This window comes from Cupressus sempervirens, chromosome 8 (assembly GCF_028749045.1).
Source record: "Cupressus sempervirens isolate cs-2001-9-10 chromosome 8, ASM2874904v1, whole genome shotgun sequence".
NCBI lineage: Eukaryota > Viridiplantae > Streptophyta > Pinopsida > Cupressales > Cupressaceae > Cupressus > Cupressus sempervirens.
Genome location: NC_143125.1, coordinates 570398821 through 570542999, shown reverse-complemented (window position 1 = coordinate 570542999; position 144179 = coordinate 570398821).

Here is a 144179-nt window from a genome sequence, read left to right as displayed (position 1 = left end):
TATTATCAAAATAGAGCCTAGTGGAGTTGTACTCTTTGAGGGGATAGTCTCCCATTCCCTCTTGAAAGATGGAATATCTTGCTTCAGTTTGACTTGATATGGTCCAATGACTAGGGTCCATATCCAACAGGGTCTCCTCTATCTCTTCACCCTTTCATATGTAGATTCAATCTGTTGAGCAATCTCCAATAACACTAATTTTTCACTTGGATATCACGGCAGCTTTTTGGTGTTGATAGTGGCACCAACTACCCGCAGATATGTGAATGTCTTGAATTGGATGAAGTAGGGCCTAAGAGCTATTATTTGTGCTTTTGCCTCATCAAATAACCACTTTGTGTTCTCCCTCTATGAATTAGATGACTGTGAAGATGAATGCATCATTCATGATTCTATACTCCTTGCTTTGTGCCAAGAGCTTCTTCCTCACTAGTTGAGGGTAGACAATATAGGGCCAGGCACTAGGATCCTACATATTTCCTCTCTTGTATGAACTAGGGTAGTTTTTCACCCTTGTTGCAAGTAGATATATCATGTAAGAAGTCATATAAAAGTTCTTCTTCTTGTTAACTACACCCAATTTCTCACACAAGTTCTCACTTGGTGTGATAGCCTAGTCTAAAGGCATCCTTGCCATCTTGATTATCTCAATGAAACTGACCATGAAGGTACTAAGGTGACTAGCTGCTAGTAAACCCATGACTTTACTCAAAAGGATGATGGAATATCCAATGTTGTCCTTCATGTATCCCTTGGTCATGTCCACCTTTCGTTTGATCTAGCCCAAAGAAGTCTTCTCAATGAGGTAAGAGGATTGAATGATTTTCATCGCCTCTTTTTGGTGTTCCCTATACCATCTCTCTTCTGCTTCATAGGATTGTTTGATAAATTGATCTACCCTTGGGAGATGGAAGACCCTTTTAATGTTATAAGGTTGCAAGTCCAATACCACTTCTCCTGTCACACTCTTAACCACTATCTCCTCAGAGACAAAGTTCTGTGCTACTATCATAATTAACTCCACTGATTGCACTCATATGGGATGCAAAGTTGCACTTACCAAACCAAAATGAATTAAGGAAGATATCAGTGTTGATATCTTAGTGGGTTTATTGTAGATTCTAAGGAACTCTCCCAATTTGTATGCCCCAAGTTGATGTCCTATATTTCTACATGATCATCATGGAACCTCAATTTTGATGGTACGCCTTGAAATTTGAATACAATAGGCTTGGGTACCATTATCTCTCTAGAAGTGGATGCCATAATATCTACAAGACATGAGAAAAAATGTTCATTAGTTCAAAATAATAAAAACTTAGAAAAAATACAAAAGCATTACATTTCTTCTCCAATTAAATAAAAAAAAGGTTACGCCTTTCTATTTATTTATTATATATATATATATATTCATTATTGTTATTTATTTTTAATTTTTTAATTTTTTAATATTATTTCAAATTTCATAATTTTTTGGCTTTTTTATATTTTCTAGTTTTTTGGTTTTTTTTCTAATTTTTCTAATTTTTATTTTTTTGACTATAATTTTTACGATATTTTTTTTGGTCTTTTCTAATTTTTGACTTTGTAACATTTCTTTAGATCTTGAAGTGTGAGTTCATGAGCCCAAAAAAAGTAGGGGGTCCCCATTCCAAGTAAGGAATAGGGCGTGCATTGTGGAACCACAACAAATCGCCCCAAAAAAAGGAAGGAATGACGAAGACATTTCTTCATTAGCAAAAACCCTTTCAACATGTGTCAAACACCAACTAAACTTTGAACACCTTGAGTGTATTTTGGATGACTGTGCAATCAAAATTCTTGAATTCAAAACCTTTAAGCTTAGTGTGTGATTAGTGGCATTCATTCCCTTTGACATCTTAGGATGCAGTCTATAAGAGTTTTCTAACAACTCAGGAACAATCTTCCACTCCTCCTGGCTCATTCATTGAGAATCTTTATGAAGGCTATTTGTCAATCACTTGCCTGACCAAATGAGAGAATTAGTTTGAGGGCTCTTGGTGGGTTGGCACATCCTTTTAATTTTCTAGTAAATTTTGATAATCACTCCATGTAGTTCATAATGTTACTCTTTGATGAAGCAATGTTTTGGATACAAAATACTTTGTTTTGAAAACATATCCTTTGTTGTGTTAGATCTTTTAGAATCCTTTAAACTTAACATCGTCCTTTTCTTTTAATTTATTTTCTTTCTTTTTTATCTTCTGTATCTTGATTGTGCTTAGACTATGTAGCCAGGACATCAGTGTCATTTCTTAGATTCGATCTTTTGTGACCATCCCTTGCATTCCTCTTTTAAAACTTTAGAAATTCTCATGCCAAACAATGATCTTTTTAACCCTTCTAGAAGACCCCTTCTATTTGAACCAACTAGAGTTTGAATCGTCCCTTGTCATCTTCAACTTTAATTTGACAACACCTAAAACAATTAAGTTTTTTAGATTTGCAAATTGTTGAGATTTTGTTGGTCTAGAATCCTAATTTTTAGACTAAAAATCCCCTATTTCTACAAGGAATGTCCATTCCCTAGTTGGTATAAGACACACAATCATCCAAATATTTTGACAAAGGAATACCTCTACCTGAAATCAGAACCCAAGAGTGGTTAATGAAATATCTCAAGATAAAATCTCAAGTACACCATACCCCCTAGGACTGACACAACTTTGAAAGCAAACACATAACAAAAAGAAAACACACAACTAAAAGCAAACACACCTGCAGAAAATAAACACACTTGCAAAAAATAAAGACTAAGTGTAGAAATAAAACCTGATTAATTAATTTTTTTGGTTTCTTCTAGGATTCAAAATAATGTTTTAGGAATTGCCCATTTATGGGTAAGGTAAGAAATTCCCCCTGTAAGGAACTGAGCCTAAAAGTGTTTTCATTGTGAATTTTGGTGATATAGTAAGGACCTATCCTCAAACATTGAAACTTGGTATGACTACTTGACTTTTCTTTCACCTTATCCATAATAGAACAAGGTCAGAAATTCTAAATGACTTTATCATGGCCCTCTTTTCAAACTATCTCTTCATGATAGCTTGATGTTTAGCCATGTGCTCCAATGCAACTATCCATTTTTCATCCATCTCTAAAATATTCATTAATCTAATTTTTACTTTATCAACATCATTAGCATGTCCACTCATGAACTTCAAAACAAGAATTCTGAGGTTGAGTGGAAATACTAGCTCTTGTCCATAAATGAGCAAGTGTGGAGAAGTTCCCAAAGCATTTTTAACTCTTACTCGATCTATCCATAGGGCATATTTAAGTAGTGTATGCCAATCCCTAGTATTCTCCTTCAACAATCATCTTATTACTATGATCAAATTCTTGTTCATAGATTTTGCTACCCCATTTCCTTGTGGGTAGTAATTTGAAGAGAAATTGATAATGACTTGATTTTCAAATGCCCATTGGATCAGGAATGCTGATGCAAAAGAAGACCTGTTATCACACACAAGGGCAAATGGCATTCTGAATCTAGTAAGAATGTGTTCTTCCAAGAAGTTTGTTACCACCTTAGTAGTGTAGTTTCTAAATATCTTTACTTCCATCCATCGTGTGTAGTAATTTGTAGCTATGAGAATAAATGCATGTCTAATGGATGATGGTGGATTGACTGGACCAATGAAATCCAACCCCCACTTTGTGAAGCGGTGCACCTCATATACTAGCTATAATGGCACTACTAGGTTCCTTTCTCTATTTGCATTGGTTTGATAGATATGGCAAGAGTGCACATGCTCAAAAGTGTCTTTGAATATTGAGGGCCAAAAATAACCTGATCTTAAAATCATATGAACCGTTGCTTCTACTAAACCATTTCCTATACCATACTTGTCATGAAAATGTTCTAAGAATTCCTTTGCTTCCTCATGGCCTAAGCACTTCAGATAAATCCCTTCATAGTTCCTCTTATATAACTTGTTGTCACCTAGCATGTAGGATTCACACTTTATTTTAAGTCCCCTACATTGTGAACTATTCATCCAACTAGGACATTGGCCTTGTAGAAGATAATAAAAAATGTCTTGATACCAAATGTCTATCACCACACCTTGACCAATATCAACTTGAGATATAATCATTTTATTCTTATTATCCTCATTTGTCTCACTGTCAAACTTAAACTCTTTTTCATTTTTGTCCTAGTTATTAGCTATCATTCTTGACAACCCTTGACCTCGAACTAATCTCATAGGCTAAATTTCTAGATCAAATTCTTGAAGTATGGCCATCCATTTCCTCTCCTCTCACTGAGTTCATTCTGCATCAAAAGTGTCTTTACTGCTGGATCAAGTATAATTGCATACACTTATTAATACGTAATGACAGAACTTCTTCATAGCTTTGATCAATACAAAAGACTACTTATCAAGGATAGAATAATTCAATTCAACATTCTTTAGAGATCAACTCATAAAAGAAATTGGTCTTTCATCTTCCTTTTCCTTTTTCTACGTCAGGATCCCAGCACAAGAATGTTCTGAAGCAAAGGAATATATCTTAAATGACAACTTGTAATCAAGACTTACTAAGACTGGAGCCATATAAATGGCCACTTTGATATCTTTAAATGATTTCTTAATCTTTGGAACCCATTCTATTTTCGCCCCCTTTTTGAGTAAATCATTAAGGGGATGAACTATTTCTACAAATCCATTTATGAATTTTCACACAAAATTTATCTTCCTAAAGAAAGACATTAGTTCTTTTTGACTATGGGGAGGTGGCAACTTAAGAATAGATCTAATTTTATTAGGATTGATAGAGATTCTGGCTTCAAAGATGATATTACCTAGGAGCTTTCCTTTAGTGATCCAAAATGAACATTTCTTGGGATTGAGGGATATGTTGTACCTACAACATCTATTGAATACCTACCTTAAATCAGCAATGTGAGTGCTTCGATATTTTGAAAAGATGGGTAAATCATCCATTTGGATGACTATACACTTATTTACCAATCCCTTAGAAGCTTCATCCATGGCTCACTGAAATGTAGTCCCTATGTTAATCAGTCTGAAAGGCATTCTCTTGTAAGAAAAAGCTCCCCATTTAGTTGTGAAAGATGTTTTTAGTCGATCTTCTCCATAAAAAATCACTTGATTATATCCTAAATATCCATCTAGGAAAGACATCATTTTTGAACCATTTAAAATTTGGAGAACTTCATCAAGTGAGGGTAGAGGATAATTGTCATTTTGAGATGCCAGGTTTAGGTTACGAAAATCAACACAAAGGCAAATCTCTCTAGTCTTCTTCCACATGGGAACCAAATTAGCCACCCATGTAGAATGGCGAATGGGAAATATGATCTTGGCATCTAGTAATTTCTTAACTTCTTTCATTATCAATGGCTCAATGATAGGATTAATGGGCCTTTGTTTTGCTGAAAAGGTTTGGCATCTGGTTTCAACAAGATGTCATGAGTTATAATCTTAGGATCATATATCTTTAGCTACTCATAGCTCCAAGCAATAACATCTTCATATTTAGTAAGTAACTTGAGCATTTATTCCCTTTCTTGTGTATTGCATGCTTTCCCTATTTAGACCATCCTTGGATCTTCTTTAGTTCCTAAGTTGTATTCATCACACTTCTCGATCCCCTTTTCTTGGATCATTCTTTTAGTAAGTGTTGATACATCACAATAAAAAATGCATTCTAAATCAACCATCCCGTTGATACATCACAATAAAAAATGCATTCTAACTCAACCATCCCCTTGGGAATAGTGTTAGTCTTTAAATTCAAGTTCACATTTTCATCTTCAAGTTCATCATCCTCAGGATTGTTATCTAAATTGTCATCAATTTCTTGCCCTTTAAAGTGACCATTGCACATAATAAATTCAAGTATGTGTTGATCATCCTGAAAGACTTGAAAGTTTGTAATATTGTTTGGAATAGATGGGGAAGCAACCAACTCTACTAAAAATCTTTTCAACTTCATTTTTTTGACTAGTTGTAATGTGCTTGATGAAATAGCGAGGGCATCTACCACCATGTTCTTTCTCCTTGGAATAGACCTTATGTTTAGAGCTTCAAACTCAACTAGTAAATCCCATACTTTTTTCCTATAAGAAAATAACCTTTTTTTGTTGCAAGAGTATAATGATTTTATTTGTTGAATAACCAACTAAGAATCTCCTTCAATTATGAGAGCTGTGACCCCTTTCTCAAGTGCAAAGAGAAGTCCTCATATCAATGCTTTGTATTATGTAGCATTGTTAGTAAATCTAAACTATAATAGATATACTACATAAAAGGAATTACCTTTTGGATTAACCAATACTATACCTACTCTAGCTCCTAATTTTCATTTGGAACCATCGAAGTGAAGTGCGAAAATTGGATCTTCCTTGGGCTTTCTAACCTTGTGTTTGTTCATTGTTAACTTCTCTTTCACCTGAGAGTTAAAATATTGTTTCTTGGGAACCCATTGCAACTTCTTGTGGGGTGGACTTGATGATTCTCCAATGTAACATGTTGATAGAGGAACTGTATGTTTTTCCTATTTGTCATGAATTTCTTCTATCAATTCCTTAATTTCATCTATTTTGGGTTTAGGATGAACGGCAACCAAATTCAATCCTTTGCTTTCACATACCATCTTCTTCTCTGAATCTTGATCATCCTCGAGGGAGGAGAAGAAAAACCTCCACCATCAGAAGAGGTATCAAGGCTATATGATAAATTTAGATCTTCAATTTCTTCTTTGACCTTCTCTGTTAACTTAGTTGAGTTTACATGACCTTGATCTCCCACGAGTCTCTTTTATAGAGTTTGGTTATCCTTGCCTTGCATCATATGTGTTAACACCTTTGTGACTACTTCTTGGCATGATGAGCATTCAAATTCACAATGAATAACTTTGTGTGATCAGCAAAATCCTAGGAGGAGTAAGATGCTAGGATCAGCTTCTTGTCCCAAGCATTGTGAATTAGTAACCAAGCTATCTATGAATTGTGTCACGATCTCATCCTTTGGGATTGATATCTTGAGTTCTTTCTCCTGATTACTTGATGTTTCAATGTGGATTGTATCAAATTCCATTACTTTGTATGAGCCCAAATCTGATTGGAGGAATGCCACCTCATTTGTAGCATTTTATTCTATGACCATCATTTTAAATTTGGGTTCAATATCTATCTTGATTTGATTGTTCAATCCCTTCCATGGTAACCATAGCTGGGTAAAATCCATAGAAAACCATCCTCTTAGGAATTTCATCCATTCTCTACTCAGGAGCAACCCATATGTCTCTAGAATGTCCACCACACATATATCAATGACATCTTGAATCTGAGGATCAACTGTCAATTGTATTCGAATATCTTTCAACATGCTGATGACTTTCACCTTTGTTTTGTCCAACTATATCACTATCTGATTGGAAGGTTGAGGATTCACCCCTAACCTTTGTGTTACTAATAATGGCATGACATTGCATGAGTCTCTTGAATCGATCAAACAATTGTGGAGATTCTTTCCATATATCCTGATGTTGAGAAAAAATGTGGGTACTTCAACCTTGTCTTTAAACATAGCGGGCATCGCTTTTGTCGCATTGACTTGTTGAGATATTGTCTTTTGAGGGACTGTATTCATATTAGGGGGTACTTTTGTAAGATCTAGAGTCTTCATGAGCCTCTTCTCACTATTGTGGGAAATTTTGCAACATGTCAAACATGAACATATTTACTTTGGTTCATTTCAAGTCTTTGACAATATTATACTTTTTAGTAGACCAAGGAGGATTTTTCAATATCGTTGGTACATTCACTTGATTCTGATTCTATTGTCCTACATATGGTGGCCTGATTTTTGCTAGATTGTTACTCACTCTCGGATTGGGATGAGTTGGTTGTAAAGCTAGAGGAATCCCATCCGTCAAAGGTTCCTTTCTATTTCTCAGATTATATGTGTTTCGATTATCATTGTGAAAAGAAAACATCTCATCATGCTGAAGATCAGGTTCCTGACTGAATGGAAAAGAGAACTCTTTGCTAGTAGGTTTTTCTACCTACACATTCTGTGTGGAATCATAGGATTCTAGTAGCATAGTATTAAATTTTACAAGAGGAGAATTGTTAGTCACTTGTGAGCTTTGATCCATCTCTTGATTCCCATTTTAATACAAACCACCACTGTTGGGTGCATTTTGACTATTATCATACTGATTAAAATCAGCATATTGAACATTTTTATTGTTGTTGTCAGAAAGAATACTTCCATTATTTGGCTAAGTGTTCCATTGTTAGTTATATCTTTGGAAGCCATTATTATAGTAATAAGGATTAAAGTTGTTCCCCCCATTGTCATTTCCTACATTATTGTTGTTGTTTCCATTGAAGTTCCTGTTATAATTCTAGCCATAATTGTTATTGTAAGGACCAACACTGTTCCTTTGGAGGTTTTTGTTCTATCCTTGTGATAACCTTAGATGAGTCAATTCATTATTCATTTGGGACATAGTCTTTTTCATTTGACCAAATTCAGAAACAAAACCATTGTCTACTTCAGTGGGTCCTGCTACCTTTTGCTCAAAGAAGGTAGCTTTTAGAGGTTTGAACCTTGGATATGTTAGAGTGGGATTTTGTAGAGCAGGTGCCTACTATAATGGAACTAGATTCATAGGTATGAATTGATTAGGCATCATAGGTTCTCTAGCAAGGTATGTTGGCATCACTGTGATAGCTGGAGCTAGAAGCATTAACCCTTCTCCATTAGGATTAGCTTCCTTATTGAAGGTAATTACCTCTGCAAAGACTTTATCCAATGTGTCGACATATGTTGTAGGAAGTCTTCTTAGAAAAATTGTAGTAAGATGGCCCATAGCATTTAGATAAATCTGAATAGTAGCTTCAACTGGTATAGTGTATGGCATTTCTAGCTTGCAATATGCCATATGAAGGTGATGGTTGAAGCGAGAAACTATCTCAACTAGGTCTCTTTTGATTGATATGAATTTTTGATGTATCACAGCTAGGTTGATGAATTTTTTGAATTGTTCCAAGAATAATTATTTGAAAGTATCCCAATCTCCAATGGATCCAGGTAGAAAATTAACATACCAATTGAAGGCAATTTCCCCCAAAGAGTAGGGGAATAAACAAAGAACCACATGCTCATTAGCAACTTGCTTGCAATTGCAAATTTCTTTGAATACCTTGATGTGATCTTTAGTAGTTCATGTCTCATCATAGATGAATCTTGGGAAAAAATTCTCAGGATTCTTAGGCAGGTCATGGAGTGCACCTCTCAAGTTTATTGGTGAGTATATGACATTTTCAAGAAAGGCCATTGAAGGGTTTGGTAGGCCTAAAGGTGATTGTTGAGGAGTAGCTATTGGAACATGTGGTAGTCCACTAGGTGATTTTAGTAGAGGTGGAGTTGAAGAAGATGATGAAAGTGGTTGAATTTGTGGTATTCTCTTATCACTACATGGTTTGCAGAAGTGGGTGAGCTTAAGAAACTCATGTACACTTAGTGTAGACTTCAACACTCATTGAAGTGGGGATTCTGGGTTAGAATCCTCCAACTTGCACCAATTTTAGAAAAAGTGCACCTCTGCAAAAGTATACTTTCTCACCTCACTAAATTTTGCACACCTATAGAGTTTTGCACACCTGTGTACCTATGTAGCTATGGATCTGCACACCTATAGAACTACGGAGCTGTGCACATGCACACTTGAATTTCTCAAAAGCTCAAAAAAATTTCTAAACTTGTGTGAAGCACATATTTTTGCAAAAAATGTAGAATTTTGAAACTTTGGCAAATTTTCCTTCCTTTTCTAAGAACGAAAAGTGCTACCCTCCATTTAGTGCCACTTCTGTTGAGCTGTCATTTTACATGATACTAAATGGTAGGAATTCTTGCAAACTCCTCTCTTGAAAAGCTAATTTTGTGAATCAACTTCAAGGTTCTGGGTGATCTTGTGACCTATTGGAATCTGCTCAGTTGAAGATAAATGTGAATGTTCACAAGGAGGTCTTTGCTGGTTCATTTTGATTTTGGATGGAATGAAGACTCTGCACACCATTTCAAAAATAACATGAAAAAGAACTATGTTTTTGTATTTTTATGTTTTTTTATGAATGCAATCTAATAGTGCAGCTAGTATGAAATCCTATTTTAACAAGGGGTTAATAAAGCAAATAGAAATAACTTTAAAGCAAATAACATGAAATTCAAAGCAAGTAATGTGAAATTGAAATCCTAGCAGACATAAGCTATAGAAAACAACATGTTTGCAAGTTAAGCTTTCGAAGAGATCGATAGGCAACCAATGAAAGTAGGAGCAAAACTTCCTCAATTCCATTAATGTAATCATCAGTGAGAAACTTTAATGATCATATGATATTTCACTCTTCATCTATTCGCAAGGCCACAAAAAGTGTGCTAATGCTAGACAGAGAGTTATGTAGGCACAATTCAATGATTTCTTCTTAAGCTAGATATGTCAACATAGTTTGTAAAACTGTAGCAAACACTAGAACTAAGAGATTGTATGACTAGAAGAAAAGCAATAAACGTTTAGCTCAATCACAATTTCATGAACAAAATTCACAAAAAAATGACATATTCAGGCAAGAATTACTACACTCCAAATGCGAGCACCAAAAACATAATTTTATTGCAAAATAATGGTGGCCCTGATTACATATTACAATGGGGTATTTATAAGAAATCATCTCCTCAATTTTTGTTGAGAGTGAGAGATATCTTTATGCAATAAAATAGTTTTTAAACAATAAAACAAACTAATTATATACAAACTAACTACCTAACTAGTGCTTTAGTAGGACTCCATCCATTTTATATTCATTAATTGGATGCATGAGCCTTTTACATGTTTAAAATAGAGAAATATGAGAGAAGAGAGAAAGAGAAAGCTTCGAGTCAAAGTGGAAGTATCTAGAGGTGCCAAAAATAGAAGCTGATCCTTTATAGGGTGTTTGTAGTAGTTAAACTATCATCAGAATGCATTTCCTATGCATGGAAAGCACTATTTTTGAAATTGGTTGTTAACTTTTGGCAGATCTTTTCCAAAAATGCACACCTATAGAGTTGTGGAGCTATGGACCTACATACCTATGAACCTGTAGAGTTGCGCACCTCAAAATGGTTCAAAATCTCAAAATTTTACTAGGTGTCAAAATTGAAATTCTATCATCTAGGTTTTTTTCTTCTTCATCCCAAAGCTATGTTTAGATGTTTGCCCTTGAATTTCTCTTTAATCTCAGTAATTTTTTTCCACATCTAGTAAATCCAAAGCCTCATATTTATCCTTCACCTTTTGTCTATAATTTTTTATCTCAATTTGGGTGTCAGCAAAATCTTTAAGTTTGGTATCCAATTATAATGATGCTTCTTTAGTCCTGAAAGCTTGTCAGATGTCCTCGTCATCAAAAACTTCCACAAAAATCTTCCTAAAATTTTCTACCACTGTCTCTATAAGTAACAAATTTTATTGTTCCTCATCTTCAAAAATATCCAAGCAAGCATCATTGTAGTGTCTCTCTACTTCCAAAATTTTCTCTCGTGCTTGGTCCTTAAGCTGATGAATCTCTTCATGTAATGTTTCCATTATTTTATTACTATTTTCTATTCTCTCTATCCAATCATCAATCATATCTAACTCTTCTCCTATATATACATCAATCAAAATCTAGTACCTTTGCCCCTTTATGGCTTGTAGAGTTTGTAAATCCTTACTCCAGGCCTTTACTTCATCCATAATACTGAAGTCCTGCTTCAAAATCGCTACAATTCTATTCACATTCTCCTATTTAGCATGCAGTAACTTCAAATTTTCCATGATAATCAAAATATCTTTCTCCTCAAAAATTTCTTGCCACTGTTGACAAGCTTTCAAAAATGGACAATATGCATTGCTCCCCTTCTCTAAGAATGGTATTCAATGTGTCCTTGAGATGCTCAGGATCAAAAGGACCAATCACTTTGGCCAAATATCGCTTTAGGATTTCAATCTTCCTTTAAAGTGTTTGGAGTTTGACCTCATCTTGCTCCATGCTCTTTAAGACTTCTTTAATCCCCATGGTCACCATTAATCAGGTTGTATCCTGTGTAGGTCTCCCAAGCATGGTCTCTTTGAGTTGATAATCTTTGGGACCAAGGTTTTCTACATCCATGACTTCAAGAGGAATAGCCACTTGTGCAAATAACTCTTGGTTCCATGTATTGGTGAAAAAAGTCAATGGTATTGCCTCATGTGATGGGGACTTAGGTTTATTCAAAATCTCCACAATCTCAAAAATGTCTTCCTCTGAAGCATATAATTTAGGTCTGGTACTACTCATTACTTCCTTTTGGAGCCACCTTGGGATGCACTCATATGAAGAAATTCTTCTTAAGGATGAAGAGGTGTGTTCTACTACCTCCTTCCCCTTATCACTTCTCCTCAGAGTTGTTTCCCTCAGCAAGAGTTCTTCTTCTATGGCCTCTATTTGAGAAAACCCTATATATTGCTCCTCAATGTCTTGGGAAGGTGGTTGAGAATATATTCCACCACTTGTCCCTCCTTTGACACTTCATCGATGGCCCTTTGTTTCAATTTGTCTCCTTTTGATGGTTACTTCTAAACCTATTCCTCTTTTGAACTTTGGGGTGAAGGAGTAACTAATCCCTTATCTACCATTGTAACTTTTGGTGGAGATGGGGAAGTAAGATTAGGACCCTATGAATTTGGCAACATCTGCATCTAGTCTTCTTATTGAGGTTCACCTATAGGAGTATCCCTGATCTTATCCCCAAGTAGTTATGTACCAATAGGCATAAAATCAAAATCTAACACTTTGAAAATGTCATCACCCTCTTCAGTTTGCTCATCCACCCATTGTTGTACTTTGTCTTCTAAAGAAGAGACTTCCAAGGGTCCTACTAGGGTGGATGGCAATGTACCTATGATACTTCTCCTTTCTTGCTTGGTGTCTTTGGCTAGTTGGGTTCTCTTCTGCAAGCATAGCTACTCTTCTTCATATATCTCCTCTTCTTCCTCCTATTCCCCTTTCAGAATGGTCTCAGGAATAGATGGAAAAGGCACCACTCTCCTAGTCACCCTTTGCCTTTTCTTCATTCAGATCTTGATCCTTTTTGGTTTTGTGGAGGCAGAAGGGGATGTTGGCTCTTCTTACAAAGAGGAAAGGTGAATTTTTTGACCCTCTCCTTCTTCTAATTGGATAGGAACAAAGGGAGGCAATTGAGGGTCATCCTAGACTTGGGAAATGCTAGTATCCTCATACCCTTGTACACTCTCTTCTTGTTGTTGGGGAGGTACTTGCACTCCACTTTTTTCTATTTGAATCCTCTGAGGGGAGGTCCTCTTCATCTTTTTCTTTCTATTCCAATATGAAGGATGATAGTATCCAACTAGGCGATCAAGTTGTTATATTGTCTATGGCCTGATGGGAGACTAGGACACAGAGGTAGGAATTGTAACTTTCCTCCCTCCACCTTTCTCAGGGAAGGCTTGAGCATGGAAGATAATAGTGTTAGGTATTAGATCAAGCTGAAAAGGCTTCTTGATCCAATCCTTAGTCATTATGACTACATGTCTTGCCCAATGATTAATATCATCACCCTCCTCCTTGTCAGCCAGCGCATTCATAATGGGCCTCTCTCCTATTTTGTCTGAGATGAACAGGGGATGCAACATCTCCCATAAATCTTGTTGCCTTATTTCCTCCAGAATGTCCAATTTTAGAACCTTCTCTACTAGATACAAATTCATCCTAAAATAGTCCCTTATGTAGACATTGTAGTCATTTGTGGCATTCATCCAATGATCTTCTATGGCATCTTCATGATGGAACTCCTTGCTGGCCAAACTCTCCACTCTCTCGATATTATCAAAATAGAGGCTAGGGGAGTTTTACTCTTTGAGGGGATAATTCTCCCATTCTCACTTGAAAGACAAAATTTCTTGCTTCCATTTGACCTGATATGGTCCAATTATTAGGGGCCATGTCCAACAGGGTCTCCTCTATCTCTTCACCCTTTCATGTGCAGATTCAATGTTCCAAAAAATCTCTAATAACACTAATTTGTCACTTGGATAGCTCGGGAGCTTCTTGTTGTTGATAGTGGCACCAGCTACCTACAGATATGTGAATGTCTTGAATTGGATGAAGTAGGCCCTGAGAGCTGTTATTTGTGCTTTTATCTTATCAGATAGCCTCTTTACATAATCTCTCTCTATGAATTGGATGACCGCAAATATGAATGCATCATTCACAATTCTATACTCCTTGCTTTGTGCCGAGAGCTTCTTCCTCACTAGCTAAGGGTAGACAATATAGGGCTAGGCATTAAGATCCCACATACTACCTCTCTTGTACAAACTGGGGTAGTTTTTCGCCTTTGCTGCAAGTAAATATATCATGTAAGAAGTCATATAAAACTTCTTCTTCTCCTTAACTGCACCCAATTTTTCACACAAGTTCTCACTTAGTGTGGTAGCTTAGTTTGGAGGCATCCTTGCCATCTTGATTGTCTCAATGAAATTGACCATGAAGGCTCTAAGGTGGCTAACTACTTGTAAATCCATGACTTTTCTCAAAAGGATGATGGAATATCCAATGTCATCCTTCATGTATCCTTTGGTCATGTCCACCTTTCCTATGATCTAGGGCAAAGGAGTCTTCTCAATGAGGTAGGAGGATTGAATAATTTCCATTGCCTCTTTCTAGTGTTCCTTGTACCATCTCTCTACTGCTTCATAGGAGAGTTTGATGAATTGATCCACCCTTAGGAGATCGAAGACCCTTTCAATGTTATCAGGTCACAAGTCCAGTACCACTTCTCCTATCATGTTCTTAACCACTCTCTCCTCTAAGACAAAGTGTTGTGCCAGTGTCTTAATCAACACCATCGATTGCACTGGTACAGGATGTAAAGCTGCACTTACCAAATCTAAATGAATCAAGGCAGATATCAATCCTAGTCTCTTAGTGGGTTTATTGCAAATTCTAAGGAAATCTCCCAAGTCTATATGCCCCAAGTCGATGTCCTTTTATTTTTGCATGATCATAATGGAACCTCAATTTTGATGGTACAACTTGAAATTTGAATACAATGGGCTTGGGTGCCATTTTCTCTCTAGAAGTGGATGCCATGATATCTACATGACATGAGAAAAAAATGTTCATTAGTTTGAAATAAGGAAAACTTAGAAAAAATGCAAAAGCATTACATTTCTTCTCTAAATAAATTTTTAAAAAAAGGTTATGCCTTTCTATTTATTTATTTAAATTTATATATTTTTAAAATTATCTTATATTTTATTTTATTTATTTATTTATTTATTTATTTATTGAATTTTATAATTTTATAATATTTTTTCAAATTTCATATTATTTTAGCTTTTTTATATTTTCCAATTTTTTGGTTTTTCTGATTTTTCCATTTTTTATTTTTTTTGACTTTATAATTTTTACGATTTTTTTTGGTCTTTTCTGATTTTCGACTCTGTAACATTTCTTCGAATCCCAAACTATGAGTTTGTAAGCCCAAAAAAATAGGGGGTCCCCATTCTGAGTATGGAATGGGGCATGCATTGTGGAACCACAACAAGACACAAGAAACTTTCTTCATTGCCTACATGACCTCAACATACACTGACTTGTAAAGATATATCATTTTGTGTAACATTAAAGACAATATGTAATTGATCAATTATTTTTAGGTCAAAGAATAGTCAAGCACTAGGATAAAAGGATTTTTGCAAAAATATTTAAAAGACTACGGATTTATAAAAATCTTCTCGTCCACACTTTGAAAATAAAAACAATTTATACCAACTTTTAGAGACCTAGGGCATAAATGATAATCATTCATGCTATCAACCTTGAATATGAAAGTTTCATATTCAACTTTGGGGGAAAAAATTACACATACCTTGAAATTGTGTATATTCTTGTGCAACCGGTTGGTGCTCAAATTAGCAATCAGAATGCAATACTTCACCCACTCCACCTTTTTACTAAAAACAAAGTTTGAACCACCATACCAAAATATTTTTGAAAAATAAGCACCCTAGAAAAGACCATAAATGGCTCACATATATTTCTTCCTATGAAAAATAAACTACAAATCTAGCAAGTTCATTATGAGAGCTTTTTGTTGGTATATGATAGTCATATACTAGCTTAACAGAAATGCCTAGGGTATCCATTTGAAAATTAGGTTCAGACATGGTTTCGAGTCTATACTTGTGCAAAAATTTAACTTTTCCTAAAGTTAAAACTTTATGGTATAATTTTCTTTGATTTAAATTTTTTTGAATGTTCAAACCAAGAAAAAAATTATTTTTGAACCTTTTAACTTTTTTTCCAAATTTGCAACTAGGTCAACCAAAGTTTGACTAAGATTTGACACATGTTTCCATGGGATTGGTCTATCTATGCACTGTCATCACCACTTGGGTGCCATGTGGAACTCTCTAATTGGTGTACCTTATCCTTGTCACTTCTTTGTCAACATCTAGCTAGCCCCTAACACCATGTGGAACCACCTCACTTTATCTAATTTTTGACATCTACTCTTGCAAATACATGAGATTTCACCATGACCCATTGGCTAGTGTCACTATTTGTACCTCTCAATTCCATGTGTCTTATTTACATGACATTCGAGAAAGAAAGATTGCATTAGCTAGAATTAGCCTAAAATTCATTGGGATGTTGGCAAAAGTCATTATTTCAAAGATTTTCTCTAAAACTTGTTGTCATTGAATATTTAGGCCCAATATAGGATTTATACCATCTGATTCATGATCATCTAATGATTATTAATATGAGTTATCATGTTTTCTTAGTTATGGCCCCTTCTTACACCTAGCAAATGTGAAGCAAGCATCAGTCAGGTCCCACTACCAACATTGTCGCTCAAAGGATGCCATGTGTCTGTTTCTTATTGAATCTCTAACCTATGTTAGTTGAGTAAAGTAACGCAAGCTGTAGATCTTTCCTTCTTTACTTTCTGCATTGGTCCCTCCTTTGGATGACTTTTCAATTAAGTTTTGATCCTTTTAGTCTTTGGCCTGAAATTCATTTGGAGTTGCTGATCTTCCAAAGACCGAACTATAGTCGGCTTGATGTCCAGTCTTGGGATATGTTACCAAAATGTGTTAGCATCTACATGGTCCAATCATATCTCAAGTCCTTGCTAACAACATGATGAGGGCACAACCCAAGACAAAATGGACACAATAGGAAAAGGGAAATATTATTATCAGAATTGATATGCTATTACATTCAATACAATAAAAATATACTCAATGATGTCCCCTATGAGCTTACAATGTTGTTTGATTCTAGAGAAAAACCCTCCTCATAGTACCTTCTCCAAAACTCAACCAAAACTATGTTTACATTTCCAAAAATGACATTAAGTAAACCAAATTAGGTTTAGTGTTAGGAATACATTTTAGAATATGTCATTTTGCATCCACTGCCAAAAAAAAAGGTTCTAGAAAACTTGTCAAAAGTCAGTGTAAAATTAGAAGAATCCAAAAATGGTATTCCAAGTTTTGAGAGGCATAACTTTTGATCTAAGACTTCAATTGGCGAATTGTTTACATTTTTTTGAAATCTCTCCAAGTGCTCTATAGCCCCATGGATGAGCTTCACCCATCCCCAATTTTTTGGGCCTGTACAATGCCATTTAGTGCCTCAAATATAAATTTAAAGTGTTCTTAAAAGGTCTATAGGCAACTTAAAACTACAATAACTTTTGAACCATAAAGCCTTTTGACCTGATTATTTTTCTAGAGTACTTTAAATTACAACTATAATCATCCCTCCAAATTCCCCCTCTAACTCATCATAATTAAAGATCAACTACAAAATAACCTATGTTCTACCTTAGTACATATCCAAGGTAATAAAAAACTCTAACCCATAAAACCAATAGTAGAGCTATGAGAGTTGGACCCTCTATTTGATCTAAAAGGTATCCAGAAATAAAGACACATTAAACAAAAACTAACACTAAGCCTATTTTGGGTGATACAGGATTGCCCTTACACCAATGGATGCTCCTGCATTAGACACCCAAGGTAGATTGAAAAGTGACCCTATCACTTTATAGCTAGTAGAGGAAAACCCAAACGGGCAACCTCCACTGGGAATATCCAAGTTGAATCTTCCACTAGTTGTCCTTTCCACTTTAGTAGGTATTCTTCATACTACATGTTTCTAGTACTCCAGCCCACATGACTATCTAGAATTTATTCAATCTCTTCCTTCTCAGAAGTAAGAATTGGACATGGCTCCAACATCAACTCCTCCTTGGCATTATCATCATGATATGCTATTAAGTCTGCAATATTGAAAATAGGAGAAATGTGAATCTCATCTAGCAACTCAACCTCATATGCATTCCTTGAATCATTTTTCTTCAAAATTTTGTAGGGACCAAATTTCTTCATCTTCAGCTTTTTGTAGGTACCCATTAGAAATCGTTCCTTCCTCAAGTATACCATAACTAGATCCCCAACTTGAAACTCCTTATGTCTCCTATTTTAATCTCCTCTAGCCTTATACTATAGGTTCATCTTTTTAATATGTGCTCACACCTCCTCATGTAGGTTCTTCACATGTTTAACAAGGTCTTCTATCTCGATACTTGTCCTCTCTCCTTGCTCCATTTTCCTCAGCTCTAATGCAGTCATTGGACTACTCCCATACACAATTTAGAATCAAGATCTCCCAATACTCCTATTCATAGAATTATTGTAGGTAAACTTTTATTGTGGTAAAAACACCTTAGCAAATTGCCCAAACTTCTATTCACTACTTCTATTTGTCTACCAGTCTATGGATGATGTATAGAACTAAAATTCAATTCCATCTTCAACTTCTTTTAGAAAGTCCTCCAGAAATACCCAACAAATTTAGTATCTCTGTTAGAAATAATACTTTTTGGGAGACCATGTACCCTCATCACATCTCTAAAACCAAATCTGCAATATGCATTGCATCATGAGTCTTGTGGCATGGAATGAAGTGTGCCATATTTGAAAACCTATCAACCACTACAAATATAGAGTCATTACCCCTTTGTATCCTCAAAAATCCAAGAACAAAATACATACCTATGTCCTCCCAAGGCTTTGATGGAACAAGAAATGGTTGATAAAGTATAGTATTTTGACTAAATCCTTTGGTTGTTTGACATACTTGACAACTCTGCAAAAACCTTTTTACATCTTGTGAAAATTGAGGCCAAAAGTAATGTTCACTAATAATGGAAATGGTTTTATCTCAACCAAAGTGTCCTACCATCGCTCTACTATGTTTCTCCTTGATCAAGTTCTCCCTCATAGACCTCCTTGGAATACACAATTGACTTCCTTTAAACAACATGTCATCTTGGATCATGTAATCTGGCCATCTAGTCATATCTAGAGTAACAAGTTCTTTACAAGCCTTCCAAGCCTTTGCAAAGTCAGGATCCTCAAGGTATAGATTCTTGAGTTCATGAAACCCAACCACTTTAGCTCATATTTTTGTCAGCAACAATTGTCTCCTACTTAATGCATCTACAACCCTATTATACCTTTTGCTTCTATGTTTCAATACAAATGTATAGATTTTCATGAACTCTATCCATTTCAAATGCCTCTGAGTCAATTTACCTTGGCTATTTAGGTACTACAATGCCTAATGATCAATATACAAGACAAATTCTTTTGACAACAAATAATGCCTCCATTTCTTCAAGGCCTAAACTATTGCATAGAACTCTTGATCATAAACATAATAATACTTCTTTGCATCATTCAATTTTTCACTAAAATGGGAAATAGGCTTACATTCTTGGCTCAATACAACCCCATTAGCACTGCCACTAGCATCGCAATCCAATTGAAAAATTGTTAAAATAAGGAAGTGCCAACATAGATTGCTCTATCACCTTCTTCTTCATCAATTCAAAAGTCCTTGTAGCTCTTGTAGTCCACTTGAACTCTTTTCTATCCCCCCTCATTGTTTCAATTAGGGGTACACATAGACTATTGAAATTCCTAATGAACTTCATGTGAAAACTAGCCAGACCATGGAATGACCTCACCTTAGTAGCAAACCTTGGAGTAGGCCATTCCAAGATGACCTTCACCTTCTCTAGGTCAATTCTGAGACCTTCAATTGATACAACAAACCCCAAATAGACTAACTCCCTTTTGAAAAAGCTACACTTCTCCAAATTAATCAACAATTTTTCTTCCGTCAACCTTTCAAGGACACTACAAATGTGCAATAAATGTTCATCTAGAGACTTAATGAAAATCAAAATATAATCCAGATAGAGAATAAAAAATTTTCCCAAAAATTTCTTTAGTACCTCATTGATAAGCCACATGAAGGTTCTTGGCACATTGGTCAATCCAAATGGCATGACCAACCACTTATATAGATCCTCTTTGGTCTTGAATGCAATCTTCCACTCATCTCCCTCTTGTATCCATATCTAGTGATAGCCACTCTTGGGATCTATCTGTGTGAAGTACTGAGCTCCACTCAAGTAGTCCATAATATCATCCATCCTTGGCAAAGGAAACTATTACTTGGTGGTTATTTTATTTATATCCTAAGAGTCTATACACATTCTCCACTCTCCATCCTTCTTTGGTGATAGCATTACAGGTACTACACATGGACTCAAGCTCTCCTGAATTAAACCTTTCCTCAAAAACTCCTAAAATTGTCTATTTAGCTCCTTAATCTCCATAGGAGTCATCCTATGAGTGGTCTTGTTAGGAAAACTAGCTCCAAGGACTAAATCTATTTGATGAATGATTTTCCTTATTGGTGGCAACCATTCTAGAATATTATCAGATATGACATCTCCATACTCACTTAATAGACATGAAACTTCAAGTGGAACTTCATTACTGCCTTCCTTATCCTTTAAAGGAATTAAAACATAGCACATATATTGATGCTTCATGCCATCCAAAAAATTTATTCCATCAACAAGACATACCCTAGCACTATTGCATACCTTTTCACCCTCCTTTATCAAGGGCTTCAATTTGTGGCAAACTCCATCCTTCTTCACATAGTATGTATTTACATGATCGTCATGTGTAACAAGCCTATCAAAATTCCATGACCTTCCCAACAATAAATGGAAGACATCCATCAAGATGTTGTCACAGTGAACCTCATCATGGTAACTCCCAATCTTGAACTCTACAAAACATTGCTCACTAACTAGGACCTTACAATCATCTTGCACCCAAGAAATCTAATAGGCATGGGGGTGTTTCTCCTTCTTGAGATTTAGCTTTGAGACCATCTCCTTTAACACCAAGTTGTCAGTGCTTCCACCATCAACAATCACATCACAACATTTACCCTCGCACTTGGTATGAAACAAATTCCTCCTTTGTCCAAGTTCAGTATTACTACTTAGTAAGACCCTTTCATTAACTAGAACCTCTCCTCTTTTTTCATCCTTTGAATATGATTATTGTGCATCATCATCCACATGAGAAACCCTTTCCTGACCATCAGCTCTCTATATGTCCTTCCTTGACATTGAGGGCATTTGTATGTGTGATGAACTTCTTTGTTATAATGAAAACAAGTACCATAGGAGCCTCCTCTTTTAGAACCTTGTCTACATCCTTTACCTCTTCCTCTTTGATCTCAAAAGTTTTGATTATGGGAGTGGCTGAAACCCTCATCCGTCTAGTTTTGGCCTGTACCCAAATCTTCATTTTTCTTCTGGTTCTCATTTCAGCCTCCAAATGACCTACCACTACCCATTCCTCCTTGACTATTCCCTCTTTTCCTTCCATAAAACTTTTTGTTTAACTTCACCTCAACTCGCAATGCAAACTAGTATGCCTCTTCAATTCTAGTCATTCTAACTAGACTTAACTCCTCTAGAGTGCTAGGTCTTAACCCATTAAGGTAATAGACAACCTTTTTGTTTTCTTCTACATGCCTCACCCTAATAAGGACTTGGTAAAAATCCTCGGTGTATTCCTGGATAGATTTTCCTACTTTCTTTAACCCTTGCATCTTCTTGAGAAAATCAATCCCATAATCAATAGGAATGAACCACTTCTTTAGTTTGTCCATCATGTGATCCCATCTTGTGATTTCCTCCTTTCCTCTTCTATATCTTTCCAATTGAATATCTTGCCACTAGATTTTTGCATGGATTTTCATTTTGGCCTTTACAAACTTAACCCTATTAGGGTCCTCGATATCCTCATACTCAAAATATTCCTCTATCTCATTAATCAAGTCAATCAACTCATTTGGGTTTAGATTTCCCAAAAACATACGGATGTCAATTTTAGGTCTTTTTTAAAGCTTGGCAATGGCCCTAAAAAGCTTCTCCTTCACTTGGTTTAAGACTTCTGCATCTCCTCACCCTTCCTATACATTTTTTCCTTCTTTTTCATTTTCCTCCTCACTTTCGTCACCTATGGAAATATTCATCCCTCTATAAATCTCCTCTCGCAATGCCTAAACTTGTCTCTGGAGGGTTCTAACCTCAAGAGGAACAAATTTGGACCTTCTACCATGTTCCCTTTGTAGATTCATCTCCTCACTGTATCAAAACCCACAACCACACAATCCTAGTGGAAACTGCCTCACAGTCAGCACTCTATCTACACACTCAACTCTAATACCACTTGATGAGGGCACAACCCAAGAAAAAATGGACACAATAGGAATAGGGGAATATTATTATCAAAAGTGATATGCTATTACATTCAATACAATGAAAACAAACTCAATAACGTTCCCTATAGGCTTCTAATGTTGTATGATTCTGGAGAAAAACTCTTCTCATAGTACCTTTTCCCAAACTCCACCAAAACTATGTTTATAATGCGTGAAATGACCTTAAGTTACCCAAATTAGGTTTAGGGTTATAAAAAAAATTTAGAATATGTCATTTGGAATCTCCACCAAAATAGAAGGTTCTAGAAAACATGTCAAAAGTTTGTGTAAAATTAGAAGAATCAAAAAATGGTAGTCCAAGTTTTGGGAGGCATAAATTTTGATTTGGGACTTTGACTGACAAACCGTTTACATTTCCAAAAAGCTATCCAAGTGCTCTATATCCCTATAGATGAGCTGTTCCCACTGCCCCATTTTTTGGGCTTGTACGAGGCCATTTAGTGCCTCAAATCTGACTTTCAAGCATTCTTAGGAGGTCTCCAGGAAAATTAAAACTGCAATAACTTTTGAACCGTAAAGCCTTTTGACCTAATTCTTTTTTTGGAGTGCTTTAAATTACAATTACAATTATCCCTCCAATTTAGACCCTCTAACTCATCATAATTTTGGCTCAATTACAAAATAATCTATGTTCTTCCTTGCCAAGTATCCCAAGATGCTCAAAAACTCTAACCCAGAAAACCAATAGTGGAGCTATGAGAGTTGGAGTCTCTATTTGACCTAAATGGGTATCAAGAAATAAAGAGACATTAAAAAAAAAAATAACGTTAAGGATATTTTTGGGTGATACAGGATTGCACTTAAACCATTGGATGCTCCTATATCACAACAATCAGGTCCAACTGAAAACAAGACTCCATTAGACTCCACATCTCTTATCCTTATGCCCTTAATAGGGTTGAGGCTTTAATTTTCTCTTTAATTTTAATAGAACAAACCTACAATCAGCTTCTTGCCTCCTCACAACTTAAACTTGGCATTTAACCTTAACAACTACGAAGCCATGCTAACCATGTTGATGACTATTCTACATAAGTGGAAAATTAAAACTCATAATCTAGATCCTGGTATTGATAGAAACTTTTGGCAACTCATAGTAGGGTTCGGCCCTACCATTTCCACTTGGCATTAGCTTGCATTCTCACTTTGGCTAATCTTGGTGCATCTTCATAAAGCGAGAATTCAATGAGCTTCAATTTGTATCCAATCAATAGCTCAGAAGATACACCATTTTATATTTCTTACAAACTAAGGAGGATCCTACAATGGTAGGTGTCAACTTCTCACTTCCTCATTTTAGTTAAAGTTTGTATATCTTTGAAAAGCAAGAAAACAATGATCATAGATTTGGTAAGATCTAACAATCACAAAAATCACTTTTCTCAAATTAATAACTTAATAGTAAGACAAAGGGCAGTCCAACCAAAAGAGAACTTAGGTCAAATAAGAGTCAAGTGCTAGGGTAAAAGGATTTTTTTTGAAAATATTTAAAAGAACCTGTGACAATTATATAATAAAATGATTTTTGAAGGTTTTAAGGCTTTATAAAAATCTCCCTATTCAAACTTTGAAAATATGAACAATGTAAACCAATTTTTAGAGACCTAGGGCATAAATGACATTAAGGCAATGAAATTGGGGATTTTACTCTAGGGCATAACTAATTTAAAAGACACAATCCGTTATTTCAACTAGTTTTTTACTACAAATTTGTAGAATTTTAACATGTAAAAAACTAGGCCAACACAGCTAGAATTGCCTCATCTCTTCCTCCTTACTCTTCCTCTCTATCTCTTTTATTTTATTTCCTTCTTTCTTGATCTTCTGCAAATATTTCATCAATAAATATAGCTCTTCAAACAAGTTCATCCTTTGCCACAACTGGATTATTTCTCTTTTCTACCTTGATTTTTGGAAAAAAATTCTTCTCAACATGGATAAACATAAACTCATAATTAGACAACTACAAAAATATCCTTTGCATAGACCTTTTGAGCTCTGATATTAGATGATGCAACCAAAATTCCTTAAACTATTAACATAAACCTAAGAGAAAGAAAATAAGAAAAAATTTTCAAAATTTCAAATTCTTCTTTATTATTCTTCCAAATCCTTCTCTTTTCCTACAATGACAGGAAATACAAATTTAAATACAAGTTTGAAATTACTATTTTTGGCAAATTTTTTTCATATTTAACCTTTTTTTTTCTCATATTGGTAATTTTTAAAAACAACTTGAAAATTTTATTTTTATGTAAAGCTTCCTAAAACTAAGATGCGATGAACTACCAACTAAAATTCAAAATTAGAAGTAATATTTAGAGTTTATTAATAAAAATCAACTTTATGAAAAACTAGAAAATATTAAAATCTTTGCAAAACAACTAAAAGCTTTAGCATCAAAAAGCCACTAAAACCTCTTGCATCAATGCCAATATTCATAAATTTTAGTATTCAATTGTTTACATGTGATATGTTTTTGGAGGATAATGAGTATACATATGCTAGTTTTGTAAATATTAATTGAATATAGATCTTTAGATACATGTCTTACTTACTTTGTATATATATATATATATATATATATATATTTCTACATATATAGATAAATATATATACATACACAAACATATATACATATACATACATACATACATACATATGTAGAGAGAGAGAGAGAGAGAGAGTTTTGGGATTTTTTGTCTGTAATAAATGTTCACCATACTTTTTTTTTTAATCAATTAAAAATGGGTCATGCTTAGAAATGTGCCCCTTCTATAAATGCCACCTTTATTTTTGAAATGGGCCACATGTAAAATAAAATTGGTTTGGGGTCTAGTAGGTGGCAGGATATCATTTAACTGAAGGCTTTAGACCCTAACTCATAATTCACCCATGTATTATTAGCAGTGAGGCCTTGTTTAAAATCCCTTTTTACTAGATATACTAAGTCTAAATTATCAACAAAAATTAGAGTTGCCTTCTTTATTTACCTATAAAATGTCATGTATTATAACAAGAATGTGTAAGCGCACCAAGATGGTGTCCAAAAAGGTGGACACCCCCCCCCCCCCCCCCCGCCCCCCCATCAAAAAAGAAGAAGAAATTTTCAATAACTTGATCGGGTTTTTAGAAACCTAATCAGGCTATTAAAAGTGAAATGTCATCTAGGCTTGGTATCCAAGCCTAACCATTATACTTTACAAAACCTAACTGGGTTATTAACTAATATAATTTTAAAAACTTGATCAAGTTTTTGAATTATATTAGTTAATAACTCAATCAGTTTTTACAAAACTCGATTGACTTTTGTAAATTATATATTTTTACTTTTGTCCACATTTGAAGGCATTTTTATACCCTTAAATGATAGTAGTAGCATGGATTCCATAGCGAGAACACAAAAAACAGATCAGGTTTACCATAAAAACTAATTTTTGATTGCTTCTCCATCCATGGCACCCCACAAACAAGGTAATTCTTCATTCGATTCCACGTTTATGTATTTTTTATTTGTAATTTGGTTTTTTACTTTATAATTTTTGTAGTTTAAAAAAAAAAATTAATATAGATGCATCAAGGAATCCAAGAAAAGGAAGGAGAGGAAAAAGACCACCTCCTACACAATCAAACCCTCCACCTATCATGAGACAACTACAAAATACTCCACCTATTGTGACACAACCACAAAACCCTCCACCCGTAGTGACACAACCACAAAATCTTTCATTCAATATTCATGTTCAACAACCACCACCTCCTATAAATCCTTTGCACATACAATTACATAATTTAACTACTATATAAGAGGACCTCATAAACCACCTCTCACAAAATAGTGCTATCATCACCCAAATGATCAATAGGTTGTGATCATCTACACTTGATCACCACTCAACTCTAATGAATACACTTGAACAAATGGCCTAAAATGAAAATGAGGTGTCTAGAGAGGTTGTGAAATGTGGTACATGGAGGGATAGGTGGTGTGCATTTTATGTTGATAGTTTATCATATCAACAAGTGAAACATAAAGACATAAAGAAAGGTACTATATGTTCTCTTTTCATCGATCCTATATCCAACAACTCTCATTACACACAACCAAAACTCTTCCTATTTGTTGGTGTACTCATGCTATGATGACATCATAATTTTTGGGATAGTTGGTATATGATATTTGACCTACCACCATGTGCCTCTAAATTTTTTGAGAGAGCTATATTGTGAGTTCATCCTTGGTGAGAAACCAAATTACTTTGACATTTGTCAATTCCAAGGTAGAGGGAGAGGCTCTCTATAGGATAGACCTAGGGCTCACGGGGTGGTACCACAACATGAGAGGAGACACACAACATGAGAAATCATGCCTCATGTTGTGCTCCCATCAATTGTAAAGGAGTCTATTGATTTATAGTCTCTTCATGCAGCTGCATCATTAATAGATGTTGTCATTCAACATGGCTCACAATTAGGTGGTTTTCCTTCACCTATGACACCCCAACCATCATAAAATGCACCTTTAGGGTCATTACAACATGAAAAATCTCCATCATCATCACCTATGGCACTAGGGTTATCATAGCATGTGATAGATCCATCATTACCACCTATGGTACCTCGATCATCATGGCCTATGACAGCCCCATCAACATCACCTGCACCACTAGTGTCATCTCCACTTGTATCACCACTAGTGTCATATTCGGTTGTGTCACCTATAGAACCAGTGTTATTCTCACTTGTGCCACCTACATCATTATAGTCTTCAAGGGCCAACCAATATTTTTGTTTTAGCTATTAGCACGTGTCTTGGGATATATATGGATATATCTTAGGATGGAGTGTCATCTCATCTATATGTACGTTACGGGCATACTTTTTATTCATATAGGAGTGGGATTTCACACTCACAAATGATTTGATGGTGATGGTCTTTGGTGGATAGGGCACATAGGTTTGTTTGTTTGTTTCAGTTTCGACATGATATTGTTTAATCACCTAAATATCATAAAGTTTTGAAAAAATTATAGATCACTCTAGATTTATGTCAACAATATACAATGTAGGGTGTAGCAAGCCGTACAAGAACACCATAGAGTACTCATTCTACTAGAGGTGAGAGGCTAGGAGCAAGAAAACCCGAGGTAAAGTTTTCTAAATATTCTAAAAAGTGCAATAATACATTGGCTTTAAAATATTGTTTCTTAATTGGTATGATACTAACAACCTGCTTATAGATCTTGTTCCATATCCTACCATCAAGTGTGAAACCCTCTCATTCATCAAATCCATTCAATTCTCATCCACATATCTTGCTCCTAGCATTATCCAAATGAACCTCATGAGTTTTGACATGATATTATTTAATCACCTAGAAATATCATAAATTTTTTTTTTTTTTAAATAACACTTTAGATTGACATGTTCAAACAATATGCAATGTAGAGTGGAGCAAGCAGTATGAGAACACCACATAGTACTTGTTCTGCTAGAGGTGCGAGGCTAGGAGCAAGAACACCTAAGGTAAAGTTTTTTAGATATTCTTAAAAGTACAATAATACATTGGATTTGAAATATTGCTTCTTAATTGGTATTCTTAAAAGTACAATAATACCTTTCCATCTCCTATCATCATTGAAACCCTCCCAAATTCATCAAATCCATTTGATTCCCATCCACATATCTTGCTCACAACATACCCAAACTCCATCTAATGAACCTCTGTGAGTTTATCCTCCATATACCCATCCACATTAAAGAACCTTCAAATCACATAGGGTGTCTTGCATGAGTGTGGAGATCATGAATCTCCACTTTTATTTCTTGACTAATTGCCAAAAGTTCATTCGCATCTCTCTTTTCCTTCTTGGTCTCTTTGTTTTCAATTTCTATACTTTTAACTATCCTTCCAATATCATCCTTCTAGTCCTTTTGTCTTCTTTCCCTCCTATGATCTTCTTGTTGTTATTGTGCCTTCTTTCCATTTACAACATTATCTCATATTTATAAAAATACTCTTTACTATATTATAAGGCTTGTTGGGTGCTAAAATTTCTCAAATTGATGATGCCACGCTTTCTATCATTAACTTTTGCCTTAAGAGCTATATAGTATCATAGCTTACACACCTATCAAGCTTACGATTTGAGTTGAACTCATGATGTGTCTTGTTGATTCCTCTTATGTTATATTTTTTTCTTCTTTAGGGTACTCCACATAACTCGAGGTCTAGAAGAAAGGGGAAAAAATCAGCAAGAACACCAAAATAAAAAAAGGTATTAAATACAAGTCAAATTTGCATTTTGAAATTTATTATGAATGAATGTATATACATGTACTCAACATTGATGAATGCATGTTGACTTGTTTGTTGAATATATGTAGAAATAATTTAGTTTTGTACAATTGATGAATGCACCTGAAACTATTGATGTTGAGGCAATGGAAGAGGTAAAATTTCATATTGTCCTCATAAATTTTAGGTTATAGTATGCATTTGTTATATATACATATTAAATAGTTGGATTTACAAATGAGTACATGTTTTTTTTTTAAATTTTATAATAATTATAAAAAATTTATTTTATTAAAATGTGTTATTTATCTTTTACCTATTACAACACTCTTTGAGAATTCAAGCAAATCCTTTCCCATTTCATTTTGTTAGGACTCTCGAGCATCAAAGAGGGGATCAAACACAATAGAGGCTAGAGGTATGTATGTAGAGTCTTAGTTGAATTCCTTTTGTGATCTCAATTTGGATTGGTTTTTTGTGTGATGGAAATACCTAATGCCTACTCTGTAATTCTAACATTTTAACTCTTACCATACAAGTTGTGCCTCATACCAACATTGATTTAGTAGTGCTTGTACCTCCTACTAGTATGAGAGATCTAGCTCAGGCTACAGTATAGTTTTTGTTTTTTCACTCTATTTGTAATCCCTAATGCCACTCTATAATGCTAAAATTTGATTGCTTATCATATAGGTTGTGCATCGTACCAACATTGAATCATCATTGCTTGTACCTCTACCTAGCATGAGAGATCTAGCTTAGGCTATAGCAATTTTTTTTTTTTTTACTCTATTTGTAATCTCTAATTTCACTCTATAATGCTAGAATTTTATCTCCTATCATACAAGTTGTGCCTCCTACCAAAATTGATTCATCAGTGCTTGTTATTAGAAATACAGAATACTCGGGCGGGGGGGGGGGGGTGGGGGGGGTTGTAAATCAACATTCTACAATCTTTTGTCACCAACTAGATATTATTTACTACTTTGTACCATGCATAAGAGAGTAAAAAAGTAATGCTGAACAAAAATAATAACCATGCATAAAGAGAACTCATAACACCATATTTTTTTAACCAAGGAAACCCTAGCCATGGGAAAACCCCGGTGGGGATGATACCCACTAGATAACACATTGATATATATTTTCTTTGTTAGAGGATGGACCCTATTAGGAGTCAATGAGAATAATTAGTATAGAGAGTCCCTATTAGTAGACTTTGAATCCCTATTAGGAGTTGTAGTACAATAGATGCAAGAAGAGCTCACTGCCCAAACATGCCCTTCCAGTTACAAGAAGAGATCACTACCCAAATAAGTAATCAATCCTTAGGTATATAGGTGTTGTAACTTGTCTCTTCTCTAATCTCTAACCTCAACTCAATCTCAAATCACAAAATTAGGTTCTCAAAAACTTTGCATATATCACTTCACAAAAAGTTTGCATATCACTTATCACAATACAATTGCTCATTTATTGACATTTGATTTCGCAAGATGTACTTTCATAAATACCATGACTTTTCACAAATTGTTGCTAGGTTGGCTAATACCATAATATACTTTTCCAACTTAGAGTAAACATCTATAATTTCAGCCCTAATTGGTCAAGTAATTATTTTACAAACAAAATAATTCCTTTACCTTTAATTCCCCTATTCTATTTCAGTAGTAAAATGCAAATATCTCTTTTCTATAGTGTATGTACTGATGTTTGAGGTTATACACATCATCATAAACATGTATACTATCTCCATCTAACTTTGCTAGTCATAATATGATGTCAAAAAAAATTTACATATAAAATAATGTACTGATGTAAAACAATTTTATACTTAGACAATTTTATGAGTACCAAAAGTTAAGTATCTTTATTTTTGAGGTTTATTGCAAGTATGTACATCATGTGTTACCATTAATGACAGCAATTACATCACTGCATATAGCCAATTGTCAACACTTGTACCTCTTAGTATGAGAGATCTAGCTCAAGCTATAGTATTTTTTTTATAACTCCATTTGTAATCTCTAATGCCACTCTATAATGTTAAATTTTATTGCTTATCGTACAAGTTGTGCCTTCCGTGAGCATTGATTTTTTGGTAGTTGTGTCTCACATCATCACTCTACCTCATCATTTTGTGAGGAGTACCACCCATCGATGAAGGACCCCATTACTACTATCATTCAATCCAACTGTGTAACACCTTGCCATGTGACCCAAAAGAAGCTAACCTAAAATTTCACTAACTTTGACAAACATTTTTTTTAAAAGTTAAATACAATAACTTAACAACAACAATTATAACATAGCAGAAGCAATTAACATTCGCATTAACACATACAATAAAATAGATTACAATTCTTAAGGGTCCCATGATGTTGAATCACATTTAAGTTTAATTAATAATAAATCTAATATATAATAAATCCACATAAAATAATAATATACTAGTATGAATCCATTTAAATAATATATAGTTATATATGATGTCACTTGGCAATAAACAGAATGCACAATTATCCATTGCACAAGTCATAGGGGGGTATGAAAGGCTACAATAATATACGTCATGAAACAAATTACATCATCTCTTAAGATCTTATGAAATCAAATACAATACACTAAGTATAACCATCCATCATAGAAATTATACAAGAACAAATAGAAAGGAACATCTGCACAAACACATCTAGCAATGGCATTTGATAGTCATATCTCAATGGTATAAGTAAAAGAACTACCACCCAACCTTGTGGAACTATGTTGAGGAGATAGTCTCAAGTACCAAATAGGATAACAAACTCAACAATCAAATCCAACATCTAGGTTTAAGGAATCATCTGAAAGCAATTTAACTCAAAGGTACCAAGACACAAGTATCAACTAATCTTAGAGGCAACACAAACATGTAGGAAATCTACTATGCAAGTGGGAAAGTGTCATCACACAAATCAATGCTAGAGTTACCCTGGTAGTCCAACTTGACCTCGACCCCCTAGTGACTCTATGCGACACTAGTATTCTTTTATACTGACAAGGCATCCTAACGATGCATGGTCACAACCAATTGTCCTCTCTACTCACATCCTGGTCTATACTAGCACTCAAGGCATAGGCAAGGAAATACAAAGACTCTTATTAGATTCATTTTATTTTCATTTAGTGTGTTTTTTTTACTTATTAAAAAACTCACAATGGGTTACCCTAGTAGCCACTTTGGGCCCCAGCCTCCATTGCAAACCACTTCCTGACATGACATATAGATAACCTACCCTAAGCTCAGTAAAATCAAAAGATCACAAAAGACCACATACCATACATCAATCCTTAAACAAGCAACTAACAAGTATTGAAAAACACTAATCATAATCACAGATTCCATCAATACAATCATCCTAATAGGACTGATGTCAAAATATAAATCAATCCATGTCATAACATGACATCACCAAAAAAAAATCATACAAACACCTTAGTCCTATAAAAGCGATTGGAAAGCAATCCAAAAACAACTGATAGAAGACTCAAAGGTTATATCAGATAGGTCACACCATTCACCTTAGTTTCACACAAGAACATTGGAAAGCAATAACAATCAATGCATCAAAATATCTCATAGAGCATACTAGACACATTACCATGGTTGAGTATTAAAGAATGAGATCTAAACATCATCATAACATCACAAAACAAAACTCCCGAGCCTCTAGTAAACATCTTGACTGGTCAAAGCTAAGTCAAACCCAAAAATCTCAACACCAGTAAATCACATGCCACATAAAGTACATACAATAGTGAATTTCATAATTCATTAGGTTTTGAAAACCCTAAAGTTTAATATTTACTAAAAGTTTTTAGATTAAATCACAAACAATTCTATAATGGAAATTAATTTTCTCAAACAAGGGTTTCAACCTAGAGAAATTTCGAAAATAGAAACACAAAAGACATAAAGAAGACATGAATTCAAAGAATGAGCAACTTCTACACAAGCCCACAAGATCCTACCTGGATCTGATGCTAAAACAATGAATGCACAAACACACAAGAATCTTCCTTTTCCTTCAAAAATTCTCTTTTCAAAAATTGGCTCCTTCAAACCTATATATCTAGAAATGAGGTCTAATTTCCTTAATAAAGAGTTTTTCCCCAAAATCAAGGCTTTGATCATCCAGTCATACAAAAACCCTTTGTCTTTAATCACTATATTTTAATTTTTCGTCCACACACTTTATTCAATTTAACTAAAATAAACTTTATTTAAATTAAAGATTTCTCTCCCTTATTAATTTTTGAAGTGTTTTTAATAATACATTTATTAATTTAATTAATAATATTATTTAGAGTTTATTATTGAAATAAAACTCCTAAATACTTGTTATTAAATTAAATAAGTATAACTACACCGCAATTAGAACCATAACTTTATCTTTAATTTTTTATTCTTTTATTAAAATAAATTCATGAGACATTTTTTTACTAATATATTTATTAACTCAATTAATAACATTATTTAGATTTTATTATTAAAATAAAATGCCTAAATAATTATCATTAAATTAAATAAATATAAATACGTAAAAAATAGAATTTTAATATAGTATTTTAAATTTAATTCTTTCATGCACATTTAAAGAACTTTTTAATTAAAATATTCTTTTATATTTTATTTTCATCCATTTATTAATTAGTGTAAGCGCTATTTAAAGCGTAGTTTATTATTTAAATTAATAAGAATAATTAAAGCTTATTATTTTAATGCACCCTTAATTTAATAATTATTAATTAAATAATTATAATAAAACAATATTTTTTTTAAAATCAAAAAGTGACATAGCACTTATATAATATATTTATTAATAAACTAGTTCAAGGGCTCATCAGAGAAAGAACTAGCAAGAAGACTCTGAATCATTGCCGAAGTACAAAGGACTTAAAAGCTGATATATCATACCAGGCATACCTACAACAAAATACAATTTCTCTGCACTAAGCAAGAGTTCCCAAAATATGGTATATATCAATACTCAATAATGACTAGTGTCGAATTATGCCAATGAACCTCTCCTTCTGAAAGATTTAACTAAAAACAAGAGAGTATTGAACCTCCTATCTAATTGGAGCATTTGTGAACAAAAAAATATCACCCAAATCAAATTCTAGGAGATGAACCATGAAGGCCAACCCTGTACATTCCATTTTCAGCAAAAAGAAGAATTCTTGTGCACAAAGAATGTGCAAACTAATAGCTGTGAGATGATCAATTATAGTACTAGTATCTATTAAGCTTCATTCATCTTCTTTGTGTCCCAAATATGGCACTCTGCTAAGCATGGGAATTTCAAAAAAATAACCAAGATTAGCTAGACAATCAGCTAGTTTATTGCCCTCCCTCAGAGTATGAGTGAAACAAGTAGCTTGAAAAGAATCAATTAAATCCGAACATTGTTGAAGGATATAGGCTAGTTTCTAGGTATGAGAAGATCGTGAGAGACAAGTGTTTATAATTACCCAAGAATCACCATCAATATGGATGGTGGAAAAATTACATCTCTTTGCCAAAATTAGACCTACCAATAGGGCTTGAGCTTTTGCAAGGTTGCTAGTACCAACTGGTAAAACATCTGCTTTGATTGCAACTACTTTACCTTGCCAATTTCTAATACAAGCATCCAATCCTAACTTACCAAGGTTCCCACGAGAGCAACCATCAAAATTTAACTTTAGAAAATTTCTAGAGGGGGAGACCATTTTACATGAAGTCGATGATCAGATTGATGATTAGAATTCCAATTTGCAGAGAAACCTGGAGGTAACTTAATTTATTTCCACTATTTTAGAAGATGATAATCCCAAGCAGATACTGAAATATTATTCATACAATTGAATATATTTGCATTTACTCTTTCTGAAATTGCATTCTCAATAAAACAATATTAAATCTTTCATCTTTTAATATTTTCATTCTAATTTTATCAAACTTCTTAAATTAAACTTTTAAAATAAATATTTTAAACTGAAATACATATTTAATTAATTTCTAATTAATTAAATAACATCATATTCTAATCTTTCTTTAACCAATTTTCTAAATTTAGACCTCTAAATTTGGGCCTCTAATTTAGACTTCTAAATTTAGACTCTTTATTAAAAGCATAAGTTTGATTAGTTTTTAATTAATCAAATATTGACATGTTTTAATATTTTCTTTTTTAATCAAATAATATTTATTACTCAACAAATAATATTATTAAAAGTTTATTATTAAAATAAAACTCTTAAATAATTATTATTAAATTAAATAAATATAAATATGCTAAAATTAGAACTTTAATTTAATCTTTTAAATTTAATTAATTTTTTAGTTAATTAAATATAATTAATTATTGAATTTTCTATATAGAATTTTCATGCAACAACTTTATGCAATTTAAATTAAAATATCTTGATGAAATTAATTTTATTTCTTACTTTAATTAAACATGAGACTTTTTAATATAATATTTATTAATTTAACTAATAATATTATATATAATTTATTAATTAAAATAAAACTCCTAAATAAATTATTATTAAATTAAATAATTATAAATACATCAAAATTAGAACTGCAACTCTATTTTTAAATTTAATTCTTTTATTTAATTAATTTACGAGAAATTTTTAATAATATATTTATTAACTTAATTAATAACATTATTTAGAGTTTATAATGGTCCACTAGCCGTTTGAATGGTTGTTGCTCCCGTTCAAAATACTGGTTCTCTCGCTCCTGGCCCTGTTCAAAATCTCGGATCTCCTACGTCTGGCCATGTTTTTTTTCTTGGATCTCTCATTTTTGGTCTGGTTTGAGCTCTTGGATCTTTTTCTCATGGTCCTATTCGTACTCTTGAATCATCTGCTCCTGGTCCTACTCGAAATCCTGGATCTTTCGTCCATGGCATCCCTTCTTCTGGTTGCTTGGGTGGAGGTTTCATTTCTGGAATGGAAGTTGCCTATGGTAACAACAAGGGTGTTGCTAAGGTTTCTGGAAATGGTGGTGTGGCGGCTTCTGCATCTGCATAGGTCGTTGGAAATGAATGTGGGTTTCTGGGTGCTAAGGTCTCTATGGCTTCTAAACCTGGCATGGCCACTAGGAATTCTGGAAATAGAGAAGTACTGGCTTTCGATCCTAGCAATGTTGCTAGCTTTGGAAGCAAATCTATGGTTTCCCCTTTGATCCCTTGTAGGCCTATTTCTCTTACTCTAGGGGAAAAGTCACTTTTAGAAATTGAAGAACGTTCGAGGGATCTTTCCAAGGATTCTGTTATATGTCATTTTAAAGGTTATTGGCCCTCTCTATCAGAGCTCCATGCTTGGATTTCAAAGAATTGGGATCCTTATGTTACTAATACTATTGAGATTCACCCTTTGGTTAAAGGTTTTTTCATAGCTACCTTTATTAATGTAGAGGACAGGAATGCTATTCTATGTAATAGGGTCTTATTTTGGGAGCACTGTTTTCCTTCAATGGTTAAACCATGGCATCCAAATTTCAACCCTCAAATGAAGACTTTAAAAATCCCCACTTGGGTAAGGTTACCTAATCTTCCTCTTCATTTTTGGGTGAACTCTGTTTTTAAGGAAGTTGGTGAGGCTTTAGGGGATTTTTCGTATGGTTGATTCCCAATCCTTTGAGCATTTACATTCTACTTATGCAAGGATTCTAGTTGATATTGATGTCTCTAAAGGTCTCCCAACTAAGCTTCTTTTACATCATTCAAAGGGATCTTGGACTCAATTGATTGATTATGAGGGCCTCCCTTTTAGGTGTAAAAATTGTTTCAATACAGGTCATTTGGCTGCTAAGTGTGAGTATAGAAACTTTTCAAACAAATAGCCCTCCTCCTGGCGAAAGGGTGTTCTGGAACAACATTATACAGTTTAAAAATCCTCTACTGTGGATGGGGATTCTGGTTCTGTGTTGGTGAATGCTTCCGCTTCCAAGGTGGATGCCCAAGATGGTTGTTCTGGTCCTCTTGGTGCAGATTATGGTCTTGTTAATAGTGTTGTGGATCCCATAGCAGAACCAAGTCAAGACTCTAGTTCTAAGGTTTTTATGGGCTTGGTACACTCTGTTTCTATTATCTTTGATAATGGTGCTATTTCTGGTACCCCTGTTTCTGAATCTAGTCGAGATAATGTGAATACTGACTCTAGAAAAAAAGTGAAAGTATCTAATCTTTGTGTTAATGTTGGTTCTCTGAATACTAGTCCCAAATTGGTGGATGATTTGAAGGTAGTTTGCCCTAGTTAAAAGGATGTATTTCCTTTTGATGTTGTTGCTGGAACTGGTATTCAATCCAGTGGTTGCTACTCCAGATCGTTGGATGTTGTGATGGCTAGTCCTAGCCATAGTTTGGATGATTTTCCAACTTTTTTGGATGCTCAAAAGTGGCAATCAAAGGCTGCGTTGGTTGAGGAGGAATGGATACCTATAAAAACAAAAAGATCTAAAAAGTCTCACCCTCAATTTGATATGATTTTGCGTTCTCATAAAAAGGGAGTGAAATCAAAATCTTAGTCCTTGCTTTTCTGGTCTGGGAGGTTTCTCTGGTTTATCCAGTCTGTCTTTCCAAGTCCCTAACCTAGGTTTGATGGTTTCAGGTCCTTTACCTGGTTCCGTTGTACTGTTGGTTTTAGGTCCATTTAAAACCTAGTAGAGATTCATGGTAAATCTTTCTTTATATTGTAAAGGGTTTCGGGGCCCCTTCAAAACCTGCTTTTACCTTAATCTAAAACATTATTTAGAGCTTATTATTAAAATAAAACTCCTAAATAATTATCATTTAATTAAATAAATATAAATACATCAAAAATAGAACTTTAATAAAATCTTTAAATTTAATTTTTTTATTTAATTAATTTCTAAATTAATTAAATATGATTAAATATCAATTTCTTTTATAAAATTTCCATTAAATTAGATCATTAAATTGTCTTTTAATTTGATTTAATTATAACATAAAATCACAATAGACCCACAAAAACAAATATGATAGCTCAACTGAAAAAACAAGACAAAAATCAAACTCCAAGGTCAAAATCACAAATTCACATCACTTGACAAATTCAAATGGGTAAACTAACTCAGATACTTGTCATATTTTCTAGGACAGTTGGCTTAGGGTTTAGGATTTGAACTCAAGATTTATCTCCCCACTTATACCATTGAATTATTGCAATAGGCTACACTCATCCTAGCAATTTAGTGAAGTCGATACCTAGTATCTGCAATTTCCATAAAATTCGTGCATGTACAAACTCAATATTCTAAACTAAATAGGCAATGGCAGGAAGTGGTTCATCATGTAAATCCTAACTAGCAGGTGACTACGTCTCACTTCCTCAACCACATCAAAAACATCAGACATAAAGAAAACATACACGCACACCATACACATGCAACTATGGGGTAAGTATCCCTAAAAACCACATAAAAATCATTCATCTAACTAACATCATTCAATAACTAAAATAATTGACACTAAGTACCTCAATATATATATATATATATATATATATATATATATATATATATATATATATATATATATATATATATATATATATATATATATATATATATATATATATATATATATATATATGCAATTAATTAATGTTTTAGTTCCTTCTAGAAGGGTGAAGGAAAAGGATAAATAGGGGTGAGAGTCTCATTGTTGAGCATGGATTTTTGTGAATGACATTTGATAAGAACTTGGATGTGTGACTCACATATCTTTCTTGGCACTAGAGGATGTTCATCCTCTCTTGTAACATTCTAGATGTCATTCCCTTAGGTTTTGGCCTTTGGAATACATTGCTTTGTACTTGATTTTATCATTTTGAGAACTAATACAATTTCAGCATTGGTTCAATCTTTAGTTTGCATAAAACATTTATTTCAATGGTTGGTTCAATTATATATAGGTATGTATGTATGTATGTATGTATATACATACATACATACATACATACATACATACATACATATATATCTATATCTATATATATATATACATATATATCTATATATATACATATATCTATATATATATATATATATATATATATATATATATATATATATATACATACATACATACATACATACATACATACATACATACATACATACATACATACATACATATATATATATATATACATACATACATACATACATACATACATACATACATACATACATACATTGAATATGAAATACAACTAATCAATTCCAATAATCCAGCACTGCTAATCATAAAACATAATAATAGAATAGGCCTAAAAGAATCCAGTCAAAACAAAATAGAAAAGTCAAGTAGGGGTAGGCATTACAAACTGTGGGACAAAGGGATGAGGTAATGAACAAATCAACTATCTATAGTTTAGAGCCCAATTTCTAGTTATTTTCATATTACTTATAGATAAGATATTTGATAATGTATTTTAATTTTTCTTCTGCAGACAATTGGCAAGCCATAAACTACATCAAAGAGGCTATATTTTGATGATTTTTCACAGTCATAGATATTGATAGTGATATACATATGTAGTTGTGGTCATCACATGACATCGACATATATTTGACTTTTATATTGTATATATTTGAGATTTGTATTGTGCACATTCGATATTTATATTGTGCACATTCGACATTTGTTGAGTATTTGACTTTTGTATTGTACCGATGAGACATAACATCTTTTTGTAACTATATGATTGATATGACATAATATATTGTTCATTTTGATATATGTTAAACTTGGATCTCCATCCAATTTTTTTAATGTGTGCATACAATCTTGTATTTCAGCTTGCTTTCTTGCAATTAATCAAACACATGAATGTTATTATTTTGATGTAATAAGACATGAAAAGTAAAAATATGTAATGACTTTTGTAGTTGTGTCAAAGATCACAACTTGGTGGTGCTTAGAGATCCTTAGGGATGCTTCCATTTAGTGTGGTTGGTGCCATTAAAGGGACATTATGACTAAAACAAGGTCAATCCTAGGCTAAACCTGACCAACCAGAGATAACAAAGTAGATGATTAGATCCTAGGACCAACAGTTTGAAATATACACAACCTTGCTCATTTTAACTGAGCAATATTGCAACTTTTGGCGATAGGCGAGATATGGATGCCAAATCCAAACAAAGTCAAATCTCTAAAAACTAAGATAGGTTGTTGTTATCCTAGATAACACAATCTTGTAGCACCTAATAGTTCATCAATACCTTGCATGAGCTCAAATAAATGCCTGATCAAATATTGCAACCCAATGGTACTTAGAGACCCAAGTAGGGATGCTTCTCTTTAGTGTGGTTGATACCGTCAGAGGCACATTATGGTTGAAATGAGATTGATCTTGGGCTAAAACTAACCAACTAGAGATAATAGAGTATGTGATTTGATCCTAGGACCAATGGTTTGAAATATACACAACCTTGCTCATTTTAACTGAGCAACATTGCAACTTTTGACTATAGGCAAGATACAAATGCCAAATCTAAACAAAGTTGAATCTCTAAAAGCTGATATAGGTTATTTTAGGCCTAGATAATGTGATCCTATAGCACCTAATAGTTCATTAATACCTTTCATAAGCTGAGAGAAATTCACGATAAAAAATCGTACCCCAATGGTGCTTAGAGACCCTTAGGGATGCTTCTATTCAGTGTGGTCGATACTGTTGGAGGGATGTTGTGTTTGAGACAAGTTTGGTCCTAGCATAAACTCGACTAACTAGAGTTAATGAAGTAGACGATTTGATCCTATGACCAACAGTTTGAAGTATACACAACCTTGCTCATTTTAACTAAGCAATATTGCAATTTTTGGCAATTAGGTCGTAAGTTGGTGAAAAAAAAATCGATAAGCCAAAAGTTGTTGAATAGGTTAAAATTTGTTAGGGATGGGCAATTGAGGTATTAGGTTACTCAATACCTCCAAGGAATCTTAACTAAATCCATATAAGTTGAAGATAATTAAGTATTTTTTAAGGATATCATCAAACCCACAAAAATGATTATATGGCATACAAATATGCCCATGTTACATGTTTTCTCTTTCTTATATACAAAATTTGGCATCTAAATATGCACCTGTGACATCTCTTATTAGATTTTTATACAAAATATGGCATACAAATATGCACACGTTACATGTTTTCTCTTTTTTATATACCAAATTTGACATCTAAATAGAAACATGTGAAATCTCTTATTGGATTTTTATACAAAATATGGCATACAAAGATGCACATGTTACATGTCTTCTCTTTTCTATATACAAAATTTGGCATCTGCATATGCACATTACTGCAAAGTTGCAATATTTTGCATTACACACACACACACACACACAAAATTTTCAAATTATTCTACCATATGTAGAATGATTCAGCTATATAGCACATAATCAATCAAGGGAACCTTCTAGATCAACTCTAACTCTTATTGTATCAAGTATTGCCTCATGATCAGATTCATGTACTTTCCACAACTTCTTGTTAAGAGGCCTACCACGATATGGTATCAATTGAATATTTGTTACAACAATAAGGTTAGAGTAATGAAGAATATGCATGTGTGTCTCAAAATCCTCAAATAACCACATGGTAGATTTTTTGATAGGCTACCTATATTTAATTGTAAAGACAATTTAAAGTCATAATTTCAATATATTATATATGACAAATTGAGTTAAATAGATATTTATGGTAGCTTGGGACATAAAATACTACCTTCTAAGCCATGTGCCTATCACAACGATGGATCCTATTGGGTGCTCAATATTCACACCATCAATGACTATAGCTACTAGTTTCTTTTTGGGCTCAATACACTTACATAGAAAGTAATATGTTCCTTAATCATTATTCCCATATGCAATAACTACATATACATGACCTAAATTATACATCTAAGAATACATTAATGGAAAATTGAAAGCAATCTATTTTAACGAAGTATTAAATTGATAATTAGTACCTAGTTCAACTAGGTCAGATACATGCTCAAAATATATTGATGATTCAACCTGGTGAGTTGTAGTGTTGTAGGAAGTTGATATGACTCAATTAGATGCAAAGGTCTACAAGACCATTGTCAAGCCACTCTCTTGATTCACATTCATCCCATAAATGATGCATACATGAAGAGAAAAAGCATGCAAGCTTTCTCATATGAATTCCTAGTAACACTACATTTTAGCTTCAGAATGAGTGCACCTCACTTGATCCTGTAAGTGTACAAAAATCTTGCAAATTTTAAATTTTAGGTTCATGTATCAATGAAAATTTTATAGAAACCATAGATTTTCTTGTATTACCTAGTCCCATTGTAGAATGTCACAATAGGACAATTGTTTCAGAATTCTCTAATAATGTGCCACCTTTACACTTCAATTCCTCTCTACCAAGGGATCTTTTCACACATTCTCTAACATCATCATGCTCTCCCTTTCCATGTCCTACCTCAATGAAATTCCAAAAATTTTGCACTCCACTTGTCACATGTATCCTACTCAACCAATAGAACATCCTTGCATTCTTGAGTTATGCAGTGCAATTGTCTCACCATATAATGTGTTGGTTGTATCTTTCATCTCTTTCTCTCAAATTGTCATAGAAAATTCTAAAACATCCTTGCACGAACTCTGGTGAATGAGTTTGATCATCACTAATATATAAGTGGCACTCTCTTAATATTTTTCTATCATCCTATGTTATATCAAGTGCATGAATAAATGCTATGTGTACAAAAATTGACAATTGTATAGAGTTGTAATACATTGGTTGCACTTCATCTTGAGGTTTTAGTGTATAGTTTTCAGCGAAGCCAACAACCAACACAATTATACCCAAAGGAAAAGTGTCCATACACAACTTGAATTTTTCATCTAACCATCTAGCTCTATGTGTATGACCTATGTATTCATAAAATATTTTCTCTTGAAATAATTTCATAAAATTAACTACACATACATCACTTTTGACTAAGTCACACATTTTTAATTATTTTCCATCTTTAACACCATATATAATTGATTTGTACTTTCCAAGAGAAACTAGTGTCTTACCAATTTCATGTGTGCTATCTAGATGTAGGAATCTATGCAACTTTTGAAAACCACCACATTGAGGGAAAAAACCTTTCAAACACATGGTCTTATAATAAATGCACCCATCATCTCATTTACATAGTACACTTGCAATAAATTCTCTCAGTGACTTAGGAGGTAATTGTAGACCATATTCTTGTAATATTTAGTTAGTATGCAAAGTACAACATATATAATGATAAACATCATAATGCATAGAAAACTCAACATGAACCCTACAATAGCATGTAGTGTGTGTATGATTTATCTTAACATAGAATGGTTTTGTCATCTCAAAAAATCTTTGGATGATTTTAATTTGAGGAAATATTTGAAGAAACATTTCATAAAATGAGTACCAAAAAAATGTTTTGCATGTAGCTCACAGTTTTTTTTTTCCAATTCATCTATTGATAACATCTTTTTGGTTTGGTGAAGCCCTTGTGTTTTCATGCCAAAAGTTTTGTATTGATGTTCTTAATTCATCAACAATAATTTTATCCTTACATGGGAGTCTATCTTGGAATGACCAAAATAAGTTTAATAAGAAATCTCAATTTTCTCTTTCCTCACTAAGGCTTTGACTAATGTTGTTCTACTCATCCTTAATGATTACTTGTTTTGCTTACTATATGAGTTTTTTCCATTTCCATTCCCATTATGGTTGATGTGAGGAGGAACCTTCAAGTTGTATTAGCATATTTGATACATGCTTTTGAACCAATGGATTTGGATGCATCAAAGAGATTTCTAACAATGGTTCTTGCAATACTATTTCTAGATGTTCTGAACCCCAAAATTCTCATTGTCTCTTTAAATTTCAGATTTTTAACCATTTCAACAAGAAGTTGGCATCTTCCACCTTGATTTTAAGTTTCAAAAACAGTTATTCCAAATCTTTCAAACAATTCTCCTACAATTTCTTTCTGACATTTTAACATGCATTGGATTCAAAATATTTTCATCAATGTCAATTAGAAACTTTGGTTTTCTACGAATTATTCTAGGAGATATTGATGTATGCACATGCTCTATATTTTCATGACTTATATCATGTGCATTCATCATTTCAAATTGAGATGTCCCATTAGGGGCATCAGGTGACATAAGTATATTTGCCATAATCATTTCAATTGGTATGTTGAACATTTTTGTTTTTCAAATTAGATGCATTTTCAACATCAATATCAATAGGTATATTTTCATCACACATTGGAGGCATTTGATGATGTACCTTCATGTAATCTCCTCATACACTCCCTTGTTTTTTCCTTTGCTACCTCTCATTTTTAGTCGTTCCTCTCTTGTTATTTCCCATGATTGTAGATGCAAATCACACTACAAACAATAAAATGAATAAAATAAATAATAAGATACTAACATGATTATTTTATGCTTAATCATAAGATACTAACATAAAATAAGATGTTGGCACATGAAAAATATCAAATTTAGCATTTCCAAGCACAAAAAATCTTAAATTGTATACTTGGTATACAAATACATGTGAACAATAGTAGAATCTAGTCTAGCCCATAATGAAACAACATAATAACCATTGACATATTTTTTTGTTTATAGTTTTCAATAATCCAAGGGTTATTGAGCTCTAATTTCATTTTCCATATGGATAAATAACCCAATCAGGTTTTGTATAACCTGATTAGGTTTTACAAAACTTGATTAGGATCTAGTTTACTATTATACAAAGGTAGATTGAAGGAGGGAGGGAGTGATGGAGATAATGAGAGAGAGAGAGGGTGAGGATAGGATAAAGAGATATAAGGGGATACCAAGAGGGAGAGAGAATAGGAGAGAGAGAGAGAGAGAGAGAGAGAGAGAGAGAGAGAGAGAGAGAGAGAGAGGATACCTAGGATATGAGAGAGATTATGGGATAGGAGGTATGGATAGAGAGAGTATTAGATATGAAAGATTATTAGATGTGTGTGTGTGTGTGTGTGTGTGTGGTGTGTGTGTGTGAGAGAGTGAGAGAGAGAGAGAGAGAGAGAGAGAGAGAGAGAGAGAGATGATAGAAAGAGTGAGAGAGAAGGGGATAGAAGAAAGTGAGAGAGAGGTTATGAGATGTGATAGAAATAGTGAGAGAGAGAGAGAGAAGGGGATATGAGAGAGAGAGAGAGAGAGAGAGAGAGAGAGAGAGAGAGAGAGAGAGATTAGGGGATGTGTGTGTGTGTGTGTGTGTGTGTGAGAGAGAGAGAGAGAGAGAGAGAGGAGAGAGAGAGAGAGAGAGAGAGAGAGAGAGGTTATGGGAGATTAGAGGATATGATAGAAAAAGTGAGAGAGAAATGAAGAGAATGAGAGAGAAATGTAGAGAATGAGAGAGGGAGGGGATAGGACAAAGAGATAATAAGAGAGAGAGATAATGGGATGGAGAAAATAATTAGAGGGAGGGAGGGATTGTGTGTGTGTGTGTGTGTGTGTGTGTGAGAGAGAGAGAGAGAGAGAGAGAGAGAGAGGAGAGAGGAGAGAGAGAGAGAGAGAGATTAATTAGGGTTATGATATATAAAGAGAGATTAGGGTTTATGATATATAAAGAGTGTGAGAGAGCTGGAGAGAAGGGGATAAGATAAAGAGAGAGAGAGAGATGGGATGTGTGTGTGTGTGTGTGTGAAGAGAGAGAGAGAGAGAGGAGAGAAGAGAGAGAGGAGGAGAGAGAGCTAGGGAATATGACAAAGAGAGAATGAATGAGAGAGGATTGGATGGATAGAAGAATTATCTCGGATATGATAAAAAAAAGAGGGGATGAGAGGAGAGAGAGAGAGAGAGAGAGAGAGAGAGAGAGAGAGAGAGAGAGAGAGAGAGAGAGAGAGAGAGAGAGATTAGGGATATGATATAGAAGAGTGTGAGAGAGTTAGAGAGAATGAGTGAGAGAGAAGGGGATAGGAGAAAGAGAGAGATGGGATATGTGTGTGTGATAGAGAGAGATTTGGGGAATGAGAGAGAGAGAGAGAGAGAGAGAGAGAGAGAGAGAGAGAGAAGAGAGAGAATAGGGGAGATGATATAAAGAGTAGAGAGAGAAGGGGATATGAGAAAGAGAGATAGGGATAGGATAAAGAGAAAAAATGAGAGAGAGGGAGTGATGTAGAGAGAGGATGGGATGGAGAAAAGGATTGGGGGATATGATAGACACTTTTTTATTAGAATACATAACCTGATCTCTCTCTCTCTCTCTCTCTCTCTCTCTCTCTCTCTCTCTCTCTCTCTCTCTCTCTCTCTCTCTCTCTCTCTCCCCCCCCCCCCTTACTAACTCCCTCAATCTAACATTGTGAAGTAGTAATACAAAATCTAATTGAGTTTTGTATAACCTGATCGGGTTCTGAATGTATTTTATATTTTCATTACCTGATTGGGTTATGGCTTGGTGATAGCATAGGAAAATGACCCAAAGGCTTGGGAGACTATTTTCCCTCCATTGTTTTTCCTCTAGATGTCTTTTCATCTTCTAAGATGAATTCTCATCTTTGCCTTCATCATATTTTTTAATGGTCAAGTGGGTATCTCCAAAATCACCAACATAATATTGCATGTCTTCTTAGCTTTCTAACCATATAATTTTTTCTTTTTTGGTCAACATTAACATTGTAAACTTTAATTACTTTTACCAATACCTTGACATTCCTCATAGACATATGTCTACCATTTTTTTAATAACTTTCTATATACTTAACCAAATTCAAAATAAATTATATATTATTGTTTTATACTTGATTCTATACACTTTTTAAAAATGACTTTTCAATTTTGATTATATTGATGCAAGTTATGCTCAACACATGAACAAATACAAAAATTTCAGGATGTAGTCAGTTCAATAATTCATAATTAAAAAAATTCTCATCATAAAAGTACAGAAAAATACACAACTTATAGATATGACTCTTAACTATCATCCTACCAAAGGGATATGCAAGATACTAAATATAGCTTGGTCTTTTGTGATCCGCACAAAAACAACTATGTTATGTTCTCTAAAAAACCAAGAACTATTTTTGATGTGCATAGAGTTTGACCCACCTAATCTTATCCATTTTGTAAAAACTCTAGTAGTTTAGAAAGTAGATTCAAAATACTACAATTTAAATGTTTTACACATCTCCTCATTTTTAGTGGATGACCTTCAAATGTCTTGTCCAAGTTCAAGTTTACCTGATTTTAGAAAAAAAGGTGTCCACTTATACCCTATTTTTGTACACCATCTTGGCACACTCACTCGAGTATTTCCTTTGACACATATCAACCATATATATTTTGGATGAGAAAGATTTGGATTTAATTGATTTTCTAGATTGATAGGCTCAAAAGTGAAGCACCCTTTAATTGTTATGTGTTTTCTTACATGTGATGTCTTGTGATGACTTATTTCTTAGTATGTCTTTTGATTGTAATGTACTCTTTGGATGACCCATTAGTCTCCATCTATGAAACTATAGAAGGTGGACCATGTTATAACATTATTTTAGTTCTATCTAAAATTTTCATCTATCATAAATATATTGCTACCATAAGTTCAATTTTATTATACATATATTTCATTTTTTTATTTATCAAATTATAGAAATAGTTGAGGAATTTATCTATTTATCCTATTTCACCAAGTAAGCAATTGGTTTCTGCTTATGTGCTCTTTTTCCTATGTACTCCTAGTACCACTACCACTATATTTTGTAGATGATGTCACATCAAAAGTCATACTAAAGTATACCTTATTATCTTATATTCATCCCAACTCAAGTTTTTTAGATCTTATAATGAATCTTATTTCTTCTTTTATTATATGTAACACGAAATTGATCTTCCCAAGGAAGAGAATTTCATAATTAAAACAATATTTCCTTTAAATGTAAAATAGCTAAAATTGATTGCTCCTAGTTGGTTTAAATTATTAATTAAAGGTGGAAACATAAATTCCTTAGTGCAATAATCATTTTCCATACCCCTTGAGATTGGTTTTTCTCTTTGACAATGCATCATAAAATTACGTATATTATCATAATGCTAGTTTAAATATTTCATGAAGATTATTATGATTTTTATATATTGTTGCTTCACTTGTTCATCAGAAATCGATAATACCTCAAATTTCTATCCTTCTCTCTTATGAAACCTATGTAGAAATTAGTATTTATAACTATTAGATTATTTTTATGGTCATACAGGCTAGCCTATGTGTCTTTTTGTCAAAAAAAATAGTATTTAAAAATTAAATTGGTATTAGAGGTCATGCATTGTCTTTGTTGATATATGTCCTAGTGAGAATCTATAGATCTTAATAATCCTAGATTCCACACATAGTATTATATGTAACCCACATATATTTCTAGTTTTGATCATAGACTTTTTCCAAATTTATTCTTTTAAACCTTTATATTGGAATATTGTATTTTGGTAAGACCATAAGACTTGGTGTTATCATATTTCTAACCTTGGATTTTCCTTTTTATTTGATTTTTTTGGTGAAATTAAATTTGTTAAATTACATGATATATTAAGAGTATGCATGCAATTAATAGTGTTTTTTATGTGATACCTAAAATACTAGGTTTGGAATCACTTTACTAGATGATATGATTTGAGCTATGATTATGAACTATTTTGAGACACTTTTCATAAGCATGACTTATTCTCCTATTCAAAAAAAAATTATGACTCATTTTTTTGTAGAATAGGGAATTCAATAACATTGTTTGGAAAAAAGGAGCCAACCTTTTATATACTAAAAGTTATTTTTCCAATAGAAGGAATTGGTGTTTATTCATTTCACTTGCTCTATAATTTATTTGAAACAATAGTATAACTTTCATATAAATACAACCACTTCTTAACTTTTGAAGGTCTGCATCCTATAAATAATTAAAACAAGCATGAACTATCAATTTAGCGATCGATTCAAACTTAGATTTAAATTCAATATGTAAAATTATTCAAGACTTTATCATTTATTTATGTTGAAACTATTCACATAAATGTTACAAAAATTTAGTCTCTCTGATCAAGCATTGTGTGAGATTTCATGGTGAACATACTTGCATTCTTAAGGCGAAGACTCAATACTATGGAAGTTATGATAGTAGAAGAAATAATGATAGATTGCAACCTACTTCAAATTTAAAAAATCATGGAATTGTTTGGCCAACAGCTCTATCGTGGTGGTGTGATATAAATTTTTGAGAGACAATGCTATAGAGCCTCCTAAATATTTTTTAAATCATTTGTTCTATATTATGACACATTCAAACTAGGGAACCTATAACACTTGTCTAATGCAATCTACTTCAAATTTTAGATCTAAGTTCTTCTATGTCAATTTTCTTGATATGTTTTACTGTCTCATTAATTAATTGAATGAGTTTTTTTAAAAATATATAATTACTATTTTCAGTAGGCAATAGCCTACACCAGAATCATAAATTGTGAGCCTCTTATCTTGGAGGTCTTGGGTTTGAGTCTACTTGAGCTTATTAAATAATAATAGTAATTAATCATGACACAATATTTAATCTTGGCTTTGTCTATTATTGATAAAAAAATACTACTTTTGGTAACATCAACTAAAACCATGTACACAGTTTGATTAACTCAAAAAAGCAAAAAATGCATTAATACATTATCAAATTTTGATTAAGAAAAAATAGTACATGTCACTTAACCTAGTTAAAATATTAACATAGTGTATAAATATTTGAGGGTAAAATTCTAGATAATTTCTTTAAACCATTCAGATATTTTGGTATTTAAAACTTCATAAATTTTATTTAAAAATAAATATAAAATCAAAAGATTAATTTTTATTTTTTGTTTAAATTTGATTAAAATTATTAACGGTATGATATTTATTTTAATTCAATACAATAATAAACTTTATATATCATTAATAATAAGGATGACATAAGACAACTAAATACTCATTAAACAGATAACAAACAACATTTACCTTTTAAAGAAAGGCTTACTTTTAGGGAAGATGGTCATTGTTTCTATAAGGTATTTGTACCTTTATTTACGGATGTGGCTATCCTCTCTATAAATTGTACTGTTGACTATATTTTAAAAAAAACGAAAACACAATGAATTTTTTTGAAATTTTCAGCATTTGATCTTCATGATCTGTATATTTTGTAATTAAAAACAACAAATTTTTTGAAAAAATTTCATTGTGTTTTAGTAAATCTGAAAAAGAATCAAGTTTGACTCTTTTTGTGTCTTTGGTGCATTTTGTTTGGAGGTTAGCAAAAGCCCATATGTACTAACTTCCCCATATCATAAACTATAAATGAACTTTCTTTCTATCGTCCATAATTTCTAAATGTGCAATTGATCAAGCTGGCTTTTATTAAAAATAACATTTAAATCAGCCAATATGTTTGCAATAACAAAATTCCAATATGTTTGCAATCACAAAATTCTAGAGCATTTCATGAATCAGTTCCGAAAACAACTGTTGAAAGAAGGTGGTACATTTGGAACTATTTATTAAAGGAAATTTGTAATATAGAAGTTCGAATATATCATTTGAATAACGATTTCGACAGATAACGAAAGGAAAAAAGAAACAATCCTTGACACATATCTCGACTCTATGATTGGTGTTTGCGTGAGGACTGATTATGGTGGATTTTTCTTGTATCCAATAAAGACTCGGGTGAGTGGAATGATATATCAATCTCAATTATTCTGAAGAACATAGAGAGCATGACATGAAGAATAACGTTATTGGCTGCCATTAAGACACCAAAATATTACGTCCATATCGATGTTTACTTTATTATCCTTATTTTTAAAAATAGACTTCCATTAGCCTTACATGGATTCTTTACTTGGTTGATTAATTGATGAGCTTAAGTGATTGTGTAATGAATGGTTTATAAGACACGGACACTTGTTGAAGATTTTTCAAATGAAGTTACAAGTAGAGTGGAATCATAGAAGAAATTTCATAGTTAAGCATGTTTCGGATGAGTAGAGCTGAGGCGGGTGGACTACAGAGTCTCAGTACTTCACCTACAAGAGCATCACTTAGACACAAATGAGTGCTAAGTGTTACATTCCTTCTCATAACACATGGGTTCATGTGAATCATTACTCATAAAACATGGGTTAATGAGTTTGATAAAAAAAATACACAATTTGACTTGCTATGAAAAAATCTCTACTTATCAATTGATGAACATAAGAGGCTTTCTAATGAATCATTCGTAAGGAACAACACTTGCTGAAGGTTTTGCAAATAGAGTTGCAAGTAGAGTGGTTTAACCATGGAGAAAACTCTGTACTAAACTGTGGTCAATTTAGAGTAGTATTGTGATAGGTGACATCCAAGGAAGTCTCCATACTTCACCTAATGTAACCAACATGTACATATAATAAGTACTAAACATTCCATTCATTCTCATGAGAGATGGGTTCATATGAACCACTACCAATAAAACATGGGTCAATGTGTTTGATTCAAGAAAATACACACTTGATTCTTAAATAGCAATATCATAATTTGACATTGATGTGGAATGTATCTCTTACTTATCATATTTTTAATGAGCACACCATGAATAAAGTCTCTTATTATTTAGTCAAAAGATTCAAACAACTTCATATATGAAACATCTTTAAAAATATTATATAGAATACAACAATAAGATGTTTAAGGCCAAAGTTTGGCACTAAAGAAGACTTAATCCTCAATTAGAATTAATCCTCATAAATTTTAACAACAGTTTATTTTTAAAAAGATAGAAATGTTCATAGATAAAACCTTTTGAACATAAGGATTAAACCTCATATGTCGTTAGTTCTTAATCGAAGAAGTTTAACCGACATAATTCTATATGAGATAGCTGAAACAATATTCTTAATAAAATATCATCCATAAATTGATATCTAAATCTTACACAGACCCTCAATCAGATTTCACTCTTTAATTTTTAACTATAATTTAGTTTGAGAAAGATAAAGTTGGGTACTGTAATGAAAATGATATCATATACCGAAAGTGAATGAAATGAAGCAAATGAGCAGGTGTCGGCAGAGGAAAGAGACTTCGCTTGTATAATACTTTCTGTATTAAAAATGGTTGGAAGATTCAACAGAATATAATCAGATGCGTGATATGCTCAGCGCGCATGCAGCACAGTAAACAGATAAAAAGAAAGTTGATGATTCATCTTTGTTGCGTATGATACTGACAAAGCAAATGTCTTTTAAAGTGCCAGTCATTTTATTGACGTTGTAAATATTCTTCATTAGATTTGCTTCGCTTCTTATTTGAGTTTGGCCTCTGGTGTTTGATTTGATTTAGCGAGTAGTCCCCGGGAGTTATCAGTTATTACGTGGATCAATAGAAGTAACACTGCTGAAAAGAGTTCATGAAGAAGAAAATTAAGAACACTTTTAGTTTTGGAACAAAGCTTAATGTGTGATGTTTAAGTCGTTCATAAATTTTTAAAAAACTAAACAAAATAAATATATAGCAAAATTATATTTTCAATATACCAATTGATATTTTTCTACTCTAATCTTAATAATTTATTGGATAATGTATGTGTCAACTCTATGAACATACATAGGAAAAGTCTCTTTTTGGTCTTTAGTTGAATTTCTAATACATATCATATGAAAGAAAAACTTTTGTTTCTAATCATATGACTGCATGTGAAAGTATGTTGGTGTCTATGACGGCTAAAATAATGAAGGGTTTCTACTTCATCTAGGTTAGTAAAGAGTCTTTGGAAGAATTTTCTAATTTTTGTTTTCTTTTTAAATTGGATAGTGTTCCTTTTGGTTATGGAATCTTGTTATAGTCATTATTAGCAAGGTTCCAATTTTATTTAATGTTAATGCTCAATGTTCATCTCTAACCTTGCCTACTTAGTAAAAATTATGCAACAAATACAAATTCTAAAGAGAGTGCTAAAATGATATTGTTACATGGGTTCTATTTATTTAGCAAATCATTTAAAATAAATTATTGTGCCTTCTACTAGCTGCATTTTTACATTATTGTTCATTCTAATATCTTATGGATTGAAAACAACCTACTTTTCATAGATAGTAATCCAATGATATCGCATTTCCTTAGTATATTAAATTTTATGCATACTATAAAGGGTAACGAACCTTTTTTTCATAGATAGTTTATAACTAGATGGAACTTGAAATAATTTACTACATCTAGAACCTATATTTATATAATCCATTGCTTTGTCCATAATCCTATTATCACACCCATATGAACTTCAACTCACAAATCTTTAGAGAGTGTTAATTACATATGTATTCTAGAAAATTCAATTCAGGTAGCATAGTAAATTTTATGCTTATTAGAAAATTGTATAATAAATCATTTCCAATAACATGGATGTAGTTGTCCACCCATACTTTGAGTGGAAGATAAGAAAGAATGAACCCAAATAGATAGGATTAGTAAGATCTCATAGAAGATTAAATCCTACAAAGATAATATGAAGGACATTTTTTGTGGCAATGAGGAGAAGATGAATGTGATCATTCATAAGCTCAAGAATGTGTCTAGCAGTTTTAAGGAGAAAGATGAGAACCATGATGCCAATTAGAGTGTTTTGAAGAAGGAGGTTGATTTTTCTACTATGGAGGGACCAAAAAATGCATGTAGTTGAGCATGAGATAGACTACACTTATTTGTTCTAAGACCATTCAGATTGTGGAAGATTGTTTGAGGAACTTATTCTAATTGAGAAGCTAGAGGCTAAAGATTCGAAGGATTTGACATAGGTTTCTGGTTGTCTCCATTTATGTGTTCTATTTTTTCTTTGTATGCTATTGGCTGGGTGTTGGGTTCTTGCTATTAGTTGGGCCTATTGGTTATGTTTATGCCAATGATGTTTCCTTTTGAAAACCTTATATGAAAATCTTTTGTAATGTTTTGTAAGGGATTTTGGGTTCCCTCTAAAACTTGTTTTTCCTTAATCCAAAACAAGGCTTTATTAAAATAAGAAATGAAAGTCTAAACAATAAGGCATGATAATTGAAAAGGTAACCAGATTTTCAAAATATTACTATTCTATTAATAAAGAATATTTATAATTCAAAACTAAATGTGCGTACACCAAAATTATTTGATTTATTTAAATTTCATCTCATACAATTAGAATATAGTAATAGAATAACACCATTGTTGCTAAAAGATACTAAACACACATATTAAATCAAAATTGAAAAAATAATGCTCTTTATACTCTTTTAATACACCCTTACTAAAATTATTAATACATTTTAGACCAAAATAAGGGATGAACATAGGCACCTATACATATAGTAAACATGTTTGTTTTTATCATCGAACTCTATGTTCACCTATTGCTTATCGGCCATCCTTAAACATCACACACTAATGAGAAAATTAAGCTTGGAAAAACTAAGTCAACTTTAACTATTTAACACTTTTAGTGTCGGAATGAAGCTTAGTGTGTGATGTTTAAGCCATCCAGCCATGATCTAAGAGAAATACTCCAAAAGACTATACTTTTACCTAACTTAGAGGACATGAAATGTTATTTGATTTCTTTGAATATTTTCTCTTTTATAGTAGTTCCTCAACTTAATAGATTTTCATCCATGGTGTACGAAAATATTACATTCAATGTCTATTACTACTCATATGTGAAAATACTTGCTATTATTTCTAAATCTGCATTGTTCTCCTCTACAATATTTGTCAAGATTACTCTCAACATCTATTTTTTATAAGTAATATGTCCAGATACTTAGCTGTTATTTCTAAATCTGCATTAACTATTGTTGTTTTGGTTGTGACCCTCATTTGCATTCCTAATCTCGTATTATCATGTTCTTAAGCTCTCTCAAAAATTCTCCTACCTTTCACTTCTCCACATTCATCTCTCCTATATTTTCTCTCTCATATTTCTTTGAGTGTTTCTCTTTATTTTCTTCAAATTGACATTCATAATTTTAGGTCTACTCTTTGGCATTTTCCATATGTTCTAAGCTATAACATGTCATTTATTGTTTTCCTTTTAACATTATTTATGATATATTATTCTTCATATAGTCTATGATATTATAATATCTTCCATGTTATTTTTCTTTACCATTACATTATGTTTGACTGGCTTAAACGTTGTAAATTAGATTGCTTCATAAGTTAAAGATGTTGTATAATCAAAATTGACTAGATTTTTTTCAAGCTTTTTTTACCTTGATGTGTGATGTTCAAGGGTTGCCCTTTGAAATATCTAATTCACTATTAATATTGCTATAACATCCATATTGATACTTGTAATTCCTATATATATATATATATTACATTGCATACTTAAGATCAATTTAAATAAATATTTATTACGTTTATGCTACTTGCTTCTATTTATATGATATTAAGGGAATAGTTATCTATAAATTTAGTGGTTATTAGAGTACATGTTCTCCTTTTAAATCGTAGAACTTACAAATATAAATAGGTTGTACTTGATTGTAGGTAGAATATTGTAAAATTAATTATATCTTCATTAATTATGTCATCATCAGTTTTGGAATTCGGTATAAAAGTACAAGCACTTAGATTAATTATGGAAGAATTCATATTTACTTTAATTACTTGATGAAGACTAACCATTGTATTGTGCAGGTCTAACCTTGACATCATGAAGGTCTTAATGTTTGAGAAGCCTTCTCTAATTTATCTTTATTACAATATTTAGAAATTTGTTGGAATATAAAAAATGAAGTGAAAAAAAGATTTCAAAGATTTGTTTTAAATTAATTCACTATTACAAGTGACTTCTTTTAGCTCCTTTCATCTTTCTATATGGAAAATATCAATTTGATAATGACTAAGGATAGGTTTCAAATATTTATAATAATTAAATTTTTTAATTTGCAATAGTGTTTCCTATTAGTTTAAATTCAATTTTCATAGAGCTTTTATATAAGTAGAGATCATAATATAAAATAGTGTTCTTTAGAGTACAAAGTAGTGGAAAATGTAGATTCACTAAATACTTATGCTTATCCTCTCGATATGTTGTGATATCTGTATATGCTGTGCGTAAGAAAGCTGGGATAATGATATCTTGTATATACTTTGCGTAGGAAAACTTTGGCAATGACCAAATGAATATAAAAGTTTTATCGTCCTATAGTCGAACGCAATGGATAAAAGCCATGCTAACGTCACATTATATACTCTTAAAATATGTGACGAAGATATTTGGAAAAAGAGGTAGAGGCCAAATTGTATGGTCTATTTTTGCATTGACTAGTTACAAAAGGGAGGAGCCATTTAACAAATTAAAAGTCAATGATACAAGGTTATTTGGACATATCTATAAAAGTATTGAATGAATTGTAAATTTATTAATTTTGAAGATATGAGATAATAGTATAATAGGGAATATATTTCTTATGTCATTTTAAAATGATTATCTTTTAATCTTCATTTCACAATATTCTCTTTAGCACCAATAGTTATAGCAATTGAGTTGTATATAGAGACAACACCAAAAATTCATCAAAATCTAATGTACTATTTAGAATCTTTGCATGCATGATATTAGACTATGGTATGACTCCCTACATTTCCATTAGAATTAATAAAGCATCAAGTTCAATTGTTTCCATACATCCAAGACTAAAAGCAAAAAACAAGGGAAGTGGTGGGGGATATTGTCAACTTTGAAAATTTTCAATAAAATTTTTTAGTCGATTTTATTTCTATTTACAAATTTAATTTAATATTTAATATAACGGCAAAATTTATTTGCTATCATAATTTAATTTATTTAAAAGTAATATTTAATATATCAATAAATGATGTAATCTTATGTAAAATGAGGATATTCTATAGTCTCATAAATTCATTTTTCACCTTATCTTTATGTTTATGTATTTGGGTGTATCATGCATTTAGTATGTCAATATCCTTCCCCACATATCTATCATTCAAGTTGGCTTTAAAATTTCTACCTCTTATAAGTTATTTTTATAGATGTAAGGTAAATTTGTTACTCTTGAATTTGAACCCCAATTTTCTAAAACTCAAACTCAAATTCTTTTGCACTACTGACTTTTTAATTTGAAGCTAGAGAATTTTAGGAAGACTAAATCAGATCATATAAAATGAATGAAGTGTTGAAAGTGAAGAAAATTGTTGGCACTTGAAGACATTGTTGACATGGAAGACATGTTATAGTGATGACATGTTTTTTCATTAATGTTGACATATGTTTTGAGGTTGCAAACAAACTCTAATTTTTTATGTTAAAAGTTATGTATTAGTACAATACATACAATGATTGGAAGTTTTGAAAATGAAAGCATGTGCTTGTATTGCCAGATTAGTGTAGACATTATGTCTATGGTCACAATATCTTATGTGATAGTTTGGATGAGTTATAATGATTTAGTGAAGATTTATAAGAGGCAACCAATGTCTAGGGATTTACATGAAAGATAGTTGGAGTATTTTGGTTCTACTTTGATGATGAGATGGAATTAACCTTGACAAGCATAGAAGATGATAGAAGAATCATTATTGTGTGTATTTTCTAAATTGTGGATAATTTGTCTCATGTGGGAATGGTCATTCTATTAGAAAGTAAAGCCCAACAAGATAAATGATGGGGGGTTGAATCAATTACCCAATTAAAACAACTTGTATCAACCTTATTAATTCTAAAACATGTAACAAATAAGTGTAACAACCATAGCAAGATTATCATATTCAATAAAACCTTAATTGTTAACTAGGGAAACCCTTGATCAGAGGGAAAACCCTAGTGGGGATGGTACTCACAAAATGATGTAGAAATATATAAGTTTCTTGCAAGAGGATGAACCCTATTAGGAGTCAATGAAAGAAATTTAGTAGATATATCTCCCTGCTGGGAGACTTTGAATCCCTATGATGAGATTTCAACCCTGTTAGGAGTTGTGGAAGGAAAAATGACCCACTTTCCAAATAACTTCAATTCAAAGACCAACAAATTTACTATCCAAATGGTCTTAGTATGATGAAGGTGTTGGAATTCCTTAGAATAGCTGAGAGGGGGAGTGAATCAGTTATCCAAGGTCTAGATGTATAAATAAAACATTTCATAGCTTAGTGAACCCATAAAACATTTATACTTGTGCATGCATCCTTAAGATTATGCAATCACTTAAAACTTGTAGGTTACTATCAAATCAACTTGTAGAAATATAAAACATGAAAAATAATAGATTCATCAACACACTTGACACAATTATTTATGTGGAAACCCAATTAGGGAAAAACCACCACTAATATGCTACTCTTTTCACTCTTCTAAAGTGATGCCCTGTGAAAGGCCAACCCTATTAAAGGTTACAATATGCACTATTAAATGTGACCCTGTTAAAAGATTTCAATCACCCAATTAGGAGTGAGCCTTGTTAGAGGACTTTAGGCCATTCACTTGGAATGCCACCTAGTTAAAGGATTTACACATGACTGTTAGGTCAACCTTAATTCAAAGGATTTACCCTAGATTGATACAATGGTTAGAGAGTAACAATAGAGCTTTAATTTCATACAACTTGCAACTTCTCTTGCAAATTATAGATCTTTGTTCAATCCGTAATTCTTCTTGGCCTTCATACTTTGCAGCTCTGATAGTTTGTTCATCCTTCAAGAATTCATCTCCTTAAGCCTTCTTGCTTAACATGCCATTACAGACTCTTCTCTTAGGTCACTTGTTGAAGCAAAACCCTTAACTCCTTCTCTTCCTTGGGTTCTCTCACATGACAACTTTGCTTCATGACCAGGCATTCCTATAAATAGGAAATTTAGATATTTTTTCTTTTATTCTCCATTGTCCAAATTAGGGTTTGGATGGATTAGGTAGGATACAATGTATCTACCTCATATCTTGTATCTCTTCTAGAAACTTCTTCTAGAATCCATTTGAATTTTCCTAAAACTAGTTTACCTTGAATTCTATTCCACCAGCTCATGAACCTTATCTTCCTCCTGGTTCACAAGTTTCAAGAAAATAAACTTGTCACCCCAAATTCAATGAATTTTTTATCTTTAAAATAATGTAGCAACTCGACATTATCAATCTTTTGATGCTCGACACATACTATGTTACTCAACATCAACTATAAAATCACTCAGCATTAACTAAAGTTTACTAGATTCTTGACATCAAGTAAACTTTACTCAGCATCAACTCTCTTTCTTGACATCCACTAAAATTTTCTTTTACTCAGCTCCAACTAACTTTCTGCTTGGCTTGCACTGACTTTTCTCGACACTTACTATCCACTTGATCAAACTTGGTAGACAAATTTTGTTTAACTTATTCTTCTAACCTTTCTTAGGGTAGCCAACATTTGTAACCTTAAGTAGATTATCAATACATCATATCATCACTTCCTTAACTGATCCTTGTACTTCATTACATAATCATAACTCAACCTTTCCTCTAGGTGCTATTATTACATCTTATTGATCAAATCCTCTTCATCAATCAACTAAGTGATAGTACTTGAATCTTATAAGGAGGTGTCTTACTAGAAAATAGCAAGTTTGACATTAGTGACAAACAATGATTGAAATGCATAGTCTTCTTCAACAATCTCCCTCTTTGGTTAATCCATTCTTAACAGAAAGGTGCTCCCCTTAATACCATAAACCATAATAGAAACAAAGAAATAACAAAAAATGCAAGAACAAAATATGGACTTCTTATTTGTGCCACAAATGCAAAATTACAGAATTCACAAGTACAATATGCTAACCCACATGGGTGCCTTCATTATAATAACCTGCAAGACAAGTTGCGAGTTATCAGCAAGAGCTGTCCTAGACAATATTCGATTCTTTCTTAAATAAGCAATTTTATGTCACCTGAGAAGGTTCTAGATGCTCAAACTTAATACCTAGGGCCGAAAAACCCTAAAAATACATATAGGGCTGACTAAATACATTTTTGACAAATTATTTTAGAAATTTTGGTATCCCAACTTCTGAAGGGCATAACTATCGAACCGTTGCTCCAACTGGCAATTGTAACAAATTTTTAGAAATGCCATCTCTTGATTTATAGGCTCATATCTATGCAAACCCCCTTTTGTTGAGTTTTTGGACCTCATTCAAGCACTCTAAGGCCTCCAATGGTGAGCCTGAAGATTTTTCTACAACATTTTCCACTGAAAGTCCGCAATAGCTTCTCTAATACTTAAGGCGGAGCAATGATATTTTTATGGTGTGCTAATAATTCCAAAATGGACCTTCATGCAGAAAATGAGAATAGTCTGTGCTTGTATGAGAAACTTACTAAAAATAGAAAGTTCCCATAAACAGTAACCACCATGTCTACTAGTCCTTATTAAAATGGAAATTATTGAAAATAAAATATTTTTGGGTGATGCAAGATTGCTCTTACACCCAGGATGCTCTTGCATCAAACAAGTGACTCTGTCACATCTAAAGTGTGTAGAGGAAAACCAAGATGGCTAACCTCCTCCCTTGCTAGCCATGATGAATCCTGAATTGACCTTCGTTTCCATTTGACTAGATATCCCTCATAAGTTCTATTCCTACTACTTTTTCCAACATGACTATCCAACATCTCCTCAATATCCTTTGTAGCTAAACTAGTTGTGCTTCTGCAACTTCATCTCCATCACCTCCTTCATAATACTCTATCAAATCTAAAATTTTAAGTACTAGTGAAATACACAATTAATTAGGAAACTCCACTTCATAAGCATTTCCAAAATCATTCCTTTTCACTATCTTGTACGATCCAAACTTCTTCATCTTCAGCTTATTATATATATCCACTAGAAAGTGCTCCTTTCTCAAATGAACCATGACTTCATCTCCAATCTGAAACTCCTTATACCTCCTTTTCACATCTTCCTTAGCCTTATACTATGTATTCATCTTTATGATGTATTTCCTTTCCCCCTCATGGATGTTCTTCAAATCTTCAGCAAATTCTTCTCCTTCAGCACTACTTATCTCTCATTTATCCAACTACTGCAATTTAGAAGCATTTCTGGGACTACTCCCATATACAATCTAGAATAGTGATTTACCAATACTCCTATTGATAGAATTATTATATGCAAATTCCACATGTGGTAAAATCAGATCCCATCCTTTTGGTTTGTCTCCAACCAAACATCTCAACAAGTTTCCCAAATTGTGATTCACAACTTTCATCTGTCCATTAGTCTGTGGATGATATGATGAATTGAACTTCAAATATATCTCAACTTCTTCCACTATGTACACTAGAAATACCAAACAAATTTGGTATTTTGATATGAAGCTATAATCTTTAGCAGACCATGTAGTCTCACCACTTCTCTGAAAAACAACTCTGCCACATGAACAACATCACTAGTCTTCTTTCTAGGAATAAAATGTGCCAACTTTGAAAACCTTTCAACCACCACAAAAATAGAATCATGCCCACACTGAGTCCTTGATAATCCAAGAACAAAATCCATGCTAACATCCTCCCGTAGCTTCTCTAGCACAAGTAATGGCTAATACAACCTTGTATTATGCTTTACTCCTTTCACCATCTATCATACTCTACAACTCTATACAAACTTCTTCACATCTTGTTGCAACTATGGCCAATAATAATTCTTAGCAACCAAAACTATGGTTTTATCTTTGCCACAATATCCAACCAACCCCCTACTATGCTTCTCCTTGATGAGATTTCTCTCATTGAACTTCTAGGAATGCACAACTGGCTTCCTTTAAACAACATACTATCTTGGATCATGAAACCCAACCACTTTGTCTTGTCTAACAAATTTTGTACAAACCTTTCGTGCTTCACCAAAATCATGATCATCTTGATACAAAGTATGGATTTTCTTGAACCCAACCACCTCTATTTGCATTTCTATCAACAAAATTTGTCTTCTACTAATTGTATCTACAACTCTATTAGACTTCCCACTCTTGTGTTTCAAAAAAAATGTATAACTCTACAAAAACTCAACCCACTTCAAAGGCCTTTGGTTCAATTTTCCTTGACTATTCAAATATTGCAAAGCTTGATGATTAGTATACAAAACAAACTCCTTAGGAAGAAGATAATGTCTCCTCTTCTTCAATGCTTGAACTATAGCATAAAATTCTTGATCATAAATATAATAGTTTATTTTTGCATCATTCAACTTCTCATTAAAATAAGCAACAGGTCTACCTTCTTGGCTCATAACAACTCCTATTGTAGTACCACTAGCATCATAGTCTACTTGAAACACCTTGTTAAAATGAGAAAGTGCTAAAATAGGCTACTTTTGTAACTTTCTATTTCAGTAGATTAAAACTCTTATCTTCTCCTATTGTTGATGTAGTGCAAGGTGGGAGAATCCCCAAAGGAGATGTCTTAGCCCCTAGTTAATAACAATACAATAGAAACATAATAACAATGCAAGATCAGATACCAAATTACAACTCTTTATTTATAAAAATATAACTGATTACATGTAGTGTACTGGGCTATAAGGCCTTCTAGGTTATAGCCAAATACAAAGAAAGTAATAGTTCTACAAGATCCCTCAAGATCCAATCCAAACCTATCCCAGCTAGCTTAGATCTGTAACATAACAACAATCTAGAAGAAACCACCAAGGAAATCTAAACTTGTACTCTAAAGCCCACCAAGCAATCTCCTTGTTTTCAAGCTGTAACCCTAGCTCTGCTCCAACTTTATCCAAGATCCGAGTGTCAACTACATCACATTTTTTAATTTTTCCACACACACAAATTCATCATAATCCTACTATAAAATGCCTCACATTTGGCACTCTATCCACAGACTCACAAAAACTCACCCTTTAGCTGCTCCCACACTCAGTCCTCCTCTGAATGAATAAAAGACTCCACAAGACCCCCCTACTTATACCCAACTAAGCCACATGTTGGCCTAGCAATTACAAATTAAATAAACCTAACATTAAATACTTGAAGAGCCACAAGTCAGCCTCCAACAACAATTAAATATCCAAAAATTGATACTCAAGAAAATTTGCAATATCTCCTAGCTCCGATTGAATTATAACTTATGCTTGAAATAAAAGGTATTAGTTTAGGTCCTCTACAACCTCTGAAGCTTGCTAAGTTTGATTCACTAAGGATAACTTTAGATTCATCTTGGAAGTCATGCATAAAATTGATACTCCAGGAGAATTTCCATATCTCCCAATGTATAATGAATTAAAACTAGAGACCTTAACTAGAGATAGTACTCAAGGTCCTCCTCAATCCTCCAACTCATTGTGGAAAATTAGGTACATGGTTTGTAATAGGCACCCAAAAACTAGAAAACATAGTTCCAGTAGCAAGGTAAAACTAGATCAAACTTTAACTCAATCCATCCAATCTCTATGCAATCATGAGGAAAGGTTCTCCAATGTGTCTCCAATACATCCCTAACCATGAAAAGCATAACTCCACCAAATCAAAGCTCGATGTTCCTGCATCAGACTCCCTAGGTAAATAAAAAATTATGTCCCATAATTTGATGCCCAAAGAAAGATTTACAACCTTCTTCATCTTCACCAAAGGCTTCCACTTAATCAAATTTAATAGAACAAATCTAAAAATCAACCATTTTTGCTTCATCAACTGAAACATTAGAATCAAATACATATCATTAACCCAATAAACATGCTCACACCCAAGAACAAACTAAACATAATGCTTCATCAACAAATCCTCATCCACATCAACAACTAGTGAATCCACACCAGCACCAACAAACTCTCCATCAATAATAACATGTAGATATCCATCAACACATGAAAAAATCACAACACCAACCATCTCATTGCTTGCAACAAGATGCTCTACAACATACAAGTCATCACCAACAACAACTAGATCATCCATGACTAAGTGCTCTATAATTTCCATATCAGACTTAGCCAACTGATCATGAAAACCAACCTCTGTCCCAACATCAACAAGGTTATGAATATCCTCAGCAACAACCTCAAGTTGCTCTACAAGTTCTGCATCAAACTCCATAAACTAATCAACAAAGCCAACCTCTTCCACCTCAACCTTGCTATGGCATCTTCTCTTACAAACAAGTCTCTTAACCGGCTAGACAACTCTCTTCTAGATCAGTAGACTCTAGCTCCACAAACATCTACAAAATGGCTTCCTCATTCTATCCTTATCTTGGTCATTTGAGCTAGTTTCAAACCGAGAAACCACATCCTTAGCTCGATTAGCCAAACTAGCTTCAAACTGAAAAAACATCTTAGAAAAATTCTTCTCCATCACATCACTGAGATTTGTAATAATCTCAAGGTCTAATCCTCTCAGAGCCATCTCAAGATCTTCATAAAAGCACTCCTTATGACAACCTTAAATTGTTTTCAAGTTAGATTACAAGCTTCCACCTTGCACAAATAATCTAGAACCACATCACAAGTCCAGGACCACAGATCTGCAATCCAAAAACTCTCTATGATCATGCCTCAACAAGATCAATCTTCCATCTTCACATCCATCAATCCAATTGCAATCCCTCTATAATTGCAAGTCACAACCATGATTTTCCACCTCACAACTAAGAGATCTATGACTCTAGAAATAAAATTGACCAATAGATCAAGATCAACTTACATCTACTTCTCCAATCCAAATCCTAGTACAAACTACCACAAGTTTGGTGATTTGTCTACACACTTAGGAACAACCTTCACTCTTATACTACTTGACATAGTGCAAGGCAAGAGAATCCCCAAAGGATATGTCCTAGCCCCCAGCTAATAACCATAAAACAAAAATAGAATAACAATGCAAGATCTTATACCAAATTACAACTCTTTATTTATAAAATATAACTGATTACATGCAATGTGTCAGGATGTATGGCCTTCTTGATTATGAAACAATAAAAAGAAAGTAATAGTTCTCAAAGACCCCTCAAGATCGTATCCAAACCTATCCTAGCTAGCCTAGATCTATAACATAAACAAAAATCTAGAAGAAATCACCAAGGAAATCTAAACTTGTTTTCTAGCCGTAGCCCTAGCTCTACTCCAACTTTATCCAAGATCCAAGTGTAAACTACCTCACATTCAATGCTATATCCACACACTCACAAATTCATCATAATCTTGTTGAAAACTATCTCACATTCAGTGCTCTATCCACAGACTTAGCAAAACTCACCCTTCAGCTGCTCCCACACTCACTCCTCCTCTGAATAAATCACTCCACCATGTATGAATAAAAGACTCCACAAGACCCCCATACTTATACTAAACTAAGCCACAAATTTTCCTAGCAATTAAAAATTAAATAAACCTAACACTAAATACTTGAAGAGCCACAAGTCGACCTCCAACAATAATTAAATATCTAAAAATTGATACCCAAGAAAAATTGTGATATCTCCTAGATTTGATTGAATTAGGACTTTTGATTCAAATTAAAGGTATTAATTTAGTTCCTCTAAAAATAATTAATCTTTCTAAATCTGATTCATTAAGTATAACTTTAGATTCATCTTGGAAGTCACACACATAAACTCATTGCATAAAAATACTAGAAATTGATACTCTAGTAGAATTGCCATATCTTCCAACTTATAATGAATTAAGAATAGTGATCTTAATTAGATATATCACTCTAGGTCCTCTTCAATCTTTGAAATTCACATCCTTTAAATCATTTTAGAAAATTGGTTAAATTGTTCGCAATAGGCACCTAGAAACTAGAAAACACAATTCTAGCAGCAACGTAAAAATGACTTAAACTCCAACTCAATCCATCTAATCTCTATGCAATCATGAGGAAAGGTTCTCTGATGTGTCTCCAACACATTCCTAACCATGAAAATCATAACTTCACCAAATCCAAGCTCAATTCTCCTGCATCAATAGTCCACTTAAATTCTTTCCTATCCCCTCTCATTGTTTCAGTCAAGGGTCCACAAATATTGCTAAAATCTCTTATGAACTTTCTATAAAAACTAGCCAGTCCATGAAAGATCTTACCTCTATCATACTCCTTAGAGTAGATCATTCAAGAATAGCCTTCACTTTCTCTAGGTCTATTTCCAAACCTTCTACTAAAACTACAAATCCTAGGTACACCAACTCCTTCTTTACAAGACTATACTTCTTTAGGTTATTAGCAACTTTTCTTCCCTCAACTTATCAAACACCTTGCAAATATGGATCAAATTCTCCTCCAATGTGCTACTAAATATCAAAATATCATCTAGGTAAACAATGAAAAACTTACCCAAAAAATCCTTTAGTGCCTCATTCATGAGCTGCATGAAAGTGCTTAGTGCATTGGTTAGCCCAAAATTCATGACTAACCACACATACAATCCTTCTTTGGTCTTGAAAGTAGTATTCCATTTATCACCTTCTCTAATAAAAATCTGATGGTACCCACTCTTTATATCTAACTTTGCTAAATACTCATCCCCACTCAAATAGTCCATAATATCATCCATCCTTGGCAATGGAAATCTATACTTGATTGTGATCTTTTTGATAGTGTGAGAGTCTATGCACATCCTCCGTTATCCATTCTTTTTTGGTGCTAGTATAGTTGGTACAACACATGGAACCCCTTCTACAACAACCCATGAAATTGCATGTTCAACTCTTCACTTTCCATTGGTGTCATTTTGTGTGTTTCCTTTTTTGAAAAACTAGCTTCTAGAACCAAATCTATATGGTAATTGATCTTTTTCATTGGGGGCAATCCATTAGGTACATTATATGATACAATACCAAAAAACTCTCCCAACATATTTGCAACTTTTGTAGGCACCTCCTCTACTTCTTCTTTACCATCTTTTGGAATTATAGAAAAAACATATGCTCATGCTTCATACCTTTGAGAAAATCTTTTACATCAATAAAACATATTTTGGTAGCACTATATACCTTTTCTTCTTTACCCTTCAATGGCTTCAACTTATGTTTCACTCCATCCTTGGTTAGAGTGTAGGTATTTTCTCACCCATCTTGTATAGCATGCCTATCAAACTACCACAACCTACCCAACAGCATATGAAATATGTCCATAGGTATGATATCACATAGTACCTCATCCTAGTAGCTTCCAATCTTGAACTTCACTGAGCACTACTCATTTTCCATGACTTTGTGGTCATCTTGCATCCAAGCAATACAATATAGACATAGGTGTTTCTATCTCTTTAGCTTCAACTTGGTGACCATAATTTCTGACACAAGATTATTAGTACTTCCACCATCATATGATCACATCATAACACTTATCTTCACATTTGCACCTTATGTTAAACAAGCTCCTTCTTTGATCAAGTTCATTCTCATCACTCAACATGACTCTTTTGTTAACTATGATTTCTCTTCCTTCAACATCTTTAGAATGTGATGATCTAGCATTTTCATCAACATATACAACTTTGGCCTTGCCTTTTGTACTTCAATCTATCCTTCCTTGGCACTGGATACATTCAAATGCTCTATGCCCTTCTTCTCTACAACAAAAACATTTCCCATAGAAGCTCCTCTTTTAGATCCTTTTCCTTTTCCTCTTCCTCTCTGATCTCTATTGTTATGATCATGGAAATGATTGGAATTGTTTCCCCTTTGATTATGACTACTAATTATAGCCTCATCCTTATTCTTCTAATTATCATTATGGCCACCATAAGATTGTCTACTAGATCTTCTTCCATGACCTCTTCCACTATTCTTGTTGTCAAACTTCTTGTTCATTTTCTCCTCAACTCTTAGGGAAAACTAGTATACCTCCTCACTACTATTCATTCAAACTAGACTCAACCCATCCTAAATACTTTGCCTTAACCTGTTAAGATAACAGGCCACTTTCTCCGTATTAGCTTTTGCATGGCTGGTTCTAATGAGAATTCGGTAGAACTCTTCGATATACTCTTGAAAATTTTTTTCCTCTTGCTTTATCCATTGCATTTTCTTTAATAGATGAACCTCATAATCCATGGGAATAAATTGTCACTTTAGTTTAGCTATCATCCGATCCCATCTAGTTATTTTTTCCTTTTCCTTTCTATTTTGCTCCAACTAAACCTCTTGCCACCAAATCTTTGCATGTCCCTTAAATTTCACCTTTGCAAACTTGACCCTATCAAGATCATCAATATATTTATACTCAAAGTACTCCTCTAGTTTGTTGATCCAATCAATCAACTCCTCTGGGTTAAGATTTCCTAAAAATGTGGGAACTTCAAACTTAGGTCTTTTTCCAATCTTGGAGATGACCCTAAAAAGCCTCTCTTTCTCTAGGTTTAGAACTGTCAAGCTATTTTGACATTTTCTTCTACTTCATCCTCATCCTTGCTTTCATCTGTTATGGAAAAATTTATTGCTCTATGCATTTTTGCTTTCAATGCTTGTATTTTTCTTTAGAGGGCTCTAAAACCGTCAAGTGTAACACCTACAACTCTTTCACCATTGTCTCTTCATGGAGGCATTTTCCCACTTTTGTTGAAACCATTGTGCAAACTGCCTCACAATTAATGATCTATTTACATGCACAACCCAAACCATGGTCCTTGTACAAACTATCTCATAGTCGAGGATCTATCCACACACTCAAGAATGATAGTTCTAATAACACTTGATGAAGGGCGCTCCCCTTAATACCATAGACCATAATAGAAACAAAGAAACAACAAAATATGTGAGAACAAAATATGGACTTATTATTTGCACTGCAAATGCAAAATTACAAAATTAACAAGTACAATATGCTAACCCACATGGATGCCTTCATTACAGTAATTTGCAAGACAAGTTGCAAACTATCAACTAGAGCTATCCTAGACAATGTTTGGGCCTTTCTTAAATAAGCAATTTTATGCTACCCAAGAAGGTTTTAGATGCACAAACTTAGTACCTAGGGCTGAAAGACCCTAACAATACATATAGAGTTGGCTAAATACATTTTTGACAAATTATTTTAGAAATTTTGGTAGCCTAACTTCTGAAGGCCATAACTCTTGAACCATTGCTCCAATTGGCCATTATAACCAATTTTTAGAAATGCAAGCTCCTAATCTACAGGCTTGGAACTATGCAAGTGCCCTTCCATCAAGTTTTTAGACCTCATCCGGGCACTCTAAGGCCTCCAATGGTGAGCCTAAAGATTTTTTTGCAAGTTTTTCCACTGAAAGTTTGCAATAACTTCTCTGGTACTTAAGCTAGAGAAATGAGATTTTTATGGTAGGCTTATAATTCCAAAATGAACCTTCATGTAGAAAATGAGAACATTCTAAGCTTGTATGAGAAACTTACTAAAAATAGCAAGTTCCCATAAATAGTAACCACCTTGTCTACTAGTCCTTATTAAAATAGAAAAGACTAAAAAGAAAATATTTTTGGGTGATACAAAATTTCTCTTACACCTAGGATGCTCATGCATCATAGTACCATCCTTCACAAAATAATACAAATAAACAAATTTCCATAGCAACCTCTTTTCCAAATATAGTCTCTCAGTCAGTGTTTCATGTCTTAATCGCACCAAACACTTCTTTGATCTCAAGATATCCAATATCAGGTTTACTCGATCTCACATCCAAATTTTCATACTTGCATTACACATCCATACACTTAAATAACACTTTTATTACACTTACACTTACATCCAAGGAAAATAACTTTGCTTTATACCAAGTCCTTAAACTAGTTATTGAGATAACCTTGAGGCTTTCTCTATTTATAATTAATATAGCATCACATTAAGATAATAGAATAGATGTTACATTACATATTTTCAAAATTTCATAATATTATTAGCTCAAAAACTTTAGAATCCTTCACACATGTAACATCAAACTTAGCGTGATCAAGTACACAATCTTCATCATGTATTGTACCTCTATACAACTATGCTTAACTAGATGTACACTTCTCCCAATGTACCATGAGATTTTTTTCATGTACATCTTCTCCCCCATTAACAATAATGAAAAATATATTGTTATGTCAATTGTGCTACATAAGATCTTCAATAAGCTCAAACATCCAAAGACATTGTTCAATAGAAGTTATCAAAATTCAAGTTCATGACTCAACTCAATCACAAACACTCCCCCATAGTGGAAGCATCATGCATAAAGTACAAATAAACAATAGTCTTTTGTCCTACTAAATTGATGCAATCTTTGCATCAACTACTTTGAAGTAGATAGGGGCATAACCCCAAGCATACTTCTCAAGTAATCAAATGTATCCTTAGATAAAGACTTTATAAATATATCTCATATCCACTCAAGTTTATAGTGTTATACTCCAATCCGATCCTTTTTTCTACAACTTTCTCTCTCAAAACATGATGCTTAATAGATACTTTCTTTGTCTTTGAATATAAAAATGTATTCTTAGACATACTCACTATACTTGTGTTATCACAATGTATGACAAGAGGATCTATAAGAATAATTTCAATGTTTTTAAATATTTGTTTCATCCAAATGATCTTATTAGAATTATGTATGTTGCTACACACTCTACTTATGTCATGCTTTGTGAAATATAGTCTTGTTTCTTGCTTAGCCAAGAAACCAATCTCCTTCCTAAGAAAAATGCTCCACCAATTGTACTCTTTCTCTCATGCATACTACCTGCCAAATCCACATCAGTATATTTTTTGGCATTATGATACATTTTTGTCATTAGTTACAACACTTATTGGATTCTAAATTCTTACCGAGCTCTCACCGGAAGCCAAGCTTTACCTAATTCTCAGTGTTTACTGAGTAATCAAGGTGAACAAAGAAGTCAGTGTTTACCGAGTAATCAAGGTGAACAAAGAAGTCAGTATTTACCGAGTAATCAAGATGAACAAAGAAGTCAGTGTTTACCGAGTGATCAAGGTGAACAAAGCAGCCAGTGTTTACCGAGTGTTCAAGGTAAAGAAAGGAATCAGTTTTGACCGAGTGAAGATGTACTAAGATGTAATCGAGAACTTCATGATAACCAAACTCCTGAGGTTATCAAGGAAATTAATTTTACCGAGCTCAGACGGTTATCAAGGAAACTAACTATCACCGAGTCACAAGGTTCTATCAAGTGTTTCCTTTGATCACCGAGCTACAGTTCAGATAGAAGTATTCACCGAGTGACATCTCTTCTATCGAGTCTCCAGTGGTTACCGAGTTCAGAACTACTCGAAGTGTTTAGTATGAACCGTGCCTTCACTTCTACCGAGTGCATGACGATGCCGAGTAACATAGTGGACGCCGAGTATCAGAAGGACACCGAGTCAGTTCAGTGAACCCGAGTTTTTTACCTTGGGCCGACTTTGTATAGAGATTTGCACTTGTTGTTTAGCCGACCTTGCATGTATTATTTAGCCGACCTTGCATGTATTGTTTATATGGATGGTATATATATGCAATGTATTGTATCATTCAAATATAGTTGTTATGACAATGGTAATGAATGGAAATGTGAAAGTGTAAAAGTGTGAAAGTGCGAAAGAAATACATGCGTGCGAAAGTGTGGGCTGAATTGTGAAGATATTCAGCAGGTCGAGTTTTGGAGCAGAAAAGTTTTATCTATCACATCAAGGTGAATTAGAGCATAGCAGATCTTATCAGCAATCAATTGTAATCAGATCCATTATTTCATTCTAATAGGTGAATCAGTTTTTGTAAATCCTTTAACAAGGTAGACTTAACAGTCTTTTGTAAATCTCCTAACAGAGTGCATACTTTATTGTATGTTTGGAAATCCTCTAACAAGGTGGATCTAGAAATCCTTTGTGCTCCTAACAGGGCAGATCACCAAAAGTGGTCATTGTAAGCCTTAACCGGCCAACTTCATACTGTAGTAACGAAGCTTGTGGGTTTCATTCCCACCCCAGTTTTACTTTCTATTTGGAAGGTTTCTGGGTCACCAAATCTGTGTGTTCAAGTGTTGCAAATGATTTTGTTTCATGCTTACAGTAGGTTACTTGGATGAATGGTGAATATATTAGTATACAGTTTTATTGTTTGAAATTTTAGACGTTACTGATTCACCCCTCCCCTCTCAGTAACTTGTCATATCTTGAATATTTCCAACAATATGCACATAAAGTAAATTCATTTGATCTTTCATACCACAACCCAAAATTAGGTGTACCCTTCAAAAATATGATAATCCTCTATACTCTTGCATAATTTCATTCTTTAGGATTAGCTTGAAATCTCTCCACAATGCTAACTATATTAGTTATATCTAGTCTTGTGTGAGTTGAATATTGTAAACCTACAATCATAGATCTATACTTCTTCTATTCAATATTAGGTGTCTCATCCTTGCTAGATAACTTGTGAATTTGTTGGAAATATAAGAGGAGTAACAAAGAGGAGAGGGTTAAATCAGTTACCACTAAAATATTTCCCAGATCCCTTAGAGGTCAGCTCAAAATATAAACACTACTAAAAATACTGATGTTCAACAAACACAGAAGCACCTAGTTAATACTAATAATATGTTGTAACTCAGTAAATTCTTAACATACAAATATTAAGATATTTCCTATGATTAACATCAATTAACTTAGTTGCATACACATGAAAGAAATAACATGAACACAAGTGACACCAAGATTTGACGTGGAAATCCAATTTGGGAAAAACCATCAATTACAACTAGCTATTGATTTTCACTCTTCTAAAGTGAGATTTGTTAGAAGCCAACCCTATTAAAGGTTGCAAAAATTATTGTTAGGTGTGACCTTGTTATAGGATTTAATCAACCTATTAGGAGTGGCCTTGTTAAAGGTCTTTCTTCAATCTAGAAATGCCACCTTGCTAATGGATTTACAAATAGTTGTTAAGCCAACATTGTTAAGAGCTTCAGATTACTACTACAATGGTTAGAAAGTAACAATGAGATGACTTGATTTCTAATGCAACTAAATTGTTGATTATAGGTCTCAATTATGGCTTGAATACTTGATCTATCCTAATCAAATGTATCTTTATAGCTCCTCAAGGATATTTTGTGTATCCTTCTAATTATCTTCCTCTAAGTATATTCTATTCTTCTATTCACTTTCTTATTTTCAATCATTAACATGACCTTATATTTATATCATACACATTCTCTAGTCATCTTGAATACAACTTAGAATAATTAATATTCATCTCCTTAGTTGGCTAGAACCAACAAAAAAATACATTGGACTTAATATGCTAAAACAAGAAAATTCTTCATTAGCTGACCTGCTCAGTAGACACAAATTCAGAAATGATTTTCCTATGTTAACAAGGTGAACATGGTTAGCACTACATCTTCACAAAGTCCCTTTGGTAATTGAGTGAGCTTGGTTAGCACTAGTTCCATTCAACATGTCCATTGTTACTTGAGTGAGTTCGGTTAACATTCAACTTCTGTGAACTTCTTTTCGATGCCCAAGTGAACTCAATAGTCATTGCCTTCTAAACTTAGAAAACTTAGGAATGCTTTGTAGATAGAGGAAACTATCTTCAATGCCCAAGTGAGCTCAACATACACTTTCTAGTAAAGATATGACATTTCGTGTAACATAAAAAACAATATACAATTAATTAATTTTTTTCAACAATCTCCCTCTTTGGCATTGATGGCAACACAACATATCATAATACAATAAACATTTTAGAGTAAAATAAAATAATGAACATATCCTTAGTTTCATTATAATTCTCATCCTTGAGAACTTCCTCTATCAGTGTGAACTCCCTCTACCTTTAGTTTCTCCCTCCATTGGCAAGCTTTGCCTTCAACATCTCCTTTTGATAGCAAAGCTCTACCTCAGACCAAGTTCTTCCTCTTTGACATCTTGAAAAAAAAATTATATGTGATATGATACTATAATTTCCCTCTTTTTCATCTTATGCCAAATAAAATATTTAGTGAGTATCAATGTACCTCATGCATTGATTCATATGCATTCTACTATTTTCAATACTGCATCAGCTGACTGATCTTCAACATGCTCAAGTTGATGCATCACTAAACTTCATTTAGTGAGCTTTAGATAGGGGAATAACCCCAAACTTACCTCTTAGATGAAAAAATGCATCCTTAGGTAAAGGCTTAGTGAATATGTCTTCAATTTGTTCTTTAGTATTTGCATATTCCAATCTTACCTCTTTATCTAAAACCAATTCTCTTAGAAAATGATATATTATAGCAATGTGCTTGGTCTTGATATGCATCACAAGATTCTTTGATATATTAATTACACTAGAATTATTATTGAAGATAACCACTAGATCCTTGATTTCTATCTTCATACCTACAAAAAGTTGCTTAAACCAAACAACATTGGAATAATTAACTATTGCTGCAACATACTTTTCCTCTATTGTAGATTGAGAAATACAATTCTACTTCTTTCTTGTCCAAGATACTAGTCTTTTACCAAGAAAGAACGCTCCACTGCTAGTGCTCTTCCTATCATCAACACTTTTTGCCTAGTCAGCATCTATGAAGGTATTTAAGCCATATTGCCTTCTTTCTTGTACCATAATCCATAGTCTTCAGTACCTTTTAGATACCTCATGATTCTCTTGATTTTCATCATGTGATTTTCTATGGGTTTTGCTAAGATTCTTGCCACCATACCAACTACTAATGCAATATGTGGCCTTGTACGCACTACATATTGTAATTTTATAATCATTGATCTCTATGTGGTCTGATCTACCTCTTTGGAATCATCATTTTTGGAAAGCTTATGTCTAATAGACATAGGTGTTCCATCTGACCTTGAATCCTCCATTCCAAATTTCTTTAGTATCTCCTTGATATACTTGGATTGAGTAATGTAGATACCATCCTTTTTTTGTTAGATTTGCAATCCAATAATGGACATCTCAAATTAATTACTCATCTCTTCTAAAAAGGTTTTGCACAAGTCATCATTTCTAGTAAAAAATATGTCAACCTCAAAGATTTATGCCAACACAATCTTCTTATCTAGACCTTCTTTGATGTATAGGTAATTGTTATCATTTGTTCTTTGAAAACCAATCTTTATCAAGTAGTTATGAAATCTTTTATACCAAGCTCTAGGAGCTTTCTTGAGACCATACAATGCCTTTTGCAGTTTACAAACCATATCCCTTTTACTAGGATCTACAAAACCTTCAAGTTTTTCTATGTAAACTTCCTCTTCAAGAATTCTATTCAAGAATGTAGATTTCACATCCATTTGATAAATTTTAAATCATTTATGTGCAACATAAGAAAGTAAAATTCTAACACCTTCTAATCTTGCAATAGGAGAAAAACTTTCACCATAATCAATACCTTCTTCCTAAGAATAGCCTTTGCATACTAACCTTGCTTTGTTTCTAGAAAATTCTCCATCTTCATTTAGCTTATTTCTAAAAACCCACTTTGTGCCAATGACATTCTTATCCTTGGGTCTAGGAACAAGATTCCAGGTCTTATTCCTTTCTATATGTTCTATCTCTTCATTCATTGCTTCAATCCAAATTTCATTATCCAAAGCATCTTTAACTGATCTAGGTTCAAATTTAGTAAGAAAACATGTACCTTTCAATTTGTTTCTTGTCATTGTTCCATCTAACTTGTATCTAATGATTTGATTGTGTGCATGGTTCCTTCTAACATATCTTGCTAACATTGGTACTTTGCATTTGGAACTTGTTCCACTACTCTCACCATGATCTTCTATATCAAGCTTGGGTCCTATTGTTTGTGACTCAGGTCCTTTAGACTCAATTTTCTTTAGCAATAGCTCGATAGCTTCTGACTACAACTTGAGGTTCTTTAGACTATGACTTGGGTTGCACTAGTTATAACTCAGTAGCCTTTGGATATTTTGGGGACCCAAGAGGTGAAGTCTACTAACTTCAAATTGGATTTGGCAATGTATTAGCTTCATAGTAGATAAACTTTCTAGAATCCTTAGGTTCTTTATAGTTGTCTTGTTTACTCCTTTCAGCAAACTCATCAATTCTCACATGTACACTTTCTATGATCTTATGAGTTGATAAATTCAAACATTTAAATGCTTTTCTTTGGTAGGAATATCCTAGGATTATGCCTTCATCACCTTTGACATCAAATTTAACTTTTCTAGATTTCTTCAAGATATAATATTTGCTACTAAATACTTTCAAGTAACTTACACTATGTTTGTAGCCATATCATAGTTCATAAGAAGTTTGATTTGATTGTTTCTTTAGTTGTACTCTGTTCAAGGTATGCACTATAGTATTGATTTCTTCCTTCCAATATTTGATTGCAACATTCTTTTCTATCATCAAAGTTCTTACATAATCCATGATGGATTTGTTCCTTCTTTCAGCTATACAATTTTGTTGTGGTGTACCAGAGTTTGATACATGTCTTTCAATTCCTCTTTCAATGTAGAATTCATTGAATTTATTTGAAATGAATTCACCACCTCTGTTTGATCTCAAACATTTCAGTTTCTTTCTAGTTCCCTTCTCCACTCTTACCAAATACCACTTAAACTTTTGAAATGCTTCAAACATATCGTTCAGATACATTACAATCATCATTCTAGAATAATCATCAACAAAAAGAATAAAATACTTATCTCCACTATAGCTCTCAGTTCCAATAGGTCTAGATAAGTTTGTATGAACTAGCTCCAAGACTTCTTCAGAATGATAGTTTTTTCTTTTGAAACTTGTCTTGCCCATATTACCAATTTGATAATTTGTGCATAGGCCCATACCAAATTTCTTCAAACTAGGAATATCTCTCACTCTTTTGTTCTTTCTTATCTTGATTAAGTTATCAAAGGTCACATGACATAAGTTTTTGTGCCATAACCATATTTTCTCAACTTGAGTAATGAAACATGAACTTTCACTAAGATCTAGGTAGAATAAGTTACCTTTTGTTTGGTTACCAAACCCAACCAGATTTCCTTTTCCATCTAGTAGCTTGGTCTTCCCATTCATGAATTCTACCTTGAATCCAATGTTATTCAATTGTTCCACACTCGATAGATTATGCTATAGTCCCTCAACCCAATAAGAATTTTCAAATCCAAGTTCACTAGTTAGTGAGATACAACTTTTTAACTTTATGCAACATGGTTCATCGTTTCCAAATCTCGAACTTCAACCATCATAGTGTTCCATATGTTCAAACTTTTTTTTCTCACTAGTCATATGATGTGAGAAACCACTATCAATAATCCATGTATCATTTTTGCTAACATGAGAGACAAGTTCCATTTTATCTTCATCATCATTAGATTCATGTTTTACAGAAATATAGACCATCTCATCATCATCACTACTATCTAAATCTTTAACCATAAAATAGGATTTCATACCTTTTTCCTTTTAGTACTTGAAGTTATTGAAATCCTTCTTTTCTTTAAACTTTCTATGCTTATTTTCATCTTTGTCCTCTCTCTTTGGGAACCTTGTAGCAATGTGTCCAACTTCTTCACAAGAAAAGAAAATTAAAGAATTTTTCCTTTTTATTTTCCTTTGCCTTTGGGATACTATCTTGCAAGTAATTCCTCAATGGCTTCAAGATCACTATCAGAACTATCTTCTTCTTCACTTTCAAATTGTTTGTATTTTGACCTTTTAGCTTTCTTCTTGAGTGACAACTTGGCTTCAAATGCAAACTCAAGATTGCTAGAACTAGGAAAATAATTATCATAGTTATCTAGCTCAAATGTTGTCAATCTTCCAACTATTGCATCTAATGTTATATCATTCTTTAGATTGAATCTCATTTCTGGAATTGTTGATACTTGTTTGTATATATAGGAAGAAGTTTTCTGAGAAACTTACTTACCACCATCTCATCTTCAATCCTTCCTCCTGAATCTTTGATTGCACAAACACTGGCTTTGATTTTGTCATTGTACTTTTCAATGTTCTCATCTTCTCTCATCTTTATTTGATCAAATTTTCCTCTAAGACTTTTAGCTTTATCTCTTCTTACATTATCATCTCCTCCATAGCTAGCTTTTAGCTTAATCCATATTTCATAAGTAGTTCCACAATCTTTGACTTCATGAAATTCAACATAGTTGAGAGATGAAGCAATATCAATCATCATAATGTTATGACTCTTCTTTTCTGCAATTTATTCGATAACCATAGTCCTAGGAGGTGTCACATATTTGGTATCTAGGTACTTTAGGCCCAAATCTCCAATGGTTGCCAAATGCAACCCCATGAGTTCTTGCCATGTCTTGAAGTTATCTCTGTTCAGCTTGGGGATCTCCCTTATGTAAGATATCACAATCTTTAGCTTAGGTCCTTGAAACCTTCTTTACAATTACCAAAAGCTTTGATACCAATTTTTGGAAATATAAGAGGAGTAACTAAGAAGGTAGGGGCGAATCAATTACAACTAAAATATTTCCTAGATCTCTTAGATGTCAGCTCAAAATATAAACACTATTGAAAATACTAATGCTTGGTAAACACATAGGGACTCAATTAATACTGATAATATGTTGTAACTTGGTAAATTCTTAACATGAAAATCTTAAGATGTTTCCTATGATTAACCTTAGTTAACTTAGTTTTCTACACATGAAAGAAATAACATGAACACAAGTGACACCATGGTTTAATGTAGAAACCCAATTTGGGAACAACCACTGATTGTAGCTAGTTACTAATTTTCACTCTTTTGAAGTGAGCCTGGTTAGGAGCCAACCCTATTAAAGGTTAAAAAATACACTATTTGGTGCAAACCTATTAGAGGATTTAATTACCCTATTAGGAGTGGCCTTGTTAGAGGTCTTTAGACACTTCAATCTAGAAATGCCACCTTGTTAGAGGATTTACAAATAGTTGTTAAACCAACTCTGTTAAGAGATTTAGATCACTGCTACAATGGTTAGAAAGTAACAATGAAGTGACCTAATTTTTGATGCAATTGTATTGCTGATGAAAGATCTCAATTTTAGCTTGAATACTTGATCCAACTTGATCGAATATATCCTTGTAGCTCCTCAAGGATATTCTTCTTATCCTTCTAATTCACTTCCTCTAAGCATCTTCTATTCTTCCATTCACTTTATTATTTTCAATCCTCAACTTAACATTATATGTATATCATACACATTGTCAAATGACTTAAATACAAATTAGAATAATTAATATTAATCTCCTCAATCAATTATAACCAACAAACAAATCAATTGAACTTAATATTCCAAAACAATAAAATCCTTTGTTATTCAACCCTTCTCAGTAGACACTAACTCAAAAATAATTTTCTCATGTTAACCAAGTGAACTCGGTTAACACTACATGTTCACAAAGTTCCTTTGCTAGCCAAGTGAGCTTAGTTAACATTGGTTCCATCCAACATTTCCTTTCTTACCCGAGGGAGCTCAGTTGATACTCAAGCTATGCGAACTTCTCTTCAACACCTGAGTGAACTTGGTAGTCACTACCTTCTAAACTTGGAAAACTCTAGAATGCTTTGTAGATAGAGGAAACTGTCATCAATGCTCGAGTGAGCTCAACATATGCTATCTAGTAAAGATATTACATTTTTTGTAACATCAAAGATAATACATAATTAATTAATTGTTTCTAACACAATTACCATAGGTGTGCCAATAGATTTACAACTTTTAAAGCCAATATTTTCAACAAATATTTCAAATACTTAGTTTGTGATAAGAAAATGCCATCATTATTCTGCATAATGTGCAATGCCAAGAAATATTTGATCTCTTCAATCATGCTAATCTCAAACTCCTTCATTTCACCAAAAAATGCTTCACTTTCTTCATCATCACATCTAAATAATATATCATCCACAAACACTTCAACAATTATTAAACCATTCTCAATTTCATTCAAATACAAATTACTATCTACAGTACCTTTAGCGAATCCCAATTTTTCCAAATACTTTTCCAAACTTTCATACCATGCTCTAGGTGCTTGTTTCAATCCATACAAAGCTTTCTTCAACTTGTAAACTATATCTCCTTCTTTTTTCAAAGGAACTACTCAACATAGACCTCTTCAAGTCCTCCAATTAGAAATATTTATTTGACATCCATCTGGTACACTTTGAATTTCTTGTTTTCCACATATGCCAAAAACATTCTAAATTTTTCTATTCTAGGAATAGGTCCAAATGTTTCAACATAACTTATGCCTTTTTGCTATGAATAACCCTTACATACAATTTTTTCTTTGTTTCTCACAATCTTACCTTGTTATAAAATTATTGTTCTTAGATCTAGGAACCAATTCCCATGTATTATTATTTCAATCTAATCTGATTCTTCTATCATTTCTTTATTTTTAAAATCTTATTTAATATGTTCATTATCACTTTTAGGTTCTACTTGTGAGATCAGACATTTTTCTTCTCTTTGTACCTTATTTTGTATCATCAATCCTTTGTCCTTTCTACTAATAATTATATTAATAAGATGATTCTTTTATTAGATTCTTATCAAGTGTCATATTGTCTCAACTCTTACTTTAGCCCTAGGTTCACTCCTTGGTTTTCTCTCTATTCCAAAATCAGTGTGTTACTCTATAAATTTGTGTCAACCTCATAAAACAACTCAACATTCTCTTGGATATCCTTTAGATTAATCTCTTCATCATAATTATAATCATGCATTCTTTCTTGAATTCTAAACTTCTCATCAACTTTAATATTTGTACTCTCAACAATAGTCTTAGTTGTCTAATTAGAACATATATAAGATTTTCTTTTCAATGAATAACCAAGAAACATATCTTAATCACTTCTCATATCAAACCTACCAATATTTTCTTCTCTCTTAATGTAATACTCACTTCCAAAGATTCATAGATACTTAACTAAGGGTGCATGTCCAGATCAAAGGTCATAAGGGGTCTTACTAGTGCCTTGTCTAATCTATACTATGTTCATGGTGTATACTATTATGTTAACTACTTCTCTCTAGAATATCTTTGAAACATTGTTCTCAAACATCATAGCTCTTACTACCTCTATTACTCATCCATTTCTCCTCTCTATTCTACAATTCTAGTTGGGCATTTTAGAGCTTGCAATCTTTAACTCTCCACCTTTATCAGTTTTCAAACATTTGATCTTTAAGACAGAATCATTTTCTACTCTATTATTAAAAACCTTAGACTTCTCAAATGCTTCAGATTTCTCTCTAAGAAATGCTACCCACATCATCCTAGTAAAATTATCAACAAGAATCATGAAATACCTTTGACCATAGAAGACTCTTTTCTTTGTAGGATTGCTCAAATTTATGTGTACTATCTCCAACTTTTCTAATGGAGTAAACTTCTTGCTCAAAAAAGAACTTTTCTTCTTCTTTGCCATAACACACTCGCATACCATGTTAGTGAGCTTCACAATTTTAGGAAAAAATTTAGCAACAAGTGTAGTACCAATCTTTACAATATTATCAAAGTTATGTGACAAGACCTTTTGTTCCATAACCAACTATTATCAACTTTAGCAACTAGAAAAGTCATCTTATTATGATTCAACTAAAAAATATTACCTCTTGTTCTTGTACTAGTACCAATCCTCTTACCATATTTATCCTTGACAATACATGTCTTCTCTATGTATTACAATTGTTATCCCTTGTTACATCCAACACTCAAAATATTATGTTTCAAACTATCAATACACTAAACTTCATCAATGCTAGTTTTCCCATCAAGAGAAACAGATCCTATTCCTTTTATGTGATAGGACACATTATTTCAAACTCTAAAAATTCCTCCATCACAACTATTAAATTCAATGAACTTTTTCACATCTCTAGTGATATGGTGTGAACAACCACTATCTATGATCCAATCACATTTATTCTTTTTAACTTGTGACACTAGGGCTCTTTCTTCTCTAACTTATTCTTTTTCAAGAATTTCCTCCTTAATTGCAAAAAATTCTATTTCATCACTTTCACTCAAAAATATTTCCACACTAGCTTCCAGATCTTCATCATTTGCATTAAAAAATTCTCTATGCTTCCTAGGCTTGAAATTCCTTCTACAGTTCTTTACTCTTTTAGGGAACTTAGAAGCATAATGACCATATCCATTGCAAGTCCTTCACATTTAAATATTTTCTTTCCTTTAGGTTATCTTCTCACATGTAGGAAAATTCCTCCTCTAATCTTCATGTCTTCTTCTAATGTTCTATTGTTCCTTCTAGCATAATCTCCACTAGTACTTGCACTTATTGTGAATGTAGGTTAAACACTCAATGTGCTAAAAGTGGTCTCAACTCTAGGAAAATCTCCACTTTTTCTCAAACTTATCTAAAATGATTCTAATCTTCCAAGAAGAGTTTATCTTGTAAACATTTATGTGCAAGGTATAACTTGTTCAATCATTTGTGCTATCTTCTTATATGCACATGTCAAAGTTTCCAAGATCTTCCATACAATTTCATCTTCATCCTTCTTCCCATTACATGCCTTAATTCCAGAAATGATCTTTGATATACTACCAAAATAACTTCTTACAAATTCATCTTCCATTATTTTAGCTTCTTGAAATAAACAAATCCAATTATGAAATCAAACTTTCTAGTATGCTTATCACCTTAAAAAATAGATTCCAATGCTTTCAAAATTTTATGTGTCAAATTTGAAGATTTTACCTAAATGTGCTTGTTTTTAAGAAGAGCTATCAAAGGTGCTTTCATAGATATCATATTACACATAAAAGGATCTCTTTGACCTTCCATAAGAGATTCAAGCTTGTTTTCATCAACTATTTCCTTCTCATTCTTAATGATCATCCAATATCCCAGACACATGCATAGAAGATGTGTCTTCATCTTCTCTTTTGAATTATCATAGTAAAATCCATCAAACTTAAGACATTTTTATTTTTCTAAAATGACTTTGCATAGATCTCCGTAGATATTAAGATTTTCCTTCAAGGACTTGATTCTTTGATACCAATTGTTAGAAAGTAATGTCGTTCAAGATAACAAAGTGGGAGGGTGGGTGGTGCGATGGATCTATTATCTAACCAATAAGTGCAACAAACATAGCAAGATTACCATACATAATAACACTATATTTTTTAACTAGCGAACCCCTTGATTAGGAGGAAAATCCTAGTTAGAATGGTACCCTCAAAATGTTGTACTAATACATAAGTTCCTTGCAAGAGGATAGATCCTATTAGAATTCAATGAAATAAATTTAGTATATTTCAATCCCTATTAGGAGACTTTGAATTCCTATGAGGAGATTCCTACATTTTTAGGAGTTGTGGCAACCCTGGTAGGAGTGTTGCAAGGAAGAAGGACCCATTACGAAACAACTTCAGGAGAAAGACCACCAAACTCACTATACAAATGGTCTTAGTACTATCACTCACATAAGAATACAAATAAACAACTATCCATAGGAACCTCTTTTCCAAATATAGTCTCTTTGTCATCTCACCATGTCTTAATTACACCAAATACTTTTCTAGTCTTAAGATATTAAATATTAGGTTCACTAGATCTCACATCCAAGTTTGCATAATCACATTACACATCCAAATGCTTAAATCATACTTTTACTACACTTACACATACATGTAAGGAAAATAACTTTCCTTTAAACCATGTACTTAAATTAGTTATTGCATCATCCTTGGGGCTTTCTCAATTCACAGTGAACATAGGACCACATTAAGATACTACAATACATGTAATATTACATCTTTTCACAATTTAGGAATAAAGGTGGCTCACAATCTTCACAATCCGTCACACATACAAAATCAAACTTAGCATGATCAAGCATGCCATCTTTTTAATGTCTTCTAGTTTTGTCTAACTACACTTAAAACCAAATTCTATCTTTTTTGAGAGATATAATAAAAATAATAGTAACCAGTTCTCTGAAACTTTGCAAGAATGTTGTCTTCAATAATCTCAAATAGTTGGGAACTGTCTTCGTATTTTTGCATGCAGACTTAACCACATAATTAGTAGATCTCATCATCAACTACACATAGCCTCATCTTTAATCCTCATACTTTACGACCACAATCTCTATCAGTCTTGACAAAATAATTAGTATGTTGACATCAGTGAGAAACACAATCATGAAAAAAAAAGATAATCATGCTAACAATCTTCCCAATGCTCCAACAATTGTAGGATGCTCCCCCTTAGGAATACCATCAACATTCATGCTAACACGATGAAATGTAAGATGTGATATATTTTCTACTTGTAGTTGAAACACTTATTGTTGTGTGTATGTTTGACATTGTGGGTCATCTGGTTCATGTTATAATGGTCCCTAATATATAAAGAGTGATATATTGTATTGGTAGTTGAATAGATTGTGTATTGTGGGACTTATTTAGAGGAAGTTGAATTGATAGTGTAACATGTTGATTATTATTAGAAAGAGTTAATGATGTATTATAACATTTTGGTTACTTTATGTAATCATTGTATTATTACCTAAGGAGGAACTTATGTTCTAATGTCATCCTATATATTTAATTGTACATTAGGGAAGTCCTAGTAGGCTAACCTAATTTCTTACTTGTAATAGGTATAAAGGAAAGTTATTTCCTTAAATTTTAATGTCATAAAATAGTATGAGGATAATGTTTTGTTGATAGTGTTGATGTTGGAATATCATATAAGAGTTGAAGGATTGAATGATAATTTGGGAAGACGTATGTGTGAAATTTATCATTCCTAGTGGACTTCAAAAGTACGATTATGATAATCAATTTACATATCACTCAAGTAATATTTATTGGATTTTTTATCCAAAATAGGAGGTTATATAATCTTCTTATCCTTTGTAAAGTGTGCTCAAGTAATGTATTTTTTTTCTCATAATCTCTTAACAAGATTGGAATCTTTAACCAAGGGTTCAAGGTCCTTTACATGTATCTATCCTTTCACATGGATAGTTGTACTAAATGCCTTGTATTTGACTCCTAAGGGTATAGTATCCTTTAATAAGGAATATATATTAGTACAATATCTAGTGGGTACCATGCCCACTTAGGTTCATCCCTTTTATCAAGGGATTTCCATGATAACTAAAATTATTATGTAATGGTATTTGGTTTGTTCTTATTGTGCATTCCTAGTTTGGTAGCTGGTGATCATTTTTATCAGATTGTAATTGATTGCATTTATGAATAATTGATTCAACCATCCCATAACCCTCTTAATTGTGATTTTTGGACATTGCTAATTAATAATTAGTATCATATCTCTAGGTCCTATTTGAGAAGGAAGATGAACATCCTGATGAGGTCTAGGATGCCATATGGGAAGGGAGGTCCTAATTTTGATGGAGACAACTACCATAGCTAGAAGAACACAATGAAGGCTCACTTGATATGTATGAGAATTGATTTCTATTTGAATACAAATAAAAAGACTGTTATAAATTAGAGAGAGATCTATCTTCATGTATACATGATGAGAAGAGAGAATTATATTGCAACCTCATTAAAAGAGAAACATTTATGAGTGCATTATCCAAAATAGAATTTATAGAGGTAAAAAAGTTAGATTTATCACAAAAGGTTTAGGATAAAATAGAGAAAATATATGAAGGAGATTAGTACAAAAAGAAAGAAGACTTGAAAAATGAAAAATAAAATTCAAACAATACAAGAATGCAGGCAGATGAAACAATAAGAGCCTATGTTAAAATAATTACAAATATTGTTGTGTGGATAAGGAATAGAGGTGGAACTATAATAGAAGAAGAAATTGTGCAAAATATTCGTCGATCCTGGGCACCACCCTATGAGATAAAGGTTAAAGTTATTGAGTAAGTGATACCTTCATCAAGGGGTTCAAAAGGGAGACATAGATTGGTAAGCTACAAGCCTTTGAAAATCCTAAATTAAAAGATGATTTACCTAACATTGAATCAACTTTTGAGGCTACTATTGATAAAGACAAAATAATGGCAACAAATAGTTTTAGAACTAGATGAACTAGTGAAAATATTAGAGAATATTCTATGGAATGCATATCAATAGATAAAGAGGAAATAAAGATGGGTGAGATTAAGGATTTGATCACAAAAAGAGAACAAAGTGATAAGAAACTTTCAAGGAAAATTACCTATAGTTTATCCATGTTGTAAATTCATTTACTTTACATCTTTATTGACCACTAGAGTAGCTAAGTTCAACTCTAAGCCTTACAAGTCAAAGATTCTTAAAGTGTGTTATTATTCTAGTTACAATAAACCTAATATTAGCTTTGAGGATAGTAATGATGAAGATCAAATATGATTTATTTCTATTATAGATGATTTTTTTTTAAAGAAGGAAAAGCTTTATTTTCACATGTTGAGAAGAAATTAAAATATATTATAGTACTAGATTTTTGCATCACATAACAAGTGATGAATTCAAGTATTTTGAGTTACAAAGGAATGATGGTGGTGTTTTTAAATTTGGTGATAATACTTGTTACTTGATTAAGGGTTTAGGTTCTATATCTCTTGATGGCATGACTAACACTGATGTTATTCTAGTGTTGGACAACTTGTTGATAGGGGTTATCATTTTCAATCCAAGATGGAATGTGTTCAATTAGGGATCAATTAGGAAATGTCATTACATCTAGTACTAAGACCAAAGGTAATATTTCTCAATTGAATCCTCTTGAGATAAAGAATAATTCTTAGATAAAGACTTACATGGTCCTACTAAGATTAGAACATAATATAGTGAGATATTTTATACTTTTTGTTGATCATTATTCTAGAATGATGTAGGTTGGTTTTCTAAGGGAAACATTTAAAGCTATTAATAAATTCAAGATCTACAAAGCTATCCTAGAGAAATATTCTACATTAAATATAACTATTTTAAGGTATAATAGAGGAGGATAGTTTAAATATAATAAGTTTACTATATAAAATGATTAAAATTTTATTTTATGACTAACTTCAATCTCTAGGATACCATAGCAGAATGTTGTAGCAACGAGAAGGAATAAAATAATTCTTGAAACAACAAGAACAATAATGCTTGAAGGGAAAGTTCCACATATTCATTAAATAGAAGAAGTAAATACTATAGTGTTGATGAAGGTTACTACCCTTAATACTATAAACACATAACATAAACACATAAATAACACTAATTGGTGAGAAAAAAATGGGCTTCTTATTATCACCACAAATGCAAAATTATAGAATTTTGAAATACAATATGCAAACCCACATGGAAACCTTCCTTATAATAATTTGCAACATAGAGCTACAAACTATTAGATAGATTTGTCCTAGATAATGTATGAGAATTCCTTAAATGATCATTTCTACACCACTCAAGAAGTTTCTAGACATCGAACCCTAAACCTTAAGACCGAGTAACTCTAGAATTACACAGAGTCAGTCCAATATACCTTTGACACTTATTTTGGAAATTTTAGTTGCCCCATCTTCAAAAGACCATAACTTTTGAACCATTCATTTGATTGGCTATTAGAACCACTTTTCAAAATCCATAGATTCTAATCTACATGGCCCAAAAGTACAAGCTTTAGTTAACCCCTTTTTGGAGCTAATCTGGAGCATCTAAGGTCTTCAACAGTGAGCCTAAGGTTTTTATACCTAAATTCCACACCAAAAATATGCAATAAATATATGAATAATCATGATATGGCATTGAGCCTCAACTAGTATGTTGATCTATCCAAGATAAAGATCCACCTCTAAAATTAGGACATTCCAACCTCGTATGATTGACTTACTAAGTAAAAAGCCTCTAGAAATAGAAACTTTGCATTGAGACAACCCTTATTCAAGAAATAAGAAGGAAATATTTTTGGATGATGCAAGATTTCTTCTATACCCAAGATGCTCATGCATCAAATAGCTAGGGTAATTTGATAAATGACCTTGTCACATCTAAGGTGTTTAGAGGAAAATAAACACAATTAACCACCTCCCTTGTTAGCCATGATAAATCTTCTACTAGAATCCCTCTCCATTTGAGTAGGTACTCTTTATAATTTGTGTTTCTTGTACTTATACGAACATGATTGTCTAGTATCTCCTCAATCTCCATTATAGCTAAACTAGTTGCTAGAATACACTATTGTGAATCTGCAACTTCATCTCCACCATCTCCTTCATAATACTCTATCAGATCTTAAATGTTAAATATTGGTGAAATATTTAATTCAGTAGGTAACTCCACTACATAGGCATTTCCAGAATCATGCCTTTTCACTGTCTTGTATGGACCAAACTTCTTCATTTTCAGCTTATTATATGTACCAACTAGAAAATGCTCCTTTCTCAAATGAACCATGTCTTCATCTCCAATATGAAATTATTTATTCCTCATTTTCACATGTGCCTTAGCTTTATACTATATATTCTTCTTAATAGTGTGCTTCCTTACCTCCTCAAGGATATTCTCCGAACATTTAACAAATTCTTCTACCTCGGCACTTTTTATTTCCCCTTTATCCAATTGCCTCAATTCAAAAGCATTTATTAGATTTCTCCCATATACAATCTAGAATGGTGATTTACCAATACTCCTATTGATAGAATTACTATATACAAAATTTTCTTGTGGTAAAATCATATCCCAGCCCAACCAAGCATGTTAGGGAATTCCCCAAACTCCGATTCACAAATTTTGTTTGTCCATCAATCTATGGATGAAGTGAAAATCTCAACTAAAAATCTATCTTTAATTTATTCCATAATGTATGCTAGAAAACCCAACAAACTTGGTATCTCAATTAGAAACTATACTCTTTGGTAGACCATGTACTATCATCACTTCTCTAAAAAAGAACTTTTCCACATGAACACCATCACTTGTCTTCTTGTAAGGAATTGAATGTGCCATCTTTTGAAAATCTATCAACCACCACAAATATGGAATCATGCCCTCATTGTGTCCTTGGTGAACCAAGAAAAAAATATGTGCTCACATCCTCCAGTGACTTCTCTAGCATAGGTAATGACTGGTATAATATGATATTCTTATTCACTCCTTTTTTCATCTAACATACTTTGCAACTCTACATAAAATTATTCACATCTTTCTACCACTATGGCTAGTAATAATTCTCAACAACCAAAGCAATGGTCTTATCTCTACCAAAGTGTCTAGCCAACCCTCCACTACACCTCTTCTTGATGAGATTCGCTCTCATAGAACTTCTAGGAATGCACAACTAACTTCCTTTGAACATCATAACATCTTGGATTATAAAATCCAACCACTTTTTCCTATCAAGTGTAATAGGTTGTATATAAGCCTTCCAAGCTTAGTGAAAATTGGGATCCTCTGTATACAAATTCTTGAGTTCCTTGAACCCAACCACCTTAATCTACATCTCTATTAGAAAAAGGTTTTCTTCTATTGGAAATATTATGACAATCTAAGTTACGGAGAGGAGAGGGGTGAATCAGTAACTTCTAAAACTTTTAACATTAATTCCCTGATTAGCAATTAATCCTTTATATGAATTCTAATTTAACTTCATGCATGAGAAACTAAAAAAACATGAAAGCATACATAAAACTTTGACACAAGATTTGGTGACCTAGAAACCTTCCAAATAGAAAGTAAAATTAGGGTGGGGATGATACCCACAAGTTTTAGTATTGTAGTATAAAGTTGGCCAGTTAAGGCTTACATTGATCACTTTTGATGATCTATCCTATTAGGGGCAATAAGGACTACTTGGTCCACCTTGTGAAATTATTTACAAACATACAATGAAGTATGCACTCGGTAAAGAGATTTACATAAGATTGTCAGGTCTACCTTATCAAAGGATTTTACTGACCCACCTATTAGGATGAAATAATAGCTAATCTTTGATCTGCAACTTGGTTTTCTAAATGAGATTCCTCTGAGTGTATAAATCACCTTGCTATGATAAATGAATCTTTGTTTCTCCTTATACTACTTTAGCCTTTAGAAGTTTCTCGTCTACTCTTCTCTTATGATTACATTTCTTCCTTATCGATTCCATACATACTTTGGATGTGATACAATACATTACATATAGATACATACATACATACATACATATATATATCCATCCAATTACATAATTACAAAGTTGGACAAAGTGTAGAAACTTGGGCTCTGAAGACTGACTCGGTGAGGTTCTGATACTCGACATCCATTGTCAATGCTCGAAATCATCATGCACTCAGTAAATATAGAAGCTCAGTCCATACTGATCACTTCCAAGTAGTTTTGAACTCAGTCTACACTGGTGATTCGACAAATATTGTGAAACTCATCATATAAAATGAATCACTTGGTTTACACTATATAGCTTGCTAAACACTATCACCTTGAGCTTTGTATAAACTGAATCACTTGGTTAACACTAAGTGGGTAGGTCAACACTAGAATCACATCACATCAACTACAAACTCGGTAAGCACTACATAACTCAATTTATACTAGTAAACTTAGCATACACTGAAATGCTTGGTTTACACTACTAATATTCAACTCTATAGTAACTACTCAGTTCAAACTAAAATTTTTCCATAGGACTTGATAGCAATTGTAGGACTTGCTAGCAACTGAAATGCTTGGTTAACACTATTAATTGTACAATATGCTAGGTATGAACTCACAATTTGAATAAGTTTATGTCACTAATAACAAACATGACTTGAATGTCAACAATCTCCCCTTTTGGCATTAGTGACAAAAACACTTATCAGTCAAAACTAAATTATCCATCACCTTATATCTCCAACTCGGTGGAGTATATTATTTTTGAGATTTTTCAAAAACAAAATTGTAAAGAATATGTTTCTGTACATGGCAATGCTTCCTCCAAAGATAATATACAATATACTATACATACAATATACATTTTCTTTACACTTTACAATTTTCTTCCCCTATCTTTTTACATCTTTCTCCTCTTTATATCATCTTATACAATACCTTCTCCCATAGTTTCTCATATCTACTCCCCCTTTTTGACATTATTGCCAAAGATTTATACTATATGTATTTACATAGTTATGCCAAAATGAGATAAGAAGTATAAATGTACCTTTAGCATGATTGCCAAAGTCTTGTCCTAGTTCTCTTGCAAGACCTTCTCCATAGTTTCTCATATCTATACAATACCTTCTCCCATAGTTTCTCATATCTACTCCACCTTTTTGACATTAATGCCAAAGATTTATACTATATGTATTTATATAGTTATGCCAAAATGAGACAAGAAGTCTAAATGTACCTTTAGCATGATTGCCAAAGTCTTGTCCTAGTTCTCCTACTTCTATGCAATGCCACCTGCACTTCTGCTAAAAATTCAATCATATGGTCTAAAATAGAGAAATTATTGTCATGGATGAGATTTTTTGAATAAGAAATATGCTTCTATAGTGCATCCATTTTAGGTAGTATCATATTTTGAATATGTACCAATGAAGATCCAATTCTGGCCTCTTATTTGAGCAATTTTGCCTACATGTCTGACAAAAATCTGATCCTTTTGAAATAGGCAGAGCTTGAACTCAGGTCAAGCTGTAATTATTGAGCACTCACCTTAAGATCTTCATCAATCTTAGACAATTTGTCTTTTATTTCCTTTGTAAAACTTGGAATATCACATAATTTACCAAAAAGTAAAGTTACATCTGTACAAGAAGTTTAAAGAGAACTCAAAATAGTAGATAAATCTACTTGGTAAATGGCAATCTTTTGAGCAATAAGTTCTAAGACCTTATTCTCAAACTTCTTTTCTGCTTTCTGTAATAATTTATCTTGTCCATCTAGATCTTCATTGTACTTCTGTACTGCTTTAGCTAGCAGAATCAATTGCTATACCTATAGCCTCTACCAAAATATTCTTGGCATCCTCAATAATTTCAAATTCTTTATCTCTTTCTCCTCTTAGTCTATGTTGCTTAGCTTTCTTTTGGAGTAATTCTCCAAAGGTTTGCATTTGATCAGGATTGAGTTTTGAAATATCCCGATTAGGAATCACAATTTCCTTATCAAGATCAACATCCTCCTCTTTTTCTTTACCTTTACCCAAAAAATTTGTGCTCAATTAAGGCTTGGTCTCAAATTGCCTTGCACATATTTCTTATGTACTTGGAATGGAAACAATAGTAGACAAAGTCGGGCTTACTACAAAAATTGATACTGCACTTACTATAGAAATGCAAGTAGAAATAACTATAGTAGCCAAAATTGATGTATCCAAAACTCTTGCATTCAAAACTATTGAAGAGGGAAGAGTTTGTAACTCAGTAGATGAAGTACTTGGTACTTCAGTCAATGATATTCTGAGCTATACTAGTGCAAAGATTGATTGGATGGTTGTGCTTGGAGTACTAGACACAATCAATCCTACTGAGGATGTCTCTATGCTTGATGTTGTCACTATTTTTCTTGGAGAGTGAGGAAGTGAGGAAATAATTGCTATAACAATCTTGACTGGGTTAGCTTCCTCAACATGTTGTGCATCTTCCTCGATAGCCTCTTACTCTTGTTCCTCTTCATCATCAATGTTATCAAAATGTGTTACCTCTTCATCATCTTTCTCTTCATCCTTTTCTTGATCATCTTCATCTTTGTCACTTATGCTAACTAGAAAATCACTCAGTTTATGAAGAAGATATACATTCTTCCATGTATTGATTGCATTTTTTATAACTCACTCTATTTCATTCAAAAAAATAAGACAAGAATTGAATCTTAAAGTCAGTTTTTCTTTATTCTACTTTAAAGATTCCTCAATTTCCTTGTTAGTTAGATTCGGCATTAGTTACCTTAGGGTCTGCTCATGAATATCCTTAGTAGTTTGCTTTGCATTTACCCATCTTGGCTTTATTTTATCCATTAAAGCATCTAGAATTTTCTGAGTGAGCTCGTTGGGAGAGTATTTCTATTTGCCCATTTTAGATATCAGAACATCTTCAATTTTCCTTTTCTCATTAGTTGTTCTGGTTTCATATTTTAATGCTTTGAAATTTGTTATCCCATAACCTAATTCCAATTCCTTCATCCTCTCTTCAAATGTGGGTGGATACTACTTGAAAATTATGTCTCCCCCTTCTTTGTCTACCTTCTTCCTAGAGGATCTCTAGGTGAATACTGTAGTGGATGTCTTGGTAGGCTTGGTAATGATAACCTTGCCCTTTTTCTTTAGTGGTTCCTCTTACTCTAATTCTTCATCCTTTGCTTCTTCATCTTCACCTTTTCCCTCAGTTAACAAAAGAGTAGAACTTGTTTTCAATTTGGCAATTCTCTTCTTGCCTTCGCTAACCACCTGAGGGAGCTTGATCTCTAGTTCTATCTAGGCCTTAGCCTCATCATATGTACCAAAGTATGCAACCTTGGGGTCAATTAGCTCATTAATCAGTGCCTCAATAATATCCTTAGTTTCATCAATATTTACCTCATATCCTAGAGGTATTACCCATGTAATTCTAGGCCTAATTTCTTAAATGTATACCTTATCACTATCCACCATGAAAGATCCATCATCCTTATAATCTTCAACTAGTTTCTTGGGGATTCTATATCTATTATTCATTTTCTCCTTGAATGCATCAAAATAATTATCCATAATACTAGTATAATTTTTTCCCATCTCAAAAATATATTCATTTATCTGATAGAGTACTGGCACATCTTTCCTCAACATGATAATACCTTTTGATGGAAAGAATTTTTGAACATAAAGGAATAAGGATGTCAATAGAGAGCCAAACTTACACAAGTTATTCTTCTATGTACTAATGCTCTCCATGTTCTTTTTGAATTGATTCAACAACAAATTGACAAGGTCAAGAGATAGGTTATTCTTGACAACTTTGTATGCCAAGCCTACTACCTCACATGATACATTGTTCAACCTGCTAGAACTATAGATCTTGTGTGCAATGATATGGATTCCAAAATTCAATTCCATGTCAGTGACACTATTAATTTTCATTCCCCTACCATCCCACTCAGCTAGGGCTTTCTTCTCCAGTTCAACCTGACCTAGGGTTTTTGTCATTTTAGCTTTAGCCAACATAGGGAGACTAGTGATCCTATGAATCATCTTCTTTGTAATAAAAATAGGTTGTTGCAACCACAACTATCCATTGCACACATGGATAAGAATATACCTAATCCATTTGACTTGGAAATCATGAGACATGTGAGGAATATGGGTTAAAACTTTGGCTTCAAGATATTGGTGCTCAGGTTTCAAAATGCCATCAATGCATAACTCCTTTAGACATTCATCCATTTCTAGGGTGCCAATATCCTCAATAACACATTTAAAATGAGAATGGATGTCATTGATTAACAGTACCTTAGAAGGGATTTGAGACTACACTCCACTTGGTTCTAGGGTTTTAGCAATTGCAAGAGTGAGCTTGAAGTCCAATGCCTTCCATTCTACACCACGAACTAGCATGTCTGGTCCTCATTCGCATTGCTCCTAGTAGCTACCATCTTCACTCAGTAGGGTTTGAGAGAATTCAAAAGTTTTGAAAAAAAATTCCTTAAATTGCATAAATTCTCTTGAAGATTTCTCTATGCGATTTTCTCTTTAAAATTCATGGTAAAAATGACTTTGATTTCATTCCTTTTATCAAAATTTTCCATAAATGCCTAGTACAAAAGTTAGATCAAATTGACATAGTATCATCCACTTTTCTTTTATTGATTACTCAGTAGAGTCTTCCATCATTTAGTAACCATATGAAACTTAGTTACTCCCAACCTCACTTGGTAAGGAAAGTAACTTGGTAGTAACTGGTACATTCTACTTGATGACCCTTTGCATCTTGAATGCTGATATGGATCTTTTGTCCTTTTCAACTAGAACTCATTTATATGTCTTCTTTCATAGCCTAGTTCTAGTTTTCCTTTGAGAAATCAAGTTGAAATGGTGAAGTCACCCAATTCTTGAGTGACTTGATCATTATTTGTCAGACTTGTATTCTCGGTAGACTTTGGAACCTATTGTTGTCTCATTTTCTTTCCAATGTTATCAAATTTTGCCTTCTTTTCATATTCTATTCTTCCATTATTCATACAATTCTTGGCAAGATGACCAAGTTCTATACAAATGAAACATCTTTTGGTAGTATCTCTCTTCCTTGTGTGATGTTTTATACAATTCATACCAATGTGTCCAAATTCTCCATAGTAATGACATCTACACCAAGTGTTATAGTTGCAACCAAATATAGCTTACACGATTTGTTTTGTTGGATTCAATATCTTGGTTTTGCATTCTGATGACTTGTGCCCATGCTTCTTACATTTGTGACATTTTACTTCAAATTTTGGTTTCTCTTTGCATTCATTTTCTCTATGACCATGTTGATTACAATTGTAGCATTTTTCATTGAATTTTGGTTTCCCATTGCTCCAACATTTGTTTGAAGTATGACCTATCTTACCACAATGATTGCAAGTAGGTTTTTGGTTCCTTTGAGCTCCTTAATTGGATGATTCTCCTTCTTTTGCATATCCATTTCCTACTTTTCCTTTTTGTCTAAAGTGACTTTATTCATTCAATTGATTCATGTTTGCATGGGATTTCAACATTCTACAATCTTTCATTCTTTGATCTCAAGTTCATGATTTCTTCATTTCCATTGGTGAGTTGATCAATAAACTCTACTTGCTGAAGGGATAGTGCTGAATTTTATTGTTCTTTCCTTCTATCTCTTCTCTTATCTTGTTTTTCTCTTCCAGAACTTCACACAATCTTATTGACTAAATTTTTTGCTCTCTTCTTAGTTTTCTTACTTTTTATTGAAGAGTATTATTCTTTTTTAGTAGTTCTTTGATTGCTTCATTAGCTTCATTTGAATTGCTTGAATGGATGTCTTCAATTCTTTTTTCAATGTAGAGTGAATCATTCATCTAGATTGCAAGGTCTTTTCTTCTTTTCAGGGATTGATAGAGTTTCTCTTTTGTTTTCTTGAGTTGTCCAATGGCCAATTCTAAATCTAGCTTCTCATTTTCAATAGCCTTGTCAAGTCTAAATACCTCCATTTCCTTTGCTCTTTGTTCAAGTTGTTAAACTTTTCTCTGAGAAATACAAAGCTTTGATACCAATTGTCAGAAATATTATGACAATCTAAGTTACTAAGAGGGGAGGGGTGAACAAGTAACTTCTAAAACTTTTTATATTAAGTCCCTAATTAGTAATTAATCCTTTATATCAATTTTGATTTAACATCATGCATAAGAAACTAAAAAAAATGAAAGCGTTGGTGACCCAAAAACCTTCCAAATAGAATGTATAACTAGGTTGGGGATCATACCCACAAGCTTTAGCACTATAGTATAAAGTTGGCTTGTTAAGGCTTACATTGATCACTTCTAATTATTTGCCCTATTAGGAGCAATAAGGACTACTAATTCCACCTTGTGAAAGGATGTACAAACATACAATGAAGTATGCACTTGGTAAAGAGATTTACATAGGACTATTAGGTCTACCTTGTTAAAGGATTTAACTGATCCACCTATTAGGATGAAATAGTAGCTGATCTCTGATCTCACTTGGTTTGTTGAATGAGATTCCTCTAAGTGTACAAATCACCTTGCTATGATAGATGAATCTTTGTTGCTCCTTATACTATTGTAGCCTTTGTAATTCACTCTTATTGTCTTCTCTTATGATTACATTTCTTTCTTATTGATTCCATACATACTTTGGATGTGATACAACATGTTACATATATATCAATCTAATTACATAATTACAAAGTCAACCACAATAAAAGTTTACACAAAATACTACAAAGTCAGCCAAAGTGTAGAAAATCAGGCTCTGAAGACTAACTCAGTGAGGTTTTGATACTTGGCATCCACTATCAATACTTGACATTGTCATGCACTTGGTAGATGTAGAAGCTTAGTCCATACTAATCACTTCCAAGTAGTCTTGAACTTGGTCTGCACTGGTGACTCAGTGAATATTGTGAAACTTTTCATATAAACTAAATCACTTGGTTTACACTATATAGCTTGATAAACATGATCACCTCGAGCTTGCTATAAACTAAATCACTTGGTTAACATTGAGTGGCTTGATCAACACTAGATTTACATCACATCGATTAAAAAATTAGTAAACATTGCACAACTCAGTTTACACTGGTAAACTTGGCATACACTGAAATACTTAGTTTACACTGCTACTCTTCAACTCTGTAGTAACTACTCAGTTCAAACTATAATACATCCATAGGACTTAGTAGCAACTGTAGGACTCAATAGTAACTAAAATGCATGGTTAACATTGTTAACTGTACAATATACTTGATATGAATTCACAATCTGAATAAGTGTATGTCACTAATAACAAACATGACTAGAATGTCAATAGTCTTCTTGTAATAGAATCTAAAACTATGTTAAACTTCTCACTCTTGTGTTTGAAAACAAATAAATAACTTTGCAAAAACTCAACCAATTTCAAATGTCTCTGATTCAATTTTCCTTGAATATTCAAATATTATAATGTTTCATCATCAATATACAAAAAAAACTCATTAGGAAGAAGATAGTGTCTCTACTTCTTGATTGTCTAGACTATAACATCAAAACTTTTTAATAAACATAATATTTTCTTTTGGCATCATTAAAATTCACACTGAAATAAGCAACAAATCTACTTTCTTGGCTCAAAACAACTTCTAATCCAGTACCACTAGAATCATGGTGTACTTGAAATGCCTTGTTAAAATTTTGAAGTGCTAAAATAGGCTACTTTGTTACTATGTCTTTCAATCAATAGATTAAAACTCTTATCTACTCCTATAGTTCACTCAAATTCTTTCCTATCTCTTCTCACTATTTCAATGAAAGACCCACAAATATTGCTCAAACCTTTGACAAATGTTTTGTAAAAACTTGCTAGTCCATGAAAATATCTTACCTCTATTTTACTTCTTGAAGTAGGTCATTCAAGTGTAGCCTTAACTTTCTCAAGGTCCATTTTCAGACCTTTTACTGACGCTACAAATCCCAAGTACACTGACTCCTTCTCAAAAATACACTTATTTAGATTCATCAAAAACTTTTCTTCCCTCAACTTATCAAAAATGTTATAAATATGCATAAAAACTCCTATAATGTATTTATAAAGATCAAAATATCATCTAGGTAAAAAATGACAAACTTACCTAGAAACTCCTTGAGTACCTCATTCATGAGCCTCATGAAAGTGCTCAATGATTTGGCTAGCCCAAAAGGCTGAATAACTATTTGTACAATTCTTCTGTTGTCTTGAAGGAAGTCTTCCACCCATCTCCTTCTCTGATGTGAATCTAATTGTTCCCACTCTTCATATCTATCTTTGTAAAATACACATCTCCACTCACATAGTTGATAATATCATCCACCCTTGGCAATAGAAATCTATACTTGATTATGATCTTGTTGATAGCCCAATAATCTATGCACATCCTTTATTCACCATTCTTATTTGGTGCTAATATTGCTAGTAAAACACATGGACTCAAACTCTCTTTTATCAACCCCTTCTACAACAACTCATCCACTTGTCTATTCAACTCTTCACTTTTTGTTGGTGTCATTTTGTACACTGCCTAGTTTGGAAAACTAGCTCTTGGAATTAAATTATTTAGTCACTAATCTTCCTCACTAGGGGTAATCCATTAAGTACATTATCTAACACAATATTATGAATCTCTCCCAACAAATCTAAAACTTCTACATGTACCTCCTCTACTTTTTATTTACCATCTTTTGGGATTACAATAAAATACATATGCTCACACTTCATAACTTTGAGGAGCTTATTTTCATCAGCAAAAAATATTATGATAGCACCTCATATATTTTCTTCTTTCTCCTTCAACGACTTCAACTTATGTTTTACTCCACCGTTTGATAGAGTGTAGGTATTTGTTCATCCATCATGTACAACATGCCTATCAAACTACCATGGCCTACCTAGAAAAATATGACATATGTCCATAGGTATGATATCAAAAAGAACCTCATCCTTGTAGCTTCCAATCTTGAAATTCACTAGGAACTACTCTTTGACATGGACCTCATGGTCATCTTGCATTGAGGAAATCCAATATAGACACGAGTGTTTTCTTCCTCTTTAGATTTAACTTGGTGCCTATCTTTTCTTATAATAGATTGTCAATACGTCCACCATAAATAATCACATCAAAAAACTTATCTTCACATTTGCACTTGGTTAAAAAAAACTCATCCTTTGATCAGGATCATTCTCATTTCTCAGCAAGACTCTCTAATTAACTAGCACTTTTCCTAGTTCAACATCTTCAGAATAGGATGATTTTCCATCTTCATCAATACACACAACTCTAGCCTAGCTTGTATTTCTCTGATTTGTCCTTCATTGGTGTTGGGAACATTCAAATGTTCTATTCCCTTCCTCTCTATAGTGAAAATATCTTCCACAAAATCCTCCTATACAACATCCTTGACCTCTTCCTCTTTGATCTCTATTGTTGTATTCATGGAAATGATTCAATTTTTTTTGTGTTTGGTTCTAACTTCTAGTACCCACCTCATCCTTGTTCTTTTGATGATCATTTTAACCTCCATAAGACCATCCACTAGATCTTCCACTATGACCTCTTCCATTATTCTTGTTATCAAAATGTTTTCTCATCTTCTCCTCAACTCTTACAAAAAACTAGTATGCCTCCTCAATATTGGTTATTTGAACCACACTCAACTTCTCCGAAATTCTTGGCCTTAACCCATTAAGAAAATGGGAAACTTTCTCCATATCAACTTTTGCATGGTTGATTCTAATGAGAACTCAATATAACTCTTCAATATACTCTTGAAAAGATATTCTTACTTACCTCAACTCTTGTATTTTCTTTAGCAGATCATGCTCATAATCCATGGGAATGAAGTTTTTCTTTATTTTAGCTATCATTTGATCCCATCTGGAGGTTTTTTCCATCCCTCTTCTATTCCTCTCCAATTGGATCTCCTACCACCAAATCTTTGTGTAATCCTCTAGTTTGGCCTTTGCAAACTTGACCCTATCTAGATCTTCAATATCTTAATGTTCAAAGTACTCCTATAATTCCTTGATCCAATTGATCAATTCCTTATTGATCTCTAAGTGTAAGTTTCCTATTTATGTCTAACACATAGTCACTTCCAAGGCACCATAAGATAGTCATCACTATGACTAAGCCATCTAGAGAAGGTTGTGTTGCACAAGATGTGTTTATCTATAAAACATGATGAGAAATTCAAAGCTTGCTAAGCACTACAATTGAGACCGATCAACCATACAAGTTGATTAATTCAATTGAGACCAAGCAAGCATAAAACTAGTTATTGTTGAGTGACAAAATATATTTTGTTTGTAGAAATTGAGTGACAACATGAATGTTAGTTATGGCCGAGTGTCCAAACATTCAAGTGTCAAGTAAACTGATATTGACATATGAGGTTGTAATTGCACAAAATATTATGTAAATCTAACAAGATGACTTCTATATAACATTTAAAGACTGAAGAGACAATTAAGGAGGAAATTCTACATTTTGTCAAATGGTATTAATCCGTGGGCAAGTAGAGTAACTAATTAGAAAATCACAATGGAAAACATAAAAAGGATGAAATATGGATCATTTATCCTAATCTAGAACTTTCAAGGATTATCTATTTAAGAAGGATTCTTGACCTAGGATCAATGTGTGAGTGAAAATAAATCAAATAGAGAAGTGTGTATGTGAATGAAAGAGAAGTGAAGTGAATTAGCCAAGTGGAGAGCAAAGAAGTGTAGACAATGCAACCAAAGAAGTGAAGGATAGAATAGAGATATCTAATATGGAGATCATATTGAGATTTTAAAGAGAGGAGATTTGTAATCACCTCCCAAAGAAAACTAAAGGTTCAGGTACTAAATCAATTTTTACAGATTGAGTTAGGGAAAATCTCTTAACAAAGTGGTTCTAATAGACCTATTTCAAATCTCCTAGTAGAGTTCTTACTTTATTGTAAGTGTAAAATCATTGAACATGGTAAGATCTAATATTATTAAATGCTTCTAATAGAGCATACCCCTCGTAGGGTAGATCATCTAATATGATCAAATTGTAACCCTAATAGATTAACTTTGTTTTTACAGCAATGAAGATTTGTGGGTTTCATCCCCACCCTAGTTTTACCTTAATATTAAAATGTTTCTAGGTAACCAAAATTATTGTGTTATGTGTTGATGATTTTCATGCATGTTATACTTAGATAAATTTTATTTCAGTGTTACATGTTTATGGTTATATAGTATAAGATTTGAGATATGAGATAGATTAGGTTTGAGTTGTTTTATTAGTAAAAATACATTATAGATCTTGATTCAACCCACCTCCCCCCTCTCAATATCTTGTTTCCCATTAATATTTCAAACAATTGGTATCAAAACCTGGTACTCTTGAAAAATTCTAACAACTTGAGAGGATTTGATCTTGAAGATGGAGGAATACAAGATGGAAAAAATCATTAAGAACCAAATGATTGAAATCTAGATCATATTGAAATAACTTGAAGGAGCAAAAGAAGAGTTAAGTAAATCCTTAAAGGAAAGGAAATAAATGGTAGGATTAATGATACACAAGGATTGCTTAATAAATATATTATACAAAGAAATGATATACTATACAAAGAAATTGATACACAAGGATTGCTTAGTAGTGGAAATAATGATGAAAGTGATGGAACAATAGTAGATCTACTAGATAACAAGAACATTCTTAACAAGGAAGTCAAAAAACTCAAGAGAGAACAAGAAATTCAATTAGTAAAATTATGTGAACTAACTAAACAAAAGAAGAAAGCAAAAGAAGAAAAAATTATGGCTGAGGAAGATAAAAGACAATTGGCTTCCAAACTTGAATAAAGATAATTTGAGATGTAGAAACTCACAAAATATCAGTTGGACATGATAAACTAGTTTCTAATTATAAATTAGGATTTGAGCCAAATGGACATGGAAATTACAAATCTAAGATTAAAAAGTGACCAACAAAGAAATGAGTTGAGATATAAAAAAGAAATACTGGAGATAATGAACAAACCAAGTAAAGCTATCAGATACTTTGAAGAACTGATGAGATCACCAAGGTCATCAAGTGATACTTTTGGTCTAGGACATGACAAACACTCTTCATCTACTAAGGTAGGAGAGTCATCAAAGAATGGAGAGAAAAGAAATAAAAAATCAAAAGGAAAACCTATTTATCATCATTGTGGTAAACTATGACACACTTCCAACATATGCAAGAGAAAAAATGGTTTGAAAAACCCTAAACCTAAGTTTATTGATAACTATTTTAATTGAAAGAAGAAAGGACACCAATAACATGAGTACAGATCAAAGAAAAATGATACATCCACTACATCTAGATTTGAAGGACATTGTTATATTACTATGAGAGATATGCACATAGAGCTCATGGATACAAATCCAAGGAAAAATCTAACTAAACACCCAAAAAGAGAACACATACACCTAAGCAAGGTAACTATTATAATTGAGATTCCAAAACATGTATAATTACCATTATTGTGGAGAGTATGGACACATTCCAGAGAATTGCATAAAGACATATTTTAGAGGTGACTATGAGAAATGGTTGAATGAAAACCTTGTTTTTTTTTGTTGTCTTAAAGTTGGACATGTTGTTAAGAACTATAGGACCCAAGCACCAACACCAAACTATTAGAATATATAGTCCACTAAAATAACAAGGAGGGGGGGGGGGGGGGGGGGGCAGGGGGGGGGGGGGGCTTGGTTGGGGCTGAATCAATTATCCAACCATTATCACAATCATTAACTAAGTAAATAAACTTAACCATTTGAGTAATATAAACTAACACCACAAAAAGATACTCATACACACTTAACATTAGATATGTTAACTAGGGAAACCCTTGATCAGCGGGAAAACCCTAGGGGGGATGTGTTAGTTTGTGGTGACTAATCAGGGAACTACTATACATACTCCAAAATTCCTCAGCAGGGTTAGTTTATGGATGACATGTTGTAACTAATTTTAATCTTAAAGTGGAAAAATACTTGTATAAAATGGCTTAGGGTTAGGGATTTTTTGATAATGTGTGATGAAAAAATTGCTTCTTGTGGTGGTATTGAGTTGTAAGGGATTATAGATTGTAATCATGTTGTAATCAATGGATACTAATAATATTGGACTTGTTGTTTGGTGGATGTAGCCCAAGGTTTGGGTGAACCATGTTAAATCTTGGTGTTTTGTGTTCTCGTATGTGCACTCTATTATTTTCTAATATTATTTATATTTGCATGTAATTATTATATTTGACAGAGGTTAATCCTAACAAGTGATATAAGAGAGAGGTTGATTTTCAGTTATTCTTTGTAGGAAAGGCTGATGATTGAGTGGGAGCAATGGTAGACAAGGGTAAATGGAAGGTTGACAAGTTTAATGGGTAGAATTTTTAGTTATGAAAAATGCAAATGAAATACTATCTCTATCAGAAGGATTTATGGAAGCTGTTAGAAGGAAAAACTAAGATCCAGGGAACTATGACAAATGAGGACTAAGATATTTAAGATAGAAAGACACTAGGAAGCATTCGATTATGCCTAGCACCATCACTAACATTTAACATTACCAAAGTGAAGATTATAGAAGAGTTAATTAAAACCCTAGCAAAATTGTAAAAGCCCTTCGCTTCAAATAAGGTATTTCTCATGAAGCATTTATTTGATATGAAAATGGTGGAAGGTGGATCTATTAAAAATCATTTAAATGAGTTTAAAATATTGTTACTAGTTAGTTATCTTATTCGGGTATTAATTTTGATGAATAAATTAGGGCTCTCTTGATTTTGTGTTATTTTCATGAAAGCTAGAATGACTTGGTAATGGTTGTGAATAATTTTGTTTCTAGATCTAATAACCTAAAATATGATGATGTCATTGGTGTTATTTTGAGTGAAGAAACTCATAGGAAAACCTCAAGTGGATCTACATCAGGAAATTCTTTAAATGAATAATGTAGAGGTAGAATGACAAAGAGAGGAAATAATTATGTAAATCATGGAAATCAAGAGGAAAGTTAAAGGGGAAGAGGCCTCAATCGAGAGGACCAAGAGATTTTTGGTATTGTGGGAAACCAAAGCATAAGAAAAAATATTGTTGGACTCAAAAGAATAATGAAGGAGATAAACCAAAAGGTAAAAGGAAGGTGAATTTGGTAAGTAACAAACAAAAAGAGGATGCTTTGCTTCTCTCTTTAGAAAGTATTGATGATTCATAGGTTTAAGATTCTAGTGCTTCATTTCATGCTACACCTCATAAAGGTTATTTCATTGATTATGTCCAAGGGGATTTTGGGCTTGTTTATTTGGGGGATAATCAACCCTGCTAGATTGTTAGAAAGGGAAAAGTTAAAATTAAGTTGTAGAATGAGAGTCATTGGCTACTACACGAGGTGATGAGGGTTGTGTAGTTACTTTTAATGATAAAAATTGGAAGATTTCAAAAGGTTCCCTTGTAGTAGAAAAAGGTGTGAAAGTAAGCACCTTATATCTTTGTATAGGTCATACTATTCCTTCTACTTTGATTGTTTCAAAGAAAAATGAATGTTTGGGGACAATTGCTACAGTTGAGTAGGGAGAATAAATAGCTGTTATAGATTTTGATATAGTGCTATGGCACAAAAAACTTGGGCATATGAGTGAAAAAATTATGAAAGTACTTCATTCAAAGAATTTTTTACCAGGTTTGAAATGTGATAATATGGATTTCCATGAAAGTTGTGTGTATGGAAAACAAAAGAGAGTGAGTTTTGTGAAAAGTGGGAAGGAAAAGAAAAGTGAGTGTTAGAATTCTTTAGAATAACTGAGAGGGGGGTGAATTAGTTATTCAAGGTCCAATAATGTCCAATTCAAACTTTCTAATAAAACAGGAGTGAATCAGAAGTGCTATCCTTTTTACTTTCTTACCATGCATGCAATTAAACATTAAACAATCATGAAAAGTAAACATGCATCACACCATAACACAAAGGATTTTGATTACCCAAAAACCCTCTAGGAATAAGAAAGTAAAACTGGGGTGGGGATGATACCCACAAAATAACTACGCAATTGATTTCAATCACTTCTGATGGTTTTCCCTTTTAAAGGCCTACCCTGTTAAAGGCTTTACACACTGTAAAATGTGACCCTGTTAAAGGATTTCTACAACCTATTAGGAGTGTGTCTTGTTAGAGGACTTAAGAACATTCAACTTAGAATGTCACCATGTTAAAGGATTTACATAGAGCTGTTAGGCTCACCCAAGTCCATGGGATTTACAGTCATCTTCTCAAAAGAATCTTTCATCCCTCTCTAAGGATCTCCTATCCTCCTCCTAAGGATCTCTTATCCTTCTCCTGAGGATCTCTTTATCCTTCTCTTAGGGATCTATTTATCCTTTTCCTGAGGCTTATCCACCTAGCTGTTAAGCTAACCTAGCAATGTAGGATTTCAATATCTAATACAATGGTAAGAGAGTATTAGAAGGGTTTTGACCTGATAAATATTGCAACCCTAACTGTAAAATTTTTAGATCACTCTTTAGTTCTTTTATTTTCTTGGCTTTCCTCCCTGATAGCTTATTCACCCTTCAAGATCTGTCTCCTTGAGTTCCTCCACTCATTATGCCAATGCACTCTATGGTCACTTGATCAACTCAGAGTCTTGATGCTTTGTTCTTACTCCTCTTGGCTTCTTCACACGACCACACTTATGACCAACTCTCTCTCACACATGCGCACTTGATCTTTGACCTATAACTCCTTATAAAGAAGTTATGTTCTTCATTTCCCGCTCAAATCTTAGTTTGATCTTGAGAAAACAATATTATTTTCCCTCCAATTTGTTTCTTCTAGAAACTTCATGATAAGTCCATTAGCACTTGCCTTGAATTGGTTTGCATGGTTTACATAAAATTCTGTGAGATCTACTCATCATCCTTATCATCCAACTAATTCACAAAATTTGATGTAACAAACTTATCGCTACTAATTTGGCAAATTTTTGACTTAACAAATAATGCAGCAACTCAGCATCATTGATTTACTAATGCTCAGCTCCTTCTGTGTTACTCAGCTTCTACTACTTTTATTGATGCCTTGCACATGAAGAAATTCTATGTTACTTGACACCTAAATATCACTCAGCTCTTGTATCATGCTCGGCACCTGAAGTCACTCGGCACTTGATCTTCACTCGGCACTTGAAGATCACTTGGCTCACACTAAAGTTGAACTTGCACAACTTCAATTGAGAATCTATTCGGCTCTAACTAGCTTGCTAGACTCTCTCCAATGAACTTAGTTAGGCTTTACAAGTGACTTAGTTAAACCTTGCATCTTTGTTGTGTCTTAGTGTGTCCATCCTCTTAGAGTATGTCATTAGTACACTATTTCATCAATGGCTTAGCTGATCCTTATACTTCATTACAATATCATAACTTCAACCTTTCTCTAGGTGCTCTAGTTACGTCTTATTAATTTCCTCCTCCTTGTCAATCAACCAATTGATAGTACTTGGATCACTTAAGCAATTGTCATTCCTACAAGTAGCAATTTTGACATCAATGACAAAACAATGATTGAAAACATTCTTTACCAGTTCCATTGTTCTTCATTCATGATCTTTCTAATCATTTCCAACAATCTCCCTCTTTGGCATTGATGGAAAACCAAAGTGATCAATTGATCAACTTAGTTACCACCAAAATTACATACGTTGTCTACTTGGTATATAACACCTTCTTTTGTTGATACAATCTAAATCGTCTATTCCGCTTCTCCCTCTTGACTGTTGCATCCTTACTACTGATATCATACTTTTCCATATCTTTACCTTTCATTGATCATTTTCTCATAAATCTCCCTCTTTGACATAAATTCCAAAGATGTGGCATCTTCAACATGCTAAATATAAGCTTTGCATGTCATGTTTTCTCCCTCTGTCACCATGCTTGTGACTGATCTGGAATTTTTTTTCCTGTTGATATCTTCTACATCACTCTTCTGATATTTCAATGATCTGTTCCTGTTGATGTAGGGCAGCTTCTTTGTTGCTTTATATTGCTTGAGTTAGGGGTATTACCCCCAACTTGCCTCTAAGTTATTCATAAGCATCCTTGGGTAATGGTTTGGTGAAGATATCTGCAGTTTGTTCCTTTGTGTGAATGTACTCCATCTCCACTTGTTTGTCTTCCACCAATTCTCTGACATAGTGATACTTGATTGCAATATGCTAGGTTTTTGCATGCATTACTGGATTCTTGGATATGTTTATAGCACTCGTATTATCACAATATAGTATCACAGGGTTGGGTACTTCTTCTTTCATTCCTTTCAATAGATGTTTAAGACACACAATGTTTGTGTAATTGACTGCTGCTACCACATATTCTACTTTTGCAGTGGACTGAGATGTGCATGTTTGTTTCTTGCTGGTCCAAGTAACTAGCCTTTTACCTAAGAATAATGCTCCTGCACTTGTGTTTGTCCTGTCATCAATGTTGCCTCCCCAATCCGCATCTGTGTATGCATTGAGCTCAAACTTCTCATTCTTTTTGTAATATAGGCCAAAATCATTAGTTCCTTTGAGATACCTCATTATCCTCTTTACTGCTATGAGATGATTTTCTCTAGGATTAGCAGAGAATCTAGCCACTATTCCAACTGCTAGTGCTATGTCTAGTCTTCTATGTACAACATATTGTAGTTTTCCAATCATGGATCTGTACATTATTTGATTGACTTTAGCTGATTCATCATTTTTTGATAGCTTATGTCTTGTTGCCATTGGTGTGCTGACAGGTTTGGAGTCTTCTCATCCAAACTTCTTTAGCATCTCCTTGATGTATTTTGATTGTCTCACAAATATGCCATGTTTTAGTTGATGTACTTGCAATCCTACAAAGAACTTGATTTCTCCAAACATTGACATCTCAAACTCATGTTTCATTTTGTTAGCAAATTTTTTTGAAAGTACTTCCTTTCCTCCAAAAACTATGTCATCTACAAAGATTTCATAAACAAGAATGTCCTTACCTTCTTCTAATTTGATGTATATGCTATTTTTATCATCAGTTCTTTCAAATCCTATTTGGACTAGATACTTGTGAAGTCTCTCATACCAAGCTCTAGGGGCTTGCTTTAATCCATATAGAGCCTTATGCAGTTTGCATACTTTTTTTTTGTTATTTTCATCAACAAAACCTTCTAGTTTCTCTATGTAGACTTCTTCTTCAAGTATACCATTCAGAAATGCTGACTTAACATCCATTTGATAAACTTTAAATTCTTTGAAGGCTGCATATGCCTGTAAGGTCCTTACTCCTTCTATTCTAGCAACTGGAGAAAAAGTTTCTCCATAGTCTAGTCCTTCTTCTTGTGCATACCCTTTACAAACTAGTCTTGCCTTGTTCCTTGTGCTTTCACTATTCTCATCTAACTTGTTTCTAAACACCCACTTGGTTCCAATTACATTCTTGTCAGCTACTCTTGAGACTAAGGTCCATGTCTTGTTCTTTATTTGTTCTATTTCTTCTTTCATGGCATTATACCAGTCATCATTTGTTATGGCTTCACTTACTATTTTTGGTTCCATTTTGCTAAAAAGACATGTTTCACTTGTGAGTCTATTCCTTGTCATTGTCCTACCTCTTTGTTTCCAATAATTTGATCTGCAGGATGATTTCTTCTTACATACTTTCCCAATACTGGATCTTTCCTTGTTTGCATGTTGTCTCTTTCAGAATCCGAACCCTCATGCATATTTTCATCAGGTATTTGTTCATTTTCTTCATGTTGGCTATTCTCAAAATTTGAATTAACATTTTTTGTATTCTGCAAGCTCGGCTTCTAAATGTGTCTGTTGTTCGACATTCACTATCTGTGACTTGGCAAATGCTAGATTTTGTTGCTAATTGTCATTCTAAGTTGCAACTTCACCATTATTAGGTATACCTTCATAAAAGTATACAAAGGTCTTGTATTCTTCTAGTTTCTTGGTGTTATCAACACTTTGAACTTTTGCAAGCTCATCAAATTTTACATTTGCGCTTTCTACTACTTTGTTAGTGTTAACATTCAAGCACTTATAAGCTTTTCTTCTAGTAGAATAACCAAGAAATGTGCCTTCCTCACTCTTTGCATTAAATTTTCCATTTCTAGACTCTTTATATATAAAGAATTTGCATCCAAATATTTTGAAATGTTTTACATTAGGAAAATGCCCATACCATAATTCAAAAGGTGTTGCATTTGTACCTTTCTTAACTTGAACTCTATTGAGTGTGTAGACTGCAGTACTTATAGCTTCTCTCCAGTACTTGAGAGCAACATTTTTCTCCATCATTAAGGTCCTAGCATAGTCAATAACTGATCTATTTCTTCTTTCTGCTATACCATTCTGAGGTGGAGTCCTAGGTGCTGATGTTTGCCTTTTGATTCCTCTTTCATTGCAGAACTCTTCAAATTCTCTTGATGTGAATTCACCTCCTCTATTAGATCTAAGACATTTTAGACTCTTCCCAATCTGTTTCTCAACTCTAGCCAATTACCATTTGAAAATTTGAAATGCATCTAATTTTAGTTTCAGGAACATGACTGTCATCATCCTTGAATAGTCATCTACAAATAGCATTATGTATCTTTCACCTTTGTAGCTTTGCACTTCAATAGGACCACACAAGTTAGTATAAACTAGCTCTAATACTTCATTAGAAGTATATGTCTTGCTTTTGAAAGTTGACTTGGTCATCTTCCCTAGTTGGCATCATTTGCACATGGTGTTATCAGGTTTTTTCAACTTTGGTAGACCTTTGACTTTCTTCATTTTTCTAATGCTTATCAGATTGTCAAAATTTACATGACGTAGCCTCTTGTGCCATAACCATACATCATCAGTTTGAACAATGAGACAAGAAGCATCTTCTATGTCAAGGTAAAACAAATTACTCCTAGTTTGGTCACCTTTTCCTATTAGACTTCCTTGAGAATCATAGATCTTTGCAACTCTATTTTCAAATTCAACCTTACAACCTATGTTGCCTAACTGTGAGACACTTAACAAGTTATAATTTAGGCCTTCAACATAGTATGCATTATCACATGATATCTTTTCAGTAAGCTTGATACTGCCTTTTCCTTTGATCTAACATGGTACATTGTTACCAAATCTAACACTATTTCCTTCATATTGAGTAAAGGAAATGAACTTACTTTTATCTCTAGTCATGTGATGAGAGCATCCACTATCTATGGTCCATCTATCATTCTTGTTTATGTAGGTTACTAGGGCAGTTGTTTCATCTTCATCTAATTCATCTTTCATAGCCACATAGACTACTTCATCATCATTCTTGTCAAAGTCTTCTTCAAAAATGTATCATCTTTTCCATTTACCTCTATAGTCCTTGTTATCCTCTTTCTTGTTCTTGAAGTTGCCTCCATCCTTGTAATTTTTCTTTTGTGTGCATCTAGCTACAATATGACCAACATCATTACAATTGAAACAAATGACTGGTAGCTTACCTTTGAATTTGCCTCTTCCTATGTGAAATCTTCTTGCTAGTAATGCCTCCAATTGGTCCACATCATCTTCATCAGTGCTGCTATCACTGGATACATACTTTCCCTTTCCACTCTTTTTCTTTGTTTGCACATCCTTGTTGTCTTCTATTGTCATCCTAGCTTTGAATGTAGATTCAAAGTTTTCTGGTTTGTATTTGTCAAAGTTGGATAGGTCAAAAGTAGTGAGTCTTCCAATTATTCCTTCAAATGAAAATGCATTTCTTGGTACACACCTTAGATCTTGGATGACTGATACTCGTATAGCATAGATAGGAAGAAAAGTTCTCAAGTATTTTCTACATACTATTTCTTCTACTAACTTTCCTCCTAGGCTTCTTATGGAACTTACCACTTCTTCATTCTTGCACCATAATGAGTAACATTCTCTCCTTCTTTGATTTCATGTCATCAAACTTTCCTCTTAGACTCTCTTATGGCTCTCTTAACATTATCATCTCCTCCATAGATTTTTGATAATGTTTCCCACATCTGATGTGCAGTATCGCATTCTTTGATGTCATCATACTCAGTATAGCTTAGTGCTGAAGCAATATCTAACATTGCTTGATTGTGCTCCTTCTTCTTGCTCATATCATATGCAGTGAGGGGTCCTATAGGGTCTACATGATCAACTGTCATTGAGGTCTATGCATAGTTACCTATTGATCCAAGATGTAGCTTCATTAGACTTTTCCATGCAACAAAGTTTTCTTTTTTTAGCTTGGGAACTTCTCTCTTGGACATCTTGATCTTTCTACTGTTAGTACCTTGAAACAAATCAGCAGTGAGCTCTAATACCAATTGTTAGAATTCTTTAGAATATTTGAGAGGGGGGGTGAATTAGTTATTCAAGGTCCACTAATATCCAATTCAAACTTTCTAATAAAATAGGAGTGAATCATAAGTGCTATCCTTTTTATTTTCTTATCATGCATGCAATTAAACATTAAACAATCATGAAAAGTAAACATGCATCACAGCATAACACAAAGGATTTTGATGATCTAGAAACCCTCCAAGAATAAGAAGGTAAAACTAGGGTGGGGATGATACCCACAAAATAACTGTGCAATTGATTTTAACCACTTTTGATGGTTTTCCCTTTTAAAGGCTTGCCCTGTTAAAGGCTTTACACACTATAAAATGTGACCCTGTTAAAGGATTTCTATACCCTATTAGGAGTGTGCCTTGTTAGAGGACTTAAGAACATTCAACTTAGAATTTCACCCTGTTAAAAGATTTACATAGAGATATTAGGCTCACCCAAGTCCATGGGATTTACAGTCATGTTCTCAAAAGAATCTTTCATCCCTCTCCAAGGATCTCCTATCCTCCTCCTAAGGATCTCTTATTCTTCTCCTAAGGATCTATTTATCCTTCTCCTAAGGATCTCTTTATCCTTCTCCTACGGATTTGTTTATCCTTTTCCTAAGGCTTAACCACCTAGCTGTTAAGCTAACCTAGCAATGTAGGATTTCAATATCTAATACAATGGTAAGAGAGTATTAGAAGGGTTGTGACCTGATAAATATTGCAACCCTAATTGTGCAGATTTCAAATCACTCTTCAATTCTTTTCTTTTCTTGGCTTTCCTCCCTGATATCTTGTTTACTCTTCAAGATCTGTCTCCTTGAGTTCTTCCACTCATTATGCCAATGCACTTTATGGTCACTTGATTAACTCAAAGTCTTGATGCTTTGTTCTTACTCCTTTTGGCTTCTTCACATGACCACACTTATGAGCAACTCCCTCTCACACATGCGCACTTGATGTTTGACCTGTAACTCCTTATAAAGAAGTTTTGTTCTTCATTTCCTACCCAAATCTTAATTTGATGTTGAGAAAATGGTATTGTTTTCTCTCCAAATTGTTTCTTCTAGAAACTTCATGATAACTTCATTAGCACTCTCCTTGAATTGGTTTGCATGGTTTACATAAAATTTTGTGACATCTACTCATCATCCTTATCATCCAACTAATTCAAAAAATTTGATGTAACAAACTTATCACTACTGATCTAGCGAATCTTTGACTTAACAAATAATGCAGCAACTCAACATCATTGATTTATTGATGCTCAGCTCCTTCTGTGTTACTCAACTTCTACTACTTTTACTGATGCTTGACACATGAATAAATTCTATGTTACTTGGCACCTGAATATCACTCAACTCCTATATCATGCTTGGCACCTGAATTCACTCGGCACTTTATCTTCACTCGGCACCTGAAGGCTGCTCGACACCTTAAGATCACTCAGCACTTGATCTTCACTTGGCACTTGAAGGCTACTCAGCACTTGAAGATCACTCAATAAACACTAAAGTTGAACTTGCTCGGCTTCAACTAAGAATCTATTTGGCTCTAACTAGCTTTCTTGGCTCTCTCCAATGAACTTAGTTAGGTTTTACAAGTGACTTAGTTAAACCTTACATCTTTGTTGTGTCTTAGTGTGTCCATCCTCTTAGAGTATGTCATTAGTACACTATTTCATCAATGGCTTAGCTAATCCTAATACTTCATTACAACATCATAACTTCAACCTTTCTCTAGGCGCTCTAGTTACATCTTATTGATTGCCTCCTCCTTGTCAATCAACCAATTGATAGTACTTAGATCACTTAAGAAATTGTCATTCCTACAAGTAGCAAGTTTTACATCAATAAAAAAACAATGATTGAAAACATTCTTTACCAATTCCATTATTCTTCATTCATGATCTTTTCAATCATTTCCAATAGTGAGAGATTAGAGCTTGTATATACAGATGTATGGGGACCAGCTCAGGTACCTTCATTTGGTGGCTTTCATTATTATGTTACATTTATTGATTATGAAACTAGAAAGGTATGGGTTTAATTCCTTAGATAGACATCAGAGGTATTTCAAACTTTTAAGAAATAGAAATGCTTGGTTGAAAATGAGACTAGTAAGAAATCAAAATGTCTCAGATCTAATAATGGTGGTGAGTATTCCAATCATGAATTTGAATATTATTGCTCCACTAATGGTATTCATAGATAAAAGACTATTCTAAGGACTCCATAGGAAAGTGAAGTGGTTAAATGCACGAATAAGACTATAATGGAGCATGCAAGGAGCATGAGGTTACATATAGAGTTTCCCTTAGACATGTGGGTGGAGGATATCAATACTATTGTATATTTTATTACTAGAGGTCCCTCTATTCCTTTGGGTTGTGGTATTCTAGAGGAAGCATGGTCTGTTAAGAAGGTGAATTATTCTTTTCTCAAAACTTTCAGTTGTGAAGCATTTGCTCATGGAGATTTTGAAAAATAGAACCAAGTTGAAAGCTAAGTCGAAGAGATGTGTATTTGTTGGATATGGCATTGATGAATTTGGTTATAAGCTTTAGAATTTTAAAAATTCTAAAATTGTAAGAAGTAGGGATGTCATATTCAATGAGAAAGTATTATACAAAGACATGTTGCAACAATATAAGAAGAAAGAAGATGATTATGTAGTGCTAAATGATACTCACAAAAGATGATGTTCCAAAAATTTATCATGATGTGCAACAACTACAACAACAAATAACACACACCCCAATGAATGTTAGATGGTCAACAAGGCTAGGTAGACTTCTAGAAAGACTTTCTCCTTCTTTGTACTCCATTTTACTAAAAAATGCTAGTAAAATTGAATGTTATGATGAATTTGTGTAGGTGGATACTAAGATTCAATGAGATTCTACAATGAAATATGAAATGGACTCTTTGCTAGAAAATTAGACTTGAGATTTATACAAATTTCCTATAGGTAAATAGGCTTTAAAGAATAAATGGCTTTACAAGTTGAAAGAAGAGGATGGAGGTAAGAAAAGATTTAAAGACAAGTTAGTGGTAAAAGGACTTGCACATAAAAATGCATTGATTTTGATGAGATATTCTCTCCTATTGTTAAAATGACTTCTATCCATACTGTTTTAAGTATTGTGGCTATTGAAGATTTCTATTTGGAGCAGCTTCATGTTAAAACAACCTTCCTTCATGGTGATTTGGATGAAGAGATATATTTGCAACAACCACATGGATTTGAGGTCAAAGGTAAGGAGAACTTAGTGTGTAGATTGAAGAAAAGTTTATATGGCTTGAAGCAAAAACCTTGGCAATGGTATCTAAAATTTAATAGTTTTGTGCATGAGCATGGATATAGTAGGTTTAATTTAGATCATTGTGTTTATTTTAAGAGGTTGGATGATGATGACTACATTATTTCATATTTATATATTGATGATATGATTGTAGCTACGTCTAACATGGATCACATTAAGGGGCTGAAATGCCAGTTAGCACATGAATTTGCCATGAAGGTTTTTGGGGCAAAAGAAAAAATTCTTGGTATGAAGATTTTTAGAGATAGGAAGAATAGGACATTGACATTATCTTAGGCTGATTATATTGTGAAGGTGTTACAATGTTTCTCTATGGAGAATGCTAAAGTTGTTGGCACACTTTTACCTGGTCATTTGAAGTTGACTAAGGAGGTGTGTCCAAAGACACAAGAATAGGAAGATAAGATTTCTAAGGTACCTTATGCTTTAGCTCTAGGAATCTTGATGTATGTTATGTTGTGTACAAGGCCAAATATTGCACATGTAGTGGGATTCATTAGCAACTATATGAGTTTGTTAAGAATTGAGCATTGGAATGTGGTTAAATGAATTCTTAGATATTTGATAGGTACATCCAATAAGTGTTTACACTGTGGGGGATATACTATTAATTTATAGGGATATGTTGACTCAAATTTGGTAAGGGATATTGATACCAAGTAGAGTACTACATGTTATGTATTTACTATTGGTGGGGCAGCCATGAGCTAAGTATCTCAATTGCAGAAAGTTAATGCTTTATCCACTATAGAGGTAGAGTATATTGTTGCTACATAAAAAGCTAAGGAGATGATATTGATTCAATTCTTCCTAGAAAAATTGGGACACACATAGAGGGATAATTATTTGTTTGTAGATAGTCAAAGTGTCATTCATATTGCAAATAATTTATCTCTACATTCAAAGAAAAAATACATTCAGTTGTAGTACCATTTCATTTGGTTAGTTTTGGATGATGGATAATTAAAGATGGGAAAGATATGTAAAAATGACAATCCATCAAATATGCTTACAAAGGTAGTAACAAGGAAGAAGCTAAACTCCTCTTCAACTTTGGTTGGTCTTCTAGACTAAACAAAATAATTAAACAACAGAGTCCATGGTGGTTTGATTGAGTGAAAGCCTCATGGAATAGTAGCATAGCTACAAGATCAGCCTCTAAGTAGGAGGATTTTATCTAGTGTGGAGCCATACAAGTCCCCAAATGGGAGATTGTTAGTTTGTGGTGAATGATTAGGGAAGTAATGCACCTACTCCAAAATTTCTTAGTGGGGTTTATTTATGGCCATTATGTTGTAATTAATTTTAATTCTAAAGTGAAAAAATACTTGTATAAAAGGGCTTAGGGTTAGGGATTGTTTAATAATGTGTGATGTGAAAATTTCTTCTTGCAGTAGTATTGAGTTGTAAGGGATTATATATTGTAATCATTTTGTAATCACTGGATTGTAATAATATTGGACTTGTTGTTTCGTGGCCATAGCCCAGGGTTTGGGTGAACCATGTTAAATCTTGATGTCTTGTGTTCTCTTCTATGCAGTCTATTATTTTATGATATTATTTACATTTGCATGTAATTATTATTTTTGTCTAAGGTTAAACCTTATAGGATGGTACCCACAAGATGATGTACTAATATAAGTTAGAGAATAGACCCTATTAGAAGTCTTTTACAACATTTAGTAGATATGAGTCCCTGCTAGGAGACTTTGAATCCTTGTTAGATGATTCTAACCCTATTACAAATTATGCCAACCCTGTTATGAGTTGTGAAAGATAGTTGGACCCACTACCCAAACAACTTCAAGGTTAAGATCAATGAACCCACTATCCAAATGATCTCTATATTATTCCTTGTAGAATTATTGAACTAAAATGTAATTCCTTCCTCTATCTTTGTCATGTCAACTAGACTTCTTCTCCATCAAATCTTGTAACCAGATCTCATACTACACATCCAATGATCTCTTGGATCACTAACATACATTCAGTAAGTGTTCTACTCCTTCTTTCATTGTGCACTAATACTTCACATTCCACTTGATCCTCTTCCACAATATACATTTCAAATAAGAAAAACAATTTTTCTTTATACCTTATCTTCATAATAATTCCTTGAGTTGGCCTTGAGGCTTTCCTAATTAATTAAAATAAGATAGCTAATTAATTAACAAAATATAATAGCTTTTTCAGTTCACAGTCTATACAAAACTTCACACATATGAAACCACATCTTGTGCACACATTGTTGTCATCACACAAATGTCCTCTATCCCTATGTAACTTTGCATCTCTTCATTAAATCTCAGATGAAAGATACTGATAGATCATCATAACTCTATTTTCCCAATGCCCTAGTTCTACACTACTTCCAGTAAATCAAATGTAACTTCTATATCCCATCCTCTCAGACTTAATCCTTTTTAAAAAAATCATCAAGATAAGCTCAAGAATATGTCTATTGGATATAATTGATTAATTGTGTATTATCTTTGATGTTACACAAATGTCATATCATTGGCAGTCAGTGCATGCTGAGCTCACTTGGGCAATGAAGATAGTTTCCTATGTCTACCAAGCATTCCTATTCAGAATACAATATTTACCAAGTTTACTCGAGCATCGAAGGAAATTTTTCAAAAGATGAGTGTTAACCAAGCTCATTTAGTTAATGAAGGAAATTTGGATGGAACTAGTGCTAACTAAGCTCACTCTATTGCCAAAGGATCTATGTGAGTTTGTAGTGTTAACCAAGCTTCTGTTGGTTAACACATGAAATTGCTTCTAAGTTAGTTTCTACTGAGTTGAGTCAGCTAATGAAGGATTTTCTTATTTTGGCATATTAAGCTCTATTGATTTATCTAATGGTTCTAGCCGACTAAGGTAATGAATATAAAGTTGTATTTTAGCCAACTTGACAATATGAAAGATATAAGTATAAGGTCAAGTTGTGTCTTTTAAAAAAAAGAATGAAGATGTTATTGAAGACTTAGTAATGAGAAGAGGAAGCGAATTTGAATGATAAGTAGAATATCCTTGTGGAGTAGAAAAGCTATATTTAATTAGCAAGGATCAAGTACAAGACAAAATAGAGATCTATAATCAGCTATTTAGTTGCATTCAAATCAAGTCATCTCATTGTTACTCTCTAACTATTGTAGCAGTGATCTCAATCTCTTAATAGAGTTGACTTAACAACTATTTGTAAATCCTCTAACAAGGTTGTAGTTCTATTGAATTGTTTAAAGACCTCTAACAAGACCACTCTAAATAGGGTGATTAAATCCTCTAATAGGGTCACACCTAATAGTGTTTTTTGTAATCTTTAATAGGGTTGGCTCCTAATAGGGCTCAGTTTAGAAGAGTGAAAATAGTAACTAGTTGCAATTGGTGGTTTTTTCTCAAATTGGGTTTCCACATTAAATCCTAGTGTCTAATGTGTTCATGCTATTTTCTTTTATATGTTTGCAACTAAGTTAAAGTAATGATAGTCATAGATAACATCTAAAGACTTGCATGTTAATACTTACCAAGCATAATCAGTTCTTACTGAGTTACAACATTTTATGAGTGTTTACCAAATATTAGCAGTAATTAGTTCTTTGAGTTTTATTTTGTACTGACATCTAAGGGATCTGGGATTTATTTTAGTGGTAAATGATTCACCCCTCCCCTCTTAGTTACTCCTCTTATATTTCCAAAAATTGGTATCAGAGCTTTTGGTTCTTGTAGAGAAGGTTTCAAGGACCTAAGCTAAAGATCAAGATTTCTTATAGAAGAGAGATTCCCAAGCTAAACAAAGATAATTTTGTAGCATTAAAAGGACTTATGAGGTTACACTTGGCTACCATCAATGAATCAGGATGCAAATATCTTGATACAAAATACAAGACTCCCATTGGAACATTATCAATTAAAGATATTGTTGAAAAGAAGAATCATAACATCATTATGATTGATATTCAATTTTCTCTTAGTTATGTTGAATTTGATGAAGTAAAAGATTGCAAAATAGTTCATGACATGTGGACCAAACTGAAAGATATATATGGAGGAGATGATAATGAAAGAAGAGATAAGGTTGAAAGTCTTAGAGGTCATTTTTATCAGATGAAAATGAGAGAAGATGAAAACATTGCAAAATATGTGAAAATAATCAAAGAAAGTGTAAGTGAAATTAAAGCATCTGGAGGAGACATTAAAGAGAAAATAGTTGTAAGCAAGGTACTTAGAACTCTTCTTCCTATTTATGCAATTATAGTATCTTCTATTCAAGAGATGAGATGTGATCCAAACAATAAAATATCTTTGGATGCTCTAGCTGGAAGATTGATTTCTTTTGATTTAGATAACTTTGATAACTATGTTCCTAGCTCAAAGGTTATTGAGTATGCATTTGAAGCTAAACTTTCACTCAAGAAAAATGATAAGAAATCAAAGTCTAGTCAATCAAGAAGTGAATAAGAAGAATCAGAAGAAAGTTTAGACAATGATCTTGAAGTTTTTGAAGCCCTACTAGCAAGAAAGTATTACAAAGGTAGAGGAAAGTACAAAGGAAAAGTTCCTCTGATCTACATTTCTTGTGAAGAAGTTGTCATATTGCTACAAGGTGTCAAAAAAATAAGTCAAAGATGAAAATAAAAGCAATAAGAAAAAAGGCAAGAAGGATTCCAAAAACTACAAGAACTATATGGAAAAAGGTAAGAAATCTTGTTTTATAGCTAAAGATTCTAATAACATTGAGGATGAAATGGTGTACATTGTTGTAAAAGATGAATCTGATGATGAAGGAGATAAGATGTCACTTATTTCTCATGTTAGAAAAAGTGATATATGGATCATTGAAAGTGTATGTTCACATCATATGACTAGAGATAAACAAAATTTGAGCACACGGAATATTATGATGGAGGTAGTGTGAGATTTGGAAATAATGAACCTTGTAACATAAAAGGAAAATGATGTATTTGATTGAATAAAGAACTTGTATGTGACAATTCTTATTGGGTTGAAGGACTAAAACATAATCTACTGAGTGCAACACAATTGAATAATATTGGATTCAAGCTAGAATTCATGAATGGATAGGCCAAACTATTAGATGGAAAAGTAAATCTAGTTGGATCTAGCAAGCAAACAAAAGGTAATCTATTTTATTTCAATCTCAGTGATTTTTCATGTTTTATTGCTCAAGTAGAAGAAAGATAGTTATGGCACAAAAGGCTATGTCATGTAAACTTTGATAATCTGGTCAAGATAAGAAAACATAGAAGAGTAAGGGGTATCCCTAGTTTGAAGAAACCTGATATGAGACTATGCAAGAATTGTCAAATTGGTAAGATAGGAAAGACTTGTTTCAAAAGAAAAAACTATCAATCATAAAAAAATCTCAGAAATTGTTCAGTCAGAATTATGTGGACCTATTGGAATATAGAGTTATAGTGGAGAAAATTTTTTCATTCTTTTTGTTAATGAGTATTCTAGAATGATGATTGTAGTGTACTTGAAAGAAAAATCTAAAGCTTTCCAAAAGCTCAAGTGGTATCTAGCAAGAGTAAAAAAAGAAACTAGAAAAAGATTGAAATGCTTAAGATCAGATAGAGGTGGTGAATTCATCTCCATTAAATTCAATAATTTATACATTGAAAGAGGAATCAAAAGACAAGTATCAACCCTTGGTACACCACAACAAAATAGTATAGCTAAAAGAAGAAATAGATTTATCATGGATTATGCAAGAACCCTAATGATTGAAAACAATGTTGCTCTCAAATACTATATTTTGTACCTTGAATAGAGTATAGTTGAAGAAAGACTCAAACAAAACTCCTTATCAACTATGGTATGTGGCTACAAATCTAATGTAAGTTACTTGAAAGTGTTTGGTAGAAAATGTTATATCTTGAAAGAGTCTAGAAAATGCATGTTTCTAAGATACTCTTACAAAAGTAAAAAATACAAATGTTTAAATCTATCTACTGATAAAATCATAGAAAGTGCACATATTATAATTGATGAGTTTGCAGAAAGTAGTGAAGAAGAAAGTAGAAAAGAGCTAGAGGACTATAAAAGATTTGTTTATTATGAACCTAATACCCTACCAAACCTATCTAAAAGAAAGGAGGCTTCACCTCCCGAGTCCCCAAAATCACCAATAGTTATCGAGTTGTAGATAGTGCAACTCAAGTCTTATTTTGAAGGATCCATGTCACAGTCAGAGGCTATTGAGCTAGTTCAAACCAAGTCTGATGGACCTGAGTCACAAACAAAAGGACTCAAGCTTTATAATGAAGTTTGTAATGAAGATAGTGGAACTCATTCAAATCCCAAAGAGCTCGTATTAACAAGATATTTCAGAAGGCATCATGCACCTAATCAGATCATTGGAGACAAATCTGATGGAACAATGATGAGGAAGAAATTGAAAGGTACATGTTCACTTGCTGAATTTGAACTTAGAAATGTTAAGGATGCATTAGATAGTGAAAATTGGGTTGAAGCAATGAATGAAGAAATAGAAAAAATTGAGAAGAACAAAACTTGGACTTTTGCTCCTAGACCCAAGGATAAAAATATAATTGCAACAAAGTGGGTGTTTAGAAATAAGCTAAATGAAGATGGAGAAATTTCAAGAAACAAGGTAAGACTAGTATGCAAAGGCTATTCTGAAGAAGAAGTTATTGATTATGGTGAAACATTTTCTCCTGTTGCAAGATTAGAAGGTTTTAGAACTTTACTAGCATATGTTGGACATAGAGGATTCAAAGTATATCAAATGGATGTTAAATCTACATTCTTGAATGGATTTCTTGAGGAGGAAGTCTACATTGAACAACTAGAAGGTTTTATAGATCCTAACAAAAGAGACATGGTTTTCAAGTTATACAAAGTATTATATGGTCTCAAGCAAGCTCCCAGAGCTTGGTATGAAAGACTTCATAATTACTTGGTATAAATTAGCTTTCAAAGGAAAAATGATAATAGTAGTATGTATATCAAAGAAGGATCAGACAAGAAAGTTGTGTTGGTAGAAATATTTGTTGATGATACTCTATTTATAGGAAATGTTGACTTGTGTAAAGTATTTTGAGAAGAAATGTGTAAAGAATTTGAGATGTCCATGTTTGGTGAGATAAAATTCTTTGTTGGATTGTAGATATAATAGAAAAAAATGGTATTTACATTACTCAATCTAAGTATATCAAGGAGATACTAGAAAATGTTGGAATGGAAGATTCAAGACTAGTTGGAACCCCTATGTCTACTGGACATAAGCTCTCCAAAAATGATGATGCCAAAGTAGTAAATTAGACTACATAGAGATCAATGGTTAGAAAATTGTAGTATGTAGTACATGTTGAAAATGATTGAAAAGATCATGAGGGAGATTGTTGGAAATGATCATATATAAAAAGTAATGGAAGTAATGGAACTAGTAAAGAATGTTCTCAATCATTGTTTTGTCATTGATGTCAAACTTGCTACTTGTAGGAATGAAAATTGCTTTAGTGATCCAAACACGATCAAATGGTTGATTGACTAGGAGGAGGCAATCAATAAGATGTAACCAGAACACCTAGAGAAAGGTTGAAGTTATGATGTTGTAATGAAGTATAAGGATCAGCTAAGCCATTGATGAAAAAGTGTATTAATGGCATACTCTAAGACACATAAAATGGGCACACTGAAACATATCAAAGATGCAAGGTTTTAGCTAAGTCATTTGTAAAGCCTAACTAAGTTCATTAGAGAGAGAGAGTTGAGTAAGCTAGTAAGTGGCGAATAGATTCCTAGTTGAAGCCGAGCAAGTTCAACTTCAGTAAGTGCCAAGTGAACTTCAGATGCCGAGCAGATACAAGTGCCGAGCAGATACAAGTGTTGAATAGAAACAAGTGCTAAGCAAAAGCAAGTACCAAGCAGAAATAAGTGCCGAGCAAATACAAGTGCCGAGCAGAAACAAGTGCCAAGCAAGTACAAGTGCCAAGTAACATAGAGATGTCGAGCATTAGTAAACCAATAGTGTTGAGTTGCTGCATTATTTCAAAGATCGAAGATTCATCAGATCTGAGCTGACAAGGTTGTTATCTTGAATTTTGTGAATTAAATAGAAGATAAGAGTGATGAGCCGGTGACACAGAACACCATGTAGAAATTTTTTTTTGGAGAATACAACTGGACTCTAGAAAAAGTTTCTAGAAAAGAGAAAGATATGGGATAGATATATTGTATCCTACCTAATCCATATGAAACCCTAAATTTGGAGAGGGAGAATCAAGTGGCAAAGGCAATCCAGATTTCTATTTAAGGAATAATAAGGTCATGAAGAAAAGAGAGAGGAGAGGTCAAGCATGAAAGTATAAAGTGTTGAAGGAGGTGCTAAGGAGTAAGAAAGTGGTGCAGAGGCACCTAAATTTCAAAAAGACAAAGATATAAAAGCTAGAGAAGCCATTTGTAATAAGTTGTCAAAGGAGGTCTTAATATGATAAATAATGTAAAAATGTTTATTTAATTGGTGAATGGATCTATTGACATCCATCTAAAGTCATTTGAGTCATAATGTTGGTCTAGGTTGGGTTTGTATGAAAGTTGTAATGTAAAAATGCATAAAGTGCATAAAATGTTGTCAAAAAATGCAAAAGGGTTAAAAGAATGTGAAGGGTTAGTTTAAAGGGTGGTTTGGAAGTTATAACCAACCAAAAAATCTATAAAAATGTATGTAAGGTCGAACCAAAGCATGAAGGAAAGGAAGAGATACATTTTGAAATAAATTTGGTAATATTCTGAGTTGTTATTTTGATTGGTTTTCAGTTTTAGTGTTGGTTCCAGGTCTTGTATGACCATGTACAGCCTGGAAACCATGTAAATTTTGTATATTTGGATAGAGAAGTGAATAAAATTTCTTTTGGCTTTGGTTTGGATTTTTTTCATTTAGAAATGAAGAAGTTATGTAGGTTTTGGCAGAGCTTGTAAATTGCAGATTTGAGAATGACCAACTACAGTCAGATTGAAACATTTGGTACAGAAATATTTTGAAAAATAAAGACCTCTAAAAATATTCATTGGAAAGATACATGAATTAACTTTCATTTCCTTTTGGTTTGGGTTGTTTTTATATAGATTTGTGAAAGTTATGAAGATTTGAGTGAAAACTGGTTTTTAAATGCCTTCAATGGTGTTGCAGGAAAATATTTGTGCTTATACATTGATTTATGTATTGGATAAAATAATGGCTTATATATTTGGAAACTAGACTCACAAATGGATTATTTGGAATTGGTTTGGGGTTATTTGAATGTGTTTTGTGAACGTTATGGTATGCCCTAGGTAGGGTTACCAGTTTTGTTTCTAGTTTATGACAGAGAAAATGGGTCTTGGTTTAGAGTACGTAATTTATAATCTGCTTATTGGATTGGTCTCAAATTTGGATATGTTTTAGAATTACTAATTTGGAAAAATTCCTCCAAATATTTTTTCAAGAAGATATTTAGAATTAAAGTTATGAACAATGCAATCAGACATAACAATCTGATTGTGTGAGTGAAGATGTTGTCTTTATCGGTGTATAATGTCAGAGTTCTTTGTTGTAATCTTTGAGATTTCCTTAGTTCCTTGAGGGTGTACCAGAATATTGTGAATCCCTTGAGTTGAACTAAGATTCCTTGAAGATAAATACAGAGGGCTCTGCAATAGATTGGTATCAGAGCTCAGAAGATTCTGAGCGTGTAGATGGAAGATGATCTACACCAGGCAATGTTGGGTTATTTTGGATTCTTGTTTTGAGGTTTGTGGTTGCAGAATGGTGCTGGTTCGCTCAGCTACAATGGTTGGACAGGAGAGGTCTACCAAAGGATCATATGAGATGATCCAGGGCCAGAGAGGATGGTCCTTTGTGTGTCACCAATAGACTGGGGAGAGAGGCATGATGGAACTCCCAGGTGAGGGACAAGAGGTTTTGATGTAGCATGGAGGAGTGGACTAAGGAATGAGAAGCACCATAGAGGTAACCAGCATAACTCCATTGATGGGAGTCATTAGTGAAAGAGATAGGAAAGTGGAGGAGGCATCGATCCAGTGATGATGGTGAAGAGTCAAAGGAAAAGATGAGGATTTTGATCTAATATTTTTTCTTGCAAGTTATTGATTCCACATTTCCAAGGGACTTGGAAAATTTTCAAGGTTGGAGTATGGTGCAGAGGCACCTAAATTTCAAGAAGACAAAGATATAAAAGCTAGAGAAGCCATTTGTAATAAGTTGTCAAAGGAGGTCTTAATATGATAAATAATGTAAAAATGTTTATTTAATTGGTGAATGGATCTATTGACATCCATCTAAAGTCATTTGAGTCATAATGTTGGTCTAGGTTGGGTTTGTATGAAAGTTGTAATGTAAAAATGCATAAAGTGCATAAAATGTTGTCAAAAAATGCAAAAGGGTTAAAAGAATGTGAAGGGTTAGTTTAAAGGGTGGTTTGGAAGTTATAACCAACCAAAAAATCTATAAAACTATATGTAAGGTCAAACCAAAGCATGAAGGAAAGGAAGAGATACATTTTGAAATAAATTTGGTAATATTTTGAGTTGTTATTTTGATTGGTTTTCAGTTTTAGTGTTGGTTCCAGGTCTTGTATGACCATGTACAGCCTGGAAACCATGTAAATTTTGTATATTTGGATAGAGAAGTGAATAAAATTTCTTTTGGCTTTGGTTTGGATTTGTTTCATTTATAAATGAAGAAGTTATGCAGGTTTTGGCAGAGCTTGTAAATTGCAGATTTGAGAATGACCAACTATAGTCAGATTGAAACGTTTGGTACAGAAATATTTTGAAAAATAAAGACCTCTAAAAATATTCATTGGAAAGATACATGAATTAACTTTCATTTCCTTTTGGTTTGGGTTGTTTTTATATAGATTTGTGAAAGTTATGAAGATTTGAGTGAAAACTGGTTTTTAAATGCCTTCAATGGTGTTGCAGGAAAATATTTGTGCTTATACATTGATTTATGTATTGGATAAAATAATGGCTTACAGATTTGGAAACTAGACTCACAAATGGATGATTTGGAATTGGTTTGGGGTTATTTGAATGTGTTTTGTGAACGTTATGTTATGCCCTAGGCAGGGTTACCAGTTTTGTTTCTGGTTTATGACACAGAAAATGGGTCTTGGTTCAGAGTACGTAATTTATAATCTGCTTATTGGATTGATCTCAGATTTGGATATGTTTTAGAATTACTAATTTGAAAAAATTCCTCCAAATATTTTTTCAAGAAGATATTTAGAATTGAAGTTATGAACAATGCAATCAGACATCACAATCTGATTGTGTGAGTGAAGATGTTGTCTTTATCGGTGTATAATGTCAGAGTTCTTTGTTGTAATCTTTGAGATGTTCTTAGTTCCTTGAGGGTGTACCAGAATATTGTGAATCCCTTGAGTTGAACTAAGATTCCTTGAAGATAAATACAGAGGGCTCTGCAACAGATTGGTATCAGAGCTCAGAAGATTCTGAGCGTGTAGATGGAAGATGATCTACACCAGGCAATGTTGGGTTATTTTGGATTCTTATTTTGAGGTTTGTGGTTGCAAAATGGTGCTGGTTCGCTCAGCTACAATGGGTGGACAGGAGAGGTCTACCAAAGGATCATATGAGATGATCTAGGGCCAGAGAGGATGGTCCTTTGTGTGTCACCAATAGACTGGGGAGAGAGGCATGATGGGACTCCCAGGTGAGGGGCAAGAGGTTTTGATGTAGCATGGAGGAGTGGACTAAGGAATGAGAAGCACCATAGAGGCAACCAACATAACTCCATTGATGGGAGTCATTAGTGAAAGAGATAGGAAAGTGGAGGAGGCATCGATCCAGTGATGATGGTGAAGAGTCAAAGGAAAAGATGAGGATTTTGATCTAATATTTTTTCTTGCAGGTTATTGATTCCACGTTTCCAAGGGACTTGGAAAATTTTCAAGGTTGGAGTATGGTGCAGAGGAACCTAAATTTCAAGAAGACAAAGATATAAAAGCTAGAGAAGCCATTTGTAATAAGTTGTCAAAGGAGGTCTTAATATGATAAATAATGTAAAAATGTTTATTTAATTGGTGAATGGATCTATTGACATCCATCTAAAGTCATTTGAGTCATAATGTTGGTCTAGGTTGGGTTTGTATGAAAGTTGTAATGTAAAAATGCATAAAGTGCATAAAATGTTGTCAAAAAATGCAAAAGGGTTAAAAGAATGTGAAGGGTTAGTTCAAAGGGTGGTTTGGAAGTTATAACCAACCAAAAAATCTATAAAACTGTATGTAAGGTCGAACCAAAGCATGAAGGAAAGGAAGAGATACATTTTGAAATAAATTTGGTAATATTCTGAGTTGTTATTTTGATTGGTTTTCAGTTTTAGTGTTGGTTCCAGGTCTTGTACGACCATCTACAGCCTGGAAACCATGTAAATTTTGTATATTTGGATAGATAAGTGAATAAAATTTCTTTTGGCTTTGGTTTGGATTTGTTTCATTTATAAATGAAGAAGTTATGCAGGTTTTGGCAGAGCTTGTAAATTGCAGATTTGGGAATGACCAACTACAATCAGATTGAAACGTTTGGTACAGAAATATTTTAAAAATAAAGACCTCTAAAAATATTCATTGGAAAGATACATGAATTAACTTTCATTTCCTTTTGGTTTGGGTTGTTTTTATATAGATTTGTGAAAGTTATAAACATTTGAGTGAAAACTGGTTTTTAAATGCCTTCAATGGTGTTGCAGGAAAATATTTGTGCTTATACATTGATTTATGTATTGGATAAAATAATGGCTTATAGATTTGGAAACTAGACTCACAAATGGATGATTTGGAATTGGTTTGGGGTTATTTGAATGTGTTTTGTGAACGTTATGTTATGCCCTAGGCAGGGTTACCAGTTTTGTTTGTGGTTTATGACAGAGAAAATGGGTCTTGGTTCAGAGTACGTAATTTATAATCTGCTTATTGGATTGGTCTCAGATTTGGATATGTTTTAGAATTACTAATTTGGAAAAATTACTCCAAATATTTTTTCAAGAAGATTTTTAGAATTGAAGTTATGAACAATGCAATCAGACATCACAATCTGATTGTGTGAGTGAAGATGTTGTCTTTATCGGTGTATAATGTCAGAGTTCTTTGTTGTAATCTTTGAGATGTTCTTAGTTCCTTGAGGGTGTACTAGAATATTGTGAATCCCTTGAGTTGAACTAAGATTCCTTGAAGATAAATACAGAGGGCTCTGCAATAGAAAGCACAGTTATTCTACTTCAACAAATGACCACATATATTATTGCATTGGTATGATGAGTAAGAAGATTCAAGGAGATGAAGCTTGAAATGACAAGCTATCAGAGCTGAAGTGATTAAAGCCAAGCAAAGGATTAAGCTGAAGTGTGATCTAAAATCTGCAAGATATGTTGTAAGTTGTATCAGATCAAAAAGCCATTATTGTTACTTTCTAGCAATTGTAATAGTTAGTTTAAATCCTATGGACTTAGGTTGGTTTAATAGCCATGTTATAAATCCTTTAATAGGGTGACATTCCAAGTGAATGTTCTAAAGTCATTTGATCAGGCCCATTCCTAACAATATGGTGAAATCCTCTAACAAGGTCACATTTAACAGTGTGTTGTAAGCCTTTAACAGGGCAAGCTTTTAACAAGGCATCACTTTAGAAGAGTGAAAATCAAGTAGCATGTTATTGGTGGTTTTTCCAAAATTGGGTTTCCATGTAAATCATTGTGTCATGTGTTGATCTTGCATATTTTATCATTGCATATTGATTTACTATAATTTTCTAAGATGATTGATTTAAGCCTGGATGGATGAAAAGTTTATGGATTCACTATAATTTGTGAAAAAATATTATTAGGGCATTTGGACCTTGGATAACTGATTCCCCCCCCCCCCCCCCCCTCTTAGTTATTCTAAAGAATTCTAACAATTGGTATTAGAGCCAAACTGCTAATTCAGTTTAAAAGGACTAGAAGCAGAAAAGATCAGAATGACTAAGAGAGAAGTCCCAAGCTTAACAAAGAAAAATTTGTTGCATGGAAAAGTTTGGATGAAGCTACATCTTGGATCCATAGGAGATTATGCCCAAAATTCAATTGTTACTAAACATGTTGATCCAACTGGTACTCTTACTGCAAAAGATTTGAAAAACAAACAGGAACACAATCAGAAAATGCTAGAGATTGCTTTTGCACTCAACTATGTTGAGTTTGATGATATCAAAGGATGTGATACTATATTCAAAATTGTGGAAAGCCCTATCAGACATATATGGAAGACATCAAAATGTCCAAAGAGAAAAAAGAGAAAGCCTCAGAGGAAAGTTTGATGATATGAAAATTGAGGAAAGTGAGAATGCTGCTCAATATGGCGCAAGATTAAAGGAAGTGGTAAGAGAAATAAGATGTTTGAGTGGCTAATTGGATGAAGATACTATTAATAGTAAGTTCTTAAGAACCTTTCTCCCTATCTAAGCTATTAGAGTATCAATAATATAAGAACTAACATGTGTACCAGGAAACAATCTAAGTTTTGAAGGAATAGTGGGTAGACTGACTGCATTTGAGTTATCTAACTTTGATAACTATAGACTTGAGAATGTTGAATCTACTTTCAAGGCCAAGCTATCACTAAAAGATAATGAATAGGTAAAATCAAAGAAAGGAAGAAAAATGAAATATGTATCCAGTGATAGTAGCACTGATGAGGAAGATGTGGAACAATTGGAAGCATTGCTAGCTAGAAGATTTCGCAGAGGCAAAGGAAAATTCAAAGGTAAGATGCCTATTATTTGTTTCAATTGCAATGAAGTAGGACATATTGCTGCAAGGTGTACATAGAAAAAGAATAACAAGGAAGGAAAAAAATACAAATATAGAAGAGAAGATGACAAGAAACATTACAAAGACAAAGGCAACAAGTGTTATATTGCTAAAGAGAATTCTAATGATAATGATGATGAAGTTGTTTATGTAGCCATGAGGGATCAGTCTAATGAAGAAGACCCTACATCACTGGTAACATGTATGAACAAAAATGACAGATGGATCATAGACAGTGGATGCACACATCACATGACAGGAGACAAAAGTAAGTTTGTTAACTTTACTCAGTATGATGGAAATAGTGTTAGATTTGGTAATGATGCTCCATGTCAAATAAAAGGAAAATGCTCCATTAAGCTTACAAAACAAATTTCATGTGATAATGCATACTATGTTGAAGGATTAAACTATAATTTTTTGAGTGTCTCACAGTTAGGCAATGTAGGATGCAAAGTAGAATTTGGAAACAATACTACAAAAATCTCTAATACTGATGGAAAATTGATAGGAAAAGGAGATCAAACAAGAAGTAATCTATTTTACCTTGATATGGATGATGTTTCTTGTTTTGTTACAAAATTTGATGATGAGTGGTTATGGCATAGAAGGCTATGTCATGTCAACTTTGACAATCCGGTCAATATCAATAAAATAAAGAAAGTTAGAGGTTTACCTAAATTGAAAAAATCTAACAATATCATGTGCAAACAATGTCAGCTAGGAAAGATGACAAAGTCAAGTTTCAAAAGAAAAAACTATACATCTAAAGAAGTACTTGAGTTAGTTCATACTGACTTATGTGGTCCAATGGAAGTACAAAGCTACAAAGTAGATAAATACATAATGTTGTTTGAAGATGACTATTATAGGATGATGACTATTATGTTCTTAAAGCAAAAATCTAATGATTTTCAAATGTTTAAGTGGTATGTGGCTAGAGTTGAAAAGGAAACAAGAAAAAGTTTGAAATGCTTGAGATCAGATAGAGGTGGTGAATTCACATCAAACGAATTTGAGATATTTTGTAATGACAAAGGAATCAAAAGACAAATGTCAGCTCCTAGAACTCCCTCATAGAATGGAATTGCTGAGAGAACAAATAGATGTGTTATTGATTGTGCCAAAACATTAATGATGGACAAGACTGTTGCTCTAAAATACTAGAGAGAAGCTGTAAGTGTAGCTGTTCATACACTGAACCGAGTACAAGTCAAGAAAGGCACTAGTGCAACACCTTTTGAATTATGGTATGGTCACTCACCTAATGTAAAATATTTCAAAGTATTTGGTTGCAAATGCTTTATCCTTAAAGATGCTAGAAATGAGAAATTTGATGCAAAAAGTGATGAAGGTATATTCATTGGTTACTCCACTAGAAGTAAAGAATACAAGTGTTTGAATATGAACACTAACAAAATTGTGGAAAGTGTAAATGTAACCTTTGATGAGCATACAGAAGTTCAAGCTAAAGAACCAAAGAGAATGAACGAATACAAAACCTTTGTGTATTCTTATGAAGGAATGCTTGTTGACAAGGATGCTATCAATCAAATTGAAATTCAACAAAAAATTTTAGTTTTAGCTGAGTCACAACCAGTGAATTCTAAGTTACATTTAAAAGCCAAGTTACAGAATGAAGAAAATGCACAATCTGATTTTGAAGTCAGTACACATGAAGTTGATGAAGAACAACCTGACAACGAAGTGCATAGTGACCCTGAATCTGAAAGATTAAACATGCAAACAAGGACAGAACCAAGATTATCCAAATATGTAAAAAGACATCACCCTAATGAACAGATAATTGGTGACAAAGATGCAAGACCAATGACTAGGAATAGACTAAGACATGAATCATGTATGATCAGAAAACTTGAACCTAAGACAATATATGATGCATTACAAGATGATGACTAGTATAAAGCTATGGAAGAAGAGATTGATCAAATAAAGAAGAACAAAACTTGGACTTTGGTTCCCAGACTAGTTAACAAGAATGTGATTGGCACCAAGTGGGTATTCAAAAACAAGCTAGATGAGAATGTTGAGATTACTAGAAACAAAGCTAGACTAGTATGCAAGGGTTATGCTCAAGAAGAAGGATTAGACTATGGGGAAACATTTGCTCCTATTGCTAGAATGGAAGGAGTAAGAACTTTACTTGCATATGTTGCATATAAAGGTTTTAAAGTCTATCAGATGGATGTAAAGTCTACTTTTTTAAATGGTATACTAGAAGAAGAAGTCTATATTGAACAACTAGAGGGATTTGTTGATGAGAACAATAGGGATCTGGTTTGTAAATTACATAAAGCACTCTATTGTCTGAAACAAGCATCCAGAGCATGGTATGAGAGACTTCACAAGTATCTAGTGCAAAAAGGATTTGAAAGAACTGATGATAACAACAACATGTACATCAAATCAGAAGAAGGTAAGGATATTATTGTATCTGAGATCTTTTTGGATGACATAGTTTTTGGAGGAAAGAAAGTTCTTTGCAGAGGCTTTGCTGACAAAATGAAACATGAATTTGAGATGTCTATGTTTGGAGAGATCAAATTCTTTATTGGATTGTATGTACATCAACTAAAACATAGTATATTTGTGACACAATCAAAATACATCAAAGAGATACTTAAAATGTTTGGATTGGAGGAGTCCAAACCAGTCAGCACACCAATGGCAACATGAAATAAGCTATCCAAAAATGATGTATCAGCTGAAGTCAATCAAACAATGTATAGATCATGATTGGAAAACTACAATATGTTGTACATAGAGGACCAGACATAGCATTAGCAGTTGGAATAGTGGCTAGATTTTCTACTAATCCCAAAGAAAATCATCTCATAGTAGTAAAAATAATAATGAGGTATCTCAAAGGAACTGATAACTTTGGTCTATATTACAAAAAGAATGAGAAGTTTGAACTCAATGCATATACAGATGCAGATTGGGGAGGCAACATTGATGACAGAAAAAGCACAAGTGAAGGTGCATTATTTTTAGGTAAAAGGATAGTTACTTGGACCAGCAAGAAATAAACATGAACATCCCAGTCCATTGCAGAATCAAAATATGTGGCAGCAGTAGTCAATTGCACAAACATTGTGTGGCTCACACATCTATTGAAAGGAATGAAAGAAGAAGTAACTAAACCTGTGATATTGTATTGTGATAATACAAGTGCTATAAACATATCCAAAAATCCAGTAATGCATGCAAAAACCAAACATATTGCAATCAAGTATCACTATGTCAGAGAATTGCTAGAAGACAAACAAGTGAAGTTGGAGTACATTCACACAAAGGAACAAACTACAGATATCTTCACCAAACCATTGCCCAAGGATTCTTATGAATATCTTAGAGGTAAGTTGGGGGTAATGCCCCTAACTCAAGAAGTATAAAACAACAAGGAAGCTGCCCTACATCAATAGGAACAAATCATTGAAATATTAGAAGAATGATGCAAAGGATGACAACAGGAGCAAAAACTCCAAATCAGTCATAAGCATGGTGATAGAGGGAGAAAAAATGAGATGCAAAGCTTATACTTCGCATGTTAAAGATGCTACATCTTTGGCATTTATGTCAAAGAGGGAGAAATATGTAGAAAATTGATCAATAGAAAGCAAGAGGGAGATATATATGAAAGAGGGAGATATATGAGAACAGTAGTAAAGATGCAGTAGTCAAGATAATGCATACACTCTTGGTGGTAACTAAGTTGATCAATTGATCAGTTTGGTTTGCCATCAATGCCAAAGAGGGAGATTATTGGAAATGATTGAAAAGATCATGAGGGAGATTGTTGGAAATGATCATATATAAAAAGTAATGTAAGTAATGGAACTGGTAAAGAATGTTCTCAATCATTGTTTTGTCATTGATGTCAAACTTGCTACTTGCAGGAATGATAATTTCTTTAGTGATCCAAACACTATCAAATGGTTGATTGACAAGGAGGAGGCAATCAATAAGATGTAACCAGAACACCTAGAGAAAGGTTGAAGTTATGATGTTGTAATGAAGTACAAGGATTAGCTAAGCCATTGATGAAAAAGTGTATTGATGACATACTCTAAGAAACAAAAAATGGGCACATTGAAACATATCAAAGATGCAAGATTTTAGGAAAGTCATTTGTAAAACCTAACTAAGTTCATTAGAGAGAGAGAGAGCCGAGCAAGCTAGTAAGTGCTGAACAGATTCCTAGTTGAAGCCAAGCAAGTTCAACTTCAGTAAGTGCCGAGTGAACTTCAGATGTCGAGTAGATACAAGTGCCGAGCAAAAACAAGTGCCGAGTAGATACAAGTGTCGAGTAGAAACAAGTGCCAAGCATATATAAGTGCCGAGCAAAAACAAGTGTCAAGAAAATACAAGTGCCAAGTAACACAGAGATGTCAAGCATCAGTAAACCAATAGTATCGAGTTGCTACATTATTTCAAAGATCAAAGATTTGTCAGATTTGAGCCAACAAGGTTGTTATCTTGAATTATGTGAATTAAATAGAAGATAAGAGTGATGAGTTGGTGACATAGAACACCATGTAGAACATTTTTTTTTGAAGAATACAATTGGACTCGAGACAAAGTTTCTAGAGAAGAGAAAGATATGGGTTAGATACATTGTATCCTACCTAATCCATATGAAACCCTAAAGTTGGAGAGGGAGAATCGAGCGGCAAAGGCAATCTAGATTTTTATTTAAGGGATAACAAGTTCATGAAGCAAAGAGAGAGGAGAGGTCAAGCATGAAAGTATAAAGTGTTGAAGGAGGTGTGAAGGAGTAAGAAAGCACAGTTACTCTGCTTCAACAGATGACCACAGATATGATTGCATTGGTATGATGAGTAAGAAGAGTCAAGAAGATGAAGCTTGAAATGACAAGTTGTCAGAGCTGAAGTGATTAAACCCAAGCAAAGGATTGAGCTGAAGTGTGATCTGAAATTTGCAAGATATGTTGTAAGTTGTATCAGATCAAAAAGCCATTATTGTTACTTTCTAGCAATTGTAACAGTTAGTTTAAATCCTATGGACTTAGGTTGGTTTAATAGCCATGTTATAAATCCTTTAACAAGGTGACATTCCAGATAAATGTTCTAAAGTCCTTTGATCAGGCCCATCCCTAATAGTATGGTGAAAACCTCTAACAAGGTCACATTTAATAGTGTGTTGTAAGCCTTTAACAGGGCAGGCTTTTTACAGGGCATCACTTTAGAAAAGTGATAATCAAGTAGCATGTTACTGTGGGTTTTCTCAAATTGGGTTTCCACATAAATCATTGTGTCATGTGTTGATCTTGCATGTTTTATCCCTACATATTTATTTACTGTAATTTTCTAGAATGATTGATTTAAGCTTGGATGGATGAAAATTTTATGGATCCACTATAATTTGTGAAAAAGTATTATAGGGCATTTGGACCTTGGATAACTTATTCACCCCACCCTCCCCCTCTCAGTTATTCTAAAGAATTCTAGTAGTACATACAAGGCTTGATATTGCTTTACTAGTTGGAATAGTGGCAAGATTCTTAGCAAATCCTAAGGAAAATCACATGATGGCAATCAAGAGAATCATGGGATATCTAAAAGTTACTAAAGACTATGGCTTATGGTACAAACTTGGAGGCAATTTGGACTTAAAAGTATTTATTGATGTTGATTTGGTAGGAAGTATTGATGAATAAAAAAACACTAGTGGTGGAGCATTCTTTCTTGGTAAAAGACTAGTGTCTTGGAGAAGAAAGAAGAAAAATTGTACATCTCAATCCATAGTAGATGTAGAATATGTGGCAGCAATAATTAATTGTTCAAACATTGTTTGGTTCAAGCAACTATTGTCAAGTATGAAGATTGATGCAAAGAGATATGAATAACTAGGGCCTAGGGCATGCCCAACTATCCAAACCACCTTGAAAGAGTTAACACAGTTGAAACACAACACATAGAACAACAATCAAAGGAGGAAGAAAAGAAAACACTTATTGATTCATAAAATAATCAACATACATGCTAAGCTATAAGGTCTTCTGGGTTACGACCAGATACAAAATATATTCAAGATCAAAGATCTAACATCAAATTCATAGCTCCATATACATATGAAACAAAATTTCCAAAATTTCATGTTCTGCTCTAGAATCCCTCTCAAAACTCCCTAACTCTAAGCCTAAACACTCTATATATACTTGCCAAAATGACTTACAGATCATTCTAGAACATTACATAAGAGGAAGGCTGACCCAACAATGGTCTGGACACATCCCAAGAAAAGATCTTAATAGACATGTTGTAATCAAAATAAATTCCACAAGTTGGCTCATAGAAATCACATCCAAATGCTAACACTAGGCATAAATAGGAAAATTTGGTACATGAAGGGTCACTCGGCATACACTAGGAAACTCGGCACATGAAGAGTCACTTGGCATACATTGGGTAACTCAGCACATGAAGGAACACTCGGTCAACACTAGACTGCTATAGTAACTTAACATCTACTAGAGCTATAGTAACTTGGCATCCATTAGAGCTATAGTAGCTCAACATCCACTAGAGCTGCAATAACTTGGCATCCATTAGAGCTACAGTAATTCAGCATCCATTAGAGCTATAGTAACTTGGCATCCACATGCATAATAAATAAAAATGAGCAGGATAACAAGGCAATCTAGGATGCTCGTGCATTAGACAACTAGAGTTGAAAGAAATTATTCTCTTGAATCATTGAAATGTCATAATCTAAGTTGACACAGATTAAGAAATCCACGAAGCATCTTCAATAGGCTTCCACTTCACCAAATATTCATAGTAATCTTTTCCTCTTGTGATCTTGCCAACTCTTTGATCTGATATTTGTTCAACTTTTTCAATCCATTTCTTAAGATAATCTTCTGATACAACAACTTCATCATCTAACTCATGATACTTATACAGTTCAACAATATTGAATATAGGAGATATATCCATGTCATTAGGTAACTTAACTTGATAAGCATTACCACTATCAAACTTCTTCAAGATCTTACAAGGTCTAAATTTCTTCATCTTTAGCTTATTGTATGTTCCAATAGGAAATCTCCCCCTTTTAAAATGAACCATCACCTCATCACCAACTTCAAAATCGTGACATCTTCTAGACTTATCAGCATTCTCCTTATACTTCTAATTACTTTGTTCCAAGCTCAACTTCACTTTTTTATGCAAAGACTCCTTAAAATTAACAAATTCCTCTCCTATAGCACTTATCTTTTCTTCACCAGCAACATTTCTCAAATCTAATATACCTCTAGGCTATATTCTAGTAACAATCTCAAAAGGTGTTTACCCTGTACTTCTATTCACAAAATTATTATATGCAAATTCATCATGTGCCAACACCACTTCCCAATTACTTGGCTTATCTCCATCTAAACATCTCAACAAGTTACCCAAGCTTCTATTCACAACCTCTATCTATCCATCTATCTATGGATAGAATGTAGACCTAAACTTCAACTCAGTACCCATCTTCTTCCACAAAGTCTTCCAAAAATAATACTTCTTGGTAATCCATGTAATCTCACAATCTCTTTAAAGAAAAGTTCAACAACATGCTCAACATCTGATGTCTTCTTACATAGTATGAAATGAGCCATCTTAGAAAACATGTCCACTACAAAAAATATGGAATCATACCCCTTCATTATCTTAGGTAATCTAAGAACAAAATCCATACTAATATCACTCCAAGGTTTCTCAGGAATATTAATAGGTGTATGCAAACCAGTATTTTGACTCACTCCTTTTGAAATTTGACAAACTCAACAACTCTTTACAAATTTTTGAACATCCTTATACATTTGTGGCTAATAATACTTATCCTTTAGCAAACTCAATGTCTTATCAATTCCAAAATGTCTAGCGAAACCACCACTATGTTTTCCCTTAATCAAATTTAGTGTCATATAAATTCTAGGACTATACAACTGAGTACCTCTGAATAACATACATTTTTGAATGAAATATTCATCATACTTACTGATGTTAGCTGTTAGATTTGGTACTCTACACTCTCTCCACACCTCAGAAAAATTAGGATCAACAACATAAAACTCTTTCATCTCATCAAAACCAAGAACTTTAGCCTTCATTTTAGTCAACAAAGAACATTTTCTACTCAATGCATCAGCAACTCTATTACTAACTCCACTCTTACTCTTAATCACAAATGTAATACTCTACAAATACTCAACCCACTTCATATGTCTCTGATTCAATTTATGTTGACTTCCCTAGTATTGTAAAGTTTTCTGATCAATATAAAAAATAAACTCTTTAGGAATCAAATAATGTCTTCACTTCTTCAATGCTTGAACAATAACATAAAACTCTTGATCATACTCAAAATATTTCCTTTTACCATCATTCAAATTTTCACTAAAGAAAGAAACAGGTTTACCTTCTTGACTTAATACAACTCCTATTGCACTACCACTTGCATCACATTCAACTTGAAATACTTTATTGAAATCAGGCAAAGCCAATATAGGTAACTCAGAAACCTTTTTTTTCAAAGTCTCAAAACTCTTATTAGCTCCATTTGTCCACTTGAATTCATTTTTATTTCCTCTCATTTTCTCAGTCATAGCATTACAAATAGAACTAAAATTTCTTATGAAATTTTTATAGAAACTAGCCAAACCATGAAATGATCTTACCTCACCCACATTCTCAGGTGTAGGCCATTCAAAAATTGCTTTTACCTTCTTAGGATCCATCTTCAAACCATCGGCTAAAATAACAAGTCCCAAATATACAATCTCTTCTTGCATAAAAGAATACTTTTTCAGATTAATCATCAATTTCTCCTCTTTCCATCTCTATAATACTTGTCTAACATGGTCAAGATGTTCTTCCTTAGTCTTACTAAATATTAGAATATAATCCAAATAAATAATCACAAACTTACCCAAGAATCTTTTTATAACTTATTTCATTTAACCTCATGAAAGTACTAGGTGCATTAGTCAAACCAAAAGGCATAACCAACCATTCATACAAACCATTTTTTTTCTTGAAATTAGTCTTCCATTCATCATATTCTCTAATTTTGATTTGATCATAGCCACTCTTCAAATCAGTCTTTGCAAAATACTTTGCTCCACTCAAACAATCTATTATGTCATCCATCCTCAGCATAGAAAACCTATATTTCACTGTGATCTTGTTAATAGCTCTAGAATCAATACACATTCTCCATTCTCCATTCTTTTTAGGTGCTAATATAATAGGTACAACACATGGACTCAAGATTTCTTTGATCAAACCTTTTTGCAATAACTCATGCACTTGTTTGTTAAGTTATTCATTCTCTATAGGTGTCAATCCATATGGTGCTTTGTTTGGCAAACTAGAACCAGGAATCAGATGTATAAAATGAATTATACTTCTCATTGGAGGTAAACCATCAAGTATATCCTCTAAAATAATCTCTTTATACTCTTTTAGCAATTTAACAATTTCTTCTGGCACTCGGTCAATACTACTAGTTGTCACTCGATCACCACTAACTAGCACTCAGTTATCACTATTTTTTGGCACTCGATTACTATTAACACAACTCAATTTCTTTGGAATTATAGCAAAAAAAACTTGATTCTTTTTCATTTCCTTTTAAAATTGTTTCACATTAACCATGCAATTTTTTATAGTAGTATAATTAACCTCATTTGGACTTTCAATTAAAAGTAGCAATATTTGTTTCTTCCCATTCACCCAAAGAGTATATTAATTCAATCTTCCATCATGCATAGCATATCTAACATATTTCCAAAGTCTACCCAATAGAATATGACAACAATCCATAGGCATAATATCACGCAAAACTTCAACAAAGTAATGTAAAATCTTGAACTTCACAAGGCATTGCTCACTTACAAATATCTTATGCTCATTTTCGATCCATGAAAAATGATAGGGTTTAGGATGCTTTAGCCTCTATAATTGCAACTTTGTAACCAACTCTTTTGATGCCAAATTTGTAGAACTTCCACTATCAATGATCACTTTGCAGCATTTTCTAGCTATCTTACATCTTGTCTTGGAAAGACTTCTCCTAAAAATAGGTTCCTCATCACTACCCTTATTACATAAGGTTTTTCTCACCATCATATTTTCTCTAGCCTAAGGTCTACTTGGTGAACCCTCATCATCTCCTTGAATCACAAAATTTTTGTTACCTTGCCCACTTTCAGAGGATCTACATTCAAAAGATATATGTCCCTTTTTACCACATCTGAAACAATTACCATGAAATCCACCTCTAGAATAAGAATTACCTCTTCCTTGGTAATAATTAGTACCTCCTCGATAAGAATTACCACTTTTCTATTTAGTCTTTCCTTTGTCATCATTCTTCCACTCAGATTTTCCTTTATCCTATACAAAATTGTTAGATCTGCCACCTTCACCATAAGATCTACTTCTACCTCTTTGTCTTTGTTCACACTTCTTTGCCAAGATCTTCTCAACCTTCAAGGCATATTGGTATGCTTCTTCCACACTTTCCAACCCCACAAAATGTATTTCATCTTTTATTCTAGATCTCAATCCATTTATGTACCTAACAATTTTCTCAAAATCATCATCCACATGTCTAGATATGATGTCCAATCTATAGAATTCCTCAGTACACTCCTTCACACTCATGTCTCTTTGTCTCAAATTTTGTATCTTTCTTAGAAAGCTAACTTTGTAATCAGTAGTGAGGAATTTGTTCTTTACTTTGCTCACCATCTTTACCCAAGTTTTGATATTTTCCTTTCCTCTACTTTGTCTATCAGTTTGAAAATGCTCCCACCATAGTGAGGCATGACCCTTTAACGTTGTAAAAAATTTATTTACCTTCTTATTATCAGGAGCATTTTCATACTCAAAGAACTTCTCCATATTAGATATCTAATCCAACATAACATTGGTATCAAATTTTCCTTCATAAGGAACAACTTCTATAATAAGCTTTTGATTTTCCCTAGACAACATTCTCAACAACCTTGCTTCATCTTGGTCTTCTTTAGGTTCTATATTAGGGTTTGGTGCTATTACTTTATCATCACTTACATCATCTAGATGTGTTCCTCTCATTTGGGCTATCTCTACAACATCTAATCTGATTGTAATTTGTCTCAATGTATCTAATATTACATTATCAACATTTTCTCTACCTCAAACCATCTTTACAAATCAGGTTGCTACAAGATCATAACCCTCTACAAGTTATAGGTCAAATCCATAGATCTACAACCCTAAAACCCAATTCACTCAAGGTTCTACATGATCCAATCACCACAAGGATGAACCTCAAGCTCTAATACCACCTTATGCAAAGAGATATGAATAACTAGGGTGTAGGGCACACCCAACTATCCAAACCACCTTGCAAGAGTTAACACAATGGAAACACAACACACAAAACAACAACCAAAGGAGGATGAAGAGAAAACAATTATTGATTCATCAAATAATCAGCATACATGCCCAACTATAAGGCCTTTTGTGTTTAGAGCTCTAGATACATATGCAAATTTTTTTCCAAACTTTCATATTCTACTCTAGAATCCCACTCAAAACTCCCTAAGTCTAAGCCTAAACACTCTATGATACTTACCAAAATGACTTATAGATCATTCTAGAACATTACATAAGAGGAAGGCCAATCGAACAATAGTTTGGACACATACTGAGAAAAGATCTTAACATACATGTTGCAATCAAAATAAATCTCACAAGTTGGCTCACAAAAATCATGTCCAAATCTTGACACTCAACATAAACACAAAAAATTAGTACATGAAGGGTCACTTAGCATACACTAGTTAACTCGGCACACAAAGAGTCACTTGGAATACACTGGGTACCTTGACACATGAAGGAACACTTGGTCAATACTAGATTGCTATAGTAACTTGGCATCCACATGTAGAATGAAAAAAAATGAGTAGGTTAACGAGGAAACCTAGGATGCTCTTGCATCAAAGATAGAGATAAAGATCTAGTAGTCATATAATATGATAACACCAGTGCAATCGACATATAAAAAAAACCCAATGATGCACTCCAAAACAAAGCACATTGCTATAAAATATCACTTCTTAAGAGAATTGGTATAAGACAAAGAAGTTAGATTGGAATATGTCAATACAAAAGAACAAATTGCAAGAATATTCACTAAGCCATTACTTAAGGATGTATTTTTGTATCTAAGAGGTAAGCTAGGGGTCATTCCCCTATTTGAAGCTCACTAAATAAAGTTTAGTGATGCATCAACCAGATTATGTTGAAGATCAATTAGTTGGTGCAAAATTGACAATGACACATTGAAAATGAACCAATACTTAAGGTACATTGATATTAATAGAATTTTTTTCTTTGGAATGTGTTGTCCAAGAGGGAGAAGTTTACTATCATATCTCATAAGAAATTTCTAAGAGGGAGAAGTTTGAGAAGTTTGCTAGCATAGAAACTTTATGAAGAAATGTCAAAGAAAACAAATGAACTTGGCAAGAAGTTGTTGTAGAATGAAGTTTTCTAATAGAGGAAGAAAATTGAAGGTAGAAGGAGCTCACAATGATAGAGGGAGTTCTCATGGATGAGAATCAAAATGAAACTAAGGATATGTTTCATACTTTATTGTTTCTCTAAAATTTTATTGTGTTATGACATGTTGTGTTGCCATTAATGCCAAAGAGGGAGATTTTTGGATATAGCTGATTAATTGTGTATTGTCTTTGATGTTACACAAATATCATATCATTGGGAGTCAGTGCATGCTAAGCTCACTTGGGCAGTGAAGATAGTTTCCTATGTCTACCAAGAATTCCTATTCAAAAGACAATATTTATCGAATTCACTTGAGCGTCGAAGGAAAGTCTATAGAAGATGAGTGTTAACAGAGCTCACTCAGTTAATGAAAAAAAGCTGGATGGAACCAGTACTAAACAAGCTCACTCAGTTTCCAAAGGATTTGTATGAGTTTGTAGTATTAACCAAACTTCTATTGGTTAACAAAGGAAATTGCTTCTGAGTTAGTTTCTACCAAGCTAGGTTGGCTGACAAAGGATTTTCTTATTTTGGCATATTAAGCTCTATTGATTTATCTATTGGTTGTAGTTGACTGAGGTAATGAATATTAATTATTTAAAGTATTAGTTAAGCCAAATTGATATGAAAGATATAAGTATAATGTTAGGTTGTGACTTCAAATAAAAGAATGAAGATGTTATTGAAGATTTAATAATGAGAAGAGGAAGTGAATTTGAAGGAGAAGTAGAATATCCTTGTGGAGTAGAAAAGCTATATTCAATTAGGGAGGATCAAGTAAAAGCCAAAATAGATATCTATATTTAGCAATTAAGTTGCATTCAAATTAGGTCATCTCATTGTTACTCTCTAACCATTATAGCAGTGATCTAAATATCTTTATAGAGTTGGCTTAACAACTATTTTCAAATCCTCTAACAAGGTAGTAGTTCTATTGAATTGTTTAAAGACCTCTAACAAGGCCACTCTCAATAGGGTGATTAAATCCTCTAATAGGGTCACACCTAATAGTGTGCTTTCTAACCTTTAATAGGGTTGGCTCCCAATAGGTCTCACTTTAGAAGAGTGAAAACAACAACTAGTTGCAATTGGTGGTATTTCCTAAATTGGGTTTCCATGTTAAATCCCAGGGTCTAATGTGTTCATGCTATTTTCTTTTATGTGTTTGCAACTAAGTTAAAGCAATGATAATCATAGATAACATCTAAAGGCTTGCATGTTAATACTTACTAAGCATAATTAGTTCTTATCGAGTTACAACATTTTATGAGTGTTTGTCGAGCATCAATAATATTCAGTTCTCTAAGTTTTATTTTTTACTAACATCTAAAGCATATGAGATTTATTTTAGTAGTAGCTGATTCACCCCTCCCCTCTAAGTTACTCTTATATTTCCAACACATGTCCTCCACTATGCATCAAAAGATTACTGACTGTTATTCTTCTAGTCTTTATAGAATTATTGCTATGTTGACATCAATGACAAATATAGTAATAAATTCAAAATATCAATGCTCTCCAATGCTTAGGATACTCCCCCAATTTAGTATCATTAAAATTTATGCTAACAATCTTCCCCTTTGGGATTGATGAAAATATAGATGAAAACATCTAAGTTCCCAGAATACCAACCTGTACTCTACTATTGTTGTTGTTGTTGTCATCTTCTCAAATCCTCTTCATCAATATTAAATGTAAAATCCTTTGGAACACTGTATTGTTCTTCTCCTTTTTTAGGATTGGCA